This window comes from Leptidea sinapis, chromosome 7, assembly GCF_905404315.1.
Source record: "Leptidea sinapis chromosome 7, ilLepSina1.1, whole genome shotgun sequence".
NCBI lineage: Eukaryota > Metazoa > Arthropoda > Insecta > Lepidoptera > Pieridae > Leptidea > Leptidea sinapis.
This window is the reverse complement of record NC_066271.1, coordinates 728,419-853,584: the sequence shown is the minus strand read 5'-3', so window position 1 is coordinate 853,584 and position 125,166 is coordinate 728,419. Positions and strand designations below refer to the sequence as shown.

The 125,166-nt window shown below is 34.6% G+C and overlaps 1 protein-coding gene across 1 annotated transcript; it reads left to right on the top strand.

The window, feature by feature from the left end:
- The first annotated feature begins 36,612 nt into the window (after positions 1–36,612).
- On the top strand, positions 36,613–116,818 carry LOC126965521 (pituitary homeobox homolog Ptx1). The gene is made up of 5 exons (XM_050809184.1): positions 36,613–36,892; positions 48,664–48,984; positions 89,143–89,268; positions 98,901–99,145; positions 115,056–116,818. Exons 2-5 carry the CDS (start codon positions 48,789–48,791, stop codon positions 115,638–115,640), a joined length of 1,152 nt encoding a protein of 383 aa, XP_050665141.1. The 5' UTR covers positions 36,613–36,892; positions 48,664–48,788; the 3' UTR covers positions 115,641–116,818.
- Positions 116,819–125,166: the final 8,348 nt, after the last annotated feature.

Sequence of the window (125,166 nt, the reverse complement as noted above, 5' to 3'; positions counted from 1 at the left end):
TATAATAATGAAAATCACTATTTAGGTGACGAATTTTGTGAACGTATAGATTTACAATCTAAATAATCTTATGTAACGTTATAGATATTAGGACTAGCTGTATTCCGATCTAAATATCTCATTTGCCACCAAACATCGTCTAATTAAGTGTTCACTTGATATTCCACAATTTACAATTCCCGTCCGCATTACCATAACAAATTGCAATGACATGCATAACTAATACTTCATTATACATTTTCACGAAACATCCCCATGCTGTTACAATAACGTATCTTGTAGGTGTTTCGGGGCGGTGTGATTAATCACCCAACATGAATATGTATGAGGGGGTTGTCAGGTGTACGTCTACCTTTAAATATCATATTTAATATGTACATACAAACCTACGAGAGTGTATGTTAGAATCATTATGTATAACTCGGATACGTCTATGCATATTTAGTAGGCATTATTACATTTGAAAAGCTTTGAAGTGTTGTGATGTCTTAAATGGAAATGTTTATAGCAACTTGAAGTTAAGCTTTGTAAAAGAATTAAAATGTCTATATAACAGAACTAAGTAGTAGTAAGTATAACTTATTTTGGAAAATTAACATTAATTTCAAATAAATTACAGAATGCGTAATCAATGGCGACTAAATACTTTTTAAAATGTTTGTATTTAATAATAATGTAGAAATAATATCGTAGTCGTCTGATTATCATTTCAATGCCTTATACGATTTGAATTTTAAATAATATAATGTAATAATGTAAAGTTTTAATGTACGATATAACATATTAAATTGTAACGAAATTAAAAAAAAGTCCGCTAAGTTTCTTGCGCCCGTTCTTCTTAATTCTGAGGCACACTATTTCGAATGGGTAGTAGTTTTAGACGTCCAATATAGATAATTTTAAATCCTAGTTTGAATTAAAATAAAATAAAATTTGAGTCTTCTCTTAAATTTTAACAATGGTAAGAAAGTTATTCATAACAAAAAATAAAATATCTATGATAAAATTGATGAATTAGCAAATTAAAGAGAACATTCTACAAAAAAGACTGATATTCAGTAGATAATAATTATATTATGTATCTTTGAAGAAGAACTGCCAAGTAATTTAACTACATTCAGAATTAATAAAGCAAAGATGTCGACTGAAGCTAATTCAATAGTTATAGTCAATCACATGCCTCGTAAAACTCAATAGTTGAGCCCATTACTTCCAGTACATATAATTACAATCAGATTTATGGCGTCTGCTGTTTGTAGCAAGTGGTTGAGTTCGTTCATTAATTGATTGTCTTGCATGTCTTACTTCTATTGACTTATGCCATTTGTTTTGATATGGAAGTGATATCAAATAGAATTCCAAAGGAATCAATTTTGATAAGTAAAATGCCTTTTATGGCTGTAGACCAATTTGAGTCCTGTATTATATTCAAGAAATTTAAGACTATATGACGAAAATGTTTATTAATCGGCTTCAAAAATCACACCGTGTGTATTAATTGTTGTTTTTGAAGTGAAAACTTCTTTAACATTGAGCAGTTTTTGAGATATGATAAAACCATTGAAATCGCGACACTGTTACTGTTACCAACACCTCTGTTTATATAATATGTATATATTGTGTATGTTCGTACATCACATGACTGTTGGCATTTTTTGAGATGGGAAAATACCATATTACCTGAATAAAAAAATACACATGTAATTGTTCAAGTTCTTACTTCTATCGGCACTTCCGAAGCCACTCATTTTTAATTTTTATGCCTGATACATCAGACCTTCAAACTTTGGATACATCCAGCTTGAACTCATTAATGTTAATGTGTTCTTCTGATTGATGGTTACGATGACCTATATAGATAGAGGAACCCGTAACTCTAGCTAACTTATTAAACGGCACGTACAGTTTATTCTTTCTTCTTGAATTGAATTAATTCAAATCACAATTTTATTTGAATTCGGTAATATTTTTTTCTAACGTACATTTGTATTCTCAGGGAATGTTAGGAAGTTTATAACTTGAATGTTTCCCGAAGCGAGTCTCTTGTTGGCATATTATAAATTGTTCTAATAGCCCTCTTTTGGAGCACAAATAAAGTATGAACATCCGCAGCACTGGGGAAGTCCCCAGCATGGTGATGATGATATTCAATATTGTGGCGTGTGTCGTGATGATGGAGTTCAGCGGCAGGAAACAATTTGAACAATCCCCGTGATACATGACGTGGTAGAAGATACAAGATAAAGCGACGTCTGTACCACAATACCAGTAATAGGACAGTGACTACTCTCGGCAGCGTACGGCGTGACACTGAATAGTTTTATCTTCCCAAGATTGCTTGCAGGACGTGTAAGTCATGTGTATGTGTGCGTGTGTCAATTCGGTCGCTCTAGTATGAAGTTTAAGTACTGTTCTATAACTGTATTGTCTCTCTACGCCTTTCCAGATCGAGCCCTTCCAAAAGTTCTGAATCCCAGATGACTCGAGTAGTTTTATGCACCCCGAGGACTAACGGTTCTAGGCTTGTACATTTATCCAATAAATGTTTGTTTTTTCTCGCAAGTGTGTTGAAAAAGTGTGTAAGAAACTCGTGAGCAACATACTCACTAGACACTCAGCTGATTTATACGAACACACTTCAACCCACAGCCTCGTGTATGATGAGTAACTTGTATCATAATATATATACTTCATGTGATTACATGATGTAAAAACGATTATTACTGCGAGTGAGTGTGCAGTCAGTATTGTTAGTACACTTTTACTAACAATATTGGCAGCACACTCGCGTTCTATAACACACGGGCGTCCAATATCTGCACTGAGGCGCGTATAAAGTTGTTTGTACATTACCCGCGCCTCTGGGCCCCACAGGCCAATGTATAGCGACACTAAATGGCGCAAACATGTAAAACTCACTGAGCCCGACAGTGCGTACATTCTGCGGTTGTCGAATCAGCAGCCCTAGCACCAGGCCTGCAGCAGCCATGAGATGATTTAAAATGAATCTAAAAAAAGTGTGTGTGTACTTATGTACGCCCGCAAGCAGTTATTCTTCTTTGGCGTAATAAAATAAAAATCCTTAAAAACATTTATTTCTTGTGCTATTTTACATTTGTAGAAAAAACAATATTGTAATAAGAATGTATTAAATACAACAACGCATAATTTAGTTAAATATCATATAATGTAGTATTTTTTTTTTTACAATTAGAAAGAAATGATTTTGTTTTATTTTAAGACTTGTATATAAACTGAAATTATACAATGAAATTTATTGAATTCTCGTCCATTGGTTATGGTTCAGTAGACATATGAGTTACAAGACGCTTGGTTGCTGAAGTATGATATAAATGGTCTAGTTGACCAGCTAACGTCAGGGTGGAATCACTAGTGATTCCACCCTGACAAATTATTAGAGTGACCTAGGTCACTCTAATAATTTTTCCCTAACGCGCCAAAAGAAGTATAACTTAAAGAGATTATATTCTTTGGTATTACTTCCATAAATTAAATTCCAGACGTATGAGTTGACGAAACACGTTACGAGTATGTTTTACTTGGTATTACTTGGTACTTGCAACTGTATGTACTGGTAGCTAATAAATAATATTACATAAGTAATATACGCATTAATAGAATTACAGTGGTGAATGACGAACCAATATCATTTATAAACGACCGCACAAAATCAATCTTTACCCCAAATACAGTGAAATTAGCGTGTAATGCTTCCTGTTAGAATTATAAATGGCCTACTTTATTACAATAATATTGGCACGAGATTGCGAGCCGGGGGCTACTGTAGTTGTGGAGGTGCCGACACACGCTTGGCACGTGGCCGCCACGCGCACGCCGCTACGTATTAAACCCACGCCTTGTATTTTTTATTTAACTAGTATTCTCTCGTTTAAGCTCATGTCGTCTCGCAAATACTCCGGGAATTGAACCCCGCGCCGTTTACCAAGCAAACAGATTCAGTGATTGTGTTATTATTTAATTGTCTCGAGTGCTAGTTCTTTTGTGAGAGCGGGATTAGGGACGTCTCGTTGAGTTTTTGATTAGCGTAATCTGTTATATCGTCTACGAAAGCAGTAATTTCAAGAATGGCCAACAAATAAATGAAATTGAAATGTTTATTTAATATTTGTTTATTATAATCATCATCATCAGCCGGAAGACGTCCACTGCTGGACAAAGGCCTCCTCCAAAGATTTCCACGACGATCGGTCCGATCGTTTTCCGGCGATGTTGACCAGATCGTCGGTCCATCTTGTGGGGGAACAGCGTCTTCCGGTACGTGGCCTCCTAATTCTCATAATGGCCGCCTATCGGCCTGTAGAAGTGTAAGTGTGTGCGTGGGGCTATGTATTTACACGTTAATCGGCTTTTTAGTGGTACACTGTTATGTAAGGTGACACGGAGTCCTTATTTTTTTACTAGGCCGTGTACATACCTAATATCTTTGTACAAAGACTTGCCTTCAATGTAATGATGAAGATTTAATATAGCTGAAGGTGGAGGACCTTCATTTAACGGCAAATTATAGCTTCCTCTCCACTCTTTATGTTCTTCATCAGCGCCGCCTAATAGAAAATTCATTCAAATCTATTTCACCTGAAGAAATATTTTTTCTGATAATACTTTGATTGTTTGAACATTCATCATCTCCTCGAAATTGTAGACCTTATTGAGTTTAGATGTGCACTGTGCAGTGTTCATGGGAATGATATAAGTTTGAATATATAAGTTAAAAGACGATATTAAAGACATTTTTAATGCAACAACAAAGAGTATACAATAAATACAGAACAACATAAAATATTTAAATAATCGTAATGGCTGGTGTAAAATTGTCTCTCTGATTAAAACCTTGTAACTTCATCTCTCATCATCAGTGGGAGGATTCTTCGCAAAGAATAACGGCTAAGTACCAGCACATCAGCATTTTTTCTGTCGTGAAGCAGTAGGTAATGTGCAAGCCTATTGTGCTTCGGCCTGAAGGGCGTCGTACCTAGTGAAATTACTGGATAGTGATACTTAACATCTTATGTCTTATTTTAAATTTGGGGTTTTTCAAGAATCCTGTTAAAGACAATGGTGGGAATATTTAATTTATAAAATTCAAAGGGTCATTTGGCAACACGGGTGATAAATACTGGCAAGTGAGTATATAAACAGTTTGTTATTTTTATGTGATATACCGCATTTTTGAGATGATAAAGTAAAATGTTTTTTGTACCAAAATATATGAATGATGCGGGAATCGAATCCGTGTCTCTCGAGTTCCGTTCGAGTGCTCTTACCAACTGAGCCTACCGTCCGAGTGACGCATTGATACCTACGTCTTGTTCAACTTTCAGTTTTTGGTTCCATCTATAGGATGTATGAGTACTTAACCTCGATTGGTAAAAAAATGATTTCTAAGTGACAAACAGGTTCCACTGATAATGTGCTCTATAAAGCTGAGCGTCCACTAGTCCTCCGCCTCGACCCGCCTCCAGTACAGTCCCGCATGGACCGCTACATTTACTAGAAAGGTGCTGCGAGTGGATGTATTTTATATTCACATAAAAAATGAATGAGGAACTACTTAATATATCGTTATATTCCAAATTACCTAACACTGGCGATAGGAAGTATCATGACGAATATATAATTATATTTAAATTTATTATTTTCTTGTCTCTCATCCATAAACATTAATATAGGTAATTCCACATTTAGTAATCCATCGTCTCTCTACCGTAGTTCGCTTGTCATACGTGGACCTAGTGGACGTAGTACGCTCGCCGCACCATAGCGGCCCGGCCCACCTCAAGTGGACGATTAGCTTAATGACTGCATCAGTACAACATTGAGGCGTACTAATGACCACCTATAGAATAGGCATTTATTATGTTCCATTGATATTTTTATCTAGATTTTCTAGATCTTATCAGAAAATCTGGTTAATGCTTGAAACCTTACTCGATATCTTCTAAAAGAAATTCAGAAGTTGAACTACATCGTGAGTTTTTCGGAAAGGAAGTATCTTATACGAGGGAAAAAACAAATATATCTTTAAACACAAAAACCTCGTTCGTATCGCAACTGAAGTAAATGCGGTCAAGTAAGTTTAATTGAAGTAGTATTTGTACACATGTCATGTTTCATTTTAGAGTAAATGTGTACTTTATGTCCTTGAGTTATTTAGTGAAATACATTCTGACAATTTAAATCATAGACTTATAATATACTATCTTATAGACACCGACAGGCCGATAGTAAGTGGTTTAATATTGTTAATAATGCCAAGCGTGGTTGATTGTTTAACAATTGTCACTCAAAATCGATGACAGTAACAATAGATACTTTTACCTTTTGAATGCTTTGTTTGTTTAAACAATTTCTAATATATTATAAGTCAATGTTTTAAATATTCAATGTTATAATTTGTTCTTGAATTTTGCGGATCGTTTTTAAATATTTTAGGAACTAAAACTGTAAGTATTGAATGTATTGAATTGTAAAATAGCTGCAGTATATGTGGCCCGTAATACCAGCAGCGAGCCATACATCACTCGCGCCCATTCTAATGGTAATTCGGGATATGCGCGCCCGATATTGTGCCGCGCCGTCCCTCCATAACAAATGTTTATTTTATACACAACGCCACTAACAATAGTGTGCAAACACCTAAACAGTGTAAATGGTGGCGAGATACGATTTAGATGATAATGCCCTGCTTTATAATGGTCGCTTGTAATTTCTAGTTGCTACCGCAGATTGCTTTTGGCAAACGATTTTGGTGTATTTATTGCTTGTTTTTATGGCTTACACTCTAGGTATCTATTACAGAGACAGTTTTCAGACTTTCCCTAACTCATGGGACTCAACACAAAGAAAATACGGGCCTTGCACTATTTAAACATTGCAAGGTTATAAATGTCTTTGATAAAGTGAAATTCCGTATATTGTCAGATATAAATGAATCTAAATTCCTTCGAGAAATTCAAAGACTGCCTCATCTAAGACAATTTACAGGAACAAACATGTCATTTAAATTACCTAAATCTACAAATATATATGGCACCAGAGCAAACAACTACGTCATTCCTCTATACTTAAACGAGACTCCCTTAGAGATTCAAAAATTATATATAAATAAAAATAAATATAAGTCATCGTTAAAAAAGTTCTTTTTACAAAATCCTTCATTAATATAATTGTATCTGCGGTAAGCTAAGTAGACAACTAATTTGTAATTACTAACATTTAGTTGATAATTATTTTTTGTTTTGCATTTTATTGATTTCTATACTACTTTGTTTAAAATTGTAATTTAACATCTTGTAATAACTGTATTAATTGAAAGTAATTCTTGTTTTCTTTTTAAATATTATGTAATTTAATTCTAAGCGGCTTCACACACAGATAAGCTTCCAAAAGTTTAAGTGTGTGTTATTATATTGTAAGCTATAACTATATTGTATTTTAAATAAATATTCTAAAAAAAAAATGGAAATAAAACTCATATTCTTTATTAAAGTACATTTCACAAATATCTTAATATTTTGCTGAAAAAGGGACGTTCAGGCTTTACAGACTGTGGTTAACTCTGTGGTTGACTCTCAATAACGTGATGCTGTGTGCATGTTTGGATTGGAAGGGGATTGAAGTACAAACCAGCGTACTTATAAATGACCAGAGATTAGAACTTGTATACACTACGGTCTTCTTGGGTATCACTTTAGATAAAATGCTTCAGTGGGGTCCACATATTGCCCAACTAGCAGATAGACTCAACTCTGCGGCATACGCCGTTAGAAAGATTAGAGAGTACACGAATGTTGCGACCGCTAGATTAGTGTACTTCAGTTATTTTCACAGCATCATGACGTACGGTTTTCACTGGGGGTCATGCTGCTGTCATTGATATAGTGTTTGCTCTGCTAAAGAGAGTTGTTCGTGCTATATATCAGCTAGGTTATAGTCTATAGACAGTCTCTCAAAGAAAAATTTAAAGAAATAAATATTATGACTGTTCATTGTCAGAACATCAGAACTGATCCGGAGCACCGTGCCGATCAAGCGCCCAACACGGCCCCGCTTCTTAGGCTGTCGCCGCGTGTGGCACTATAGGTCAGCAGAGTGGGACGAGATGCGGTTCTTTTTTGCATCCTACCCGTGGAGGCAGTATTGTTTTTCGCTGGGAGATCCAGATGCCGCTGCTGACGCTGTTGCTGATGTGGTACTGCAAGGTATGGAACTCTTCATTTCATCCTCCTCTGTGCCTATCGGTGGCAGGTCCCAACCATGGTTTGAACGCTCCTGCAAAATGGCCTCTCGCCGAAAGCAGGAGTGCTATCAGGCTTGGGTGGTCACGGTGGTATCTAAGGATGTGAATTCCAGCGAACTTAAAAAACACTTCAATTATGCCTCCAGGTCCTTCAAAAGAGTTATTGCTGACGCGAAGACGAAGCACATTGGCAGAATTGGCGAGAGTCTTGCACGCCTTCCCTTGGGAACTCTTGCGTTCTGGTCGCTCGCCAAGGCTATCCAAGGAAACTTCTGCCAGCCAGCCATTCCGCCACTGCACAGGGATGATGACTCGCTGGCCCATGACGCGAAAGAGAAAGCTGATCTCCTGGGCTCCCTCTTCGCGTCCAACTCGACTCTGGATGACCAAGGTGCACCACTACCACATATTCCGCGGTGCGATTCATATATGCCGGAGGTAAAAATCCGGCATGGTGCCGTGCTTAAGGCGCTTCTCACCTTGGACATTCACAAATTGAGCGGGCCCGATGGCATTCCCCCGATAGTGCTGCGGACATGTGCTCCGGAATTGGCACCGGTCCTTACCCGTCTTTTCCGGCTCTCCTACTCATCAGGCGTAGTCCCGAAATTATGGAAGGCGGCTTTAGTGCACCCGATCCCTAAGAAAGGTGTACGCTCAGATCCGTCCAACTACCGCCCCATTGCCATTACCTCCATTTTCTCCAAAGTAATGGAGTCGATCATCAACCGCCAGTTCTTGGGGTACCTAGAGGGGCACCAGCTGATCAGCGACTGCCAGTACGGTTTCCGTCAGGGTCGCTCAGCTGGTGATCTTCTTGCGTACTTCACCCATAAATGGGCGCAAGCGGTTGAGTCGAAGGGAGGGCGTTGGCGGTGAGTTTGGACATAGCGAAGGCCTTTGATCAGGTGTGGCATAAAGCGCTTATAGCGAAACTGCCATCCTATGGGCTTCCCGAGAAGTTGTTCAAATGGGTCACTAGCTTTTTGGCTGATCGGAGCATCAAGGTTGTTATCAATGGTGCATGCTCCGACTTAAAACCCATAAACTCTGGTGTCCCGCAAGGCTGTGTGCTATCCCCTACGCTGTTTCTTCTGCATATCAATGATATGCTGCAAATCAGCAATATTCATTGCTATGCAGACGACAGCACGGGGTATGCTTCCTACACCGGCCGTGCCAACATGTCCCGGGATAGCGTCGACGAGAACCGGATCAAACTTGTGTCTGAAATCGAGACTATGCTTTGCAAAGTCTCGGAATGGGGCCGACAAAATTTAGTCCAATTCAACCCCAAGAAGACACAAGTTTGTGCGTTCACCACTAAAAAGTCTCCCTTTGTCGTATCGCCTCGATTCGAGATCACTCCTCTAACTGCCACAGCCTGTATTGGCATACTTGGCGTCGATATATCGAGCGATGTTCAGTTCTGTGGTCACTTGGAAGAGAAGGCCAAACTGGCCTCTAAAAAGCTTGGTGTACTCAGTAAGGCGAGACAGTACTTCACTAAAAGCCACCGCCTGCAACTTTATAAGGCGCAAATTCGGCCTCACATGGAGTACTGTTCTCACCTCTGGGCGGGTGCTCCCCACTACCAGCTTCTTCCATTTGACCGCATACAACGAAGAGCGGCTAGAATCATCGACGATCAAGTCATCTCTAGTCTCTAGCATTGCGCAGAGATGTGGGTTCTCTCTGCATCTTCTACCGCATTTATCACGGGGAGTGCTCAGAGGAGCTGTTCGGGTTGATTCCAGCGGCCGAATTCCACCATCGGACATTACGTGCAAAGTACCATCCGCATCACGTAGACGTCTGGCATTCCACAACCGCGCGTTTTCTTCGAAATTTCTTGCCTCGCACAGCCACTTTGTGGAATCAACTACCGGCAGCGGTCTTCCCGAACAGATACGACTAAGGGACCTTCAAGAAAAAAGCATCAAGCATCACCATTTTGCTCCTAATAGTTATTTTCATTATATCAAAGGGATTGCTTGTAGCTAATTCTAGTAGGCTTCATAAGATACATAATAGATTTAAGGGTAAGTGTATACACTTTTATAATAAAGTCCCTGCCAAGGCAGTATCTGTAAATAAATTTAAATGTTTTAAGAAATGGCTCTGTCGTAAATCCTACTACTCCACAGCTGAATATCTAAGTGATCCGACAGCCTGGGACTAGATTATGATTATTTTATAACAATAGCAATGACAGTACCATATTGTATATTTGATTAAAAAGAGCGCCTGGAGAGTTACTTGCGCCGCTTCTTCTCTCTCAGAGCGCCATTTGATTCCGAAGCGGTAGTAGTATCTGGTGTTTTAGAAATGATATCAAAAAGAATTCTGAAGGAATCCATCTCGAGAAAATAAATGCCTTTTATGTTTTGCTAGAACCGATTTTATTGTTTTTTTTTTTTTGCTTTTTTTAAAGTTTACACAACCACAACAAGTTTCCCAAACATATGGAAATAAAACTGATACGGCCTTTTAAATAAACTTGGTATAAAGTTATACCTGAGAACAAACCAAGAATATTCAAAATGTTGACTATATCGTTGGCAACACTGTCCATATAATGATAATTTTGAAGTTCTCCAATTGTCTTGCAAATATCTATATCATCTCTCCTAACACAGATTATCTAAATCTACCAGGAGAGTGTCATATGTAATATATAAATGACTGTGTACAATAAAGAAATTTAGATTTAATTTGAAATAAACGCAGGTAACGTTATAATTTGTCCTAATAAACGTGGAATAAACCAATCATAATCAAAATGTCTATTTGAAAACAAAGTCAAAGTAAAATAGTAAATGTCAAATAAACTTTATTATTTATAGCGCTTCTGAATATCCACTAGAAATATTTCTTTTAAATTACTAAATTTACCATATAATGTACGTAAAAATTTGAGTTCGTGAGAAGAACAAATTTTAAGAATCTCAACGGCCACTCATTTCAATCAAATAGAGTATTTTACAATGGCTGCAATATACATAACAAATTAGTTTTGCATATTCATGGTTTATTCTCAGGTATAACTTTATACCAAGATTATTTGTAAGGCAGATATTCTTTGTTTATTATTCTAGGTTTATTTCACTATTATTACTAGTTATTTTTTTGGAAATAAGCCGGTCACGCTGAAGACTGTGGCAAAGTAATGTGATGTTGTGTGTATGGTGGGATGAGAAGTGAAATGTACATTAATAGCTTTACCACCGGGCACCGGGCAGTTACGGATTCGTTTGCCAAATGCAATCGATTTTAGTGTATTTTTGCTTGTTTTTACGGTTCAAATTCTATGTTCCATGATAATTTGGTGAGATTTACTAAATAATGAAAATCAAAGTCACATTCTTATAGGATGGTCACGTGGTGGTCGCAGGGTGTGGTCGATGATAGCGCTTGACCAAGTACACTATTCATCATCCACATCATACCACTCGGAAGACGTCCACTGCTGGACACAGACCTCCACGATGATCGGTCTTGTGCTGCCCTCATCCAATGTATTCCGGCGGTATTGATCAGATCGTCGGTCCATCTTATGGGGCACTTAGCAACACTGCGTCTTCCGTTACGTTGTCGCCATTCGGGGACTTTACTGCCCCAACGGCCATCTGTCCGTCGAACTATACGCCCTGCCCACTGCCACTTTATTTTCGCAATGACTAATCATTGTTAGGCAATGTCGGTCAGTTTGGTTCTCCTACGGATCACTTTATTTCTGGTTCATACACATTCATATACACACACCTTTAGCCACTCAAAATTAAGAGAGCTTGGCTAAGAGCTCTGCATCTGCCTTATAGCCCTGATACGCACCTACAGATTTCCACCTGTTTCGGTCTCTTCAGAATTTATTAGGCAGTGCCAGGTTTACATCGAGAGGGGACCGCCCAAACAATATTGTCGAATTATTTGTACAGATGTCCCACAATTTCTACAGCAACGTGTAAGATGGCAAAAAGTCATCGAACAAAAAAAACATACATACTGTACTTATAACACATACATAATGGCACTCTGAGGAATTGCAGTTCGTTTGTCAAGTGTATCTTAGTAAGTTATAATCTATTTAACATTCAAATGTATATATTAAAGTTTTACAAACCAAAACAAAACACAACTGTACAGCTTGATTGTTAAAGATAAAACTTCATCTCACAAGTCAGTGGGTAAACAAAACATAACAATAATAATTAAAGTCAGACGAGAGACATTTCAAAGTCGAATTATAAGATAAAAACTCAATTTGCAAAGTTCCAAACCGTTCTGACTCAAGATGTTTTGTTTAATTAATTAAGAATCCACCCCAACCATCTTGGACTGCCAATTGTAATCAGAACAATTAATTAATTAAAAAAAAATAAGATTTTGATTTTTTGATAAACACTTCTGTGCTCCAGCCACTGCTAATGCTAATAACAGAAAAAAAGATGTTGAGAACTTGCTGGTAGGATCGAGGCTAATTGATCGATTAAGTTTTAAGGATTAAGCATTTTAAAGAAGATTAATTATTCTTCTCCAGAGTATTCAACAAATGTGAGGTTTTTCTTTGTTTTCGGCAGAACTTTAAGTACAGTCTTTAAAGTACACTTACAAAACTTTTTGTATTGCTCTGAGATATTCTACTATTTATGAAAGATGGGGTCATTACTTTCTTCTTCTACTTTAAGTATTGTTGCACTATTTTTTTCTCCCTGAAGGTTTTTTGTTAACTTAATTAATAATCCTCTATATGTTTAATTTATTGAATTGTAATTAAAATAGCTTATAACTTTTATTACAAGTTTCCGTATAACGGTTATTTTATTTCTGTTGAGATTTGGGAGCATCGATTCATTACGTCAGGCATTAGGGGGGCGACAGGGTTGAGCCGAGTCTCGACGAATCTCACGAAATTAATTTTTTTTTGCTTCTTGCAGTGTAGTGCATAGTGAGAAATTGTGAGAAAACTTGCTTAAATTAATAAAATTTGAGTGTCTCAGTTATTGGTCTGAAATAAAAAAAAGCAACGCATACTGTTGTTTAAATAAATTTTATGCAGTGAAGCGCAATATTATATACTTAAGTTAATTAAAAGTATGCAGTGTAATGAAATTTGATGTCAGAAATAAAAAAGAAACGTCAAATTAGGAATGGGAGTTGAGCATAACCAAGGCATAATCTCACAACAGAGATGTCGAGTTGGGGAGAACCAAGACGAAGTAAGGGTCAAATAATTGACTAAATAGCCTTCGTTACATTGTAATTTGGAATCTAGAGTTATGCCAAGAAATATAACAGATTCCACCGGTTCTATCACCTCTCCGTTTAACAAAACATTTGCATTTACATTTTTGCCATTTGGTACGGTAAATTTAATGAATTTAGTTTTCTTGCTATTTAACAATAGGTTATTAGCGCTAAACCAGTACACGATGTCAGATAAAATATCGTTCACTTCGTTATGCATAGCTTGGTTTCTTTTCACTTTGAAAATCAGTGGAGTGTCGTCCGCAAACAATACTACCTTATGTTTTTTCTCTATAAGATTAGGAAGATCATTTATATAGATAAGGAAGAGGAACGGTCCAAGAATAGACCCTTGTGGTACCCCCATACTGAAAGGAGTCCCAGGAGATCTCCTGCCATTCACGTCGACCCTCTGAATTCTATTGTTTAGATATGAAGTCAGAAGATCGAGCGAAGTTTCTTTTATGCCATAGTGGTATAGCTTCCTGACCAGCGTTGAATGTTGAACACAATCAAAAGCCTTAGATAAATCACAGAAGATGCCAAGTGCATTCTGCGATTCCTCCCAGGCATCAAAAATATTCTTGATCAGCTCAACACCTGCATCCGTTGTTGAACGTCCCCTAGTAAAGCCAAATTGTTTCATATGAAGTAACTTATGAGAGTTAAAGTAAGTAAGCATTAGGCTTAAAATTATTTTTAAAAAATTTTTAGCAAGGGTCGGCAAAACCGACACAGGACGATAGTTGTTCGGGTCAGAAGAGGGTCCCCATATTGAAGGATTGGTGAACAGACTTAGTTCTGCAGCATACGCGGTTAAAAAAATTAGACAATTAACTGACATAGATATGGCGCGACTAGTATACTTTAGTTATTTCCATAGTATTATGTCCTATGGTATAATATTTGTGCTGCAGAAGTGGGCTATTCGCGCTATTTATAACCTAGGTCCTAGAGAATCATTGAGAGCAAAATTCAAAGAAATTAACATCTTGACTGTTGCTTCTCAATATGTTCTTGATAATGTAATGTATGTTCATAGGCACATAAGTGAAGTTGCCAGAAACTGTCATAACCATAATGTTAACACCAGGAACAGACATAAACTGATGATGCCTACTACTCGGCTTAGTCGAGTTAGTACGTCTTTTGTGGGGCGATGTATATGCTTTTACAACAAGATCCCAAAACAAAGATATTACGTTATTCAAAAGAATTGTTAAAAAACGTTTGTGTGGTAAAGGTTACTATAACATAAATGACTTTCTTAATGATACCACAGATTGGGAATGGAACGACCGCCCTCAGGCTATTAAATAATAAGTTTAATTGTACAATGTTACTTTGTAAATGTTACTTTAATTGTAAAACATATTTTTGATGAAAAAAAAAAGCCCGCTGAGTTTGTTGCGCCCATTCTTCTCAGGCCTGAGGCATTCACTTTGGAATGGATGGTAGTTTTTTTTGACTTTCAATAAGTGATTTCACATCCTATTTTGCATAAAAATATTTGAATTTGAATTTGAAGTTATTTTATGTATACTTTGTACTATATTTTCAGAATGTAGATTTATTGCACAATGAACCTTCAGTCAATAAGTTGTTGGCGACAATTTTTTGTTGCGTCTTCCCATGAAAAATATACAAATATAGAGCAAATATCGCCCAACAAAACTAGACTTAACCGAGTAGTAGGCATAACAGCTATATTTGATCCTGGTCCTAATATTATGATTATCAGACTTTTAGGAAATTATTACACACACATACATTATTGAGAATATAAGGAGATTCAGTCAGTCTTGCCAAAAATACTGAATAAAGAAAAAAAAATCTATTGCAAATTACATTTATATATACTTTGGACCTTGGATAAAAATAGCCATATTCTGTGGTCTGAATGAAAGTGATCAGAGCGCAAAGAAGTTTTCACTTTATTAAATTATTATTATTACAGCGAGGACTATTCGTTTAAGTGGAACAATGTGATCCAAACAATATTAATCTTTATTAAAGAGCTTTTAACAAATGTACACCGAAGATTTCGGCCATTGTTATAACTGCTTTAAATTTGCATAATTTTGCTTCATTAAAACAATGATGATATTAATGACGGGGATTTATTTGAATGCTGTATTCCGTTTTAGAGATAGTACCATGGTTTATTTTATATTGTGTTATTTCAATTTCGTTAATATAATTTTAACCATAATAATAACATAAAATTTAAATTTCACAAAGCTGATTAAGATAATATTATCAAAGAATTGAACAGTACCGATTGGGATAAAATTTTAAAAGTTTATGACAACGTAGGCTCTGTGCTATCCCGGTTTTATGATATACTTAATTTAGTTATCTCTAAGTATGTTCTAAATATGTATGTCGATCTAAACAACCGGTATGATTTTCTGCGGCTCTTAAGCATCTTATAAAAGAAAAGTATAGGTATAGGTTACGCGTAAGCAACTTTAATAACCCAGGGATGTATTGGTTTTAAACTTATTAAAAAAACGGTGTCAATTACTCATTAACACATGTTATAAAAATTAAATAAGGCAATTAGAAGAAAAATCCAACCCTAAGCTATTTTCGTTTTTTATAAAAAATAAAAAGAATTCCAGCTGTAATTACTATCCTTCCCAATTTCATTCAGACACATATAGCGCTTCAAATGGAAATAGCATTTGTGTTCTCTTTGCCACACGTTTTTCTTCTGTTTATAACAGTAATGTAAATCTTACAAGTCCTTCAGTTAGTAATGCAAACAGCCTTTTCAACAAATCAATTTCTTCAATTATGATCAGCAAAACGGAAATTCTGACAGACTTGATAAGTTTAAGGTTGCAGGCTCTGATGAAATCCCTTCTGTTTTCACCGTTAGATGAGCAGATTCTCTCGTTCATCCTCTTTTTATTGTTTTTAATTAGTCCCTTGATACTAGTGTCTTTCCTTCACTCTGGAAGAAATCTTTGATTTTACCATATTGATGTTTCAGAAAGATTCTCGCAATCTTGTCAAAAACTACAGACCAATATCAATCTTGGCTATATTTGCAAAATTATTGGAAAAATTAGTGTATCCTAAAATACTTTGGCATTTATAACACTCAATGGACCCCAACCAACATGGATTTTATAATAACGATTTATAATGCATTTGTTCGCAGTATCTTAGAGTATTGTTCTGTGGTATAGAGTGCTCACTACCAAATATATAATAGTTGATTAAAGAAAATCCAAAAACGTTTTAAATGGCATCTTTCTTATCAATCCAATCTATGCAATCTATTAGAAAAATACTCAGAACGTTTGCGATATTTTAAGATGCACACACTGACTGATAGGAGGAATATATTGGATTGTCTCTTTTTATATAAAATTGTTAACAGTGGAATTGACTGCCCCGAAATTCTCTCGTTAATTAATGTATCCGCTCCCATGAGACTCCCGAGAATCAGCAATTTTCATTTTTAAGAAATACTGCAAAGTCTAACCTAGGTCACTTTCGTACTCTTAATAGAATTGTTCGCACTTATAAACGCCTTCTGAAATTTCATCGAAGTATAGACATTTTTAATGATACGAGTAAGCTCTCTGCTTTTCGGTACAAACTTCGAAAATTGATATGTTGCTAGACAGGAATATAATTTGCTGCTCAACAAAAATTATTTATTTAATGTAATATTTTAGTTCAGCCGTATTTAAGTAAAATAAGTTTTGTTCATATTTATTTATAATTGTATTGTATCTTATTATATAATTGTATTATTTTCTATCTTAATATTAGTTCTTATGTTGTTAAAATTCAAAAAATATGTATGTTTTACTTGCATGTGGTCGTTGCCTGTAAGTGCAGTAACACTTAGACGTAGACTTATTTAGAATTATATTTAATGTAATAAGTTAGTGATTATTGTGTTTGCGATGCTAATAAATAAATAAATATATTTATTAAAACAAAACGAATTTCAATTTTTTAGTACAAATCGGCAATTTCATACTTTAATCCCTAATAAAAGGTTTTAGGTGGCCTGTGCAGAACAATGCATTAAAACATACTTTAATGGTTATAACAACGGGTTCGATCTACAAGAATATTCATTCAAATGACAAAAAAACCTGTACGTCAGACAAAAGTGATAACTTTAACTAATCTAAGTAGAGCTAATAAATATTGAAATTGTTTAAGTTGAGAAAAGCTTAGGTAATTACTTAAATGTTTATGTATTTTACGATATGATAATGTAAGGAAAGATTATTTATTAATAAAATCTATTATTAATTATAAAATTAAAATATTTGACTCTTAGTAACGATTCTTGAATATAACAACAAAAAAAGAATTGCGTGGTTTAATGAAGCCACGCTAAAAGTGAAACTTTTTTCTCATTATAGACATTTAACTAAAAAACAAACAAAATAGCGTGGAGCACTGGCAAAAATAAGTAATAGTCTATACACTACACGGTTAGCTGCTGCGAACTATAAGCGCCGTCCGACCGTCACGCGACATGCATATATGTAGATTATTATTAGGTATAATAATTGAATTACCTGCCTACCGCTGCCGTATGCGTGAGAGAAAGGGAAGCCACGCAGACTGGTGCCGTAACGCGTTACGTTACAAAGCCTCAAAATTTCAAACCTGTATATAAAATATAGGCTATAAAAAGTTGTCACCCTATTGCTTGTAAGTAAACGAAATTTCTAATCATTGGTAAATGAAAACGATAGAACCGTAGAGTTGGTGTTGAATATTCAAAGGGGATTACTAGTATCGAGGTTGTCAATATAAGACAATACCCAAGAAAATTGTGTATCTGTTTTATTTGTACAGCCTTCAGACGACGACTCATCGTCTTAATATAATATCTGTTACAGCTGTACTCATACAATTCAAAATCAAATATTTTTATACAATATAGGAAATGATGGCCAAAAATAACCCATTCTTAAAAGTATACCTCAGACGTGAGAAGAACAGGCGCAACAAACTCAAACTCAACTAGCGTAAAAACAAACAGAGCATACGAATGAGAAGAACGTCTGTAGCGAGTCGAATCCATTGTAACTGTAGCCGATTTTGATTGACAAGTCGTAAACAGTCAGCCACGCTTACTATTAGCATCTTTGTATTTTGAATATTAAACCACTAGTTAACGCATATATTATACGTATTATTGGGCTATCAGATTGTCTATACGATAGTATATTGTAAGTCTATGGTTGTGATTAAAGCTTATTTATTAATGCGACAAAAGTGATTTTTTTCTTCTCCTGACATAGTTTCAAGATCGTCGAAGCTAGTGAAATTACTATGAGATAATATGTTTTCAAAGGTTTTGTGTTTTGAATACTGGTGTTACGCGCTAGATGTATCAAGTCGATACCATGTTTTTCTCGTCACTTTTTCTCTGTAAGAAAACCATTACATCCTTGTCACTGCATGTAACTTGTTGGTTACTCTTGTACTTACCTACTGTTAATAATGATGACTCATATAGGCCAGTGGCGAGTGGAATCCCAGAAGGTGCTAGAAGAAAGGAAGCTTAATATGATGAATATAGTTATTATAGATGTTTGTTTCCGAGTAATGAATATTTATTCAATGTGTTTATAGAGGATGTAAATACTACGTAATACATTATGTATTCATGTATATATTTCGTTGTATCACTACATATTATAAACTTAAGTCGTTCGCCGCATGTGTCTGTCTGTCTGTTCGTAATAAACTCAAAAACTACAACACCGATTTTCAGGCTGTTTCCATTAATGTATAGCGTGGTTCTTGAGCAAGGCTTAAGTGTAAAATTTGTCAAGATTTTGTACACATGTTTATATACATAAACGTATTTGTTGAAGGTGTCGGAAAAAAATAAACCATCTGGGAGCTTTCAACAACAACGCTGTGTAGACTCTTTGAGATATAACAAAATAATGTTTGGTGGAGTCGTGTATCGTATATACGGTCTACAGAAAAGTCCGCAATGGCATATGAGTATTTCTTAAGGATAACATGTTAACTATATCCATGTAACCTTAAACAATTGGCAAATATAAAGCAGTTTACACATTATACGATATTAATCCTTATAATTTTTTTTCTACATAATAGTATAAAAACACCCAGAAATACATTTCGACAAGGTTTACAAGAGCGCTCTTCCCCATGTCCAAGCCACCAGGCTCATTCCATCAAGACTCTTGCCATCGCGGCGGGTAATACCATTTGGCTCTAAAATAATAATAGCTGGTAATTTAAGAGCTGCAAATACCCTGCGGATGACAAAAACTATTGTTAACTGTGAGAAAAAATGTAGGTTCACTTGTTGATTGTGTTTTATGTTTTGTAATCTCTCATTAAAACGACAAAGTAATAATAAAAGCAGACTTCGACATCAATAAGATAGAGATAACTCTACTAACGATCCTATGAAACAAAATATGTTTAATAAAATCTCTAAAATTACTTTTATTTTCCCATGATCCAAAGCGTAAGTAGTAAATAACGCGATAGCCAATGAACACGAAAGCAATATTCATATGAGAACTAATGATCAATATCTAATCATAAATACAGTGGCAAACGATAAGAGTCTAGATTTATGGTTATTTATGACAGCGATAAAGTATAAACACTCTGTGCGACGAACGGCACTATGTAGAATATTACGTAAATTCTCTAAATCCTTTTATGGCCGCTCATATCTGACGAATGTTTTGGACTTGATAATAATTCTAATAATTGTTACAACATTTAACAAAGTTGTTTTATGATGTATATGAATAGTTCTTTATTGGGGTTTTACATTAGCTATTGATAGACGATTATAACCTAATTGGAAGTGGTTGAATCATTCATTTAACTTCACTTACAAGACATCTTCAAGGTTTAAATAATCTCACATATATCAAAAAACTATTTAATTTTATCGGAGATATTTATATACATTTTGGAATTTTTGAACTGTTCTAATTTTGACTAATATTTACGACTAATAAGGAAAAATTCCTCATAAGTCAAGACAAAGTAAAGTACCTAACACCAAAGTACTTACTCTAACTTAAACTTAAATTATAGGTAACCAGTCGCAATTTAGGGAGTGACATTTTGTTGAACATTTACGTACATTGAGTATTGCGAGTAAATTTTAATCCACTTGGTCAGAATTAAGAATAAGCTGGACCTAGGTTAATTTAGAAATAAAAAAATTATTTCAGCCTTTATTCAGACAAATTCTATCATAAAATGGAATTTTAATTATTCTGTGGAATATGTCCGGAACAAAGTGTCAAATGTGAAATGTCATTCCTATTTCCTAGTGATGTTAATATTTTAATACCACATACAATGATATTATAGTTTTAAAAGAGGTAGATAATATGACGTCACTAGAGCGCCGAAAATGAATCGCCTAAATTGGTCGTAGTCTCTCTCTCGATACGAAAACGATACGCACGCGTTTGTTGTTGACAGAATTGTTTACAATTTGATATAGGTACAAGCTTAAAATGCCGTCTTGTGTTATGGGAATATACACTAATTACGAAAGTAAAAAAAATCATAGAATTTCATAGCACAGTTAAGAAATCATGAATTATAACATTTTCATTATTTATTTAACAAAATAAATAAGTCGCCATGACAACGCTGATCGCCGCCAAGCCGATCATAGATTAACGTACAGAAATGACGAAAAATTGATGCTGTCTGTTGCGGAATGATTGAGGTAGTATATTTTAGGAAATGATGTAAAAAAGGCTTGTTGCAGTGAATGTAATAATTTTAAATAAACAAGTGCGTATATAGGTAGCTGAACCATCAAACTACTAAAACAAGTTTTAGGATAGGTAGCGGACGTAGACAGTGCTATTTGCTTACGTAGGAGTTTTTTTTCGATATATCCTTTGCTAACTGCAGAAGATTCAATGGATGATCTTCTTCTTCTCCCATCATCTTATTGTAATAAACCCTCAATAAAAAGACATTCATAAATAATATAAGATACAAAAAATAGTAATTGTAAACTTAAAACATTTTGGGAGCCATCGTTAGTAAAATTGGTCCCTTACTTTACTGTAACGTTACCCTTACTGTAAATACATTTCGGTTTTGTTTTGTTATGTCTGTATGTATTTTATTATTTTATGTACACATAACTGATATCAATGTAGCTTTATATTTTTTTACCTAATTTCAATGCAGTTTTCTTTTACTACATGAACTCATGAATGAATAGTATTTTAGGCATAAATCACGGTGTACGGTAAAAGATCATATCTGATGAACTATTCTGTATTGTTCTATTCAAATACGAAGCAATTAGCAAATTAGGTTTATCTCTTTTTCGCTTGCGATAATTACATTTACTTTCGTTCTTTGACGTGTAATTGTAATGTAGTGTGCTATTGCAATGTTAAATTATTCATGTGTGCGATAGTGTATCATTTTCAAACACCAAATGTTGTCTAGGTAACCTATCTTTACTTTTAAATATAATTGACCACTTATGGAATACTTTTACTTGGTTGTATATTATTAAAACAATGTCCTTTAGTTGCTGATCTTTCAATAATTATAACAATTTTTTAAAATTTCAGTATGAAACGGTAAACATGGAAGAATTAAGACATTACCTGACCGGGTATCCACTGGAACACTATATTTTTTTAGAAAAAATAGCAAACATTTAAAATCACAATTTATATGATATTGCAATTGTTTACCTAAATTTAAAATTTTTAAATGTTGTAAGGCAGAATTAAAATCTGCCAACGTAAAACATGCCCAACCTTGTAGACCAGGGTCGATAATTTTTTATATAAAAAAGAAATTACACAAGAACGAGCTTCTATTTTTTTTTGTAGTACGATACAAAAAATCAAATAGAAACCCAATGGAAAAGGAAGAGAATATGAGGTCGGGAAGTGGAAATTTGACTTTTTAAGGGTAAAAACGGTTTGTCTCGATTTTCAGAAAAACTACAAGTTCTATAGAAAATAGTTAAATAGCAAAATAAATCTTAGGTCTACAACTTTTAATTTGCACCTTTTTCACATAACCTCAAAATATATGTGAAAAATTCAAATAAACGAGTTATTTATATTTAATTTTATCTTTTACAGAAAAAAATTTTTTCCTCTAAATCGTATTTTTTATTTAAATTATGAATTATCAATGCATCAATTGCATTTATAATGACTTAATATTGAAAAAGCATCTAGCATAATATTCAATCGAAAATGCTCTCGTCAAAATATCAGCTTTTTTAAAAAAGTTGGTGGCCTTTTGGTTTTTTTAATGGAAAAAGACGACAAACGAGCGTACCTGGTGTTAAGTTATCACCGCCGCCTACATTCTCTTGCTACACCAGAGGAATCACAGGAGCATAGTCGGCCTTTAAGGAAGGTGTATGCGCTTTTGTTTGTTAAAATCTCTACTCTCTGATGGTGTAAAAAAATGCATTACTATGGTAAATATTCTGAGAAAATGCAAAGAATAGAAAAAAACTCGAATCCGAATTTTTCGCTTAAATACTACTAATTACATATTTTTTTGTGTTAATAATTATGGGGTACAGGGTTTCTTCTAAAGTTCACCGTAACAGTTATACATCTGTGTGCCGTAAACTTAATAATATGTATTAATAAATACATGATAAGTATAAGTGTTGGCTAAGATATTAATAATCACCATTTTACTACTTAATTGTTTTATTACTATATTGTACTGTCAGTTGGCCTGCTATTTATGCCCATTTATCATTCCCTCCATCTGGATGTCTGGGGTTCCTCCCCAGTGCGGTTTTAAAGAAATTTTCTTCCACGTACAACCATTTATGGAATAAGTTGCCTTGGGGGATGCTAGGGATTCTAGGACTATACGAGACGCGTATACCAGTTTTCTAAAAGGCTGGTAACGTACCTGTGATTCTTATGGTGTTGTAGGAGAAGTGAAAATTGAAAAAGTCAATACGAAATTTACCATTATTTAAATATGGCGTTAATGTTTATGTCATTTGTCAACAATTCAATGACTGTAACTCGAGTATTTAGTAGGGCTAGCCTTGAACACACACAGGCTTAGTGCAGTGAAATATGTGTGACGCGGCGGTCAAGTTCAGACCAGTACCTACAGGCAGGCTTATGTTCCTACATTTAATCTGTGGTAATCTTCCGATCTCACTCCTACGTAATCACTTTCCTGAAATGTGGTTCAGTCCACTACATACATAACATGAACTAGTCGTAAATTATTTAGTACTTACGTAATATGTGTAGCAATTACAGAACCTACAGCTATTATATATTTACATACAGCGTGCCACTATAATGGCGATATTAAATAAACACACGAGTAGAGCTATCTAACCTTAATCCTTAAAAAATAATTATAAAATTAAATATTTTTTATGAAATTTCCAAACAAACAATATTCTATATTTAAGAAACACAATTTTAATCAACCTTACGTGGACGCATAAGACGGTTCGAAGTAAGTATGTGACAGTACCTACACTAGCGCGCGCCAACTAGATTACTTACAAATGTTCCGAAATGATATTATGGAAAATTTATATATTTAGGAGAATTATGTATTTTATTTTTGAATATTTTATAAGATTACGGTTAAATAGTTCTACCCGTCAGTTTATTTAACGTCGCCGTCGTAGCGCCACACTGTATACTAACCGCTGAACGGTCTTCTATAAAACAAATGCATGAATATTTAGAACTTCACATGAAAATTTTTTTTGTTAATTACGTTTATAGAAGTTCAATCATTACAATAATTATTAACATACCAATATTAATAGCTGATGCGGGATTCGAACCCGCGTCTCTCAGGATACGCCCCAGCGCTGTGACCCCTAAATCGTCTATTAATTATTATTCACACATTTCGTATGTAAATCAAAACTACATTCATAATTTAAAAATCCTTAAATTACATTGAAATTAAAAAATAATAAATGGCACTTATTTCTGTTTCGATTATAATATTTGAAAAAATAACTTGACTATAGAGTAACAGTAACAGTAACAGTTATGAATGAATGAAAATTATTTATTGCACTAATATAATAATAATAATAATAATAATAATAATAATAATTATGATTCCTACAAAATTATTATAACACGATTCGGGCGACCTTATGGATATTCAGCGATCTCTTCCAGGTAACCTAAGTAGGAGATTTTATTTACAATAAAATGAAATTATACCCATATAGCTCAGTGGTTAGTGATCCTGCCCACTTAGTGAGCTTATATGATGAATATGGATGTTAGTTTCCGAGTCATTGATGTTTATTAAATGTATCTATGTGTGTATTCGTGTAAAAGTGTCTTAATTTGTGTATGTATGTATGTATATTATATTTATATGTACCGACGCACAAAAGAGAAGAAAAAACATTATGTAATTACAACAAAAGTAATATATAAGATAAAGTGTATATATTATTTATTTTATAAGAGCTATTTTATTAACCGACTTCAAAAAAGGAGGAGGTTCTGAATTCGTCCGTATTTCTTTTTTGTGTTTGTTAATAAAGTTTCTAATCTTTTGACTGGGTGAACCGATTTTGATAATTGCTTTTTTTATTTGAAAACTGGTGCTTCCCGTGTAGTCCCATTGTAATTTGGCCCAGATCTGACGATAGCATCCATGAGAAAAAGGTGTTGTAAGAGAATGTGGATGGCGGTGATCACTTAACACCAGGTGACCCGTACGCTCGTTTGTCCTCCATTCCATAAAAAAAATGATGATAAATTTTCGAATAACTCAATATCGCGCCAACCGATTTCAATGATTCTCTTTTTATGGGAAAGGATATACTTCAAAGATAGTTTAGTGAGAGTTAGGTTAGGTTCTGATTACGGAATCCATAGCAAAGTAACAGAACTCTTCAATTAAGCGCTTACGTTCATTGCTGCATTGAAAAATTTAGTATATCTACACATATTTAGACAAGTAGTTAGTAAGTGTACTTCAAATTCTCACGACTCAAGCACATCTCACCTATAACTATTTTATAATATATAAATATTTACTTTATTTATTCATTTTCACTAAACGACATGTTATAATAAATAGTCTTCAAATGTATTGAGATTTTATTATATAAATCGGTAGAGCATTCCACAGTCTAATACAATCACAATTTAATTTATTTTAACTAGTTTCTGCTAAGTAGTGTTTGAATTGACGATTCGGCGTGGCTGTTAGCGGGTAAGTAATAATGCATTAACCTCATCACATCAATGGAGGCTAATCCGGTCATTGAGAGGACCTACAGGCCTGTAATAACATTACTATTAATTGTCTCATAAGGATCTTAATAGAGCCATCAGCAGGTAATGTGTGATAATATTATTAATTAATTACTCAATTGAATGCGGACCGGCTGATAGAGCGAATTGTCTGTTATGATCAACGGTTTTGTATTTAATTAATAAACGATTTAAAATGTCTTTATATTTTGTTTGAACATTATTCTAGTCGCAGTCTTTATTTGGAAACATTGGTAATGGCAAATACGAATTTAGAGCGAATGATAATTACTACAATAAAAATTATAATTTCAATCATATGCAATATGCAACACAGACTGCCATATTAAAGACATATCTGTAATTTGTGGTGTTTGAGCGAGCGAGTGAGAAGAACGTCTCTAACGGAGATACACCAACGTCTGTAATAGTAACCGATTTTGATTCACAAGTCATAAACAGTCGGCTAGGCTGGACTATAGCTCACTACGAGGTTCAAGTACAGAAGACTCACACCGCAAAGTCAATTAAAGAAATAGGGACTCTTGTGTCGATACAATAAGATGCAATTCAGATCGTACAGCGATATTAACCTACATTTGTATTCATCTGTAAGTTGCTTCTCTTTTTACCCCGTGACTCTTACCTCTTCTGCCGACGTTGGGTTTGTCTATTTTTAACAATTTAATGTTAATATTTATTTCTTTATTTAATTACTTAATCTTAGACACTTAATAGGAAGCGACCGCAACATAACAAAGCTACACCTGAACTAATAAATCCTAGTTTATACATTCAAATTAATCTTGTCTCAATTATTGTTAGTACCTTATAAGGGACATTTATAATAACCAAAAATAAATATCCGTAGACGGAAATAATATCCACTCCGACATAGTTACCACCTAAACTGCGAAACAAAAGGTTAAATATTTCAACAAAAAACAACCGACTTCAAAAAACTATTCCAAAACAATAGATATAATATGCACTAAAAAGTATAAAAATTATTGCGTATTTTTACACAATCTAATTAATTTATGTAATTATTCTAGTAAAGATTATTGTTCAAATAAATTTTGAAAACAAAATTTTATGAACAACGCGGGACTCGAACCCACGACCTCACGGCGTTCCGTGCCGGTGCTCTAACCAACTGAGCCAACCGTTCGAGTAGCGTATCGTTATAAAATCTTATTTGCTTTATTCAACTCTCAGGTTGTGGCTTCATCTACAGGATCTACTTTACCTGCTCAACCCCAATATTTGCATATTAGGAAATTGACTTGAGATGTCCCTCTTGTAAATATAAACAATATGTTATGTTTTTAAAGTTATAACCATCACTTCTAGGATTAACACACAAATAAAATTTGAAAAACAAAATTTTATGAACGACGCGGGACTCGAACCCACGACCTCACGGCGTTCCGTGCCGGTGCTCTAACCAACTGAGCCAACCGTTTGAGTAGCGTATCGTTACAAAATCTTGTTTCCTTTGTTCAACTCTCAGATTGTGGCTTCATGTACAAGATTAAGATTATTGTTATTTTTAGAATCAGTGTCCTCCCGCCGCGGCCCGCTCTCGCCTCCTCACGACTCAAGCACATCTCACCATGCATACATGTATGTAGTTACAAACCTATCTTGGATGACACCGACTCCAAAAATTACAATAATCCAAACTAGAAGTAGATTGTAAAAAAATACGCAATTATTTTTTATACTTTTTAGTGCATATTATATCTTTTGTTTTCGTATAGTTTTTTTTAAGTCGATTGTTTTATGTCCTATTTTTTAATTTTTTGATTTTAAGTGAATCTGAAGTACAATAACTAATTTATCTGAATATGTGTAGACCTACTAATTTTTGGAATACAGCAATGATCGAAAGCACATTGCAATTTGATTACAGTCACATTGAAATTCTGTCACAGATCGCACCCTTACTATAAGTCGTTAAGGAGTTCCATTGATCATCATATTCGACTACGACAGTCACTTGACCATAACGATCTTATGGTAGGTGACTCAAATATCTGAAATTCGACTGGTTATCGTTAATTTGCTACTAAGAATTAAAGAGTTCTGTTACTTTGTCATGGATCCCATAATCAGAACCTGACCAAACTCTCATTAAACTATCCTTGAAGTACATAAGTATCCAGTAACAAAAGAATAACTGAAATTGGTTGGCGTGGTATTGAGTTATTCGTCCATTTATTGCGCACATACTTAATGCAAATTTAAGACATTTATGGGTTTTTCATGGATGCCATTGTGAGATCTGGACCAAATTGCAATGGAAAGCACCAGCTTTGAAACAAATAAAGAGTCATCTAAATCGGTTCACCCAGTCGAATTTCTGAGGTAACAAACATTTAAAAAAAACCGTTGAATTATTGAGAACCTCCTCCTTTTTTGAAGTCAGCTATAAACTGTACTTACCTAGTAAATCTTATAAAAATAGAGCTTCTACGAACACAGTTTTAATGATAATATTTAAAAGGAGAATGACCAATTATTGAGAGGAGCTTGGGCCATTTTAAATATTTAGGTGTCTCAATAAAATATGTTAGCATAATATAAAGCTTGATAAATCTATTTTCTTCGAGAAAAATATTTATGTATTTTTTTAAATATTCAGAGAAAAACAATTTTAAAGAATGTTACGTTAGGTTAGGTTTTAAGAAGGTAGCGCAAATTTGCATGAACTTTATTGCCTATGGTGGGTTACGGCCGTTTTCAATAACTTATCTATCCTTAGTTTGACTTACTAGACGTAAATCTATCCATTTACGCTTATTTACATTTCAATAACCTATCGATATAAAGCATTGGACTATAACTTTATTGGACATAACTATGGATAGATAAGATCTTGTCATTAAACGGTCACAGCAATGTATCCGCAAGTAGAGATACGTTATTGAAAACAGTCGTTAGAGTGTTACTCTAAACCATTAATCAATCATGATTAAAAATAAAATAAGTATAAGAGGCACCTATACCTTTAAATATGACATAATAAAGTAAGTAGGTACAAATAGTTCGTACTACGTAGTTAATTCATAATACATTCACTATAATAGTTTTAGCATATACGGAGGAAATATACTAAGAACACAAATTAACGGCATAGGATTAAAATAAAATTCAAATATCCTTGTACGAGTATGACACATCCATGTATGGTTAATCTCTTGTCAAAAATTCTCAACCGGTTAGGTAATTGTCCTCGCATACCTTTATATATATATATATATATGGCCAAGTCGCAAACTACAAGACTTAGAAAAAACAAAAGTTGTGAAAGGATCATGGTCATGCCCTCGATTTATGAACAAACAGTAACTGCAAATTTACTTTTTAAAATTTCTCGAATTTTTGAAGGAAATCGACCCGAATGATTATTCAAAAAAAAATTACAGCCTCTATTATTGAACTAATGGACTCTGTTGCTGATAAGGATCAAACTTTGCAAAGACATGTATTTCAAAAATGAAAGCAAATAGAAAAATTCTACAATTTACTTTTCATATCTCACTTTTACCTAACTAATAAGTTGCTCAACATGGTTTCCGTTGACTCCAATGCATAAGTTTATACGTCTCTCTAATGACCTTACTGCATTTGATACCATGACAGGATTTAACCTCGATAGAATATCAAAAAATATTAAGATATCTAACAATAAGTTTGAATAGGAGGTGAGTTTTTCTTTCGTGTAAAAATAACAACGCAGAAAATTTGGTATTTTGTTTAATCTTTAGTAAAACATTTATTTGCAAAGATTGATCCTTATCAAAAACAGAGTCCATTGGTTCAATAATACAGGGTTTTTTTTTTAAATCATTCGGGTTTTAAAAAACTAAATATTGAGTTATTGGTTTCTTATAAATCGAGGGCATGACTCCTTTCACGACTTTCCTCAAAGTCTCGTAGTTTCCGACTTGGCCATCGCCCTTCTCAAATAACCAACCTGTATATAAAATAACACATTCCTCCAAAACGAGTAGCTACAGTGATAATTATATAAAAAATGAAAAAAAAAAGTTAAAAACCAGTTATATATACGATATAGACTATTTACATTAAGATTGTTTAATGTTATTTTAAGCAGGTATTATCTAATCTGTATATACCACGCCTTGTCTGATACCACACACGATGTAAGAGCAGTTCTTATAGCAACATGAGTTCTACTATTATTATAAATTAGAAAGCTAATCGTTGGTCAAGTGGAATACTTTTCTGCAAGAATATTGCACATTTGCCTAGAGTCAAAGTGAAAGTCAAAAATTCTTTTTTTTAATATTAAATATTTTTTTATAAATTCAATAGACTGCTCGTCAACCTCAATCACTAAAATACAATTTAAATACATGTTGATTTCACAAAAGTTTATATTCTAGTCTACCAACAAACCTTTATCCACAATATGGGTATGGGTATGTCGTGATCTTCAAGCTATTACAGAGTTCTAGATATAAATGTTTGCGATTTAATTACATCACTTCTTGATAACCCGAAAATAAAGAAAGAGCTAGCTGAGGTTAAAAAAACTTCCAAAAATAAACACGATGAGAATGGTAATTCACAACTAACTTCTCGTATATTGAAGAGAGTGTCCTCTTGAGATGACAAGACAAGCAAAAGGTTCAAGCCCATAAAGCCAGCAACATTAGAATAACACAAAATAGTATATTTCATTACGAGTGCGGAAAGCCTGTCATTGCAAAGAGTTCCGACAAATGTTTACCCGAGCCGAGGTGCAGCCGAAGGTGAGGGTTGTCGGTCGGAACAAGTTGCAATGACGGTTTCGAACGTGTATTGAACAATTATTTTTAATACAGTTGCGAAAAAATGGAGCAATTTAATAGAACAATAAAAACACAATAAACTCAACTAAGTAATCATTTAGTCCTAATAAATGTTATAAGAAATGAAACCTAACCTAACTCATTGAATAAAATCATTAAATCTGATATTCAAACAAATTGGTAGATTATTTTTAGAAATATTTGCATGAATCATAAAAACTTCTATGATTTTTTTTGTAAAAAACTTCGACTTGACCGTTGGGAAAGAGAACACACGAGTTCGGAAAAGGAAAAGAAAAAGCTTGAGAATGTAATAGCCCACATCCCGAACGCTATACGTCCCTGCAATACGCCACTTTTTGAGCAACTGTATTAAAAAAAGTCTTTAATTTAACACCTTCAAATATTTTGATATTATTATAATACAAACAAATGTATTAAGAAGTATGCAATATTATTTAAATGTATGAAGAGTTTTATAAATTATGCTCACATTAAAATCTGGTTCATAAATAATTATAAAAAAGTATCCCAGTAATGTTTGTAGTAACTTTTCTAAAAACTAAACATATACATTCAGGAATTGTAATTTATGCAAATTTTAAGTCAAAGTATGTTTTGAAGTTGGTATAAATTTTGTAGAAATAATTGGTTACATACATAGATGAATATATTGATACGGTAATGGAACTTAAACTCAGAGCACACACCCATCTTAAAGGCACATCTCTTGACCTCTGTTGTTTCGGATGTTCGTGGGCGGTTACATCACCACTCAGGATTCTCTTACCTGTTTGCCCCCTCTTATATATATTATGTAAAAAAGAGAAGCTAATAAAGGCGTGTTGAAATAAAATACAGAATTTTTCTCTTGAATATTTATTAACACCTTAATATTTAAAGTAGCTAACTACCACTATATAATTAGTATCTATCTAAGTAAGTACTTTAGTATCGACACATTTCGTCTCCTAAACCTATAAGTTTTAATTTTATATTTTACAAATTAGATAGTTTTTGAATCACTTATTGAAAGGCATTTATTTTCTAAAAATTGTTGATGTAATTTCTAATATTATACTAGATACTACCTACTACCGCTTCGGAAACAGCGCTTCTCTCAGAGCGCCATTTGTTTCCGAAGCGGTAGTGTTGTGAGAAGTGGTGTGGTTGAACATAAAAACTAGCGCCCATTCGAAAATTTATGCCTCAGACCTGAGAAGAACGGGTGAAAGGAACTCAGTGGGCACCGTTTTTGCAAAATAAATTTCGTTCAAATAAAATTTACAGAAATAAATAGCCTGAAAGCGGTTACTTCATTCCAAATTCAAATTTAATTTTTTTTATTCAAAATATTATGTGATATCACTTATTGCAAGTCAAAAACTACCACCCATTCCAAAAAGAATGTCTCAGACCTGAGAAGAATGGGCGCAACAAACTCAGCGGGCTTGTTTTTCATCAAAAAATATGCTTACAAAGTAATATTGTACAATCAAACTTATTATTTAATAGCCTGAGGGCGGTCACTCCTTTCCCAATCTGTGGTATCATTAAGATTTTTTACCTAGACCTTTACCACACACGTTTCTTAAGAATTCTTTTGAATATTGTAATACTTTTGTTTTGAACATTTTCGGGGATCTTGTTGTAAAAGCATATACATCGCCCCACAAAAGACTTACTAACTCGACTTAGCCGAATATTAGGCATAACAAGTTAATGTTTGTTCCTCGTGTTAACATTATGATTGTCACAGTTTATAGCAAATAACTCAATGTACTTATGAACATATACAACATTATCAAGAATATATTAAGACGCAACAGGCAAAATGTTTATTTCTTTAAATTTTTCTCTTAATGAATCTGTCATCAAGAAAGTCACTAATGTTATAGTAACCCTTACAACACAAACGTTTTAAACTATTTTTTAAAATGTTTGTGATCATGTTGTAAAATCATATACATCGTCCAATAAAAGACTTATTAACTCAACCATACTTAAATATCTTACAAATCAATATCTTCTCAATGACCCTTTGATGTTCTGACTGTGTAAAAGAATAACAGAATCATTTGTCAGTCATCAATGTAAATAGTATATTAATTAGGTACTTAGTTAACAAATATAACATTTATTTTATTATTAGGTTTACAAAAAGTACCATAAACTCCACTCTCCTTGGGCTTTACTTCAAAAACGGCGATAGAAATAACATAACTTACATAACATAACTTGGTATACAGTTACAACTGAGAATAATCAAAGAATATGAAAAATTTGGACGATATCGCTGACAACACTGTCAATACAATGATAATTTTGAAGTTTTCCGAGTGTCAGGCAGCGTTGCAAATAAACGCGGGAAACTTAATATGCTCGAATAAACGAATTAAAGCAAAATGTCTATTATTAAACATTTTGTATATTCTTGGTTTGTTCTCAGGCATAACTTTATACCTAGATTATTTGTAAGGCCGTAGATGTATAAGAAATTGCTTTATTCTTCTCTACAGTTTTTGTACATAATTAACACAAATACGATAAAATATACGAAACACTGGCTATTGCAACTTTCATTTCTTGACTAAAACTCTATATTTTCAGTGGCATCACGGACTAGTAAAAAAAGAAGGACTCCACGCCGTGTTATTAGCAAGGGAAGCAACTTTATGCTAGTGTGTGTGTGGTTACGGGGTATACCAGTTACACAATTTTTTCTCCCTTCAATAATCATATATACCACAAATATTTTTATATAATTGTTTTTACACTTTTTCACAACGCACGACGGCACTTTTAAAATATTTTATTGCGACGCAAACGGATCTGTCACACACGATGACAACTCTCATAATGGCGGCCGATCGGCTTGTATTAGTGTAAGTGTATACGTGGGGCTATGTATTTACACGTTTACCGGCTTATTTTGGTGCCTCACTGTTCTGTAAGGTGACACTGAGTCCTTATTTTTTTTCTCGTCCGTGAGTGACATATGAGCGAACATTTAGAACGATTAGCTCAGATCATAATTTGAATTGCATTCCATTCGATTAGAATTAGTAACATTTATTTTTATTTTTATGTACATATAATTATTATTCATATAGGTATGTATGTACTTAGTCTAGCCATAAATACTGTTACAATTAAATATAAAGAAAATATTACATTTGAATTTAGAATCTGTAAGTTTTATATGATTGTCCATTGAGTCGTCTCATTTTGGCGCCATTACATTGTACAATATTTTGCGATATTAGAATGGAATGGGGTGATAAAGAGAACCGAATCGCTGTGTTTGCATTACACAAAGTAGGTATGGAGCCAAGTGCAATTTATAAAACTCTCCATATGGTTGGTATTAGTAAAATGTTTACGTACCGGGCTAGTAATACGTACAATGGGATCTCCTCTGTTTGTGACAGAAAAAGATCTGGCCGTCCACGTCGTGTTCGTACGAAAGATGTGGTCAAAATAGTAAGGGAAAGAATTCGAAAAAATCCTGTCCAAAAGTTAAAGATTTTATCTCGGGAGATGAAGATATCACCTAGAACCATTTCACGTATTTTAAAAGACGACTTAGGACTTGCAGCCTATAACAGACGTAGGTACTCGTTATTTCTTAACTGATAATTTAAAAAAGTATACTGTGGTAATATCGCAACAACTACTGATGCGGTACACAGAAAAATTTTGTTTACGAATGAGATTTTTTTACAATTTAGCAACATTTTAACAAACAAAATGACCGTATCTATGCTCAAACCTCTAAGGAAGCTTCCCAATTAGTCGACAGAGTGCAACGTGGGTACAATTCGACTTCAGTGATTGTTTGGTGGGGCATTAGCTATGAAGGAGTGACTGAGCCATACTTTTGTGAAAAAGGTATCAAAACATCGGCACAAGTGTATCAAGATACCATACTTGAACGTTTTTTATTCCAGCTCGGTAATACAATTTTTTTAAATTGTAAAGGTGGAAGTAATCACATAATCGAAGATAAAATACATTTGTAACTAATTAGGTAGGTTATTGTTTTGCACTTTTTTGTAAGTTATCTAATAATTATGAAGCTTCATTCCTTTACACTAGGAATTTCGATAATATTTGCACTAAACGAAAAATTATAAAATTGTTTTTAAGAATGATTTTAATATCTATCGTATCTAAAAAATAAATTTATTGTTTTCTATTTGTTTTGATTGAAATCGGTTGCTGTTTGTTAATTTTTTTATCACAAACAATTGGACACATTATTTCTATTTTAAATTTACCCTAAGTACCTACTACATTCATTATATTTACTTACATTAACAAGTTTAGTTTCTTTCATCAGACATTTTAATAATTTTATCAAAGTATCAATATTTAGTGGTTAAAATATTAGATATTTTCATAGCAGATAGCTATAAGTTAATTAAACATTTTAATATTGATATAATACAGCATTGTTCGTACCTGAGTAGGTAACCTAACCTAACCTATCTATAATTGTTTGACTTACATATAACGTTTTGAATTAATCAATAATTATTATTTGAAATATTAAAATGAGTAGTTATTAAAGTTTTTGTTTTCCACTGTTAAATGTGTAAGGAGTTATTAATACTTTTTGATTGTAATCATAACCTATATTTAGTAGCTATTAGGTAGGTTCCAACCTAATAATCAACTCAACAATAAATCTCTAAATTGTTACATCTAGTACATTGCATTAATTTTATAATAGTATTTGTAATATAGTAGTAGGTACCTAAGTATTACATAAGTTATTTTTAAATTTATATACCTACATATAAATACATATTTATTATCACTTTCAACATAAAGAATATTGTTCTATTTCTTAACATAATACTGTGACAGTCATGATAGGATACATAATAAAGATTATATATTCTTTTTACAGAATTATTTTAGAATAAGTGAAAACGGAAGCGTCGGTACCGTCCTTACTTTGCGTAACAGCCGCGTAGACAACGATTGGTGTTCGATCGAGCAAGTAGTTCACACAACTCCCGACATTTGATATAATTAATTAAATCCTTTCAATCAATTAAACACACTTTAGCACTAGAAATGTAGCGTGCAAAACACGGGCAGCGTCAACTTGCCGACGCTATCGCACCGAGAAGGTTTCCACGCCGGCCGCCATATTGTTTTCCGCGCCTCCCACCTCTGCAACACGCCTCCCCATTGGCCGAGACCTCTCGGTGGGCGGGAACGCCCGCACCTAAATGTTGCCAGCTTTTTGAATAAATAATTTCAGTAATTTAAGTAATGAAGGCAATTATGGCGTTGTTTAGCTAAGTTCGCCAGCGAGTGGCAACTTTATATTTATACTCTCTTTATATACGGCGGTTAATGCGCCCGATCTGTTTGCGTTGCTATCCTTATTTATTGCGGCCCGCGCTGCATTGAACGAGATTTAAACTGCAATCATTTGTGTTCTATAAGGAAAACATATTGCGCGATTTAAATAAGCTCCAGACGTTGAATAACTCTACTCCTTTTCAACGCTTCCATTCGTTACAAATGTGCAAGTCGTGAAATATTAATCTGCCTTTAACTTTTATCAGACACTTATAGATAACAACTATATTGGGTTCTTACATTTTTAGTAATAACATGTTATCGCTAATATCGAAACAGTAAAATAACAGACAGTTACTTTGAAAAAGTTAGACATCATAATGCACGGACTTCTTTCGTTCGAAGTAAACAGTGACGTCACGTCATCCTGGACCGATAAAAAGTCGATTTTATCCGCATAAGTTCGGCCAGCTGACTGTCCCCCGCCCGTACGCACTGAAAACTACGCGGAGTGATTTCGGCGCGAGCGAGACGGCTGCATTCGGGAAATGCCTGAGTGTAAGGGAGAGAAAGGTAGGAGTTCGCGACGGCGCGATGGGCGGTCGAGTTCGGATGATGTATAGAGTGGTGGAGTTAGGTTCAAATTGCGTCGGGAAGTGGCCGAGATTAGAGTCAGTGTAGACCGTTCCGTGGCGCGTTCGTAAGCCCACTTAAGACTGTTTTTAATACTAGTATTTTTTACGCGATCCCCTCAAGGATTTAGCGGATTTCAGACTTTGATTTATCGGTATCGGTTCTGTGTTTACGTTAGTGGTTGACGGATAGTCGCGTGCGCTCATAATCCACCGGCTTGTAGCGGCTTATCACGGATATCAGCGGATCTCATTAGACTCCAGTGGAGTTGACCCATTGAACTTTCATACCAACACCAGTTACCGGTGAGTTACCAGTACCAGATACATAAACGACTAGCCAATGCTATCCAGCACACTGTAGGTAATGTACAAGAGATAAGTGGGGAACAATACACGCTAGACAAATAAACGAACACATAACGTCGAATATAGCAACAATCTTAGTATATAGAACTTATATCATACAGTTTAGTTTAGTTTCTCGATACTAGAAAATAGCTCATATGACTGTTAAATAACTTATATAAATGTTAATAGTTAATCAGAAGTTAAAGATCGCTATAGATATTTTCATAATCCAAAATTTCGTTGCTAATATTAAATTTGTTGAAAATCTTAAATCCCTGGACACTATAATGAAATTAAAATTAAAGGTAGTAGTTTTCAATTGATTGTCTTATTTTGTACGTTATACATTTAAATTATTATAAAAAATTAAAATATGTTTCGGTACTTCCAGCTATTATCGGTTTTAAGATAGTTTATAATAGTTGTTACAATAATTATAGATGTGACACCTATTCTGAAATCAATATTTGATGTTAATTAGTTGAGGTACTTTTGATAAATATTGAACATATTTAAGGTCGTTGAAATAACGAAACGTTTTAGGAATTCAACTTAAAAAATTTTTCGTTTAAAACTTAATATCTATTTGGGATTAAAGTTACAATATACATTGATGATATTGTTATAAGAATATTACCTGCCTGCTTCTAGTACTTACCTACTTAACTAAGAAAAGCATATTTTTATATGTAAGTATTAGCTTACCTACCGCGTTAGTTCTTTGAGTTGATTTTTAAAATGTGCGAGGCAAAAAACTTAACTGCTTAATAAGAGATGATTATTTTCTGAATCTAAACCTTTTTTTAGTTAAAATAATAGATATCCATTGAAATTTATTGACTCTAATTTAAATGTTGGGATCCATTCCCCTATGTTTTCAATTTAATATTTTTCGTAATAAAATTGTAAAAACTTATACAATATTTTAATAATAAACATGTACATAATATAATATCATGTACATTTCATTTATTCTGTAAATGAAAACAAGTTTGGCTTTTCATTTAACCATATATTTAGGAAAATATTTTCATATTTACTAAAATTTTATATTTATTGGATAAAATTAAAAAAATAACAGTAAAATATTAATAATATGACCTAAAGTAGATGGCAAAGGGAAACCTTAACAATTCGTGTTTATACAGTTTTGAACTATGAAGAGTTTCGACAAGCTATATTGTTAGTAGGTATTATACGAAAAAATAACTTGAAAGTTATAGAGGAAATATATGAATGTAAATGGCGTGTTTGGATTGATTACAGCCACAGATGGTATAAATTTTGAGTAGGAGTGCCTACCTATATAATAGAGGTATTTGGAAAAAGAGAAGAGACGGTTTTCAACTTCTCGAGTTTCACCACAAAGAGGTTCTACTGAAGTAACCGTCATCATTATTGATTATTATTACACTTTAATAGTGTAGGTACAAATATTGTTAATGTGACATTTTTTTATTGTTTCCAATTATTACATTTGAATTTGGAAACACCAAAGAAATCACTGAATAGCATACAGTCTTTGAAAAAGATATTAACTAAAATGGCGAGTAAAAAAATTGAAATAAAGTCCCCCTGGAAACGAGATCTGGAAAGGTCTTGAAGCGTCGGGTTAGCTAAAATAAAAATGTAACTTTTACGCAAAAATCTAAAAACAGTTACAAATACACGCATTGTAATCCTCTAAAAGTGTTTTATTTAAATGTGTAACACTCGCGTGAATCAAACAAAACACTGAGTAGATAATTGGTAACTCTAGATAAAAAAAATAGAAAAAGATGTCTGTCCTCCTTTTCAATAAAAAAAAACATTGCCTGGACCCGAAAATGTCATCAACTGATATAGTGATTTGACTCCGGAGTTCTTTAAATCAGTGACTATAAGGATTATTAATAATCTGATGAACAACAAAAAATGTTGTTCTCAATTGAGAAAAAACGCCAATGATACTATTAATATTTCAGCACAAATTATAAACCAAATATTTTTTTTATTTTGCGAAAGTGCGAAAAGTGCGAACCTGCTTTAATGTTGGGCGGCTAGCATGCCTTGCTCTACCAAGAAGGACTCCACATACGACGCTCGCTTCGATCAGAATAATGTGCTATCATTCAAATTCAAATATTTTTATTCAAAATAAGATTTTGTATTACAGTAACCATAATTAACTATAACATAATATTAACTTAGGCAACAGTTATAAGAGACGCAGTTTATTAGTCGCAATTAAATTAATAAATTAACAATTTTAGTAGCACAATGGTCTTGTGTAGTTACTACGGTGTATTATAAAAAGTGTGTTATTATGAAGGTAGGTAAAGTAAGTACATGTATAATACAATATTATTCACGTGGTTTATTTAAATATATTAATAAAATATTAAGTATAATAAGTATTGAATATGCACTCTATTCTTCTGTGATTCCTCTGGTGTTGAGAGAATGTGGACGGCGGTGATTACTTAACATCAGGTGACGTTATATTTTAACCATATTTTTTTTAATGATTAACTATGTACCTATAGTTTGCATGGTGTATTTTAATCATTTACTGATTTACGCAAATACATTGATAAATAAATCTACAAATATTCCTAGAACAAATTAATTCAATTAAAATGATAAATAAAATCAAACAATGTATTTATGATAGTTTGTCGTCAGTTCGCGTCGGTCAATTTTCCGTCGGAGCTCAATAAAGTAGTAACCTAAGTGAGTAATAAATTACTTATTATATATATATAATAATAAAAGGATTATTTAGCACTCTTGATTACACCTTATATCAATAAATATCTGATAATACGCTATCAATGTCGTATCGCGATTTCTGAATTTCCAATTGATTTAACTTTAAAGACGCTATCAGCACAAATTCTAAGACGAATATGCAGATATTTAAAACTATTTTATGCATTTTGCTGATAATTCGATTTCAATGTAGTAGTCAAGTATTGTTGATACTTCCAATCATTTCTGATTTGCAGTTAAACATTTCGGCTTCACATTGATGTCTTTTATGCTTATTCCCCACTTTTGATAATTTACAGCTAGTTGACAAATTATCACATGAGTAGCTTAAACACTTCACATAAAGCGTTAAATGTTTAACGTAGGTAGGTATGGTATTTAGTAAATATAACGTATTTTGAGGGATTAATTCTAATATATATAATAATAATATATATTATATAATATATTCATACAAGTGCAGACCCGGCAAACGTTATTTTGCAATATAAATTATGTAACCCGCGACTGCGCATTGTATGAATTGTGACTGAAATATTTGTATTACGAATATATAGGTATTTGTAGGTAAAAAAATATATGTTCCGGACTAGTAATCACTAACAAACATACTAAAACCATCTCCGAAGCACGTTGCATCTTATGGTATAAGTAATATTCAGATCGATTCACAGTTTTCGCAGTATAACAGAAGGAAAAAAACGGTTCTCCATTTATTAGTATAGCCTCCTCGTCTTTCTTGTAGTGAAACACAAAAATTTCGTCTGTTTAAAAAGAAACAAAAATCAATTAAGTCATTAACAAGGACGCAAAGATATATAACGGTAAATGATAACAAGATACGAACGTATTATACGCAGCATTATAATTTTATTGTTAATATTGAGGGTATTCGTAAATTCCTTAGAATGCAGATTTTTTATGGAAGAGGAAGACATACAGGCATACATACGGGTCACCTGACGGTAAGTGATCACTGGCTTTACTCTCTTGTAACACCAGAGGTATAACTCTTGTTATAAGAGCACACTCTTGTGTTGCCGACCTCATAAAGCGTCTAATAAACATACATATGAATTATAAAACTGACAACACATTGATACGTGACGGACGAGGATCGAACCGGGGACTCTCATCAAACGTTCTCCAATGCTTTCATGATTTATATTCCAGCAAGAAATAATAATTGACATTTGTTTTTCTTCTCCTTATTAATTCATGCACAAGTATAAGTAAATTTATAAACATTTAAGCGTCACTTTGTCATTTGAATATTTCAGCTTTTAAATGCATAAGAGGTAGAAATGGAGTTGCTTGCGTGGTCATTCACTCATTGGGTAATTATTATTGTCAACATAGACCTCAGCTGATATCTATCTACTATCAGGTGTACCGGATAATTTTTGGCATACACTCTGCAAAAAATTAAACAATCAAATATTCGAGTCCGGGTTATCGTTTCAGTTAGTACAGATCGATTACGAACATGAAGAAAAACACATGATCCTCTGTGAATTGTGATTGAATTACGTGATATTGATCAAGCAGGTTCTAGTCATATATATTTAAAATTGATCATGCCTGAACAATTCAAATAATATCTAAAGAAGCCTTCAAAATGTGCCTGGTCTGTTACAAAGGATGTGTAACTTAATGGGTATAATATATATGGGTATAGTATATATATACTTGTAACTTTGTTGTTGAACAAATCGATGAAATTTCTAAGCAATTATGGAAGTATACAAATACTTATTCAGTTGCTGGAAATGAATTATCAACAATAGATAGAGTTCCTGTATGGTACATAATGGATGAACAATTACATATACACTTTTGTTTCCTAAAGAGCTCACCACTTCACCTGAAGAAGGTGAAACAATAACAAGACATTTTGTTGAAGCCCAATATCACAATCCTCTTCAAAGAGAAGCAATGCTTATTCCATGGAAGTGGAATAGGAACCTAACAACAAGTGCTTTTTGGAGGCACATAATATAGTTGAATCATTAGCAGACTTACAGAAACTATCTAGCAGAAATGTCACACACAGATCTTCGAAAGTGTTCTCAGAATATGATATTATAAATGACCATCTTTCAACACCAGACTTTGAAATTGTTGACAATGAAGCTATGCATATAAATTTATAATAAACTCCCACATCATGTTACTGAACTTCAGTCATATAAATTTAAGCCTATTATAAAGAAAAATTTAATGAAGAAAGCGTATAAAATTCAGGAATATAGAGCTGATAAAAATGTATGGATAATATGAAAACTGTAAAGGAAGGAGAGTTTCTTACCGGTTCCTCTCAGAACAAGGACTCCTCTCTCGAACCGATGGCATCAAAATTACACGGGGCTTACACTTACAATACATTTCATCTATATTTTTTCTTCTGTCCGTTAATTTCCGTAAAGTTTTTGAAGTATCCAATAGGCTTCATTCATAAGATTCATAAGTGCACATATCAAATCAAATATCAAATTAAAACTATAGACGCTCTCAGCAATATATTGCGTATGTATTGAATGATACTGATCTGTCACGCTAGATTATGTAACATCCGTTCGGGGAAAATCACAAGTCGAAGTCGAAGAACAATACAAACATTAATATTATGTAGAGTTAATTGCATTAAGTCCAGCCGGGTACGAACATAAATCATCGTTTGATATTGTAAAATATAAATCATAAATTATTTATTGCTTACATTACAGAACATATTAAGCTAAATGAGTATATGCTGATAGATAAAGAGGCGTAAAATAAATGTACGTTGTAACAATCGGTAAAACGGGCAGCCCTATCTGTATGCCTGGTCGAGGATGAAAGGGCCTCTCATGTTATCCTGGATATGTAGGAGTGGCCAACCAACCAACCAAGGTTTTTTGTTGTACACATTTTTTGCTTCAAGAAGTCTGGGAACACCCTGGAATGTTCTGAACTTCTGGAAAGAGTTGAGCTGGATGAAGTACTTGGCTATAATTGAACGTAAAATAATCCCAATTTAAAAAAAAGGCTTTATTCAATATCCCAAAGGCTTTATTGCAGAAATGAGTGCCCCATACCAAGCACAGCAAACAAAACAAAGTATTTGTGAACTGATGTACCTTTATTCCTTGTGCTATTTTACATTTGTCGAAAGAACAATATTGTTATAAAGAATGTAATTAATACAACCAATGAAAATATTTTTTAAATATCAATAAGTTATATATATATTATATATATTTTTCTACCGCATTTATCACGGGGAGTGTTCCGAAGAGCTGTTTAACCTGATTGCTGCCGCCGAATTCCACCTTCGCACGACACGCCACAAGTTAGGATATCATCCCCAATATGTGGATGTGTCGCGGTCCTCCACACTGCGGTTTTCAAGGAGCTTTCTTCCTCGCACTACAAAGCTGTGGAATGAGCTTCCTTGTGCGGTGTTTCCGGGACGATACGATATGAGTACCTTCAAAAAAAGCGCGTACACCTTCCTTAAAGGCCGGCAACGCTCTTGTGATTCCTCTGGTGTTGCAAGAGATTGTGAGCGGCGGTGATCACTTAACAGGTGATTCGTACGCTCGTGTATCCGACTATTCCATAAAATATATATATATATATATATATATATATATATATATATATATATATAGCGTCAGGGTGGAATCACTCTCGGGTCACTCTGATAATTTTTAACGCGCCATAAGAACTAGAACTTACGAAAATGTGGAACATGCCACAAATTACACCATAGTAAGCTTTGACTGCTATTTCTATACATTACCACATCTACTCATTGGTTGTTAAAAATACTCTTCTTAGTCAATAAGCAGCAATGTAAAACATTTATTCAGCTCAGGTTTAATTCGGACAGTGACAGTTGACACACGACTAAGAAAAAAAGTGTGTTTAGTACAATGATGATAGATACATATCATTGTAAAAAACATTGTCTGCCGGGGAGCTAAAGGGCAGCCAGTAAATAATATTTGGAAAGGACACACATAATCCACAGAATATTTTCACTTCTCACGGGCTATCTGCCGCTCACGTGTCAATATCGACATTGCCATAACATCATGTTATCAGCGCTACAAGATACACACAGATAGAGACATATTTGTCGATTCGTATCTCTATCGTTACACATGTTTTACATTCATACTTGAATCTATATCGACCGCTATCTAAGTGATTGAGGTTAAATTGTTTGTGACTGTGTTTGTGGAAGTGGCTCGGTTCCTTGTTGTGGTCTTTTCATAGGTATGTAACCTAGATGTAACATACAAGAAAAATATCACTATTTCTTTTTATAAAGATGCGTTAAAACGCAATTATCACGTACGAGGGTTTGTATGAAACATATGACGGTATGTCATAATAGCAAACTGCTATGTAACAGCTTCTGAATCATTTTTGAGACTGACAAATCTCTCTCAATAAATATCACTATCTCTTATAGGTAATATATATTTGGTTTGGTGGTAACATTATATTAAGTTCTTTTGTAATTTTGTCATACTTGTAGTAAAGTATGTATCACTCGAGAGAAAGTACAACTCCGCTACTTGTGTGTATTGTCAGTCTCTCTATTGACAGTCTCTGAAAGAAAAATTTAAAGAAATAAATATTATGACTGTTCATTGTCAGTACATTTATGAAAACTTAATAAACGTTCACAAAAATCGTCACCTTTTTGCTCTTAATAGTGATTTTCATTATTATAACACTAGAAATAAGGGATTGATTGTGACTAATTCTAGTAGGCTTCATAAGATACATAATAGCTTTAAGGGTAAATGTATACACTTTTATAATAAAGTCCCAGCCACTGATCAGGCATTATCTATAAATAAATTTAAATGTTTTATAAAAAATGCCTCTGTCGTAAATCCTATTACTGCCCAGCTGAATATCTAAGTGATCGGACAGCCTGGGACTAGATTATGATTATTTTATAGCAGTAGCAATGAAAGTATAATATTGTATATTTTTATTAAAAAGAGCGCAAAAAAAGAATGCTGGGAGAGTTTCTTGCGCCCCTTCTTCTCTCTCAGAGCGCCATTTGTTTCCGAAGCGGTAGTAGTATCTAGTATATTAGAAATGACATCAAAAAAAATTCTAAAGGAATCAATTTTGAGAAAATAAATGCCTTTTATACCTTTATGTATCTTCGCCTCATGTCTACTAATCACACCCTCGCAGGCATCGCTAAAATTCTCACCTTAAACCATGTATAACAGTAATAATAAAAGCCTTTATTAACTGAGCACACAAGGTACATGTTTACTTAAATTCCACTTATAAATCTTTATGTAATATTAATTAAATAATCAATGATCAGCACCCACTTTGTTGATCAGGTTTTCTTTCGGCACAGACCTCCCGCAGTATCTTCCACTTATCTCTATCTCCAGCTAGCCTTCTCCATCCTGTTGGTAAATCGTCCTGCCATCTTTTAATCTGACGTTCTCTTTATCTTTTCTCATTTCTAGGGTACCACTTTATTACGTCCTTTGTCCATTTTCCTTTGTCCGGCCTCATTATATGTCCAGTGTAATTCCATAGAGTTTTCTTATTTTTTCTAATAAATTGCTCACCTTTCTCTTTTTCTTTATTTTTGAGGTCATCCACGGATGCCTTAGAACCATGAACCAATGAATTTTCAAAAACTTTTCTATGGAGTATTAATATTATAATTGTTGTATGACTTATTTCTCATATCTTCTCACACAAAATCCAAAACACAAAGCAATGTAGAAGAATGTCATGACCATAAATCGTAAAGGATAGCAACGAATAGCATTAGAGCATTGAAATAAAACGAAGCCTGCGAAAAACGATCACTGAACCGTTTCCGAGACGCCGCTTTAATAGAGCCAGACACTTTAGCCAACTTAAATCTTTCGGCTTAAAAAAGGCTTTTCATCGGTTTAAAGGGATAATATCGGCTTCGGCCCAATTGAGTTTGACTTTGTGAAATTACTTAGCATTGTGCTATCAATGAGTGGTTTTGTCCTTTTATTGACCTGGTGGGGTATCTAAGACCTTATATATATATTTACGTTTATTACTACCCTGTCTATATCAGCCGAGCTCTTTATCAGCCAAAAGACGTCTACTGTGAGACACAGGCCTCCCCTAATATCTGCACGACGATCGATCCTGCGCTACTTCATCAACCTATTCCGTTGATTTTGACCAAACCATCCATTACACCATCGTCCATCTTGTGCCGAACAACACCACGTCTTCCACTACGTGGTCGTCGTTCAAGGAATGCCCTAACGGCAGTCTATCCTTCGAGCTAAGTGCTCTGCCGTGGCAGTGCCACATCCATTGTGCAATCATCCGGCTATGTTGGTGACTTAACTTCTCCTACCGATCTCCATATTTCTGATTCGATCTTGGAGGATATCTCCAATTGTAGTCCTCGTAGTCGTATCTTAGTATGAAGTAATTGTAGTGGAACTCATATAAAATACTTATAACAAAAATGTCTTTAAATGATAGCGACATGTGGTATATTATGAGTTATTTTTATGAAATTATATCTTACATATACATTTAAACTTCACTCACGTACAACCGGTGTAAGTACCGACTAATTTCTAACTAATCGGAGGAGTGGCACGATTACGCGGTCGCGCCCTTTCTAGCACTGCATATTTAAGCTCGCAAGGCACTTGAAAGTGTGAGAAGGTGTTTTAAATGAATATTTAAATTAAGCCCTGTTATTTAATATTAAGCGACATTTCATTTATTTGCATGCCCCTCCTCATACCATTTATTTCTAATAAACATAGTGATGTTTGCTGTCTATTAGTACCTGTTACTTGGGCATTGTTGCAAAGTCATGATCGCTGATTTACTCAGTATCGTGAGCTAAAAGGGAGCTCATATTACATGAATAGGCGTCATTCGCACATAATTTTAAGAGCAGTATCTCTTTTTTGTACCATTTTCAACTTGTCGGCTAGACTATACCTATGATGTCACGTAGGTGAATATATCGCTCTTCTCGATTGGTTTAAATTAATAAAAAATTTTGTGTATTGTATATACGTCTGTAACATAATTATCTATAGAAATCTAGTCTTAAAATATTCTAGAATAAGATTTTTACTATTTATTTAGCACTTCTTAAAAAAAAATATTCTAGAATAGTCCTTTCAGTGAGACCTCGTGTAAAACCACCATTACAGAGTTTACGGAAGACATAATATCTCATCACTGACACGACATGTGAAATATGAAAGCGGTTATGACATAAATTTTGATCACCCTCAATTTATGATGTTTTAAAGCTATGTGTACACGCGTTAAATCATCCAAATAATGTTGTGTTTTACTTAAATTGATATAAAGTCTCATTACAAAGTTTGTTACATTACCTTCTGCGTTTACAAGTTTACGTATTCTGTTCGAAGCTGGAACAATATTAATGTCGTATTGCTAGGATATAAGTTGGTATATTGTGAATTTATATAATGACACCGGACCCGTTTACAATGTTTATGCACAGAGTAGGGATGGATACTTACGTGTTAAGTATAAGTAAATTAAGCTATTGTCGTACGCTAGATGAATTAATGGCCAAAGTTCAGAGTAAAACAGATTCACCGCAATGTTTATTTATCAGACTGACTTATAGCAGTTCGGTTTGACAACGTCGCAATCTGAAGTTTTGTTGGACGAAATTAAATTAGCTTTTATTACAAATTTTTATTTAATATTTTAAGGTTACGAAACATCATTAACAAAAATAATAATAAAAATGTCACTTGTAAACAAAATCTAATGTAAAAACATAGTTATCTCTAGTTCTTCTCATGCGTGTTTTTAATTTATTTTTTAAATACTTATGTTATATTATATCATTTTAAGAGTAAAAGTTAGTGGCTAATTTCCATACAAACTTTCTTGACTTTTTTCCTTGGTTTTAAAAGGCATAAAAGGCATTTATTTTCCAAAAATTGATTCCTTTAGAATTCTTTTTGATGTCATTTCTTATACTACTAGATACTACTACCGCTTCGGAAACAAATGGCGCTCTGAGAGAGAAGAAGCGGCGCAAGAAACTCTCCCAGCATTCTTTTTTTTGCGCTCTTTTTAATAAAAATATACAATATTGTACAGTCGCTATAAAATAATCACAATCTAGTCCCAGGCTGTCCGATCATTTAGATATTCAGCAGTGGAGTAATAGGATTTACGACAGAGCCATTTTTTTATAAACATTTAAATTTATTTATAGATAATGCCTGAACAGTGGCTGGGACTTTATTGTAGAAGTGTATACATTTACCCTTAAAGCTATTATTATGTATGTTATGAAGCCTACTAGAATTAAGTTTGGTCTAGATCAAAATTATTTTAAAATTAAATCAAAATCCTTATTAAATGTGTTTATGTTTTGTTTTTTGTTTGGTATTATTATTATATTAAATTGTGGTCTGACATTTATAGTATTATGTTTTTCCAATTCAGTCTCTAAAATTTTGTTACGATAAATATGGAGGAGGAACTTGTCCAGAACAAAGCCCTGATTTTTGAGTTTTTTATTCACGATTTATAGTCGGAGCTGCAGTTGGTATTATCGGACTAATAATTGGCTCGCCCGCGTTAGCGCGACGGTATCTTGTTTTATAATAATAAAAGTATAAAAGGCTTAAATAATATGTCAGAGAAAGGTCGGTCACATGGTCAGGATCCCAGGATGTTGTGGACGTCGAACACGACACCAAGTGAGACACAGTGTTACAAACACACGGTATAATAATCATAAGCACGTTACAATCGTAAATTATTAATTCACTCCACAATTAACACAGCAATTGGTATTACGAAGTAAGATTCTGATTCCATGACGAATACCAAACCATATTCGCACTCGCTTCTAGGTTTGACATTCTCGACTACCACAAATATTATGTTAATTTTCGAAATGTTTTTCATTTATATTTTATTTACAGGTCACGAAGAATGTCCGTTGCGTAAAGACTGCCGCAGTCAGTCACAGCCGCGGCTTGTTTTAATAAAGTCACCAAAAAGCCTCACCATTCATCTACGCGTGTATAAGGAGGCCCTCGCGGCCGGGATGGAGCCGTTAAGCGAAAATGGCCTGTGTTTGAGTGAGTTGGAGCTGCATGGAGGCGGACACTTGCATGAGTCGGTGGCTGCTTCGGTGGGCTCGGCCATATCCAGCCTGATGGGACCTCTGCATCATGAACCACAGCATACGCCGCTGCATCATGCACCGCCGCTACACCACGAGCCACTAGAGAAATTAAAACGTAAGTTATTAAAACAATATTGAAGTAGAACAATATAATATAACGAATATAAAGCCTCAAACGGCAACAGGAAAGCCCCCTTTTTGAAGTTTGTAGTTGTCAGTAAGTAGGACAAATGCCCTTAAACATTCTCCATTATCAAGTATGTGTTTTGAGTAGGTACAATCTAGTTTCCGCGTCCATTAATGATTTTCATATTTTTCATGACTCAGTGACCAGTCTGAAATAAAAACTTTCCACACATTTCTGTTCATAAATAATACAAAATGTGTACTTTATATTTATGTTATTTTTTTTCTTTTTATTACTTCTATTATTTTAATAATATCCGGTAGCTCCAATATTGTAGATCGAAAGGAGATTGAAACGCTTTCATACATTCCTGGGCCCAAGTGATAACAAGATGAAAGTAGCACCATTTAAAAGATAACATTTAAATAATCCATAATTGAAAATTTAGCAAGATTTGTCAATCTAGGAGCTGAGTAATCGAAGATATAAAAATGAGGTTATGTCTTAAACTATATGTTGACAGCTCATTTATTTTAGGTTTATTAAACGCCTAGCTGCTAAGGATTTATCACATACTTATATTAGATGGATACCAACGTTGTTTTTTGTTTTAGATAAAAAATACCTACCTATCTACGTATACCTATCTACTACTGTAACGACATTTTTTTGCATTATAATATAAGACAATTGGTAATTAGATAATATTATATAGTATACCTAAATTAAAAGATAGGTTTATTTGCTTAGATAAGAATAATATATACTCATTAGCTCATACATGAACTGTAAAACAGACTGCTAGAGACAATTATTTTCCATAGAATTCAATTGGGTAGGTAGGTAACAAGTCGGTAACTCAACGAATACAACAAGACACGAAGTGACAATGACGAAGAAACGAAATGATCTGTCAGACTGTCATTGTCAAAGTGAAGTTAGCGTTGAGGAACAAGGATTTCACTAGTATTAATTTTTTATGTAAATCGATTTATTGATCGATTTATTGATAATAAAATAATTGCTCAGTTCTGTTGCATTTCCTGAGAAAATAATATATTTTATTCATAATAATAATTCGAACATAAACTATGCACCTTACTAATATTATTGAAATAAAACAACTTGATCGTAATGTTATTTTAATCGATTAAATATTCACTCGATTACGTCATTTTAATCGATTTTCTTTATTTTAAAGTTTTTTCGGTTTGTAGATTGCAAAATGAGCTAGTTTTTTGTATTTTACATCAGAAAAATATAGCCTTTTTTTAAAAGTATATTTCAACTTGTTAACCATATGGCCCAAAAGTCCCATTCTCCTTTATTATTCCAATGAGAGTGTTGTATCCACCAGTAACTGTCATTCATACCAAATTATGTTTGAGACATGATTATTGTAATGTTTTGTATGTAATGCTGTTGTTGTGTCAGTAAATACATAAATAAATAAAGTTTGGACAAATTTGGAGCCATTACCTACAACTCAATAGATGTTGTCACGCCAAAAGACAACTTGCGATTCCCTAGCATATTGCGCTCGGGTGACGTCCGTGTGACCGAAACACAATCCAAGGTCACTGCAAGTTGAGCCCTGTGAGGACGCTGGTTTACTATCTATCTGTCTATCTAGATCTAGAACATGTTTTAACTATTCTTGCCGTGAATGTCTGGGGGTCAATACTGCTACTAAGTCTATTTCTGCAACCAAACAGCGGTTCGAAAAGTCGTGCTCATCAGTCTTAGGATGACGGGATCAGTGCTTTGTGGTACCAGTATCACAACACACTGATACATCGGGGTACGCTACTTCTTAAGTTGTTTGTGGTGCATCGCTACTGATTATGCTGCCTCTTATGGGCTGACAGTGCCACTGACTATCTCGGTTGACTCAATCGCTAGATCACTTATAAAAATTAAAAATTTCATAAAAAGATAAATGTATATAACATACAGGTTACATCGCTTTATCATAGTTTTGATAGTAGCCAGTAGGTTCAACAAATTTTATAGCCTTTTGAGAAAAAATTTGAACTTTTATTTGAAAGGGATAGACTATTTCAAAATAAATACATACAGTCTACATTTCAAGGGTGAAAACTGATGAAATGCAAACAACTATTGGAAACTGTGTCTTGGGGCTCAGTGATTCCTCGATAAATTAAGATCTAAATTAACATTATTATAAATGAAAGTTGGTGTGTGTGTGTGTGGGTTGTTTATATGTGTGTGAAAAGGAGGAGGGCTTTTTTTATGTATGTACACAGATTACACTGAGGTACATGATTCGATTTTCGTGATTCTTATTTAGTTTGATGCGGAATGTTTGCCATTTGGTCCCATGAAAATAAAGGAGATTGAAACGCTTCCATACATTCCTAGGCCCAAGTGATAACAAGATGAAAGTAGCACGATTTAAAAGATAACATTTAAATAATCCAAAATTGAAAATTTAGAAACATTTGTCAATCTAGGAGCTGAGTAATCGAAGATATAAAAATGAGGTTATGGCTTTAACTAAATGTTGACAGCTCATCTATTGTAGGTTTATTAAATGCCTAGCTGCTAAGGATTTATCACATACTTATATCAGATGGGTACCAACCTTGTTTTTTGTTTTAGATAAAAATACCTACCTATCTATGTATAAAAATGTCGTTACAGTAGTAACTGTAACGACATATTTTTGCTTTATAATATATGACAATTGGTAATTAGATAATATAATATAGTATACCTAAATTAAAAGATAGTTTTATTTGCTCAGATAAGAATAATATATACTCATTAGCTCATACATGAACTATAAAACAGACTGCTAGAGACAATTACTTTCCTTGGAATTCAGTTGGGTAGGTACCTAGTTAACAAGTCAGTAACTCAACGAATACAACAAGAAACGAAGTGACAATGACGAAGAAACGAATTGATCTGTCAGACTGTCATTGTCAAAGTGAAGTTAGCGTTGAGTAACAACAATTTCACTAGTATCGATTTTTTATATAAATCGATTTATTGATCAATTTATTAATAATAAAATAATTGCTCTGCTCTGTTTTTTTCCTGAGAAAATAATATATTTTATTCATAATAATAATTCGAACATAACCTATGGCACCTTACTAATATTATTGAAATAAAACAACTGGATCTTAATGTTATTTTAATCGATTAAATATTCATTCGATTACGTCATTTTAATCAATTTTCTTTATTTTAATGTTTTTTCGGTTTGTAGATTGGAAAATGAGCTAGTTTTTTGTATTTTACATCAGAAAAATATACCCTTTTTTTTAAAGTATTTTTCAACTTGTTCATTTCCATCAGGCCCAAAAGTCCCATTCTCCTTTGACATAGTTTTAATTTTATGAACATTATTTTTGTTTATGTGGATGATGTTATTATAATTTGTGTACTACTTCTTAGGAGTTTTCAATTAGATTGACTATATTTTATTATTGTTAACCCGTGTCCCAATAAGTGGGTCTGAGTCAACCTGTCATTCATAGCTAACAAACGTTCTTCACGATATTTCAGTGTCTCACAACAAGGTGAAATAGGGGATCTATATTGTTTAAGGCACGCGGAACCTTTCGAAGGCCTACCCATAGCTACTTGAAAAAAAAAATACGATTTAATATTTAAAAGTAAAATGCAATGAAATCTTATAGTTTACGTGATTAATGACACTGCAAAGTAAAAAATAAAAAAAATCTTCGTTTAAAATAACCGACCTCAAAAATTTAAATGTATAATTTTTAATAGAGATTTAATTTAATACACCTCCTATTCATATCTTATAATTTTAATGTTAATAAAATACTATTGTTTGTATATGCTACCTATTGATAGGTTTGAAGTCCGTCCCAAGCTAAATGTAATAGCAGGTACCTACACTCGCACCGCGTGACTTTGAGCGCGATAGCTTCGTCTAGAACCAAACAACCCAAGCAGGCAAGCACCGAATTCAAACCTATTAATAGTTAGATTACATACAAATAATAGTATTTTATTAATATTAAGGGTTTAAGATCATGAGAGGTGTATTAAATTAAATCTTTATTAAGTTATATATAAGACGTTGCCACAGTAATTGAGTGACCCCGAGTGAAAAGTATATAGCTAACACAGTATTAATAAAAAATTTAAAATTAACAAAAATGTAAAATAATTATTCTTATGTTAAAAAGTAGGTACTTCCGGTTTACTACCAAATTGTCATTCATATATTAATTGAGAATTTAATTTAAGTTAAGGTTTATTGAAAATGTTTTTTTTATTTATATATAATTTATATTTATACAATTTATTTTTTATAGAATTTTTGAAAATTTTGACGCTTTTTAATCGACACGATTGATATATTCGACACAGCATCTTACAAACTAATTTGTTTTGGATATTCCAGCCATAGTAAAATATTCTAAAGATTGAAAAGAGTGACTGTTGAGTTTCTTGTATGTTCTTCTCACGAGCTCTACTTTTTTCGAAAATATATAGTTGATTCAGTAATTAAATATAAATATTTATATTGACTTTTCAAAAGCGCTAAACTAACGTTTATTTGACTCTGACTAAGGTCTCCTCTAAATAACTTGTTTCTATTCTGTGCTACTCGTATCTTGTTAGTTCATCAATTTTTTTTTTCATTCCGTCGTTGTGACAAGTTCTGCTCCTATTTATTTTTGCCGGTGGAGCCAACTTATTTTTCTCCCAGTCCATGTCTTTTATTCGAACAAATTGTGTGCAAAAATTATTACTATATTTATTCCTACATATTCACAGACTATCAGAATAAACAATTTGTTACGTTTTACAAGTGATAAAACTCACTTCTAGGATTAATACACAAATAACATTTGAAAACAAAAACACGCCAGAGGTCGTGGGTTCGAGTCCCGCATCGTTCATAAAATTTTGTTTTCAAATTTTATTTGTGTATCAGAATAAATTGTAGCTAAATGTAAATGTAAAATAAAGAAAGTATTAAGTTCAACCAAAGAAAATATTATTGTATCACATAGTTCAGTCTGAAGTGTGGTACAATAACCATCTAGTTGAATAATAAATAACGTCAACGTGTCGAATTTGCGTCAGTAAAAATTCACTCTGATAATATTTCCATAACACGCCAGAAGAAGTACAACTACAAAAATATAATATTTTTGTTTATTTGTGCCTTTTACTATTATTGGATAATAATAAGATTACAAAATAATCAATATAACATTGATGATACGATAAAAAAGTAGGGTTGTCAGATCCAATGAGCCGTGACCGTGATGTGGGTGCATTTCGGCAATACTTTTGTATAGAAAATTAGGGATTATTGAACGCCCTCCGTAATCGCCAATCCCTTTCATCGGCAGAGATGACACGTAATTATAACATTGCGTTCATTTTATAAACGTGAAACACTGCACACGTGTTTTGTAGTATCAATAAGATAAATTGCGATTTTAAGTAAAACATTTTTTGTACGGAAAACGAGGACAAACGGGTCACCTCATGTTAAGTGATCACCGCACGCGCCGCCCACATGCTCTTGTGACACCAGAGGAGTCACACGAGCGATCCTGACCTTTAAGGAAAGTGTAGGTATACCCTTTTTTTGAAGTACCCATGTATAACCATGTCGTATCGTTCCGGAAACACCGCACAAGGAAGTTCATTCCACAGCTCTGTTGTACGTGGAGGACCTAGAAGACCGCACTGTGGAGGAACCCCACACATCCAGATGTTGGGGATGATATCCTAACTTGTGGCGTATTTTGCGAAGGTGGCATTCGGCGTCAAAAATCAGTTGAAACAAAAATGATCCTATATTGCGTTATTAAATTGATTCCTTATAACCGAAGACATACATATTATAACAAATAAATTCTACTACACAGCTACCAGGCGAGAATTATTTAGTACTTACTCGATTCAAACTATCACCAGAAACTGCGCCACTCAATATAATATGATAGTTAGATAATAAGAATCAAACTATTTATTATTTTTTTCTACTCCTCTATTATTATCTGTCACTTAAACAGTCAAGATTAGTAATATAAGTACATACTTTATTAAGTGTTTGAAAAAGTCTATACTCTATGGCGTAAAAACACATTGTTTACCGTATTATAACGTCACCAAGTCAACAACTGTGCTACAATTGTTTTGGTGCCACAGACAACTAAATCCAGGTTAGGTATGGGTTCATAGACATATTAGGTAATACGTTACTATGTACTCTTACGTACTATATCTTAATATATATAAATTACGTGACACGTTGTTTGTCTGCGATGGACTCCTAAACTAATGAACGGATTTAAATAGGGATTATTTCATGGAGTGCAGTTTAGTCCAACTTGAGAGATAGGATAGTTTTTATTTCGATTTGGAACCCATAATTATTTTTATTTTCAATATTTGTTTTGTATGGACATATTTTCTATGAGAGAATTTATGGACACACGGTTTCTCAGTTCCGCTGTGAAACAATTTCATTATTACAACAGGTAGCATGTTTTACGAAAAAATTCTTGATGTTGTGAAATATTATTGACAAATTCCTATAAAACAGTATTTTTTTATTATCTAAAGAACAACGTCTGTCGGGTCAGCTAGTAACATATATAATATGTTCATGTTTAAATCATTAAACTGAACATTATAATTTTAACTTAAGAAAAAATAATTTTCCAAGATGCTGCTAGATATATTTTGTAATTTTAAATTTTCCCGCGTTATGGATGTACCTGTGTTTGAGAAACATTTTAAACCACTCACCAGAGATATGTAGGTATCTATTCAATATATTTCCCGCCCATTTAGCGGCAACTCGAAAACTTGTGATCTTTGTTTGTTTAATTTTTATTTTAATTATAATTACCTAGTCGTAGAAAAAAATGTTTGTGATTCGTTATATAACTAGGTCATAAAACGCTCGTGGCGTTATTCACTGCTATGTTTGCCTGCGGCTCACATCGGAACCCGCGCCACTTGTGTCTTTGACCCTCAATATACAACTGTAGCATAATAAACTATATTAAGCTGTGAATTAGTATTTGATTAAATCAATTTCATAGTAGCTATCGACATAAATCCGTGAAGACTCTTTGTTTTACAGCATCAAGATATCTTTTGACCCCAATGGAATGACAAAATTGTAGGTATTGCTGAAGATCTAAAAAACGTACTGTCTTCACTTAATTGTATTCGTCGTATTTTTGCCCTGTACTTTCCCCGGTGCATAAAAAGAATAGGGGAGTCCCAGGCCCATGGGTGTCGTAAGAGGCGACTAAGGGCTTTTTAGAAGTGGGAGAGTCACGCTGCCGTCTTTTGACGTCAGCACAATCGGGCCAGACTCGTCCGGGTTAATTACCACACTCGCACAGAATACCGGCGTGCAGGAGCGGCCTAGTGCCGCTATGTTTCGCATGGGTTAGTGTCGAGGGCCGGTGGCCATCCCCCTCCCCCTTCCCCAACAAAGCTCCTCTCAAAACTTCCATCATTTGGGCTTCCCGAGAGCTTGTGCAAGTGGACCTCCAGCTTCCTCACTGGGCGCAGCATACAGGTCGTTGTCGACGGACATTGCTCGAACCCGAAGCCCGTGAATGCTGGAGTGCCCCAAGGCTGTGTGTTATCTCCTACGCTGTTTCTTCTGCATATCAATGATATGTTGGACACCTCCAACATTCATTGCTATGCAGACGACAGCACTGGTGATGCCGTATACACGGGCCATGCAGGTCTCTCTCGGGAAATCGTCGACCAGTGCCGGGAGAAACTTGTGTCTTCTATCGAGTCCTCTCTTGAGAAGGTCGCGGAATGGGGTAAATTGAACCTTGTCCAATTTAACTCCCAGAAGACTCAAGTTTGCGCGTTTACCACAAAAAAACCCCATTTGTCGTATCACCGCTCTTCGACAACACTTCCCTTAAAGCCTCGCCTGGTATCGGAATACTGGGTCTCGAAATCTCGAGCGATTGCCAATTTCATGGCCATCTGGCGGGCAAAGCCAAATTGGCTTCAAAGAAACTGGGCGTCATTAATAGAGCACGGCAATACTTCAAGCCGGCCCACATTCTAGCGCTGTACAAAGCGCAGGTCCGGCCACACATGGAGTATTGCTGTCATCTCTGGTCTGGCGCACCCCAGTATCAGCTTGACCCACTTGACCGCGTGCAACGCAGAGCAGCTTGAATTGTTGGGGACCCAGTGCTCTGTGAACGGCTGGATCACTTGGCTTTGCGTAGAGACGTCGCTTCATTGTGTGTCTTCTACCGCATTTATCACGGGGAGTGTTCCGAAGAGCTGTTTATCCTGATTCCTGCCGCCGAATTCCACCAACGCACGACACGCCACAATTAGGATATCATCCCCACCATCTGGATGTGTGGCGGTCCTCCACAGTGCGGTTTTCAAGGAGCTTTCTTCCACGTACTACAAAGCTGTGGAATGAACTTCCTTGTGCGGTGTTTCCGGGACGATACGACATGGGTACCTTCAAAAAAAGCGCGTACACCTTCCTTAAAGGCCGGCAACGCTCCTGTGATTCCTCTGGTGTTGCAAGAGATTGTTGGCGGTGGTAATCACATAACAACAGGTGACCCGTACGCTCGTTTGTCCTCCTATTCCATAAAAAAAGCAAGATTACTATTAATAATTACTTATTATAAAGATTATTATTAATAATTACTTACCATAATGCAAGCCGTAATCCGATTGTGTCAACAACGGCCGTAAATATTATTATCATCATTTCTGCTGGAAGATATTCACTGCTAGACAAAGGGCTCCCTGAAGATCTCCACGACAGACGGTTCTGTTCTGCCCTCATCCAACTTATTCCAGCCATCTTGACCAGATCGTCGGTCCATCTTGTGGGGGTACTACCAACACTGCTTCTAGCGGTGACTATTCGAGCTATGTGCCCTGCCCACTGCCACTTCAGTTTCGCAATCATTTGTTATCTCCTCATTTATGATTCGTTCTCGCAGGGAAATTACGAGCAATACTCCGACATAAATAAAATGAAGTAAAATCAAAAACCAACATTTTTTATATGTTTATTTTAAAATATACAATTTAATAATGCACCTGTTTTGAATTATTCATTAAAGAAGAGTCGGGGTCGTCTCCGCTAGAGGGCGCTACACTAATCGGATAGTTTTTACAAATGCATCAATATCGGATTACGTCGTACTCACCCCACCCTTCGGACGTTTAGTTGTACAATTAGTCACGTCGGGGAATAGGGAATTGGCACCCCTGCGAACATTTTAAACTTTTACGGGGCTTCTGTTTGTTTTTAAGGAGTTTGCCGTTTCCGAAGCTCATGGCATGCGTTGTCATGATTTGGGGATCAGCAGCTTTGGTAGTATCACGCACTTGTTTGTAGATGCAAGCGGATCTATTCTTACTGTAACCGGTTTCGATTGACAAGTTAAAAATAGTCAGCCACGCTTGAAATTAGCTCCTTACTATTTTGGATATAATACTTCAGCTAACGCACACATTGACAAATCAAAATTGGTCACGCATCATCGGGTTATCACGTGGTCTATACGATAGTGTATTTTAAGTCTTTGAATAGAATATCGTTAGAATTGCTAATAACTTTTCTGATTTTATTGATGTGGTTTGATTTATTTACATTAGTCGCCAAATTTTAGGCACACTTCTTGATTAAATCTAAATTAAGTTGCTATAACAGTGTTTTTAATGTTAAATAACAATTATGTAGATATAAATGATTTTAAAATAGTATGGGTCAATTATTCACATAATTAATTCGTTTGGTCCTTGTTTCAAAAAACATTAAAATAATAATGCAAATGTTGTCATATGGGTATTTTAGTTTATTTTGATACATTCATCTTATATGCTATATTTGGTGTATCTACGCAACTCGCTCAATAAATAGACAATAACTTTTTGATTAAAACGTTAGCTAAACAATAATGAATTGTTTTGTGATCCATCAGTGACGAAAAAAATGGCACAACGATCGTTTTAAGTCAATTCAAATGAATCAACCAACAATCTCCGTCCCTGTCACCCATGTACACTGACCATATTTCCGTCTCATCCCACATAAAGCACCCCTGAATTCGACGAACCATTATATTACAATGATTAGCTTCGCACTTGCTTTACCATTGAATTTAAATGGGGGATTAAAGTGTACTGCATTTTATTTATTAAAAGCGATTGTATGCGAGTTCATTAGTCACTTGCTGTCGTCATCAATGACTGATGAGGGTATATGTTGTTGAGGGAAAAAGCGATATAGATGTTCAAAATGTTACAAAAATAAACTTATTACTACTAACACAATACCAGTTATAGAACAGTAGCTTAACTCAGTGGTCCCAACATACAAAAACAATGACAGTGACCAGTCTCGGCGGCGCACGGCGTGACACTCAATAGTTTTGTCTTCCCAAGATTGCTTAGCGGCCGTGTAAGTCGTGTGTATGTGTGCGTGCGTCGATTCGGTAACTCTAGTATGAAGTTAAAGTATTGTTCTATTACTATATTGTGGTAGTGGCGACCTCCTCGTCCCTCACTTGTCTCCTGCCCATCTATGCACGCCTGGTATGTGCAATGGTAGTTAAAACTTAGAAGAAATGTTCCAATTAATTCAAAAAGCGATATGTCCATTGTTGGCTAGCGTCATTTTTAATGTAACTCTAAGGCAAATATTTGAACCTGAATAGGTTTTGATCTCGACCACTTAGAAATACAAACTCAATTTTAAGTTTCTCTCATCAAGACCTTCCCAACAATATATTATGGGGGGTCTGTACCTCTTGTTATTGCTGAGGCTTTTTCTATGTTTCTTTGGGACATGAAGCAAGTAATATTAATATTAGTCACGCCACCTCTTAGAATAATATATAAATTACCTATTTGTATTTGTCCAATCGGTTCAGTAGTTTTCGCAGTTTAACCGAAGCAAAAAAACGGCTCTCCATGTAATAGTATACATCATATACTGTGAATTTGGATTAATAGTTATCAATTTTGTAATTACATATTTACTTATAGTATAATGTGAAAGGGTACGTGCACGATTAATTTCACAATACTGTAGTTAAATAACACCAATTTTCATTGCCAATTATTGTTATTTATACAAAAATTCGTAAATATTTTAAGCTATTAACAAAAGCCCAAATACCTATAGTAATTTTTGAAATGCGGTAAATTCTTCAAATGTGTTTTTTAGAGGTCATACTTTACGTTTTTCGACTTATTGGCGTTGTTACGTGAGCCTGTAGCCCGATTGCCCCCTTTAATATAAATACCAGCCCAATATACCATGTGACGCCGTAACGTAAGTCTGTGACATCATTTCATTCTCTCAATAACGTGCAGAAATATTATCATATGAAAGGGAGAGTGTATACATGCGAATTTACTTTTTACAATAACTTGACACAGGTAACAGCAATCATCTCAGTTTATCCTACAAGATTGTTCCCCGGCCGCGAGATTTTTATAAAATACGCGAAAAACACGTTTTGTGGCTTTAATTTTAAATTGAGCTGGTTTAACGGATTCTTTTTAAAGCCTTCGTCGATTTTGCTTTTGTAGGTGAGAATTTTTTCACCTTTTGTTCGCAAATCCGCTTTATTATATGGGACGAGTAAAAACGAGAAACTAATTACGTTGGATTGAAACGAGCTTCGGATATCGTTGGATTTTCTTACAATAATCTCGCATCTTTTGGAGCGTGGGGTACCTATGTAGGGTACCTATTAATGTGGAAAAATATGTCTATCGCCAGGACGGTTTTTGTTAATATACAATTAATTGAAATTCAGTTATTAGTTTATTATATCTGTAAGAATACTTTTGATATTCTTTTCCTTAGATATTAATTAGTAATTAGGTTATATTGTACTAGTAGAACCATTGAAATTTAAATAAGAACGTACTAGAAGGTCATATCCATGTTAAACTTATCGCCTCACAGGTGATTATAGCTTGATTATACTCGTAAATATAAAGTGTGAGTCAGATCCATACATAAATGGTTCTGTACTATTGTGTACAAGATAATTTTATTTTATATCAATTCTCATAAGTATATAATTATTTTTTTTATTCTCTCTCGACTTTCTTATTTTTTGAAGTGAAAAGATGATTAGGTACGTAGGCCATTTTATTTTAGAGATATTGAATGATACTAATCATATTCAGATATGTGACTCTCGTTCGTGTAATGTGGGCTCGAGCTGGACAGACAGAATGTTAGTCTTAGTCTGTATTATTATATTATTTTTCCGTGGTGGTAGACAAAGACAACAGAACGTCACTTGCGTCTATCATTACAAGCCTCACGCGCTTCCTCTACATTCATTTCTCTTTTCAAACATGCTCACCGGTTACGGGTCCTTCAGACATTTCCTTTTTTCCAAATGCCTATTCCTTTCCAAATCGTCCCCAATTATTTGGTCGGCCAAAGTCCTACGAGGTCTTCCGTGAATGACCTACACATATAGACAGGATAATTATGCAGTTCTTGTCTGTTCCGCGCAGGCCACCTAAAATTGTATAATATTATATGTAGTAATTAGGCTAAATTGTAATATCATTTAAAAGATGTCCTGGTAGTTTCTTATCAGTTCTTCTCCCCATGTCAAAGCTCCTTTACACACTTATGTAGCTTTATGACGTTTTCCAAGTGTTGTTGCAATACGTAATGTTATTGTCACTCCCTGTGGTAAATAAATATAATTCTATTCTATTCCATACCGTGACACATAGCAGCTTTCCACTGGAGATTGTACGTACTTTTAGGAACAAGAATAAAAATGCTGGTGTTATATTAATAGTTGTTATCAAGTTCTCAACAAGCCTGTATGATGATCGCACGAGCTCGGAGGCTGAGTGAGGCTGTAATCCGGTTCAAATATTTGTTTTCCTAGTTCCCGAGATTAGTTATCTTGTAGATCATTTGACCGCCACGCGTATCTCAAGAATTTAGGGGAGGGTTACTACCATAGAGCTCGAATATTCTAGACATAATATGTTTTCTGGATGCGTGCTTTTATGGTTTAATATTCGAACTACTAACACAACACCAGTAATGGAACAGTAACGTAACTCAGCGGTCTCCTTCGTCTGGGCGGAGCCCTAGGGTTAGTATATATAAAAAGATTGACGACGTGGACGGTGCGGCGCGGCTAATTTAACTCGGACAGTGGCCAGTCTCGACGGCCGCAGCGTACAGCGTGACACTCAATGTTTTTGTGTTCCCAATATTGCTTAGCGGCCGTGTCAATCGTATGTATGTGTGGGTGCCTCGATTCGAGCGCTCTAGTTTGAAGTTAAAGTACTGTTCTAGTACCGTATTGTTCTACTAAGGAAGTCTAATATCAAGTGTGGCTTGTCAATCAATATCAGAAACAGTCACAAATGATTTCTTTACCTTATTACTCTCTCGCACGCTTTATTGTCTATACACTGGTATATTGCAAGTCTTTAGTAAATACACTCTCTGTTTCGCTATCAATGCTCTTAATTTCTATACATTGTCAGGACATTTTTGTGTCTAGTGACGGTTGATTATATGTCTTTTACTGTTGAAGAGAAACAAATGTAATTTAATAACATTTAGATAAATTTGTATAATAAATCTTCCTCTTAATATAGTGTTATTTGCAAATTTTCTTCAAATTGGGATAACTTGAACTTAAAAGAACTTGGTCCTCACTTGCTAGATAACACTATCTATACATTGTGAAACACAAAAAACACTTATTTAATAAAACTTTATTCGATAAGTAAGTAGCAAGTTCCCTATCAGGAAATTATTTGGACATTGTGAAACAGACCCCAATTCTCACAAAGCGGTCAATCAATTGAGCTGAGTAATAATTATTATAAATAAACATGACAGTACACAGAGTGAATGATGAAATTGACGTCACTAGATATTTCTATGTTGATGAATAATTTTATCACGATTTTATTTAGAGAATTTTGCATGTTTTCGTCAAGGAAATGAAATAAATGCAATGTCATGGGAGAACAGTCCTGGTTACATTTACAATACGAATCATGAAGAAATTATTTTAACAATTGCATTAAGATCATTTTTACGTCTAGATAGATGAAATCGTCGACAAAAATTGAGGTTGACAGTTAACCACTATTTTGAGCAATGCACGCATACTAACACAAAATGACACTAATCGCAAGTGTTGCACTCGCGATACTAGACACGGATACTAGAGTAATAAACCTGGCCTGTTTTCATCGGTTGCCTAGTGGCAAGAGGTTCTATCTAGACGTATACATTTTCTAAGCATTTTCAGCATCACATTCAATATAGTCTGGGCCAGGACACTAATCGATAATAATATATAGATATATATATATATAAACATAAGGCGTTGAAAATTTTATTCTTCAGCAACAACAATAGCTTCAGACCCAATATGGTTGGAAAGGTCTTGATGAGTAAAGTTTGAAATCGTTCTGTTTGGGTTTTTAGGTGGTCGGTATCAAAAGCTATTCAGGTTGAACATTTCCCACGGAGATACATTGAAATGAGGTTTGGTCACCAGGCATGCATTCACGAACAGGAGTCACTAGTTATTAATAATTTCATTCAAAAAAAGAAGTTTTCAAATTCCAAATTCGTGGATATGGCTTTGGCATATGCTTAGTATATACTAAGCAGAGCAATATGACATCCAACAATTTGTTACTATCTTTGCTAATCTCCTCTATGATTCATGCGGCCTTTTTTCTGGCTTTCTGAATCTCTCTGCTTACTACACTAATTTATTAGCACAAAAAGCAAATGAAAAAACCGGTGCCATACTGTCTACTGTCTCTAAATGCTTGTGATCCGCCGTAACTATAAAACATTTTTTGCTGCAGACAAAAAGGCGCGACCCTACCTCGGTGTCATTTGAATCAAACACCGGTGCCGCTTTAGAATTTCGTGTCTTTTTTGCACTATTATGATTTATCTTATAAACGAATAATCATTTAAATATTAAGGCAATTATATTTTTATACGACAGCAGATTTATGTAGGGCTAGTTATAATGTTATAATCACATCTAGATTTTGAGGACTTATAACTTCTTGATTCCTATGATGTACAAAAAGGCTATAATATGAAATTTTGGGATAATTAACTATGCGTACGGTAAATTTATTTAACTAGAGTTCTACGAACTTATACTTTCTTACTATATTTATCTTTGGTACAAGTAAGGCATACTTTGCGATGAATGACTTGAGGAGCCAAATATATTTATGTCTCGAATCCATCTAAAAGCAGTGGGAGTTGTCCCATAGTCTTGTTCTTCTTTATAAGACCAAAATACTACGTACCAACAATCGCGCCAGTCTCCGAGAAGGATTTAAAGAGATAAAAGACCTCAAGCCAAGGATAACTTTAACTCAATATATAACTTATTAACTCTGTATAAATTCCTCACATACTACGCAAATTAAACACACCAACACCATCACCTCCAAATCAATATATGTGAGGTCCATTCGATCATATCAAGTAAACCGCTCGATGCCAATGTCAATATTTTTGAAATTCCCGATATTTGTGCCGTGGCCGGGGGCGTGACACCGTTTTCTGTGCGACAGATGTCGGCGTCCGCCCTGCAAAGCATCCAAAAAACATCATAGAAGGCGTGGTGGTAATAAATTTTGTCAAAATACCCACTAAGCGTTCGACATAAACACTTCCCTGACTCTATTAGAATAACAGAACAAATCGGCTTTAATTTGTTAACAGCCGTTTGAAATGGGTGTCACATGTAGGAACGTGAAGTATGCTGCTATAAATTGTTTAATCCCGCCTTTACTAATTTCTGACGACAAACTTTAATAGCTTGAGCACATGTTTATTGAATGTCTTGGACTGATTTTTCTGTTTTATGAGTGTCATTTTATTGGTTTTCCTGTGGTAGGCCTGTTGTGTCAAATATTCAATATTCTTTTTTATTATACGAAGAGCAATACAAATACTTCCTTATCGAACAATGTGTTTTGATCCCAATCCGTATAAGGATTCGAGAATCTTTCTAATGGTAGGAATATTCTGTTGAATTTGTAATTTGTTCCCTTAAATTTTAATAATTCCAGTTAAAACATTATATTGCATTATACCTGCACTGATGCTCGTTTGCCTTGTGAACAATTTGAAAGTTATTGGGATGTACTGTTACACTCTATACTTATACATATGTAAGTTAGTAATTATATGTCCGTCTTTAATTTACTTTCTATTAAATATTAAATTGACCCATTTTTTAAATCCTTTTACTCATTGACGTTAAATGTTTTCTTTTAGGAATTCTAGTATAAATTTTATGAACCTATCTAGTTTTGGTCGTTACTGCGTTACCTATGAATAAAATCACTTTATTACGCTAAACTATTCTACCTTTACTTCCAAAAATTGTTGTCATAAAACAGAAATGTTGACAGGACGCTGCGTGAGATCGACTGATTAATCGATTTGTGATAAATGAACGGCACAAATCGGAGAAACACACAATATTTATACAGAGAGTGATTGATAGTCCTTGACAGATGTCGAGCTAACCCTTTCCTTGTGGTGTCCTATGCCCATCTGTCAACTGAGATATTCATTGGTTTAATCTCTTTCCTAGGAGTGATTTTTTTTTCTTAGTTTACTGATCGTCAGAAAATTCATTAACAAATATATACCAGTAATGAATAGGTATTCTCATACGTACTTTTACAAAGTAGTCAATAAAACATTTCTTAATTTAAATTTAATTTCATTAGAATCGCTATCCCTAATACTGTGATTTTTATCAGAAATGTATTAATAAATGAGATTTTAAAGAAACAATTTGCGAAAAAAATATTTACCGAAAAGAGTTATCCCGCTCAAGTCCATTATTGTACTATGGTTGATATATTTACCTTACATGCTGTAAAATTTTTACAAGATATCACGAAAATTGACAACTTTAAAGCGAAAGAAAAGGCTACGAGAAAAATACAAAAAAATAAGAAAAAAAAAAAGATCTGCAGTCACATACCTAATTTAAGATTGTGACAATTTTCGACAAAGACAGAGTGACAGTTTTTTATTTGGATAGCCAAATTTAGGTATACGAAATTATAGTATTTCTAACATACTTGATTTAGATTTTTAATGCATTTTGGTTTGTTTTTGCTCTAAATGCTTCTTCTGTTCCTCTCCTTGCTTAACATTAATCTTTGGGACAGCCTTTACTATAATATCTAACAATTATTCGTTTATCAACTTGTTTGAGTTATGTAAGACTTTTATTTTTTGCATGTAAAATAAATGCGTTAAAATATGTGTCGACTGGTCATTTTATCTCGTTACTTCAGACTGATAACTCAGGTATTTATCACGTTTGTAATGTTCATAATGTAATAAATCTATTTTTTGGCATTATAGTACTGTATTTTCATTAAATTTCAATATTAAGTTTCCATCCATCAATTACATAACTACCATATCTCTTGACAATTCATTCATTCCTCTGCTCTATCTACAATGAGACTTATTAACCAAATTCATTCTGTTTCAATATTTCTTTTTCCTATTTTATCGTTTTATCTTCATTTTTCTCTTCTGCTTTTCATTCATTCCAGGTCAATATTCAATTGTATTGCACTTGAAATAATTTCTACTTTTAATAGAACTTATATCAATATTCACTTCGTCACAAATTGACTTCAACACTGTCTACATTCATTCTTTGTGAAGCTTTTGTTAAATTTATTAAATATTAAATAGAATGCTTATATTGCAAGCATCACGAAAATATTCGTATTTACGGCATTATTTGATATAATAAAAGGAAGTCTAACGGTTATCGGAAGGCCCGTGCAGCACAACACCGATGAGATAATAAATTTTATTTTATGACAAATTGTCTAAATGTGTTTAGTCACCCTCGGAGCAACAATAGGCACAGAACAAACAGGGGCATAATGGGCCACGATGGTCAAATGTAACAATGTGTATCATATGAAAACAAACAACCTTTTGTGCCTTTGGTTTTGGGGGTAATTATATAAAATAGTTGTTGCATCTTGTAATTTATGGCCGTGCATGAGAACTTTGTACATGAGTTTTGAATGAACGGCGTAGTGTCAACAAATAGTGTTACCTACTGGTTTACGAGTGGTATTTTTTTTAACATTTTATTTTTCGAAAATTTTTAATGGCTGGCAGCTCCAAATAGTCTTTCCAGCGTAAAAAGGTGTTTCCTGCTAGACTAGAGCCTCGGTCTAGCTGTACGCTAAAGGAAAGTGAAAACAGATTGATTAGATTCGAGTCACGCATCGTTCATAAATTTTGGTGCAAATATAATAAGTAGATATATAAGATCTTTAACTCATTAACTTTGATGACACGTTACCGATGGCTTTAGACTACATTATTTACGAATACTTAGGTACATATTTTTTTCTATTGACAGAACAGCGTAAGTCAGCTAGTTTGTTTATATACCGAATAATATTTTAAATAAAAACTAATACAAAAAAATATGAAAAAATGTCAGATTTTTCAAATTGACTTTTTCTTATACTGTGCTTTCTTATATTGTATTTCACATAAAAATTTATTTGTTTATTTATATTAAAGAGAAACGTTTAATTATATTAGAGGTTTGTCCAAAACGAAGAGAAAATGATCCTTTTTTAAATATGCATTTTGAGACAATGCCGTTAGATAGATTTATTTTATTTCGACATAAGTATTTACATTGTTATGTCAATTTGTTTAATTTATTATTAATTATTCACAGTTAATATAACGCAAAGCATATAAAATATTTTCTTTGATTAGTTTCAACCGCAGTCCTCTCGAGAACGTGCTCTGATAAAGTCACGAAACGTCGGGTTAGCTAAAATACCGTTAAATACCGTTATATACTATATTACATTTGTCAGAAATAAAGCATGCATGTTATCAACTTATGAAAAAAATCATCCCCACTATCTGGATGTGTGGCGGTCCTCCACCTCCTCTGGTGTTACAAGAGAATGTGGTCGACGGTGATCACTTAACACCAGGTGACCCGTATGCTCGTTTGTCCTCTTTTTACATAAAAAAAAATACACACTGGAGTAACAATCTCATCGTTCGCGCTTGAATAAATACCTTGTTATCTGGAAGTAATACAAACCTCAAATAAGATTGGCCCCTGTATTTCAAATTTTAATAGAACAAACAATGAACTGAGATAATGTGTTTTCGCCCTAACACGAGTCGCTAGAGCAATCTCGTAATCGCCATAAAATCTGTATAACACTAATATATTTATGGCATTACAGCACCCGCTAATAATATTTATGCAAATTGAAAAATACAGAATGGCATCATTTATGTCTCGCCAACCCTCCGACATATGCCAGCGAATCTATATTATTTTTATGACTTTACTTTTATCTCTAAATATATTTTTTTTATTATCAATCCTGATACCTAGCGATCTGATTATCTCTAACAATAATCTAATATGCTCACAGACTTACCTAACATTTGTCTGCTAATGTTCTAGCTAGTCCTGGCATGCCATTTATTTTAAGGCGAGAGGATCTTAGACCGCCCTCTCCCTGCAGTTCTGCAACTAACTCGTTTACAAATAGGTTACAGGGGGAGGCTCCTTTGCACCAGATGCCGGCTAGATTATGGGTACCACAACGGCGCCTATTTCTGCAGTGAAGCAGTAATGTGTAAGCATTACTGTGTTTCGGTCTGAAGGGCGCGGTAGCTAGTGAAATTCAGTAATTTGCCCAGTGGCAAAGAAAACTTGTTTGCAAAGAACTTTTGGGTTTTTCAATAATCCTGAGTGGCACTGCATTGTAAAGGGCAGGGCGTATCAATTACCATCAGCTGAACATCCTGCTCGCCTCGTCCCTTATTTTCATATAAAAAAAGTCCAATCTGACTTGATATTTATTGCTATTTAACACAATTCTTCCTAAGCACTTCTTCAGATTGATATCTAAACATAATAAAGATAAATGACTCAGCCTTATTATAACCTAGTCTTGCCATAAATACTGAAACAAAAAAAAATCTATTGCAAATACCATTTATTGCTTTTACAGTGTGTTAGTTTAATAAAGAGATATAAAACAATTTAAAATATAAAGGCTTATTCGAAGTGGTCTCCATTGGATGCAATACAGTCCTTTATACGTTGAGGCCAGTTATTAATAGAAGCACGCACTCTTTCCATGGAAAAATTTCACTGCCAATCGTACAGATTCTTTTAGGGACTCCAAATTATCATGACGTTTAGAGCAAGCCTTACTCTCTAAAACTGACCCTAAATCATAATCCAGCGGATTAAGATCGGGACTAGACGTCGGCCAGTCGTCAGCTCTGATGAAGTCCGAATCGTTCGTTTACAATCAAGACTGCGTAGACCGAGCTTTATGACCTGGCGCCGAGTCTTGCTGGAAGGACCATTCTTGGATATTGAACATGGTGTTGTTCAGGGGCTTCACTACCTTTTCAATGGTTTCTTGATACACTGGTGACGATATTTGATACCTTTTTCACAAAAGTATGGCTCTGTCACTCCGTGTGAACATAATTGTACAATGTATTGGCGCCACAATGAAAAAACTCAATCAACAATCATATGAAACTGACAGATTTCAAATTCAAATGTAATATTTTGATTATTTTTAATTGTAACTGTAAAAAAAAATGTTTTTTTTTTTAACTCGACTTCAGTCAGTGTACAGAAAATATGGGTAACATAAAACTTTTGCGGTGGAATTTTATATAATCCGTTCCAGAGACATCGTGATGATAAATATTAAATATAGATTAAATTGTGTCTACTTTGACTTAAGATATAGGCATCTACGTTTTCTCTTGGCAAGTTATTTACTTGTACTCATTTGTACTTTGTTACAAGATTCAGGAATACCATGATAACTTGTAAATAATTAATTTAAGATTTTTTAGAGAAAATTCAAGATTTCAATAAATAAAACTGATCAGGTGTCTATTCGTTTGGTATTTACTTTCTATTATATTGCTCGTAGTTTGGAATCAAGGAGAAATAATAATTAGCTGTTTTTATTTTTATTAATTATTTCCTTGGTACCAAAGAGAGAGAGATAGATGAAGGGCGACATTGGGTTTATAAAGGAGTCTGATCATAGACAACAGTGACTGATTTAACTATTTAAATCTTGTTCTGACATAAGGAAAGACAAGGTTTTCTCTTCACGAATTAATATGTACCTACTACACGGCCACAATATCTCTGGACCTCGCTGGAACGTGAAGCACCTCTCCCTTTCTCCCCCTCACACTCGTCTTGTTGTGTCAGTACGGCTTGGAGTTTCATTACCGTTAGGTATATGTTCTGATATTTTCGTGCTATCACTGATTTGATTTTGAAGTATTCAATGTTTCGTTTTTAATTTTGTTGTTAATAATTCTGTAGTTTTTGTTGTTCTGTGTCGCGAAAATAGTACTGCTAGAAAAATATGTAAATACTTTATTTTCTTAACTTAATATTCTTTAATTTATTTTTCATCATTATAATAATAATAATCAGCATCACAACACAACACTTTTACATCAATTTAGAAAACAAATGAATTAAGTTTTCTTTAGTGTTAATTCCGCCAATATTTGTTTTCAATTCGACACGTGTTTCGCCACTACACGAGGCATCCTCAGGACGTGTTGTCTCGCCAAAATCTTCGAGACTTCGTCTCGTGCCAGATTAACACAAAAGAAAACTTAAATCATTTGTATAATTATGGATTTTTTTACCAATTTAGAATACTGAACAAATCAATTGTTGTTTATTTATTAATATTCTAGTGATGCTTGTTTTGTCACACCGTAACAAAGCGAATGTGACGTCATCGACGTCAATTCCAGAGATAATATAACCGAGTAGTGGTCGTTCCCAATATTCAGTCTATCTTTTACTTGAGATAAAAATCATAACTATCGTTGACTTTTCTGTCCCAATAAACTTATCGATGGTAACTCACCTTATCCGTACACGCTGTCTGTCAATGGGACGACCATAGAAATCTTAATAATAAGGCACTTATTATACACGGGACGACGTATAGTTTACCAGAGATAGAAGTTTGTATGAAAATTGCAATTAACGCGTACCAATATAGGGCGATAAGAATGACTTATCGGGTATATTGGGACAGCTTCAGATTATTGACAGCTAATTACTGACAGTAGAAGGTAGTACTTTATCTCTATCTGTAGATAGTAGATATATTGGGAACGGCCCTTAGTGAATCAGTAATAACGCAGTTTTGTTATAGAATTGATTACAAGAGTCGTGTCAACCCTTCACTGGCGTAGGTCCCAGGATGATATACATTAAATCACCCACAAATAAACCACATGGGTATCAACCGACCCCACGTGTCATCATTGTTGGTGGAAAGTAATTTGTGTCCATATGGGAGCTGTGATTACCCAGGGACAAGTCAAGCCAGAGACTATGTTTCGGTCCCCTTCTTATTATCTTCCATGACTGAACGAGTCAAGGGTTTTATTAACATGTTGGAAGGATGTTCTTTCGAACTATCTTTGTGTTTGTTTTGACTTTTTCGTCACTTTAACGATAAGTTTCAACAGTTTTGTTGTGAAACATATGAAAGTAGAAAATATATGTTTTTTTTTAAATTTGTATGTTTAAAAAAAAATATTACTATTTTAAATAATCTTATCATGATCATGAAGAACTGGCGCAGTTTAGAAATATCATCCATAATAACGTCTTTTACGAAATCGTTTTTGGAACTCCCACGTTATTCGTTCAAAAAAACATTTTTTTAATTATGTAACCCTCTCCAAATTTTTGACCACATTACCCGACACCTTACCAGTAATTTAGACAAACTGATAGTCATAGGCAAGCTGGAGTGCAAAAACCACTCGGACATACTAGGACCATCTAGCCGCTGGTTGGACCACATCAATACCCTCATTGGCTTAACACTTACGACTTATCAGGAAGGAGAACCGAAAGGAGTGGAAGACTGTAGTGACCTACGTTAAGAAAACCTTGAATTACGGACACGACCTTCATAAATGAAGACTGCAACCAAGAAGACGACTCCAAATTTTCATATAAAGCATGCATTTGATCTCCGGTTCCTCAATATGTTTTTGAAACCTTTAAGTATTGACACTTAAAAACGACAAAGTTAAAAACATGACTTGTTAAGCATGTTAGATACATATCTATATATATTCTGTAAATAGTGTTAGTTAGTTAAATACTAGATATTTGATTGCAATACCTTAATATTTATTCAAAGAAAGATTTAGATTTATTGTTACATTATAGAAACAATTTCGTGGGTTCTCAAAAATATCACATCTGCTATGTGCGGTTTGCACTAATCACATTGAGGGGATATTTTTACAAGTCTCAGGTGGTCTATGACTCGTCTGTAGTAGAAGGGTTAGTAAATTTATCTCCGCTACTGGCGCTTTGGGATCTATTTAACCCCTTGTTTTGTACGATATAAGTACTCACTAATTTATAAAACCTCAGATATTTATTCGTGTATTATCAATGTAATACTTCGATTGCCTTATATGAAGACCTTTAATTTTTAATATATTGTTACGTAGGTGGCGTCAAAGGTCAAATTTTTGCGACAGTTATTTAAATTAGAACCTGCCTTAAGTTAGCTCCAGAAACATAACCGTTATTATTTCTTGTTATATATATTATAACTTAATGCCGCAACGTGTAATTAATTATTTTCGGTATAATATTATTGTTTTCCGAACTGTAGTCATGACAACAATATCAACCATCAACGGGTCAGCAAAGGGTTCAGTTTATGGTAGTTTGGTAGGGGATTTCTTCAGCTCTTCATGGGTTTATAAAGCGTTTACAAGGGGCCGATCAAGTTTGACGATGATGTGTTGGCTCATCGGAGATCCAAAGTCTTTATTATACAAGAGTAACTTTACCACAAAAGAATTATAAAGTATTGCTTACATAAGACCTGGAGTTTCCGTAATTTACAATAAAGTAGTCTGTATTTTTACTTTACTATAAGTTCTATTGATTTATTATTATTTACCTGTAGGTTTATATATAATACTAGGTGATACGGCAATCGTTGTTTTGCCATATAATTTATTTTTAGTGTTCGACGGTTTTTTCTCCGACGTATTTTATATATACAACTAGTATGAAAAAGTATTTTCAGCGGCAAATCCAACAACTTAAAAATCATGATAATCAGTCCAGCCGTTCTCCAGTAGTAAGTTTTCGAACAACTATATTATGAAATGTATTTTAGTTTGTACTTAGAATTTTTATGATGATTTCACCAATAGGTATTATAAACGCTATAGATTATAAGGATAGATAGGTAAGGATGTATGTAGGGGAGACCGGGATTGGTTGTGACATTTTTTACAAACTGTCATATTTTTTTATTGGTTTGAGTGTTTTATCTGAGTAAAGGTTTTTTTGATAGAGTAACTATACAGGATCTTTATTTAAAATAAATTTTATGTAGCAAACTGAGAGTAATGACATAAATGGACAAATTCTGAAAAAAAAGCCCTGTAACTTTCAACCCCGTGCTCGGGGTGGTTGTTACACAACATGGGGCAAATTGTAACAATAGAAAAGAAATTTATTATTAAGGTTTTCTATTAGGAGCAATCATCACAATCAGTTACTTGTCTTAATTTAAACATCTTAACATTATGTCTATAAAGCAGTATTTTGCCTTATTACAACCAAAATATATATCTGAAATAAAACTAAACTACAAACTTAATATTTGATCCAAAAAAACGTTAGCACCTACTAATGAACAAATCTTATTTAAAAATTGAAGATTAACTATACTTGAACTTTAACTTGAAGATCATATCTTTAAGGAATGCCAAGCAGTGAGTTGCTGTAGCCTGAAATATCACTTTCGCAAATTCTAATGCAGGTTGGAGACTAATGCAGGCGAACAAAATAGTCTCTGTATTTAAATCGAAGGAAGATAAACATACACTGCACCGAGTTCCCCACTGCATTTACTGCTACGCAGAGACTTACAAGAGTCCCCCTGTCTGCTGATGTAATGGAACCAACTTGTTTACATCCTTTTGGAGCTTAATTATTTCTCGCTTTCACTTGTTTCATCTACATTCCAAAACGTCATCTAATTTTGAAAAGAATTTATTAACATTCGTTTTAATAAATAGCTCTGCTCAAGCTAGCAGCTTCTGGTGTTCTGCAACAGCGTTGTAATGTAGCTAGCCAACCAGATCCAGTGTCCTTTTTGTCAATCCACGATTGCGGTATTACAATGTTGCGCTTAAGTGCGCAAGAAAATGCGAGTTGCTTGACATCCTTTAACGTCAATCCGTAGCAATATTGGCTGTATTTAATAACCTTACTCACCACAATGGGCTCTTGATCACGTTGAAAACTTGTCTGATAGCCGACTGTGAGAGATTCCACAGGTATGTCCTTCTCTTCTGCATCTTTTCTTTTCTTTAAATATCTTGTTAGTGACATATGACATAATCCAAAATCTTGCGATTTTTTCCTCCTTCAATATAGCTGCTGCTTGTTCGTCAATTTTTTTAGATATTTTGCCATGCTCATTTTTTTCATATATATATTATTCGTACAAAAAAGGGACAAAAGCTTGATAAAAAAAATGGAGCACAAATTATCTCAGTTGCCAATCAAACACTACGGGGCAGGTAGTGACAAATCACAACCTGCCCCAAAGAAATGTAACTTTTAGCCCCACCGCCAAATCTGACCTTTTAATGTTATGCTGTGAAAACGTCAATAAACATAGCTGTATAAACGTAGATTCATTGGAAAACGACAGCATTTGGGCGTAAAAATCACAACAACGACAATTCTGCCTTTATGGAACATAAGTTGCAAACCAATTTTACTAAAAGTGTAAAATTTTACGTCCGGCTCCTCCCACAAAAATGCTTTCGCCACTCGCTCTCGTGGCGTGGTAGCCGGTGGTGGCAGGAGTATTTATCCCTTTCTATCGGCAGAATTTCGTTCTCTGTTTCGCGACCATTGTCACTGTAACTACCTACCCCTGTCACATCCAGCCCCGGTCTCCCCTATATGATGCTTGATAGTTATGAAAAGTTATAGATAGTTATGTGTATGGGCGGTGAATGAACCGGTGCCTCCCGTGTGACAGTTTTCGCCATTAATGATCCCGAAGAAATCTCGATGTCGGGTAGCCTGATCGTAAGATACTTCAGTAACCATACACAATAATAATTATTACAATATAATTATGGGACCTTTTATTACAATAAAAATAATTATTGGTTTCAAATGATTACAATAAAAATAATTATTGGTCCCAAATTGAAATAAAAACAATTCTATCTCTCATGTTGGACTACACCGCACTCCATGAAGTAGGTAATCCCCATTTCAATCCGTTCATTAGTTTAGGAGTCCATCGCGGACAAACAACGTAACACGTAAATTATATATATTACATTATGAATTATGAAAGCCAAAAAGATAATATGATACAAAAAAAAGAAAAGATGATTTGAGTGAGTTGAGGAGTTAACAAATCTATACTATCATATTTTTCATGTTCATTTGCAAGCACGTCTTAAAAATATATTTTTAGCATAACATATCCTACTGAAGGTAACATAGGTAACATTTTTTTTACACTGGCGCTGATATCTAGGAGCGACGTTATAATGTATTTGATGTTATTAGTATGTAGTTACTATTCCATAGTAGTAATGTTATATTAATTATTTACGATAGGATAATAGAGCTATCGTTCATTAGTGTCGGCTTAATTTGTTAGTACTGCCTACTTATTTTAAGTTCATACCATTATCCCAAATATTTGGAAATTTCAATTTCCAGTCCTCATTAGGCTCAAAAGTTATTTGGTCGGCCATTTGTGGCGCTGCCCTCATCCAACCTTCTTGTGGGGGTCCTACCAACACTGTGTCTTCCGATACGTGGTTTACTCTGCTATGTGCCCCTCCCACTGCCACTTTAGTTTCGCAACCATCTGGGCTACGTCGGTGAATTTGGCTCTCCTACGGATCTCCTCATTTCTGCGGGGAAACTCCGAGCCTAGCCCTCTCCATTATCCTCTGAGCGATCATGAGCTTCCTCATAAGGCCCATGGTTAACGAGCACGTCAAACTCCATATTAAATTTAATTCAATTCAATAAGCGATAATAGATCTTCGTAACGTATCTTCAAAATACTGAAACATGAAAAATTTAAGACGCACACAAGCGACTGACAAATGGCTTCCGAAAATCCAAAAGGAAGTTACAGCTTACTCGGGATTTGGTCTAGAACCTCTCACATCCCATAACTGCTGCACTCCGCTTTATTACAATTACAATAAGCCTCAAAGTCCCGCACCCCACAGCTCCGGTCACGACCTCATCATTTTGAACCTACTTTCCAAAGCTGTAAGACTGTTATTGCCCGGGTGAAATAGAAACCGTAGATTGCTACAAACAGCGTACTTACACAATTTTAGCACTTAATGCGTCAACATTAAGATTCAAGTTGCAATGGTTGAGTTGGCAGCTCAGAAATAATGCGTCGTTCGTGCTTCCCGAAAGGTCCACTCTCTACGTTTATGTCTACGAGACGTTGGCGGTCGATGGTCGACGGTCGGTACTATTTGGAATACTAATTGGCCATGTCGTGGAACTTACGAACGAGCTGTATTTACTCTTCCTGTAACATCAAGTCAAACTGTACAATTCTATTGCGGTGTTTTCTGCTTTATAAAATAGTTACTGTAAGTTGCAGCGATGTTTTATACATAATATTTTATCTAGCTTAGTATTGAACTTATACTTCTTTTGGCGCGTTACAGAAAAATTATCAGAATGAATTATAGCTTGCGAGCGCACATCGGCCGCGGCACCCTAACTGGTCACCCTGGCGTCAGTTGGTGACTTAGACCATTTGTATCATATTACAGTAATTATCATTAGCCTCTTGTTACCTTATAGTAGGTAATGTCTACTGAACCACAGCCAACGGATGAGAATTATATAAATTTCAATATGTCTAAGTTGTAAGATAAAAGAAAACTTTATTTATAATTCTATAGAAATAATGTTATGATATTTAATTACACATTATTTATCTAAATTATGCAGTAAATTAATATTTTATATGGTTGTATTTAATACATTCTTTATCACAATATTGTTTTTTCTACAAACGTAAAATAGCACGAGGAATATTTTTTTAAGGATTTTTATTTTGTTACGCCAAAGAAGTATAACTTCTTGCGTACTCTAAGTATAGTTGTTCTACATGTTACCACGATATGATAGCTTACACGGACAAACAATACAGGAAGTTCATAATATCTCATAATATATCCAGGAATATCTTTACGTTTGCTGAGAACTTTCCTTTTTGCGAATCTCGCTGCTGCCTCGTTTGTTATCAATCTAAGTTATTAAAAATAATCCTTCCTTGTTTGCATATCATTAGTATCTCTTTTTATATTGTTTTTACTATTTGTATTTTAAATTTATTTTTTAATTAATAATATAATGTTAATTTTTCATATCTATTGTATTTGTAAAAATATTTGTGGCAGTTTTTGGAAATAAAGATTAAGACTTATTTAAGTAAAACTCTTCTTAATAAAGATACGAAGTACATACACGCCTAACTCAAGTTTATTACTTAATTTTCTAAAGGTACTTTTGAGAGTAGAGTTTTATGTAAAATTCATAAAGCGTTACTATATATACACAAGTATGTGGGATTCCACTGAATAGAAGAGCAACAATCCATGAAATGATGATGAATTATGATAAAGAAAAGGGCCCGGGAACAAAAACATGCTCGGGAAAATTAGGGAGCGAGGCCGTGAAATGCGTTTCAATGAGGCCTCTTTACGGCAGGCAAAACAGGAATGAATAGGCCGTAATCCATCAGCCATTTACAACTCACACGCCATTAATTTGTATGATATCTGGTTCGCGAGTCGCGATTGGCTGCGGTGTGGAGGGACACAGGTGCGGCGGTTACCTAGCTACTGGCGTGCCCAGTGATAGCTGCAGTGGCAATAACAAACGTTATCGTTATCTTGTTAGTACTGCTTCGAATTCACGTTTCATTGGTCTCTACAAAATTAAGGGGCATTTGATATTTTATCTAGCGAAATCTGATCGGTATTATAAATTTTACTTGACTGCCCCAAAATAAGAATAAAGAGTACGATTTGAGCCGGTTTTTATTTATAAACGGCAACGGCATACGTTACAAATGATGTGCATTACTGCTGCGCCGGCGCCGCTGTAGTTACCACGTAACCGGCATCCTGTGCTATCTTAGCACAACAGAGCCTAATAAAAATTTACTTCATAATGAAGCTTCTTTAAAATATTTTTTAACTCAATCTATTGCCTCCATTAATTTTATTTTTATTATTATTATTAAAATAATTTTATTCAAAAATTTTGAATTCAATAATATTTCAGTATTACTAAATTCAACTTTATTAATAAAAATAGGATCAGCCCCCTTTCATTTCTGATTTCCTAATATTATAGAAGGTTTATCTTGAATAAATTGTTTTATTTTAATAACTTGACAAAAAATTTCCCCTTTAATTCTTTTATTTTATTACTATAATTTTAATTTTATTAGCCTAACAGAAATATTATACATATACAGTGTAGTCTAATATTAAGCTTATAAATCCCCAAAGACCTGAATTTTCTCCAAAAACTCAATCGCATAATAGTCTGTGAGGACATGCTAGAACGAGTCAATTCCGACCCAACATTCATGAAACGCATTGTTCCATGTGACGAGACATAGACTTACGAGTTTTATATGTAAATTAGTCAACAACCTTCGGAGTGGGGCATTCCAACTGAACCGAAACAGAAAAAACCACGCCAAAATCGATCAAAATTCAAAGTCATGTTGACTGTTTTCTTTAACTATCGCGGTGTTGTGCACTCATATTGTTACCGGAAACTCAAACGGTAAATAAATCTATTATTTATTTATTTATTTTATTTATTTATTTAACACCAACAAGACAAACACTAACAAAAGTATAATAACATTATTACAATAAATAATAAATTCTAAGTGTTGACTTAATTATAGGTGTTACACACATTTCAAAAACATATTTAATTAAAATGAATGCAAACATTATCGGAATATTTACAAATTGAATTAAACGTAAATGAATAAGAGATCAATAATATTATATGATAATTAAAACATGCATTATTTCACAATTATATAAAACAGACTTAAACTTATCAGTATTTATTAATTATTTGAATAAAATATTCTTTTTGCCTATAATTTACAAAAAAAAAAAAACTATGAATATAAATGAAAAAAATTATTATGAGAGAGTTATGGCGGTTTTTAAGAGCGGAAATTCAACAAAGGCCATATTTGTAGAAATAAAATTGTTGGATTTTGTTCCACGATTATGCACTTTCGCACAAAGCAAACGAATTTTCGACCAAACGCTCAACAAGTTCCATGAAGCAACCACCTTCTTCACCAAAGGCTCTAGCAGACTTCTTTCTTTTTCCTAAACTCAACTTACATAAGAGAGACATAAAAGAGAATTAGCTATGAGAACTCAAATCTATTCCAGAAAATGTTTTATGATTGGATGATTGTCGTAAGTGTATCGTTTATGAAGGAGCACACTTTGAAGACGACAAATAAATTGAATGAACTAACACTTTAACTTTAACACGTAACGTTAAACGCAGTAGTATATTATTATAATTGCGTGTCGATTCGAGCCAACTTTGCCCAAAAGAATTTTACTTTTACCTACCCAACTTTCTAAAAAGCTTGTTGTACTCAGTAAGGCGGGACAGTAATTCACTATAAGCAACCACATAAGATGCAAATTCGGCCTCAGTCGGAGTACTGTTCTCACCTCTGGGCGGGTGCTCCCCAGTACCAGCTTCTTCCATTTGACCGCATACAACGAAGAGCGGCTTGAAACATTGACGATCAAGTCTTTACAGAGAGAAACCACATCTCTACGCAAAGTAGAGATGTGGGTTCTCTCTTTATCTTCTACCGCATTTATCACGGGGAGTGCTCAGAGGAGCTGTTCGGGTTTATACCAGCGGCAAAACACCACAACCGGACATCACGTCAATATGCTAAATACCAAACGCATCACGTAGACGTCTGTCATTCCACAACCGCACATTTTGCAAGAAATGTCTTGCCTCGTACAGCCATGGAATCAATTACCGGCTACTGTTTTTCCAAACTGATAAGACTTAGGGACTTAATATTACTCACATGAATTTAGAACCATAGTCAGAATAGGTATACTAGCGTTTACACCACCTGATACCCCATTTGATTTGTCATGTGTGCGTTAGCAAGTGGTTTAATGTAAGTGAGTTAATATTTATAATAGTGAGGAGCTAATACCTACCGTGGCCGCCTGTTTACGTACGTTGTATCTCCGTTGGAGGTGCTCTTCTCTCTCGCACGCCTTGTCTGTCTGTACGCTAGTCTATGTTAAGACTTATTAGTCACAGATAATAATGTTAAGTAGGTAAGAGCTATACAAGACATTATCACCGCGGTATCTGTTGGTCACCGCACGGCCGCGGCCGGTGAATCAATGTAAACATTCAGGAGACGGAAGTGAACACTCATTCCTGCTTCCCGGCTAATGCGATCGGGATTACGTTATCCAGACTCCCGTTGGTGGTCCACTTATTGTTACTAGCATTAACACTGTTTTATTTAGATGTAATCCACTTGAGCCACTTAAGAGATATAAATAACTCCTCTATTTGGGGCTTTTTGTTTAGGTTCCTGAAAATATGATGGAAATACTAAATAACTTGACAGCTGTCTTTTGAAGGCTCAAGAAAGTTGTTGAGAAACTTTTTATATTATAAGCATTAATTACTATATTAGAACCATGACTTCAACCGCTTAGTTTAATTTTTTTTATTTACAAATAAGTGTTATGATGGAGTCTTTCGATCGGTATGGTAAATTCCTGGTTCAATCAGGGAATTATTTAAAAATCTAGAAACGCATTTCAAATTGTTTTTTAAATCAAAACAAAGTTTTCTTTCAGTAAAATGTTACATGTACAATATTTATGGCAGTTCCGGTCCATGTGGCACAGCCGGGGGACAACTGTATATATCGATCCAAAAGCTTGGGAACCATTTATTGCATACAAATTAAAAAAAAAATTAATAGAAATAATCAATTGGACAGGTTACAAGCAGCTAGAGCGATGGTTATTGATTATCTTATACTTAACAAAAAGTAATAGGAATGTCTTAGGGATAAAAATGTCTGAAACAGGAATGGATCTTGAGCAGTGAGTGTTAATAATTTATTTATTTTTATACTTATTGTGAGATCCAAGATCAGGTCAAAGTGAGTCGCCTCCAAGTCCAGCTCACGTGAGGCCCTGGTCCTGTGTTCATTACACAGGAGACACACCTTGCCCGTATCACAACACCATACGGTCGTCGGTCATAAATTTCTCTACTTATCTATATTTGCCCGAGCCGCTGTCTGTCTTACTGTAAATACAACAACTCTGTTTGTTCGTCCTGGTATCAAAGGTGTATGCCTTGAAAACTGTTTATGATTTGACACCCCAGGCAATAATACAACTACACTAGCTTCTACCCGCGACTTTGCTCACGTGGAACACCCAATATCTTACTAGAAGAACTATTATACAGCAGAAAAAATTAACTAGGCGCTAACTATACGACATGCACCTAGTCAAAGTCAAATATTTTTATTCTAGTATGCTTAAAACACATTTCATCAACAAGAAACTCAACAATTGATCTCTTAAAATCAAAATCAATGTCAAATAAACTTTATTATATTAGGCTTAAACTAAGAGTTTCTAAACATGTAAATCCCTATAAATATTCCTTTTAAATTACTGTATCTACCATATGTTCGGAAAAAGTAGAGCTAATGAGACGAACATAAAAGAAAGGCCACTCTTTTAAATGAATAAGAGTATTAGTTTACAAAAGCTGTGGGTTATATTTTTTTTTATGATAATAAGGGACGAGATGAGCAGGACGTTCAGCTGATGTAATTGATACGCCCTCATCATTTCAATGTAGTGCCGCTCAGGATTCTTGAAAAACTCAAAAATTCTGAGCGGCACTACAATTGCGCTCGTCACCTTGAGACATAAGATGTTAAGTCTCATTTGTCCAGTAATTTCACTAGCTACGGCGCCCTTCAGACCGAAACACAGTAATGCTTATACATTACTGCTTCGCGGCAGAAATAGGCGCCGTTGTGGTACCCAAAATCTAGCCGGAATCCTGTGCAAAGGAGCCTCCCACTCCTCCCACTGGTAAAATTAGTTTGTAAGATGCTGCATCTAATATATGAATCGTGTTCAAAGACAAGAGTTTTAAAAAAGCGTTTTCAATATCAGATTCGAAAAAAGTAAAAAAATAAATTGTATATATATTAATTATAGTACATTGGATGCATCAAAAATAGAGCTTGAATTCATTGTTTGTGTAAGGATGCTTCGTGAACAAGATAGTCGGCTTATACTGTCATAATTAGTACCTAATCGCATTAAACAAATCCAATGGTTTGTCAACGCTGGACGCTGTTATGTCGATAGATAGAAAATGATGTCAAAGTATTCGGAAATAATGTATTCTAAAGACATCCGAAATGTATAATCAAAGTTAATGAGTTAAAAATGAAACAAAAACGAAATTTCTGAATGATTATATAATATATAGTACTACATATTGGTAAGGATTAATTAATATCGCATCTGGGTAAACAGTTTTTACATACCGCAAAATGGTACAATACATAATATATATAATAGAACAATACATAGTACTTTCACTTTGTGAGGTAGACATATGCCATCGCGAACTTTTCTGTAGACCTATATATAAGATAAACACAATTATTCGACTATACATTTTATGTTATATCTTAAGGGGTTTGGACAGCGTTTTTGTTAAAAGCACCCAGACGGCTTGTTTTTCTCCGATTCCTCCAACAAACATTGTTATGATTACAAAAATGTAAACAAAAAATTAACAAATTATAAACTAAAACCTTCCTCGAACACCACACTATCTATTACGGTATATTCAAATTCAAATTCAAAAAATCTTAATTCACTGTAAAACTATATAAGTTATTTAGTGCAAGTCAGGTCGAAGTACAATATTATTACAAATGAAGTTAGCAGTGTGAGATGTAGAGTGTTCTGATTGGTCAATGTTTTTTCATACGCAATTTGCAAAACAACAATAGTAAACATTGGAACAATTCTCCATCTGTATTTCACCTTATCCACATTATCTCTGGACCTCGCTAGAAAGGGAAGCCCTTTCCCGTTCCCCTTTCACTTCTCACACCCATCCTGTTGCGTCAGTACGGTTTGCAGTTTCATTACCGTTATTACTGCATTGTTTTTGAAGTTTTCATTGTTACCTCTTGACTTTTGTTATCTTTGTTTCTGTAGTTTCTGTTGTTCTGTGTCGCAATAATAGTTCTACAAGAAAACATAATTTTTTGTACGTAACCCAGATTCCTTCATTGATTTTTCATCATTATAATAATAAAAATAATCCTCATCACATCACAACACCTTTACATCAATCTATAATCCTGACAAAATAAAACGTTGTTTGTTTTTTTTATGCTCATGAAATTTTAATAATTATGCCTGTAGAAAATAACAGCAAATACTATATTAAAATTGATTAGAATAAAAAAGATAAAAAAACCAACTTCTTACATTATCAATAAAAGGCCCTTAGTGCGACAGGCGTTTGTTTTCAAATATAATTGTTTAATGATACCAGATAAAAGTTATAAAGTTCACACTATTAGCACGATGATTATATTACCTTATTACATCGACAGGTACACTCGTCAACAAAATCTTTATCTAACGTTAAGTAATTTATTTGACAGACAAATAAATTGAACTGAATTATTTATGTAAACATTATGTATTTATTTATTTATTTATTTAATAGGAAGCCCACGTTGCATACAATGTATTACCTTATAGTATATTTACACATTAACTACTTATATTATTTAACATCGTATACCCCATTTACGGGCTAACTCGACATGCAATTAATTACTTAATTAAATTACAAGTACTTAAAAACATTATTAACATAATATGACAATTTCTTCGTTTACTTACTACTTATCTAATTTACTCAATAAATTGGTTACCTAAACTAAAATATAAAAAACTTATCACTCTAAACAAAAAAAAATTATGTACAATGTAACACTCAGTGGTCATATTAAGTGGAGGAAATTTTTAATGGTTTACTGCATCAATACAGATAATGTACTATAGATTTGAGAATAAAAAAAAAACTACGTTTAAAAAAACCGACTTCAAAACTATCGTCATGTGGCACATACAAATAATAGTATTTTATTTCCTTCTCTAATACTTAGGTAACCATTTGTCAAAATTTTATATTAAGCTTCTGTTTGCAGCTTATATCAATAAGTCGTTTTAAGAACTGTTTGAAGTAATTTAGCACTTTAAAAAAAGCAAAACATCAAGACGTAAATAATGATGGTTTTGATCTTATTTGAAAAAAAAAAAATTGCTGCTAAGGCTCCTAATGCTTTCTTATTTCATAAATTAATTAATAGTTAATGATGTTACGTAGGTAGTCTTACTTAAATGTATCATATAGTAACACTCTCCTAGATTTTTCATACAGCGAAAAAGACAATATGGCGTGGTATTACTATCGTAGTTAGAACTAAATGAAAGAATTTTATTAATGGAATCCATTAATTTTTTCCCGATTATTGTTAAATTTACAGTCTCAGTTCCAGTTTAATGTTTTAATGTGTTAACTTGTCAATATAAACTTCCATTAAAAACCTAGTCTTTATAATTGGTAATAGCGTAAATAAGATTAAAAACATAACCACATTGCACGCAAATTTACAAATACTATCAACCTTCACTAACAATTGCGTTTGATATAATTTCATTCATAAAACTACTTAATCCAGGCTAGATTAGATGATATCATACAAAAAAACTTGAATGGTCGTTTACAGCATTAAGATCAATTAGCTACTGTGGACAATAAAATAAACGCATAATGTTATTTATCACATTACTGAAGATTATGTTGCATTACTTTGGATTTTCGGCTTTGAGATAAACATAAGAGAGAAAATCGTGGTAATGCGATGTTATATACGATTTGTTTTTATTGTTAGTTAGCACTATAAGCATTTTTATCAATTTTTTGTGATTATTTATCTTCTACAAAATTTATTATTAGTTTTTGCTATTAGAGAAGAATATTAAAACTCTGAAATAGTGAATAGTTGAAGTCAATGTACAGGTCGGCTTAAAATTGTTTATTATTTTAATTATTACTAGCTCATGATAAGTAACTGACAGTTAAATAACTATAATTTATACTAAATGTTACTACGTTGTAATACTAACAGTTACCAATTATGACAAATTTGACTATGCTCCTAGTACCTACAGATGTATTCAATTTGTAATTAAGTCTTGAACATTTTATTGTTATATAAACGTCAATTTATTTGATATTATTTGTGAGCTGTTAAGCTAAAATGGAATTCGAAGATTATTACTTAACAAGATTTACACAGGCAAAATAAAATGCAATTTCGTTTCATATTAAATAAATTGATAATGATATCATTATTTTATTCCAAAACAATTCTCCAGCATGGAGCTAGCTCGACCAGTATGGAGCTTGACCATGATAAAATACTGTAAATTAAAAAATTCAAGAAAAAATCTTCAGTGTTTAGAACATATTATCATCTAGTTGGTTGTTGTTATTATTTTCATCTACAGCAATGGAACGTTAAAATAACGTAAGTATTACCTTTGTTTAGCTAGGTATATCTATAAATGTGACAGATGAGCATTATGTACTATACGGATTTAGAAATAAATAAATATTTGTACATTGAAATATCTAAATAAAATCTGGATTCTAAGTAATATTAAACTGGAGACTGGATATTGAAATCGGCTGTTAATTAAATTACGTGAAAGCACTTTTATTCGCGACTGTCTTTCATGCATGAACAGTTGAGAGAGGCGCTTTACAGCCCCAATAAAACAATGAACATACTTATCAGTCGCTATCAAACCAGCAAACATTAAATTTATTTGAACTTGTGTGCGGTTTGTGTCCTAGCTCTGTTTGTTCAGACCGACATAATTTGTTTTCGCTGTGACGTGATACTTGAACAATTCAAATTCCTATTTCTATTTTAACCAAATTTATGATCGAGAACATAAACTTTTTGTGAACTTACTACCCGGCTAAGTTCTATTAGTAGTTCTTTTGGTAATGTATATGCTTTTACAACATGATCCCAGAAAATGTTCAGGACAAATGTTTCATGAAATTCAAAAGAATTATTAGAAGACATTTGTGTGGTATATAGATATATATAATAAAATATATGACTTTATAAATGATAACACAAATTGGGAATGGAGCGACTGCCGTAGGACTAATTAAAATATAAATTTTATTATATCAAAATTGTATTTCAAACAAAAGAAGACGTCCCCTGAGTTTGTTGCGCCCGTTCTTCTCAGGTCTGAGGCATGTTATTTCGATTGAGTGATAGTTTTTGACTTTCAATAAGTGATATCATATCCTATTTTAATAAGAAATTTTAAAATTTGAACTATGTAAGTATCTATTAAAATCATCTGAGAACACTTTACATGATATTTAAAGAATAGACGTGTCTATAATAATGTTAAACTATTTTACACTCAGAGTTTAAATGAAGTGAATCATTCTTAACTGTAACGTTTTACTTCTTCATTGGTATCAACTCTTGTTCTGAGCTCTCTCGAACGAGCCGGCTTTGACATCCTCAATCTGATTGTCGACTGACGACCTTTCTCTTCTCCCTTCCGTCACAATACCAGTAATGGAACAGTAACGTAACTCAGCGGTCTTCTTGCAATTTATACCTCCATCTGGGCGGAGTGTTAGGGTTGGTAGGTACATATTAAAAGATTGATGACGCAAACGACGCGGCGCAGATAATATAACTCAGACAGCGACCAGTATCGACGGCGTACGACGTGACACTCAATAGTTTTATCTCCCCAAGATTGCTTAGCGGCCGAATAATTCGTGTGTAATCTGTGTGCGTGCGTCGATTCGGGCGCTCTATTATGAAGTTAAAGTCAACTCATCTATGGTGGTCAGGTCAACTGGTGTGTCAGTAAAGAAATAAATCTATTACTGTAATATATTGCAGAGCATCTTCTGTATTCTATCCTTTCAACCTCACTACATCACCTCGACATTATCCGTTTTCTATAAATGTATACATTTTCTACAAATCTTCATTCTCTCATAGTTCTCATCTCATAGTTCATCATTTAATCTATCCAAAATCAAAATTTAATTGTTAGATTTGTTGTTAGTTACAAAGATTAATCAATAAAATTGGCAATATTGTTCATTACATCTGTTAAATTAATTCTCAATAAGAACACTTCGCTGTTATATTCATTGCATTTACAATCACGTCTGCAATCAGATCTGTTCGTGACTTTTCACAAAACATAAGGATCAATGGGTGGCAATACAAACTGACAGCCGTAGCCGTGATCAACAATGATGATACTCTAAGATCTCGAAACAATGTAATATAAAAATTATTTGTTGTATAGACAGTAGCGTAAGTATATTTATGTGATATTTGAGTTTTATTTTATAATATATTAAATTTATTCATATTGCCGTTATTTTGCGCTTAGCGTTGAAAGTATGCGTCGCAACTTAATGTATGTATTGCCTTATTACCCACAAGGCAACAGCACTTATAACATTTCTGTTATCTCTTTAGATTTTATATTTTTGTTACTTGGTAATTGTAATATAAATAATGACTATATTCTATAAAAATGATCATAATAAGTTTTTATAAGTGACCATTATTAACTGGGGGCTTTCCGAACCAACAATTCCATCATAAAAGGACTGAGGATAAAAGAAAGGCTAACGTCGACTATGCAATTACGAATTCTGAAGTTCTTTGATCACATCTCCAGAAATGAAGGATCGATTGAGCGGTTAATAGTGCGGGCAAAGTGGAGGGGAAAAGAGCGAGAGCACGCTCACCCACGCGATGGACGGACCTCATCAAAACAGTGACCCAGACACCTGTGGTGGAGTGCTCCCGCAATGATGCAAACCGTCAAAAGTGGAGGAGTATCGCGAGGGAGGCAGTGCGACCCATAACTGGGGAGACCAACGGTGACTAATGTTGCGTCATCTTGGCAACCACGACCACTCTACAGAGAGACAAGAGTGACCGATTGAGAAGAACTATTAACTACTTTATGAGTCCCATTTTACTCCAATACTCATGTTGTAATTGGTTTCATAAGAAAAATAATAAAGACAAGAAATACACGTCAGGTACCCAAATATTTTATGTCTTAAACAGTTTTCTTGAATAATAACTAAGTGAGGCACTATTAATTAACCACGGACAATTACGTGCAAAATTAAGTGGGATAAATAAAGGCGTAAACACACGCGCCGTCTTTAGTCTCGGGTGAGTAATAGCTAATTAGCTAACAAGTGTTCAGGGACACTTAATTGGGTCGTAAGCAACGGGGTGTCAACACAATATTGACTACAACTTTACATGAATTGGCTTTAGTTAAACTTTCCTTTATTGAATACTGATTAAGTTATCTTTAAATATAATGGTGCACGACAAACAATTTAGGGACAGAAATGTACATGTTACATTAGGTTTCACTAGTCGCCCTGAAACCGAGCCCTAGTGACGGTCAAAGGGGATCACTTACCATCAGGTGACCCGTTTTTCAGCTCGTTTGTGCTCCTCTTCCTACCGGAAGACGCAGTGTTGGACCACACAAGATAGATCGATGATCTGGTCAAGATAGACGGAATCGGCAGCGTAGAACCAATCGTCGTGATCTTTGGGGAAGCCTTTGTTTGATGTTGATGAACATAAAGTTGATAAAATGTATTGTTACAGTATGGGCAGAAACGGGCGAATTTCGGGACAGTGGGCACTCGTCGCTCACATCTGGCGGGTCCGGAGTGGAACAGTCGCTGTACGCGCCGCCGCGACCTCGGCGGGATCGGAAGATGACGGACGATAGTGAGTTACACTACCTAACCTTGCCTACACTGGTTAACTAGATTAGAAAGAGACACGCGACGAACAAGACGCTCACATCGATGAACGCGGCGTCGTGTGCCGGGTCGTCTCCATCCCTTAAATATGTGCGAAAGGAACGATGGCTGGTCCTTGCGTCGACTCGTGAACGGGTGCTTGTTGTGCCAGGTCGACCTGATCACGACGCGACAGTTCTAAACTTTGATGCATCCTATTTACGATAATTTATATTTATACAGTTAACATATTTAAATTTATATGTATTAAAACAAAAAAGAACCTTATAACTATATTTACAATACTATGATAACATTAAATTAAAACAAAAAGAATAATGGCTGCATTTCCACGTGGATAGCTAGGCTGATCCGATGACCGAAATAGCTGCCAGCGCTTGGGTTGTCAGTAGCCCTATTGAAGAGTACATTGTATATTCTCCACGCCTATGCCCCCCCCCCCCCCCTCCGTACATTATACAATTTATTTACTTTTTTATTTGATGTATACAACGTTTTTAGCTTTGAACAAGACCTTACAAACAAGTTTGAAAAGAGTGGCTGTTGAGTTTCTTGTATGTTCTTCTCACAAGCTCTACTTTTTCCGATGGTATATTCAGTAATTTAAAATAATAAACGGTTCAAAAGCGCTTAGCTAAAGGCTAATTGGAGAAAGTCTATTATAGTTTATTTGACTTTGACACCTGATAGTGAGTGATAGGCCCTGCCCATTATAATGCAGTGCCGCTCAGGGTTTTAATAAAAACACAAGTCTTGTCTAAATTAACTCCCAGAAGACTAAATTTTTTGAACACTAAAAACACTCATTTGTCGTATCACCGCTCTTCGACAACACTTAAAACTTTGCCTCGTATCGGAATACTCGGAATACAGTTCCGCGGTCATCTGGAAGGTAAAGCCAAATAGGAAGAAGCTGCGCGTCATAAAGAGCACGGCAATACTTCAAGCCGGCCCACATTCTAGCGCTCTTCAAAGCGCGTGTCCGGCCACATATGGAGTATTGCTGTCGTCTCTGGTCTGGCGCACCCCAGTATTAGCTCGAAGCATTTGACCGCGTGCAACGCAGAGCAGCTCGAATTATCGGGGACGTCACTATATCTAATTGTGTGTCTTATATCACGTTTATCACGGGGATGGTTCTGAAGTACTGCTGACCTGACTCCTGCCACCAAATTCCATCTTCACACGACACGCCACAAATTACAATATGATCCCCGTCATCTGAATGTGTGGCGTCCCTCCACAATGCGGTTTTCCAGGAGGTCTTCCGCGTACAACAAAGATGATGTGGAATGAGCTTCCTTGTGCAGTGTTTCCAGGACGATACGGCATGGGTACCTTCAAAAAAAAACGCGTAAATTTTTCTAAGAGGCTGGAAACGCTTCTGCCATTCCTCTGGTTTGGTGAGAATGTAGGTGGCGGTGATCATTTAACAGGTGACCCGTACGCTTGCCCTCTCTTCCATAATCTTAACTTTAGGCTAATAAGCAAAATTTTTACTTAATTTACTAAATAGAGAAAGAAAGTGTCCATTAGCACTATTCTAATTGTCTCTATAAAGGGGGAGACTTATTGTTCTTCTTGTGTTCTTTACACTTAGTACATGTTACATTCACTATTAACTGTATGATACATAGTCTGGTCATTAATACTGTTAAAAATAAAAATAAACAAAATATTACATTTGAATTTGGAATCTGTCATTTTTATGTGATAGTCCATTGAGTCGTCTCATTTTGGCGCCAATACATTGTACAATATTTTGCGATATGATAGAATGGAATGGGATGATAAAGAGAACGGAATCGCTGTGTTTGCATTACACAAAGTAGGTATGGAGCCAAAATCAATTTTTAAAACTCTCCATACGCTTGTTATTAGTAAAATGACTATGACTATGATTAAATTCTCACAGAAATTATTAAAATATGCAAAAATGAACTAGTACCAGCTATAACATACTTAGTCAATTTGTCGTTTGAATTCCCTCAACAGAGAACAATAATACACAAACTTTAGTGAATTTCAATTCATATTCAATTCATTCTTATTTACAAGTACCCTTCAGGGTACTTGTAACACACACAGATTGACAAACTTAAAACAGTAGTTTAACCGAGTAAAGCAGTGAAATCTATGGGCAAATACATTTTCGTTTAACACTCTTCTAATAGTTCAACAAACAAATCTCGCTGGCGCCTGGACTATCTTTTCTGAATTAAATACAAACTTTATTTGTTATATTTTCTTTATTTAATCCAATTTAAACAAAATGGTCTAATTGTAGGTAGACGTAGTATTGTTTTATTGAGTATTACATAATATGTAGATGAACATTCTTTTTTGTTACTTGCTTGAGTTGTTGGGACAGGCTTCGTTATGCTCGCTTAATATCACTGCTTGTGGCGGCGACGTGGGACGGGTCGTTCCCTGCTTTAAAATATTTTTGAGGGAGGCGATGGCTGGTCCATGCGTCATGCTCGTCAACGAGCGCTACTTGTATTGAGAGCTATGTTTAAATGCTCGCATAATTCCTTTATTTATGATGGATTGATGATGAATGAGTTTCTTCCCACTTCTTCTCATTAAAGCTCAACCTTTTGAAGCACAATTTTGATATTCATAAATTCATAAGCGTCATTCCCTCGAACTATATGATTAAAGTGATTTTGATTTGATTTGTTTTGATTCACATGTAAGTATATGGCAGTGAAATAGTGTATTTAATATTTATAAATATGAAGCAAATTGAGGTACTTGCGCTCGTTCTTTTCAGATCTGAGTTATACATTTCCGAATGGGGAGTGTTTATGACGTTCAATAAGTGATTAAAATCATAGTTTGAATAAAAATATTTAAATTGGAGTAATAATTAAGTTCATAAACAATAGAAGACTACACAGGGTTGTGACAAGCCCGTTCAAAGCTTAGATCATTTATATTTATACCTCTAGATAGACTGTGACAAATGTGAAAACGTCGAAAAAAATTGAGGTTGACTCTTAACCTCTAATTTTATCAATGCAAACTCACTAACACAAAGTCACATACGAATCGTGAGTTTAAGACGTAGCTTGCCTAAGATTCAAATAATGTTACCTATTTAAATACTGCCCACCGGAGTCCGGGTTCAATGTCCGCTCCGTGAACTTAGTTATGTTTGGTTCCATTATATTGAAGGATGTAGAACTGTATGTAATACAATTATATACATTCCATCATCAACATCACCGTCGTCCACAAAGGCTACGACTAGCTGATAACATCGGAATTTGATGTTATATATACATCAGAACAAGGCATATTAGTACATAGCTCCTACTGGTTGCTAGTGAAGACTGTTTTGAATATTTTAACGATATTGAATGTATTAATTTTCAGTGATCAAGCTTTTTAAAATCTTTAAATTGACTTCCAAAAGAAAGTCGACATAGTTGATGTGTACAAAATATTTAATAATATTGTAACTTCTACCTTAGCTTAATATTGATCTAATATTATAATACAAGTAACAATAATAGTGATCAAATTGTATCTATTCTATATTATTATAAAGAGATTAAATTTGTAAGTTTTTGAGGTTGTCAGGGGTAATTTCTAGATCTACTGAACCGATTTTGAAAATCCTGTAACCAATAGAAAGCCACATCATTTATGTGTATCATATAAATATATTAACCCGAAAAATGAAAAATCTTTTTTGTGATATTCGTATTTGCAAAGTCAGAGGAAAAACGGTCGAACGAAAACCTTTCTTAGTCTGAGATCTATATAGCGTAATTAGACTTTACTTAAGTTAAACTAAGCCAAGATCAAACTTAGCGTCTCTAAGATCAATCTAACGTAATCTTTGATTACATTTTAATAGTCAATTGACATCTGTAATTATGATGAGCTTATGATAAGACACCCTGATGCAAGTCAAGTTTGAGCAAAGTCTACGTTCGCTGTATAATTCTCAGTGTAAGAAATGGTGCCGTAGAAGTCGGGTGAAATCGGGGGCGACGGCTAGTATAATGGTATAATAATAACGTACTCACTATAAAATTATAAATATTGATAAAACAATAAGGAGGACCATTACATAAGTAATATTGAAGGAAGTGTTATCACCTGGAGTGTCGTGTCGGACACATGTTGAGCGCGCTATTGACTGTGTCGGTGACGGGCGCAGGCGGCCTAGCGCAAAGGTTGTAACGAATGATGGATGTGTCGGTGAGCGCTCAAAGCGGTGATAGCGGTGATAGCGTTATCAGTTATCGGCGCGTCGATACTGGTATCAGCTGCGGTAGTCCAACACTAATCATGACGTATGTCACAATGACTGCCTGATGTAGGCAAGTTTCACCCTGATTCGACAAATTAATAAAATATTGTATATACACATGTGTGAATGATCTTCCTTGATCGGTGTTGCCAGGACGATATAACATGGGTACCATCAAAACAGCGCGTACACCATTCTTAAAGGCCGGCAGAGCTCCTGTGATTCCTCTGGTCTTGCAACAGAATGTGGGTGGCGGTGATTACTTAATATCAGGTGACCCGTACGCTCGCTTGTCCTCCTTCGCCCACCAAAAAGAACATAAATACTTTTGTTTTTTTTATGAGAATAAGGGACGAGAGGGTGTTCTCAAAAAAACCTCTGAGCGGCACCACAATTGCTCTCGTTACCTTGAGACTTAATATGTTAAGTCTTATTTTCCCAGTAATATAACTTTTTCAGACTGAAACACAATAACGCTTACACATTACTGCTTCACGGCAGAAAAAGGCGCGGCATCCTGTGCGAAGGAGGACTATATAGACTATATTTATACATCACAACCAAAAACAGTATATCAAATCACTACTGTTATTATCGGTTTGAATTGAATACAATAAAATATAATCCAATATTTATTATTTAATGATTTTATTTATTTATAACGTCTATTAGTGTAACTGTACATTACATATTATATATAAATACTAAATATTGTACAATTTTATGTAGTATTGCTAGATACAATTCAAATACAGTAACCATTATAAAAATAACAATACATATATAATATTAAAAATCTCTTTTTAATAATCTACTGTTACATTACTACGTAATGATGAAATTGAAATAATATTAGTAACACATAAGGTACATCTTCTCTGGCACAATGTCATTGAAATTTGTATACAGTACTAATAATAGTAATAATTAATAAATTATATTTAAATCATTTTAAAACTTACAGCGGATCTCTAATTGATATTTTTCATTATATTGGAGATATATCAGAGTCGTAAATTAATTACTAAACGAGTCTTTAATCAAGATAACTTTGACACAATAAAAGTGTTTGTTGATAATCCGATTATAACTTTACCCCAATTAAATTATTACTGAAATCGCATTCGAATGTATAATTGTTTATGACAGCTATATTATTTCTTCATTAATTGCGACAGTGACAGAAAATAACTAAACTAAAATAATATTAAACCTGTATGAATGACCTATAAATTTAAAATCCACGGCACAATTCAATCTCTTGTAACACCATATTAATTATAGATGAGTTGCCGGCCTATTTAAAAAGTGTACGCGCGTTTTTAAGAAGGTACCCATGTCGTATCGTCCTATAAATACCGCACGAGGAAGCTCATTCCACAGCTTGATTGTACGCTCAAGAAAGTTCCTTGAAAACGGCACTGTGAAGGATCTTCATACATCGAAATAGTGGGAATGATAATGTGATTTGTGACGTATCGTGCGAACCAGAATCCTATTTATATAAGTCTCCCAGTGAAACACCTACACGGGGTACAGTCTTCAACGCATCTTGCATCTGTTGCCGCCAGTAATTTAGTTCATCCAAGGAATCGAACGAGGGAATGTTGCGATCCACTAGTTAATGCGGGACTCAAACCCGCGCCTCTCAGGTTCCATCAGAGCGTTATTTCGAACTGAGCCAACCGTCCGAGTAATGCATCGAACGGAAATATATCATTATATTTCTTGTTCAACTCTCGGGTTGCCTATGATAACTTGCTCAACCCCAATAATTGCATATTAGTAAATTGACTTGAGATGTCGCTTTATCAGATATAAACAATTTTTTATTTTTAAATTGATATCCCTCACTTGTGGGTTTAATTATACAAATTAAATTTGTAACTTTTATTTATGTTCAAGTACCGAACAACAACGATTGGAACAAAAAACGAACACAATCTAAAAGGGAACAGGTTTGATATGTGTCACGTGTCACGTGGGACAGTGATAGGATGTTATATTATTACATGAATACGTTATCGATAACGAAGCGATCGCAATCACCTCGTATATTGGGTTTAGCTGAAAGCCTCGCGTCAGTGTACCAATTGCATGTAATTATTACCTTGTATTTTGACACTATTGGGTACAAATTGTGGCCTGTTCGTGCAGGTATTGACTTAATGGACAGGATAATGCTTATTAACATTACCTAATTCACATCTACGATATATATATATATATATACGGTATGAAGGACGCCGTAACTAGTCAAATTACTGAGCAAATGAGACTTAACATCTTTTCTGTCCAAGGTGACGAGCGCAATTACAGTGCTACTCAGAATTTTTGGGGTTCGTCAAGAATCCTGAGCGGCACTGTGTTGTAATGGGCAGGGCGTATCAATTACCATGAGCTAGACGTCCTGCTCGACTCGGCCTTCATTTTTCATAAAAAAATGTTATCAATACTGTTTAGATCTTTCGGACCTTTAGATACAGCCACACGTAGATAGAAAAATTATTACAAATAAAATTAAGTGACAATTATATTACGTCATATTCAAAGTTCGATATCTAGCCTCTTCTGAATTATTTTGTTTTTGTTGTTTCAGGAATTATTTGGTTTGACGAACGCCTTTTGGCAAACCTTTTTTCAACAAGTGCTTCATTATCAAAGAAACATTTATTTTATTTCTGAGGTTCCTAATCCCTAATAAGAGAAATTATTCAATAATTTAATTACTTACAGTGTGTGTGAATTGATGATTGATACTCAATTAATTATCTGTTTATATTTATTAATTAACATTAATTGTTTTGATTAACTCGTGTAATTAATTGAGTATTTGAGTATTTTGGGTATTTTAGTTGCATGTATATATTGTAATTAAAAGTAATTAATAAGAGGGACTATGAATTTCTTGCCATGTTTCCTGAGACTGTCACAGATAAAGATGTCACTCACAGAACAACAACTGGATGGATGAAGTGGAGACAACTCACAGGCGTCATATGTGACAGAAAGATACCGCTTAAAGTCAAAGGGCAGTTGTACAAAACAGCTATAAGACCTGCTGTTTGTACGGATCGGAGTGTTGGGCGACCAACAAGCACCACCTAAATAAACTGCACACGACAGAAATGCGCATGCTACGCTGGTCTGCGGGTGTCATACTTCTAGACAAAATCCGAAATGAGTACATGAGAGGAAGTTTTAAAGTTGAGAAGGTCAAAGAGAAACGCTTAAGGTGGTTCGGTTCAAAGGCGCCCAGACGATCATATGGTGAAGCTTGCCCTAAACATGCCAATAATGAAGCGAACGCGTGGAAGACCACCTGCCACCTGGTTGACGACGCGGACGGTCCAAAAAGACCTGAAAGAAGCTCATATAATAGCTGACATGGTGCAAAAACGTGCCGAATGGAAAAAAAGGACAAGGAAGGCCGACCCCAAGTAAATGGGAAAAAGGTCTAGGAAGAAAAAGAAAGAAGTTTCCTGAGACTGTCACAAGAGTTTATGCCGCAGTGATCACTTCCCATCAGACGCGTCGCACGCTCGCTCGTATTCTTTTTTCATAAAAAGATACGAAAAATCTTCAATTAAAATAAACTATTTGCATTTAAACTCAATGCATTTATATCGGCTTAAAGCCTTCATCACAGTGAAATATCAAAATATATCGTCGCACATAATTTACCACGTCACTGATTGAGATGTATGGATTTACGGTAGGATCGTGTCCATCGCTATAATCCATTGTATGTGAAGAGTTATATTAAAGCTTTGTTATTTTCTATTGTTTATTTGTAGTCTAGTTAAACTCAGTTTATTTACCGACTTCAAAAATAGATAATGCTCTCAATTCGTGTTTATTTTATTTTAGGTGTCTTTAAATGTGAATCGAAATCATTCCATATCTTTATTGACCTAGGGAATGGTCAATGGATTTTGATTATTTATGAACCTTGTTTTATAAATGTTAGTTTTCACGTCTGTTTTAAGGGTTCCGTACTTCAAAAAGAAATAACGGATACCTTATAGGATCACTTTGTTGTCCGCCCGTCTGTCTGTCAAGAGTCCATCTCTCGGATACGTGTGGAGGTATCGAGTTGAAATTGATATAAGTAAACAAGTCTACAGTCTCTTAAAGCTGTGAAAAATCTTAAAAAAAAGGACACAGCCGTTTATGACACAAAAAACGTATATTTCGACACTCTTAAGGGAATCAAAATTTATAGGGCATTTTCCGTAGACCTGTGATATTAATATTATTTAAATATATAAATATTTGTTTATATTAAGTTATTAAATTATAAAAATATTATTATACTATGATATTTGGCAAATAATGGGGAAAAATGTGAAAACAATACATTTGTAATTAAATCACACGAAAATTATAAGAAACCCGTCGGTGGGCGAGTCCCACTCGCTTTTCCGGTTTTTTTTTAAATTTAAGACAATTGTTATAAAATATATAGATCGCCCAGACCGAAGCAATACTTTTTTACATTTTTATAAGAGGGATGGGCAGACATACTCTACTACCTCTAGTTGAGTATTTTATTCATACATGGCTGAGTATGAGATTTTACAATGACTTCCTAAAGCATATTGTGAATTGGGCTTAAATAGATTTAAAAGTCAACTCAGAAAAACATAATATTATGTTGAATAGGAGTGCAAAAGTAATGAACCAGTTTGATCCGGCTAAAAAAGATACCATTAATAACTTTTCCGGATAATATTAAGTAATATATTCTATGATTTAGGTTTTTTTGCAAATTTATTTTAATTATTATTTTGTCTAGCGTTTAGTTTTGTTAATGTAATTATTGTTATTAATTATTTAGTAATAGTATTACTAAATCTCTACACTCTGGCCACAAATTCACGTACAATTATTACCTCATATAATTTGTACATCTAGATAGTCTCATGCTGGTAGACAACCGATATAAATTATAATGATTATTTATATGTCAATTTATGATAGTTTGCATGCATTGTACCAATTGTATATTACAGCCATTGTAAAATATTCCATTCATTGAAAAGTGTGACTGTTGAGTTTCTTGTATGTTCTTCTCACGAGCTCTATTTTTCCCGAATATATGGTAGATTCAGTAATTTAATAGAAAAAAATTATAGTGATGACTCAAAAGCGCTAAGTTTAAGTTGGTTTAAGTCAAATTGAATAAAGATTATTTGGCTTTCACAGCTGTCAAAGTGTATTACACCACTGACCAGACCAGACTTACAGACCATAAACTTAGTATACTAGCGTAAATCTAGACGTATAATTGGTTTAAGGTTGTAAATTAAAACTATTTCTGTCAAAAGGTCGACAGTTATCGTCGGAACCGACGATCAAAACTGAGTCGACGACCCCCGGCGTCGGCCCCGACGACCCGTCACTCGACGATAAAGGCGACAAGAAGAACAAACGCCAACGACGACAGAGAACCCACTTCACCAGCCAACAGCTTCAAGAGCTGGAGGCGACGTTCGCGAGGAACCGGTACCCTGACATGTCCACGCGGGAGGAGATCGCAATGTGGACCAACTTGACTGAAGCGAGAGTGAGGGTGAGTCGGTTCTCTATCTAGCTTCTAGATCAATAAGGTTCTATACATAGATACAAAATTTATCGATTATTATTTGAAAAATATTTTCAAATAAGACCAATGTCATCATAATGTGCGTCTGTATTGCTTTTTTTGATAGTTTTGGTTTTATAAGTAGTGTTTTTCAAAATATCTTGTAGTTTCTTCTGCATATCAATGATATGTTGGATACCTCCAACATATATTGTTATGCTCACGACAGCACTGGAGATGCCGTAAACAGGGGCCGTGCAGGTCTCTCTCAGGGAATCGTCGACCAGTGCCGGCAGAAACTTGTGTCTTCTACCGCGGACGCTCTTGAGAAGATCGCAGAATTGGGTAAATTGAACCATGTCCAGTTTAACCCCAGAAGACTTAAGTTGGCCCGTTTACAGCAAAAAAAACCATTTGTCGTACCTATCATCACTATGTGACAATACTTCCCTAAACACCTCGCCTAATATCGGAATTCTGTTCATCTGAAGAGCAAATCCAATCTGGCTTCGAAGAAGCTGGGCGTCATTAATAGAGCACGGCAATACTTCAAGCCGTCCCACATTTTAGCGCTCTCTACTGCGCAGGTCCGGCCTCACATGGAGTATTGCTGTCATCTCAGTTCTGGCACACCCCTGTATCAGCTCGAACGATGAGCTGCTCGTATTCTCGGAGACCCAGTGCTCTGTGAACGGCTGGATCACTTGGCGTTGCGTAGAGACGTCATATTATTGTATGTATCACGTATATCACGGGGAGTTTTCTAAGAAGCTATTTGACCTTAAATTAGGATATCATCCCCACTATCTGGATGTGTGGCGTTCAAGGAACTTTCTTCCACGTACGGTTGTGGAATGAGCTTCCTTCTGCGATATTTCCAGGACGATAAGCGCCTACACTTTTTAATGTGCCTGCAACGCTCTTGTGAATCATCTGGTATTGCAGGAGAATGTGGGTGGCGGTGATCACTTAGCATCAGTTTCCCGTACGCTCCTCTCTTTCCTAAAAAAACGAGTGATAAATATATATAAAAGATTTTCTATTTATTGCCATTCAATTTCCAAAATTTTGTTACAATTAGACTTATTTAATTTAATTAATACATATATTTATTGAAGAATTATAGAATAAATAAATAATAAATAAAATTTTTTATTGGTTTTACCAAATTCTCCTTAACAAATAGTGGCAAGAACCTCCTATTTTGCATATAAGGAATGATTGTGCCAGGAGGCTCCGCTCTATCTTAGCTTTAAAATAACATACTTAGAAACCTTATGAAATATGATAAAACGTGTGTAGTCGTTTGTGAGTTTGTGTGTGTGTGTGTGTGTGTGTGACAACATTCGGACTGTCGCGAGTAGAAATAAAAATAAAAGTACCTACTAGCATTTATATGCTCCAATACAATATTTATTTATTGCGCTATCGCAGGTACACAAAAATTAAAATTTGTATTACATAAAAAATTTAACACTAAGTATAATAAATAATAGAATAGACAATTATTTTACACAACACGGTCCGTAGCTTCAACGTAAGTCGATACTGGCTAGGAGCCGATCTTATTCCTAGCCAACAGATATGTTTGAAGCGTATAAGCAAAAAGCAATCATATATCGTGAATTTATAATGTCAAAAAGTTTAGCTCTTAGAAACATTAACTTTCATCCATTATTAATAAACTGTAAAAATATTTCACGGCTGTGAGTCGATATCCCATTGATAAGTTGAAATAGCCGAACTAAATAAATAATTTGTTAGAAGTATTAATATTTCATCCACAATTTCAACGACTGTCTTACGAATTTTCGATCAGGTCACGTGTCCTGACGCGAGTTTAACATTTTATACCCATCCTAAACAAGGTTCTCCACGCTGCTAAAGAAGTTTTCACTTCAAAAAACGATACAGCCAGAATGGCGTGTTGTACCATGTGTCGCTATAAAAAGTAAGAAAATCAGGTGTTCCCTAAATTATAAGAACATAAACGTGGTAGATGTTTAAACAAATCGTTGCATCCGGCGCGTCTTCGATATTTTTGTACCCGTCGTTGGACGGAACACAAAATCCCTTAATCCTCAAGGATTCCAAGCGTCTATTTCGGTCTTTTCATAATCCAGGGCTTAACTGTGATCGCATCCACACACTGTCAATAGTTTCCGAACGCTCTGAGATTCTGCGGTTAGACTCAATATTATTTACCAACACGATGCTCTGAATTTTGGGAATTCTTGGTTTCGCGGGAATGTGGGGATTTATTAAAATGCTGCTTAAGCAATTAGACGTGACGTTTTCTTAATGTGGTTGTTATACAATTTAAATATTAGACGAGATTGTACTGAAAGTTGTTGGAATTGGCCAGTAAGATGTTGCCAATGAAAATAGTATTTAAATATCGAATAAAGACTACTTTAGAAAGCTGTGGATAGAAGTTGAAATCAAATGTTTTTTATCTTTAAAAATTGGCGGCAGGTCAATTTGTGATAGCAGTGAATAATTAAAAATAAGAATTTGACTTGAGGTAAATTTAGCTGCAGATTTATTCTGACTTTTATTATAGACCTTATCAACAGCTATGTTATGATAGATCTCTATTCACACAAAGCTTAATCTCTCGAAGGCAAGATTAAATTAGTAACAACTTCTTTCTACACGAGTACTGTTATGAATAGATACTTTACTTGAGTGATTTACGGATAATGATGGCAGCTGATATAACATACATTTTGAAGCATTGGAATAGGTAGAGAGTAAATTTCTAACGCATTTATAATTTAAAACATTACTATAGATGGATACTAATCAATGGATTTGTACCGCAAAATCCTTGAGTAGTAGAGCGGAGTTGATTCGAATGCTCTGTTCTATATCATCACAGAAGCTGAAAGTAAGGTTATTGACGAGCCCAAAAAATATGTCCAATCGCAGTTTATTTATGTAATTTACATCTGCGTATCTGATAATTATAACGTTTTGTTATAAATTGTTTACTAACAAAATATGATGATTATATTTAAAAGGTAAAAGCCTAATATTTGTTTTTTTTTAGAACATTTACATTTTTTAGAAACTTGTATGATAAATATTGATTAAATAGTTTGTTGTATACATTATATTGTGTTTGAAATTTGCAATTTGCAACTACATAGCAAATAGACTTTCTCAATGCGATATACCCCGATCCAATCATCTGTGCCCTTCTTCCTTACACTAAAGATAATATCTCTAAAATGTGTGTAAACACACCAGATCTGACATCCTCATCATCGAAAATATCGATATACTTATCAAGCTATGTAAGATTCCAGATATAGATGTGCTATCAGTGCTTAAAGGAATTTTCTAAAGTGCGTGCAGTGCTATTATTGTTTCGTCTAGTACCAATCAGGGATGATTACAGATGATACCTTTGTGTTACATTATGTCAAAGGCCGGCAAAGCATCTCTTGACTCCTGTTGTTGCGGATGTCCATGGACGGTTGCCTCACCACTCCCAATCCCGTGAGCCTCTTGCCCATTTTATTCAAAAAGAACCACGAGGAACTCGGCAGTAATTAATGTTACATGTTTCTGATTGGTGTAATACAATCTCAGTTTCTTACAACAATCGCGTTCTGATACATTGATAGATTCCAAATGAGCTTGCTGTAAGTACTTCAAGTGTAGATATTGATTTCATACGGCACTGGTTCTGAGTACACCTACGTAACTATACAATATGTTGCTTCTGTGTTCCTAAACTTAATTTGTTCCTCGTTTTTAGGGCTGGCACTTGAAATTATTAGATTTGTTTAAATTTTTGTTTTATAGTTTATATCAGGGATAAAAATAATATTTAGAGTGCTTAGGTACTTCAAGATTTGAGGACTAATTATGATTCAGCTATGTTGTTATGTTGCTTGTTGCTGCAACTTTTAACAGAGTTTTAAAGCCAAATATGAAATAATACATATGTGATATTCTTAACAACTACAATTCTTAAACAATACAAAACTTTACGATTTAATAATTAAGCTACGATGAATTACAAGTTAATTTTTAATACTAAAGCACTATTGAATATGTATAAAAGATAAGTTAAAGATATAGCTCAAGAAGAAGATAAGCCTTAATACTGCTTGTAGCGAATTGGTGCAAATTGAGACATCCTCAAATTTTGATAAAAAAAGTATTTGATAACATGGAGACCACATAAATGAGTCCTACGACCGCGGTATAGGGGTGCGTTGGTAAGCTGGCAATTGGCAGAACAGGTTACATGTTCGTATTGCAATATTTTTCCCTGTCAAAAGCATAAATATTTATTTTTATTAAGTACTTATAATATAAATAAATTTTGTTACATTTAAAAAAAAATAGAATAAAAGAATTTTTTAACAAACACGCACAGAAATAAATATGTAGATTGATTGCAAATTTAAGTACACTACAGAATTACGTCAATATTACACATTTACACAAAACTATATGAAAATGAAATGAAAATGAAAATGAATTTATTTCGGAAGAAAAACTGACACATTCACACAAAAAAGTTAAAGAGAACAAAATATATGCTTAATCTAATGCTTAACTTACTTAACTTAATACAAAAGAAACAAAAGCAAAACTTGATGTGGCAGTGGTCTTCCAAAACTGGAGTCCACTCAGTTATAGTTGTGTCCATACACTATGACCACAACACTTATTTTGAGTGACCCCATTGTGTGAAGTTGGAGCTGAACTGACATATTTTTAAAATTAAAATATAATTAATTGTGGCACTAAAATAATTATTATGAGAAAAAAAATATGATTAACAAAAAAAAATGTTACTAAAAATAAATAATGACAATAACAAAAATAATAAGAAACGTATGTGTGTAAATATATAAGGAAGAAAAAATAATAATATATATCATAATATTATAATTTTGTACAAAAGTCTAAACAGGCAGCCCTAACAGGGGATTATCGTACGTTCGTGTGCGCATCTCTCCGCGTCATATAAATCTGTGCGCGTGCGCAGCTTCCAGCAATAAATCGCTGTACATTATTTTTGTTGCTCTCTCATTAGGGTCATTGCCTGCTTATTGACTCTTAAATTATGATATTCATACCACAATGTTTTGTTAACCACACTTATTGCAAATTGCTTGTCGTATGCTAAATTCAATAAATGTTTCCGTTGATATTTTCATTTCGGTTCATTAATACTCTTCAGATGTTTGTTCTTAAATTTATTTATCTACCGGAAATTTCGGTTCATATTTTTAAAGAAAACTGTAATCATGGTTTTAAAAAATTAGATCTTATATCATATATACGTCTAGATACACTGTGACAACTGTGAAAACGTCGAGACAAAAATAGGTTGACAGTTAACCTCTATTTTGAGCAATGCACGCATTTAGTGTGTGCATGCACAAAGTGACATATAAATCGCGAGTGTAAAATGTAGCTTGTCACGCACACTAGAGTAATAATCCTGGCCTGTTTCCATCGAGTGTCTTTCAACAAGAGGCTCTATCTAGACGTACAAATCATCTAAGAATATATCAATGTTAAAATCACTGTTACTTTTGTTAATCGCATTATTACATACTATGTGACCAGAAATATTAGTCGCTCAGGGAATTTTATTGTGGAGTAAGTATGAATTTTCATATTTTTTTTCAGAACTGTATTTAATATTTTACTCCGACATAAATCAATTAATTAAACTAATAGTCATAAGTCATAAATCATAACTAATATCAATACTGTATGTATATGGGTATTACCTCATCAAGTAGTACCTACTTACATCTTGCTTACTAGCGTTAATATTTTTATTTAGTTTTCCCTATATGCACCTATATTTTTATAACCTAAAATTTGCGATTGGTAGAATAATCTTATAATTACCATCTTTTTGACCATACACATTTATTTGATAGAGATTGCAGAGCGTGTAGGTCCTGTGCATTGGCAGATGAAACTCCGATACACATCCTCTCTGAATGTGGTCCTTTAATACGTAAACATAGCATCTCTTTCGGTAAAGTCCAATTCTTTAACCACTTGAGATACTTTAGCTCACTGCGGAATATATAATAAGATTCATATAAAGAATCAATCTTATCAGTGATGTATAGTTAACAGTGACTATCACAAAAGATCACACTGGTCGTAGTGAAACAGGGCTGCACTGAACTGTAATAGAGCCGCAAACAACAAATCATTAGACATTTATTTGTTTAGAGATAATATCTCGATAATTTTTATAATCAAACGAAATCGTACACTAAAGCTTTCAAATAAACTAGGTTTGGTTGTAAATTTGTTTTAATTAAGTTTTTAGTAACTAATAACTATCGACCTAAATTACACGACATTAATATTAAAATAACTGCTACCCAATCGCCTTATATTTTTTCGGTATTTATTTGTTATGTTATTTCCGTGAAGGACGGGGTGACGGGGGCGTTACCGTCAACTAAATCGCGCGTGAAACGTCTCTTGACACATTTCATTTGGTACGCACGTACGCTTGTCAATAGAGGTCGCTACTCGCACCCCTAATATATTAGTATCAAATTACGCACGAATTATTTTTACTATTCGTTATCAGCTGTATTATTGCAATAAATTAATATTTTCTGAATTGTCAGTAGTTGAATTAAATCATTTAATTTTTTGATTTGGCTATTGCTGACCATTTAAAAATGCTTACATTTTTAACCCATAAAGATAAATATTTACCAAAAATAAATGGTTAAAAAAATGAAATATACTCCTTTTAATTCAAATGATTTCAAACTTTTCATTACTATTAAGAGATTAATAAAAGTAATTAATATTATGAATTCTCAACAAAAAGCAAACACATAGGTATCATAATTATACAGGATGTAATAGTGCGACATGCGATTACCTCGCAACTATAACAGGTATCAAAAAACCTTAAACTGATTTTATCAAAAGTACGGTCTAATTACTAAAATAACGTCAATAACTTTACAAAAATCAAACGAGTAGTAGTCAAAATTTTGATATTAAACATTCACAAACAATTACTATGAAATTAGTAGAAAAGTTTTAGTTTCCTTAATTTAAAAGGTTTTTTCCGCTTAGTACTGACATTAAGTAATTTGTTTTTTAACCTAGCAAAGTAAAAAAACTATATTTTAAATGAGTAATAATTATTTCTTAGTAAGTACAAAGTTTTGTATTCAAAGGAGATATTCGAAGTGATGTCCCTGTTGTGCGATACAATAAGAACAAAACAGACACAGGACAGACGGCACCCACTATTCAATCATAAACCGGCCCGCCCTAGGCTACGCTCCAGCAATAGCTTCTTACACTCAGTGCAGCCTCTCAACCAGACGCTGAAACTACACGTCTTGCTATGTGGAGGTCACGGCTATGCATCTCAAACCCGAACATCAGCGCGAAGGAGAGACTAGCCGAAGGATACAACCACAGTTGGCCTATCTGGAAGCCGCTCAACCGCCTCAGAGCAGAAGTGGGGAAATCTAGGGAAAACTTAGCGAGGGATATCTGGACATGATACGGAGTGCATCTGCGGTCATCCGAGACAGACCGTTGCGCACATGACTGGGTGCCCTGCGTGCCCGACAACATGCACGAACGAGGAGCTACACGAGGCTACCGACCGAGCTATCAGAGTTGTGGCTTTTTGGGCTGCCCGTATTTGAGGTGACCGTCGACTCGATAAGAAGAAGAAGAAGCGATACAATGACCTTTCTGCTAATCTGATACGAATTGTATGTTTAAGGGAATGTTTAATATAAAAATTTTGATACTTCTTGTATTATAAAAAAAAAGTTATTGATATAATTTTACTGATTAGGTAACGTTTTTTCAATATCAGTTTAAAGTTTTTTTTTATATGTAACAGTTACGTAATAATCGCCTGTGTGACAAGCACTCAACGATCACAACCTGTATATACCTTCTTAGACAATAATTTGTAATCCCTTCTAAAAAGTTTTTATTTCTAGGTTCAAACTAAAATACACATATACTGAATAACAAGTAAATAATATGTTTCCCGTAGTAGTGTCAAGCTAAAAGTTTTATAAGAGAAAAACTGAAATGTTTGAGTACAAACGTCGATAGGAAAACATTTAGGCACTTTAGGAAAAAAAGCGCTTCAACACGTGTGCTGGCACGTAGCATTATTTATTTAACGTAAAACTCGACGCTATTTTTTCAGCGCTTTTACCGCGGCATGTCGTTCGTCGCTGTGAACTAAAAACTACAGTTTAACGTTTTTATGCCTTTGTCTAACACTGAAACTATAAAACCGTATGTAACTATCAACTACTACCTACGAATGTTTGAATTTGTAAAATTTTGTTTCAATTTTATACTATTATCACGAAATGTCATTTTACTTTGATGTGAAAATGATAAGGACTTTAAGATAACAAACAAATTTTTATATAAAACACTAGACGATACCCCGCGAGGTCGTCCGCGTACCTACAGGACTCTGAGCACATAGTAGCGGTATTTCATACTTTTTGTAAATATTGATATTATGTTTTACGAAGTCGTAGTACATTATTTTATCCTATCATCAATACTTTTCGCAGCGCACGCGATGTAAATAATATTTGAGGTTATTTTTTTACACCTTGGGTTACATTACTGAAGATTTAGTAAGGATCCCAATTTTTTTGAAAATATAATATAATGCCTTTGTTAAGGTATAGTGTAGCTTCCCAACAGTGAAAGAATTTTTCAAATCGGTTCGGTAGTTTCAGAGCATATTCAATGCAAACAAACAAATAAGGCAATATGTTGCATGCAAATCAAAAAGAGTCAAGTATAATCAATGTCTATCATAATAACATATTAGATATATTAGACTGAAAGAGATTTCTTCATTACTTATCATCAAACTCTTATTTCTACTATGTCACATAACACATATCAATGTTCAACAGTAATCTCAAACTACATCGGATCCCGAAAATAAGATTATTGTGAAACAACGATTGCAAATTCACCTAATACCCGAGTAATGCCAATAAATATTCGCCGATTTAAATTGAACTCTATCGTTCAGGGATTGAGACTGTTTTACAATATTGAAAGTTAATCCAACGGTAAGGTACCGTCGATGTCTTGCAGATCCGACTTATGTTTTGATAGACTGAACGCGGAGTGTTTTGATCGCATGGTCTGCATGGATTTACTGAACAATTTATTTAACTCAATGAACGTTGTAAAATCATCTCGTGTTAATCCCAATTTATCGGGAATAGGATTAATTTGTGTAATATTTGTAAATTCTTCTAATGTGGTTAAATACGTCTGGTAAATTGAATCATAGGTTTAGCTTTAGCAATGGACGGTTCGTTTTTGGGTAGGTCCAATTTCGGGAAACAGGTCACTCGTCAAACCCAACGCGGACAAACACCGTTCGGGAAGCTCCGTAAAATCTTCTCGTCCCAAATACCAGTGTCTGAAGACGAAGTTTTATAACCAGTGTGTGTAGCAAGTGATGACATACGGAACGTAGACGTGGTCCCTAACTAAAGTGCGAAACTCAAGTGACAGTGGGCATAGCTCCACGGACAGATGGCCGTTGGGAAAGTAAAGTCCTCGAATGGCGAGCACGTACCGGAAGATGTAGTGTTGGTAAGGCCCCCCACAAGAGGAAATGATGATCTACTCAAGATTGCCCGAATAGGTTGGGTAACGGTAGTGAAGAACCGATCATCCTGGAGATTTTCACGGTAAGACCTTTGTCCAGCAGTGGTCGTCTTCCGGCTGAAATGATGAAAAAATGATGATGATGGACAGCTAAAGTAAAAAGGTGTGATTTAATATCCGTTTTAGGGCGAGTTGTAACCGTAAGTGAATAAATAAAATATTTATTTAAATACCAATACTACAGGTATATTCTGAATATTATAGAAGATATTATTAAATATTAATATTCCTGGTTTCATTTAAATTTACCTGATAAATTAAAAACTACCGAACACATTTCATGCGATTTATGCTAAGTATGTTTTTAATTCAGATACCTAATAATTTATTGAAATGTATACTATGCTGTATGCCTAAGCTCAATAATAATATCATGAAGGTATATATAGGTAGGGTGACGTCACTACATTGTGTGTCGTCTGCCACATTTATCACGGGGAGTGTTCCTAAGAGCGGTTTTCTTCGCCACAAACTTGGATATCATCCTTACAATCTGAATGTGTGGCGTTCCCCTACAGTGTGGTTTTCAAGGAACTTTCTCCCACATACAACCAAGCTGTGGAATAAGTTACTTTTCAGGTATTTCCAGGACGATCATCATCTGCCCGGAAAGATCTCCACGATGATCGGTCCTGTGCTGCCCTTATCCAACGTATTCCAGCAATTTTGACCAGATCGTTAGTACATCTTGAGGGGGCCGACCAATACTGCGCCTTCCGGCAGTTGGTCGCCAAATGAAGACATTACTTCCCCATCGGGCATCTGTCCGTTGAACTATGTGCCCTACCCTCTGCTACTTCAGTTTCGCAATCATTTGGGCTATGCCGGTGACTTTGATTTTCCTACGGATCTCCTTATTTCTGATTCGATCTCGCAAAGAAACTCCGAGCATAGCCCTCTACATTGCCTTGTGGGCTACCATGAGCTTTCATATTATAAATTCGTTCGAAAATCTAAAGAATCAAGGGATTTTTTTCTGTAAGTTTAGATGAATCTGCTGCCATGTGTTTTCATAACAAGAGCATAAACTTCGAACTAGTAACTACTTTATTTTGTTTGTTTTATTCAAAACAGTTCTACTGAATGTTACTATATTTATTTCCACATAACCTGAAGTGGAGGTACATTTTTCTTACTCGTCATCTCTGAACTCGGAAGCACTCGCTCCACAGGGTGCATTTAATATAATCTGAATGTAACAAGGGGTGTCACTTCCAAGTTCATTGATACGAATAGTATGGCTTACTCTACGAACTAAATGTATACATACCTTATTATCTGTTCTAGTATTAAATAGTATCAATGCTATAGCACTATGGTATTTATATGGCCATAACTGTGCTATGATTATATCAACCACATTAAGAAATGTCAAATGTAACTATTTTCAATACGTTTTGTACTAAAAAACTCGCGAAGACAAGTTGACTATATATAATAATATGTTTTTTTTTATGGAATAGGAGGACAAACGAGCGTACGGGTCACCTGTTGTTAAGTGATCACCGCCGCCCACAATCTCCTGCAACACCAGAGGAATCACAGGAGCGTTGCCGGCCTTTAAGGAAGGTGTACGCGCTTTTTTGAAGGTACCCATGTCGTATCGTCCCGGAAACACCGCACAAGGAAGCTCATTCCACAGCTTTGTAGTACGTGGAAGAAAGCTCCTTGAAAACCGCACTGTGGAGGACCGCCACACATCCAGATGGTGAGGATGATATCCTAACTTGTGGCGTGTCGTGCGAAGGTGGAATTCAGCGGCAGGAATCAGGTTAAACAGCTCTTTGGAACACTCCTCGTGATAAATGCGGTAGAAGACACACAATGAAGCGACGTCTCTATGCAACGCCAAGTGATCCAGCCGTTCACAGGGCACAGAGGTCCCCGACAATTCGAGCTGCTCTGCGTTGCACGCGGTCAAATGGATCGAGCTGATACTGGGGTACGGCAGACTAGAGATGACAGCAATACTCCATGTGTGGCCGGACCTGCGCTTTGTACAGCGCTAGTATGTGGACCGGCTTGAAGTATTGCCGTGCTCTATTAATGTTTGGGCTTATTGAGATCTGTGTCACGTTATAATGTTCACATGAATGAACGAATGAATTAGGCGACCTTACCGCTTATCAGCGATCTCTTCCAGGTAACCTAAAGGTAGGATTGTACTTACAATAACTTGACAAGAAAATAAATTAACTTTACTAATAGTTTAGATGTGCAGCCAAATATATATATCACAACTTACATTTATAGTGTTATTTGTTAGATGTACGTACCTATGCCAAAAAATATTGATTTAATGACTACCAAAATCATTTATGTAAAGAATTAATAATAATACATAATTTATATTATTTGTTATCTAACAGTGCTTATAGCAGACGTATTATTTTTGCTATTCGAGTCCTGCGATAATAGCCATGCTATCTGTTAGTTAATTTTACTAGACATCAGTAATACCTAAAAGTTTCAGGTAACATATTGCAGGTTTTAGGGATAAAACAATTTTGGTTTTAATTTAGTATTTTTTTCCTTTTTTATTAGTCACTTTCACAAAGTTTAGAAGATCAAATATTAAAATGTTTATATTCGTATAAAATGCGTTGACTGAGACGTGTAAAACTAACAATTGCTACTAAAGCTACGAAGGCACAGCCCTAAATTTTCGCACGTGGCAAATCCTAGTTCGTATCCATTTGCACGATCCGAAATGTTTATTTGACTTAACCGGTACCCAAATAAATATTACAGCAAATAAGCTCCTATCTCCGCACACTATGTGCTATTATTGCCTCCAACACAAACAGAAGCCGTGATTCCAATAGACCGTCATTTGATTGATGATACTAATAAAATTGTGATTCTAGTTTAATTTAAATTTAAGTCAATTTAGTAACCCTGCTCACGCTGACCGTAAAATAGGAGAGTATTAAGGTCGGCCATTGTTTATTACAAGCCCGATATAATATATGCACTAGATAAAATACAATTTATATGTAGCTTTTAGTATTTATTACTAGTTTCGTAGTCTACTGTGTTATTCTTATACCGTACTCGTTTTATTAGAGACTAGAAAAAATGTTTGAATTCAAACTACACGGGAAAGGAGTTAAATATACGTGGATTTTTTAATAGCAAATTTTTTAATAGCAAAATTGAGTGACGTATCGTCATAAAATCTTGTATGCTTTGTTCAACTCGCAGGTTGTGGCTTTTGACTTTCAATAAGTTATGTCGCATCCTATTTTGAATAAAAATATTTGAATTTAAATTTGATTTGAATATAGTTCGTTAAGTTGAGACTTAATACGGTTATACAAATTAAATCGTAACCGAAATTTACGATAGATGCTCAACCCTAATCGAAATTGACTCTGTAAAAAAAAAATTGTATACAAATTTACTTTGTTTAATTAATCCCCGAAGTGAGAGTTATCACTTTAAAAATTAACTAATTGCTAAGAATTAATACGGTCATTGAAATATTCACGAAAAGTGTATCGCTTAGTGGTAAAGTGCCGCAGAATGTTACAGGGGGGGCTGTCAAAAGCGATGAAGGTATTAGCTGTGAAGGCTCACATTAATCTTATTCATCTCACCCCCCCCCCCCCCCCCCCCCACGGTACCCGCCCGCATCATATCATTAATGATACTCAGACCGCGGTACCTATATAGGAATTTGGGAATTTGTCACACTTGGGTCTATTCATTCACCAAAATGAGCCCAGTTAGATTCTAAAAACACTATCGGCCTTACAAATAAACTTAGTTATACCTGAGAATAAACCATGAATTTGCAAAAATGTTGACGATATCGCAGCAATGATAATTCTAAAGTTTTCCAAATTTCAAGAAGACTAGCAAATAAACGTCCAACAAACCAATCATAAGCAATATGTTAAACATACCAAGTTTATTTGTAAGGTCGTATGTAAGGTAGCCTCATATGGTTTGTTGAGCTCGGTACCATATGGAAGGCTCATGACCGGTACACCGTGACCCCTGTACTGTCTATATTTCAGCTATCTGTGACAACTTGTAAATAGCAAGTTTTAATTTTTTATGTGCTGATACATACTTAGATACATTTCGAAAGTATGTATTTTCACATATAAAATTGCAATCTTTATTAGCAAAATTTAAGATGAAAAAAATTATAGCATTTAGTTTTTGGTGTATAACTAAAAATCTATTAATATTTAAGAAATTTTGAAGAAGATCCTTTAAAAGAGGACATTTATAATATTAATTCAACGCCAAGAATACGTCTCCGCTATATCATATAGGTTCATACTGCCGCTAAGACATTGTACCACATAAACTATTTTATTTATTAACAAATATTAACTTTAAAATTTGAAGAATTATGGTATTTTGGAAAAATAACGTCAATTTTTGAGAAAATTATACTAATATTATATGAAATTAAAAAAAAAAAACTGACTGACTCAACATACAGCTGAAACCGCTGCCTCTAGAACCATATAATTTGGCACAAAATATTCCTTTAGTGTCGTAGGTGTGCACTACGAAAAGATTTTTGAAAATTCAAACCCGCAGGCTACCCCTAACGCTAGAAACTTAAAATTGGAACACTAGTCGGATTTGTAAAGTAAGTCAGAGAAAAAACCATCGAACGAACACGTTTCATACGAACGCTGTCTTAATTAAGAGAGTTAAACGATTGTTTTCTATGTTGCAGCATTGCAACACCTACTTATATGGTTGACTGGTAAAAGTGGGCAAAGTCGCGGGTAACAGCTATCTATCTATAAATTTTTGGATACGTGGAATCCTACTTATACCATATACTAAACAAAATGACGCGATGAAAGTCATTTATACGATTAACACTTTGTTGATCTTGTTAGCCTATAAAACAGGGAAGTAACCAAGACTGATTCTTACTTTTATTCATATAATAATCTATAATTGTAATTAGAGTAATTTTGTTTTGGTTAAAATATGAGGGAACCCCTTTGCTTGTAGGCCGGCAACACCATCCGACAATAATATATTTAAAGGATTAGCCCCGTCGCAATATCGCGACCCTCCGCTTTGCGCCCTGCTGTGTTGCCCGCTATTCAAATAATGGAAATTATTTCCACATATGTGCACCTAAATAAATATCATTCTGTTGTCATTATTGAACACCCAACCTTTCTGTGGAGCTATTTTCACCCGTTTATTCGCGGTTACGGCAAACAATACGTAAATGTATTCCGATCGCACTTTCTTGATCTTAACAATTTGTTATGTTTTTAAAGTGATAACCCTCACTTCTAGGATTAATACACAAATAAAATTTGAAAAACAACAAAATTTTATGAACGATGCGGGACTAGAACCCACTACCTCCGGCGTTCCGTGCCGGTGCTCTAACCGAGCTAACCGTTCGAGTGACGTCTCGTTATAAAATCTTGTATGCTCTGTTCAACTCTCAGGTAGTGGCTTGTCCTAGGAGGTCTTGATCTTGTCCAATAATAATGCTTACAAAATTAGGTACAAATGGTTCACCTACCTATTAGAAATCGTCGACGCGAATTTGTGAAATTTATGTTTCGAAAATAAACGTTCGTATATGGGGTGGAAACGACCGTTTATGTTCACTTAACCGAGGAAAGAGGGTATTATTTACCGTTCCGGCTCGGTGAACGCGCCGCACTGAGTGAGACAAATACCGCTGCCACAATATTTATTGCAGTCGCTACGTGGATTGCGCAATCTATCGTAGAGATGTCGGCGACGATCGATCGCTCTCTGACGGCCGCGGCCATACATCAGCGGCGGCGCGGGCGTTATCTCTGCTCACGACGACTTATCGTCCTCGCTCGCCCTCCGACCTCGCTAAATAACAACATAGATTCAGTCAAGGAGCCGCGGCATGTCCTCAGAGCCGGTCGTTTATTGTGGTCTGTGGGACGAGTCGTGGAGCGTCCCCTCCGGTCGCGGAGCTCGTTTATCTTCGTTCTGCGGTCGCAATTAGACGGCTCGTTGGACGGCAGCGGGCGGGGCACTCGCTATTACTACGTGGCTCGCATACTGTCGGCCTCGCGCCGCCTTGTCAACTTAGTAATGAGCAAAGTTAATAGCGACCCGAGCGTCAGAACATCAGATTCAGCATACCGTTAAAACTTTTCCGACAACAGAGGAATCGAGAATTAATGATGTTTGTTTGTTACAGGTTTGGTTCAAAAATCGGAGAGCTAAATGGCGGAAAAGGGAAAGAAACGCGATGAACGCGGCGGCGGCAGCCGCCGCCGACTTCAAGAACGGCTTCAGCACTCAATTCAACGGTCTGATGCAGCCGTTCCCCGACACGGAGGCGTTGTACTCATCCTACCCGTATAATAATTGGGCGGCGAAGGTCCCGAGTCCTCTGGGTACGAAGAGCTTTCCGTGGCCAGTGAATCCTTTAGGGTCGGTGGTGCCGGCGAGTCACCACCAAGGGTCTGTGAACTGCTTCAACACGGCCACGTCGATGGGCGCCGTCGGGGGCGGCGGCATGGGCGCCGTGGCCGGGTCCACCGTGGGCGCGGGGGTCGCCCCCTGCCCGTACTCGGCGCCGCCCAACCCGTACAGCATGTACCGCGAGCCGTGCCCCGCCATGTCATCGTCCATCGCGTCGCTCCGGCTGAAGGCCAAGCAGCACTCCTCGTTCGGCGGCGGCTACGGCGCCGTGTCGCCGGTGTCCCGCGCGGGCTCGGCGCCGCTGTCCGCGTGCCAGTACGCCGCCGCCGGCGTGGGCGTCTCCGACCGCGTGCTCTGAGACGAGGCCCGCGGCCGCGAGGAGTCCCGCTGCGCCGCGCAGCCTCTGCTCGCGGTCGCCAGAGCCTCCTAGTCGCCACCGCCGCGCGGGCCGCCGGACGCCGCGCAAGGACTTTACTGTCACCTCTGGGATTGGTTCGACTGAGTTCCGACGTCAAGTGACAGACGTGTGAAACTTCAGGCAATAATTATAAACGAATCGTTATAGACGATCTTTGTAAATATGTAGTTATGTACTTAATACGTATACCAAAGCTATGTGTGCAATTTTTACAAGCTTGTATGTAGATATTACGATATATTGTTTTGTTTACGATACCTGGGAAAGTGTAAAAATATTATTAGGTTATTTATTTTTATTTTAAATAAGTATTGAGGCATTTTAATGTTTAAACCATTATATAATTTTAAATAAATTGACCTAGTGTGAAAGATAAATGGCAATCAGCATTTAAATTAAACTTATTTCAAATGTAATATTAATATATTTAATAAAACTATTCGAAAAAATATCTTTAAATTTCAGAGTTGTGATGAATGAAGTTAATGCATTTTAAATAAAGCTTCTTCAAAATTTAAACTGTGTATTTATTCGTAACATTAATAACATTATCTTAATATAATTGCTGGATTAAATAAGTATTAGTCATTGGTTCAGAAATGAAAGCGTATTTTCAATAAACTGCGTTATTAAGATATCTGTTACTAAATTGAAACGGTTTAAAGTTATGAAAATAAATATTAAGGTTCCTATTTGCAATATTCAATATACATTTATTACATTTAGTGAAGAAAAGCCATTGATTTGTTTAAACGAACATTAATGTATTTAATAGAAGATTCAACATACAATGAGATTAATGTAACAAGGATCTCACTACAAATACTAGTATATATTTATTAAAACAATTTTAAATTGTATATAGTATTAATACTTTATATCACATTGTAATTAGTTAGTATTCCACAAGCGTGGGTCTAATGTTAATGAAATCTGTGTAAAATTGTAAATAATGCGACTTATTGTAACACAGCTGAAATGAGAGGTTTTCCTTTTAAACATATCAATCAAAATATATGCGAGCGAGTCAAGTTTCCAATTATTTTGTAAATTTATTACAAACACGGATCGTTTTGTAACTTATAAACCTCTAGTCACAATAAAAATAATAATGAGAATGCTCTAGTTTTATTTTCACATATTTTTATTTTAGCTTTCAACACATAATAATGACGATATTCAGATAGATGCATTTATTTATTCAAAAAAGATTAAACTGTCTCTTTTGACCCAATGAAAAGAAAAGAAATAGCAAGTGCGGTAAATCGCCCAGAATCAGTTTTTGTAAGTGGACCACCAGCTCCTTTTCGGGGTGCAGAATACAGGTCTTTACCGAAGGTGTTCAGACGCTACAGCCGGTGGACACCTCCAATACGCATTGCGATGCATATTTTATAAATATGCGCAGAGTATTGTCCAAAAGGATTACCGTCTACACAGGCCATCCGGTTCTGGGACATCGTCGACCATACGAAACTTGTATATTCTATCGAGTCCTCTTGAGAAGGTTGCATAATGGGGTGAGTTGAAGCTTGTTCAAGTTGACCCTCAGCTAAAAACACCATTTGTAGTATGCTGCTCTTCGGCAAAAATCCCCTCAATGCCTCGCCTAGTATCGAAGTCTCGAATCCCGCAACTTCCATTTCCGCAGCTATCAGGAAGGCAGAATTAACAGGCTTCTAGGAAACTTAGGGTCATAAATAGAGCAAGGCAATACTTCGAAGCGTTCCATAAATGTAGCTCTCCATAATGCGCAGGTCAAGCCATATAAGGAGTACTGCTGTTATCTTTGATGACACCAGGTACATCACTATCACCTCGAACATCACTTGAGCAATGACACTTAATAGAATTGTCGAGCCTCCAGTGCTATTTGAACGACTCGATCACTCACGGTTATGTAGAGCAGTTGCTTGAATGTCTGTCTTGTACCGTATTTATCACGGGAAGACTTCCAAAGAGCTATTTGACATAAAACTGCCGCCAAATTTCATCGATTTCCAATGAACATTTTAACATGTACAACCCCGAAAGTCGTACGCTCATTACACAATGAGCTTCCCTATGGTATGATCTTTGCCAAGAGCGCGTATACCTTCATAAGATACATAATAGCTTTAAGGGTAAATGTATACACTTCTACAATAAAGTCCCAGCCATTGTTCAGGCATTATCTATAAATAAATTTAAATATTTTATAAAAAAATGGCTCTGTCGTAAATCCTATTACTCAACTGCTGAATATCTAAATGATCAGACAGCCTGGGACTAGATTGTGATTATTTTATAGCGATAGAAATGACTGTACAATATTGTATATTTTTATTGAAAAGAGCGCTAAAAAAAAGAATGCTGGGAGAGTTTCTTGCGCCGCTTCTTCTCTCTCAGAGCGCCATTTGTTTCCGAAGCGGTAGTAGTATCTAGTAGTATAAGAAATGACATCAAAAAGAATTCTAAAGAATAATTTTGAGAAAATAAATGCCTTTTATGCCTTTTTATGCCTTTTAAGGCCGGCAACGCTCCTATGATTTCTTTTGGTGTTGCAGGAGAGTGGAAATGATCTATAACGATGATGAATCTGGAAGAGTGAAAGACTGCAATTTTGTATATAATCCTTATAATACACAATACTAAAATCCACTCTGAGCAGGAAGTAGCTTCTGCTTAATGTTTTTGAGAATTTAAATCAGGACTCACTTCTGACCCGAATAACTATCATTCTGGTATTGCTAACTCTTAGTAAAACTTTTGAATAAATTATTATTAGCCAAATGCTTACTCGCTTTGACACTTATAATACTTACTTTACGTTACTTCATAATATAAAACAATTTGGTTTTACTAGGTGACGCTCAACATGTTATTTTTGAGTTTTATTATTTCTAATTAATAGAATAATATATAGAAATATTATATATTATATAGAAATAATAAAACAGAAAAATAACATGTTTACAATGAACAAACAAATTTGGTCCCTTCACCATTGTTACGTATTTCTTCCGGGGGTAACTTTAACACGAAGAACAAACATAAACTTGTTATACCTACTACTCGGTTAAGTCGAGTTTGGCTTTTCTCAGGCGATATCTATGCTTCTACAATATGATCCCAGATATACTATCGACAGATAGAGAGAAATTACTACCTTCTAATGTCAGTAATTAGCTATCAATAATCTGAAGCTGTCCCAATATACCCGATAAGTCATTCTTATCGCCTTATATTGGGACTCGTGAATTGCAATTTTCATACAAACTTCTATCGCTGGTAAGCTATACGTCGTCCCATTGACAAACAGCGTGTACGGACACGGTGAGTTACCGTCGATAAGTTTATTAGGACAGAAAAGTCAACGATTGTTACGATTTTTATCTCAAGTAAGAGATAGACTGAATATTGGGAACAGCATTATAAAGAACATAGGTTTGTTCTCTAAAAATCTACTTATTTGATACTACGTCAGTGGCAAAAAAGCGAATTTAAGAATGAATTTTGTGTAGGTATTCTTAAAAATAAGAAACGTTAGTACGTCATTTTTATATCAGTTAAAACAAAGATACTACAAACAATACACTGGCACAGGAATCAAACCCGCAATCCTTACTTTCAAATGTAACTGTTTATGTAATTTATTTATTTACTCATAATATGCCGATATTTATTTTTATTTAAGAAAATAATCTGATAATCAGATATTAAAAAATCAAAACAAGTAACGCGGCTATACAATACTATGACTAATAACGGGAAAGAATTTTTGTTATCTGGTATCCCCCGAACTGCACACACTCTGTCGTAATGTTGCTTCACTTCTTAATATCATGGCGCGGAGTCCTTCTTTTTTTATTCGTCTGTAACCAGAAGGTGTAACTAATAAAAAGATGACCGGCGACTATTGAAAGCAAAGAAAAAGGCTTGACAGTTAGACTTGATATAGCTAAGGCCTTTGATAAACCGCAAGCCCGTGAACGCTGGAGATCCCCAAGGCTATGTGTGCTTTCTCCAACACTCTTTTTTTTTTGCATATCAATTATATGTCGGACACCTCCAACGTGCATTGCTATACAGGCGACAGTACTGGTGATGCCGTATACACGAGCCATGCAGGTCTGTCCGGTATGTCAATTCGGGAAATTGTCTACCAGTGCCGGAAGAAACTTGTATCTTCTATCGAATCCTCTCTTAAGAAGTTTGCGGTATGGGGTAAAATGAACCATGTCCAATTTAAGCCTCAGAAGACTCAAACTTGAGCGTTTACCGCAATTAAACCCCATTTGTCGTATTTCGAGTACACCGCTTTTCGAGAACACTACCCTTAATGCCTCACCTAGTATTGGAATTCTGCGGTCATTTGGAAGGAGCAGAAGACAAATTGAAGAAGCTGGGTGTCATAAACAGAGCACGGCAATACTTCAAGCCGGCGCACATTTTAACGCTCTACAAAGCGCATGGTCCGGCCTCATATAGAGTAGGTATTGCTGTCATCTCAGGTCTCCAGCATCACCTCGAAACATTTGAATGCAATATGTCATAGTAATTTTTACCACATAAACATCTAGTACCAATACTTTTGAATATCGTAATACATTTGTTTTGAGCTTTTACTGGGATCATGTTGTAAAAGCATATACTTCGCCCCACAAAAGACTTACTAATTCCACTTAGCTGAAGTTTACGTCTGTTCTTGGTGTTAACATTATGGTTTTGACGGTTTCTAGGAAATTCACTTATGTGCATAGGAACGTACATAATAATGTCAAGAATATATATTGAAAGGCTATACAGATTACTAATATTTTGTGCTTTTTTAACCGTTTTATTATTTCCCTCGGATTATTATAAACTACGTCAAAACTTTTGTGCATTTCATCTATTCAACCTAAAAATAATTTTATGTGAAAAAATCTGTATTCAACATGCAGTATGCAGTAGGTACAACTCTTCGAGATGGTGACGATGAAAGGTATTTAAGTTTGTGGTATTGGAAATCGGCGGCAGATCACGACAAAAAATTTCTTCGGCAGCTCCCCACGATACAAGACCGGCAACGCTTCTGTGATTCCTCTGTTGCACACGGGTATGTGGGTGACGGTGATTACTTTACATCGGGTGACCCGTACACTAGTCCTCTTGCATAACATTATAAAAGATAATATACGTGGCACAGAAATTAAACCTTCTATCTCTAGAGATAATCTGTAATTCAGTAGTCAGTTTGTAGCCACATTTGTAGAAGTCAGTCAAGTGCTTATTACGAGTAAGTAAGTCCTCATATTTGGACGTCGTTTACATCCTATGACACTTGGTAATGTCAATAGTTGTCTTTTTTTATATTTTTTACCATTTCGGAAAAGATTGAGCCTTAATTATCAATCATTTACATATAATTTCAACAGTTTCATAGTTTTACAAATCATTTCAATTCTTCTCTCTCGACGAGTCTCTATCATATCCGGCGTCCCTCAGGGATACCATCTTTGGCAATTGATGTTTGTCATATTTATTAATGACCTGATCCCTAGGTTAAGAAATTTTTCCCTCTTATCTCTCTTACCTTAAAATTTTTAGTCGAATTAAAACTGTTTGTATTAATTTAAAATTGGATCTTAATACTCTACTCGATTTGCGTATAACTTACTTACTTCTTAACTTATACCTTTAATATTAATAAAATACTACCTATTGATAGGTTTGAAGTCGGTGCCAAGCCAAATGTAATAGCAGGTAGGTACCTACACTCGCCACGCGTGACTATGAGCGGGATAGCTTCGTCTAGAACAAAACAACCCAAGGGGTAGGCACTGACTTAAACCCTATCAATAGGTAGTATTTAATTAATATTAAAGGTATGAGGTTAGCATAAGAGGTGTATTAAATTAAATCTTTATTAATTTATTACTTTAATTTTTATAGTCGGTTTTTTTAAAGTAGTTTTTTTTTTATTTTTTTAAATATAACTATGAAACAATAGCCAAGAAATATAATAAGCTATCTTGCTTCATATGTAGAGCTACTAAAGAATTCAAGTCACCCAATAGTTTACTGTTACTCTATAAGTCGCTAATCCTAAGCCAACTCGAGTACGCCTCCATTGGTTGGTCACCTCAATATAATACATATACTGATATGCTTGAGTCTATTCAAAGACGTCTTCTTCGCGTATTGACGATTAGGTTTGGTCTAAAAAGGGAGCTGGCTACATATGAGGAAAGGCTATGTTACTTCAAGTTACTGAGCCTTGAGAGTCGTCGCAAATTGCATGGCCTAAAGACTTTATTCAAAATACTCGATGCCACAAAATCTACTACCCTCTTGTAGGATATTCATCTAAGAGATCCCAATCAGTCTCTAAGACATGAACAGCCTTTTACCATTCCGTTCTGTAATAATAACGTGTACTTCCATAACCCTGTCTATAGAATTTGTATTACTCGTAATCAGTAAGTACCTGACATCCACAGTTCATTTGTTTGTAAATGGAAATCTAGCTTATATAAATTCCTTAATTAGTTTAAATTACTTATAAAATCTTATCATAATAATTCACGTCAATTAGTCCAAATATATATTTTCTGTCTTTTTCTTTTATAATATTACATAACCTAAAGCTAGTTTATCATATTTTAATAGGTATTTAGTTCTGCTAAACATGCTGTGTATACACCCTTGTGGAGTTGCAGCCTATCGTGTATTTAGCTGACGGTGTTTTTTTTTTGTAAATTATGTATTTGTTGTAATTCTGTTGTGTACCTATTAAATAAATAAATAATTACAATATACTATGCAAAGTGATGCAACCGTCCAATACTAAATGTCTTATACAAGTTAGTCAAAAACAAATCTAAAGTAATGACATCAAAAAGAATTCTAAAGGAATAAATTTTGAGAAAATAAATGCTTTTATGCCTTTTAACAAGTAAATGTAAATTAATATGTAAAAACGTAAAAGTTATTGAGTTCGCAAAGTAGATGCATCCATCCTCACATACAGTAAATAAATAAAGGCAATGTGAACATTTTATTAGCGATTATAAATAAAAGTGTGTGTCTTGGGACGCCCGACATAAGTGATAACATAAGCTAATCTAAATTGAACTGTTTAATATTACATTGCTTAACTTAACAAAAGCATAGGTTATTACTAAAATTGTTTATATATTAATATGATAATGTAAAGAAAGGTTATTTGTTAATAAAATATTTTATTGATTATAAAATATATATTTTTTATGAAAATACGGGATGAGCAGGACATTCAGCTGATGGTAATTGATCGCCCTGCCCATTACAATGCAGTGCCGCTCAGGATTCTTGAAAAGCCCACAAATTCTGAGCGGCACTACAATTGCGCTCGTCACCTTGAGACATAAGATGTTAAGTCTCATTTGCCCGGTAATTTAACTAGCTACGGCGCCCTTCAGACCGAAACACAGTTCAGGCAACTTCACGGTAGAAATAGGCGCCGTTGTGGTACCCATAATCTAGCCGGCATCCTGTGCAAAGGAGCCTCCCACTGGTAATATATTTTATTCTTAAAAACTTCTTGAATATGTGTATAATATGTGCATAAAAGTAACAATCGGTTTATGGTAGCTATAATAAACAACGAAATATTTTCATTGTATCTCATCTAAAAATTTTGCTAAGACAGCCTTGGACACCAAAAAAACGAAGAAACCAAAAAAAAGGAATTAACTCTTAATATATAATGTCCATAACTTCTGAAAACTTTCATTTATTAATTATTACAAAAGTAGTAATAAATAATCAAATACTTAGTGGATGATAAACAGGCAGGTTGATAAGTTATTGAAATTTGATAATAATTTGTATTTTATGTATTTGATAAAAATGGGAATAAATTGAACGTAAGCTATTTTATATTAGCGAGGACGGGTTCGAACAGGAGACAGATTGCATCCGTGGTCGTAGATAGTGCATTACCTATGCATTACGATCTAGTCTGCTTTATATAGTGTATTTTATTTCGTGCCTCTTTTACTAGCTTTACTTTAAAATATATTTGAATTCATTACTTTACTCGTAGTGTATACATTTCTATCAATGTGAATATCTACAATTGAACAATTATTTTTAAATACATTTTATTCAAAAATTAGACTTTTACATACTGTGTGAAAGCTATGCTTTTCCGCATCAGAGAAGTAAATACTTCGTAATAAGAGGCAGCACTGCCTATGCAAAAATTCAAATTTAGTTTAGTATGAAACGTGCAATGATTTGACATAAGTTTGAAATAGTAGTAATTACAGCATGGTGATTGGCGCCTAAGTATCCGGCTAGGTTTGAAAGCGAGCAGTTGCTTTAAACGTAGTGGATTTCGGCTATCTTCGTTTTTTACAAAAGATTACAGCCGTCTTCTGTCAATCTATCAATCACTGCACGTTTCATACGATCAAGTGAATAGCTTTTTTCTTATAGAGTTTCGCTAGGATGTTCCGCACTAGTGCTCTTTTACATTCATGCTGTAGATATATAACCTACAAATGCTCGAAGAAGGCTTTTAATTTAAAAGTTATCATCACAATTTTTCTTGTGATGAAATGACTATTTAAGAGTGCGAAATATTATTGGACTTGTATTGTACATGTATAATATATATTTTTACATAAATTGAATTTTAAGAATGTTTTATAAATGTATACGTAATGCGTTAAATACATCATTACATTTAAATAAATGAATAAATAACGCAATTGTGATTATATGTGTATTATATATAGGTAATTTTTATCTTAAATCTTTCTTTCTTTCTAAAAAAAACTGACTCCCGCGAAATGGATCTGGATTTGGATTCTCGGACTGGTTCTGGATCATTTTCTTTCTTTGTTTTATGTTTTCGCAAATGTATTAAACATATCTATTGTTAAATGCATTGTTATTCCACTCGTATATCGAAATATAATTTTATGCTGAACATGGTAGTTATATATCCTAGGATATTTCTGGATATTTCTATTAGATAATTTATATGTCTAGAAATAAATTGTAACAGCTATGAACATGTCGAAAAAAAAAGAGGTGAACAGATAGCCTCTATATCCTGCAACGCATGCACACAAAAACAATATGACTTACGCATCCCGAGTGTAAGACGTAGCTGTCATAAACGCGTCTTGCCTTTAAGTATTGAGTGATCATATCTTAGTGATTCGTGAGTTACTTGGTTTTGTAATAAATATTACAGTTGTTTACAGTTAACCCTCCTTAAGAAGACTTAACACGTTACGTCAATATTCGCTAAGTCGGATAAAAAGAGTTTTTGTTGCCTTCCCTAAAAATCCCCAAACATCCAATATTTTAAATCGAAGCCTAAGCTATCAATATATTGGACATATTCCTTTCACAGCTAGAAGAATTTCAATCAATACCTCTGCAAGTTGAGAACTAACTTACAAAACGTATCTAAGTCGAAAAACCACGACCACTCTTTAGACTTATA

Coding starts and splice junctions, on each gene's coding strand:
- LOC126965521 (XM_050809184.1), top strand. CDS start 48,789: ATGGAGCCGTTAAGCGAAAATGGCCTGTGTTTGAGTGAGTTGGAGCTG. Junction 48,985..89,142: donor GCCACTAGAGAAATTAAAAC/GTAAGTTATTAA, acceptor GTATTGTTACAG/TATGGGCAGAAACGGGCGAA. Junction 89,269..98,900: donor TCGGAAGATGACGGACGATA/GTGAGTTACACT, acceptor TTCTGTCAAAAG/GTCGACAGTTATCGTCGGAA.